Genomic DNA, 121,721 nt, shown 5'->3' on the forward strand with positions numbered 1-121,721 from the left:
TTCATCATTTTACGAGAGAAAAGGGCTCATTCTGTTAACTACACTTTTGTTTTCAGTAATTGCAGTATCAATCACAGCTACCTGAAAACCAGATAAAGGCACAGATGCTTCTAAATTTTCTACAGCCGCCACATTCAAATTCTTGTGCATTGATGGTTACCACATCAGTGCCCCCAAGGAACCTTAACTTTTCTGTGCAAGGTGGAAGGAATTGCACCCAAAGGATGAAGCCATGGCCTTCCCAACAGTAGAGCATAATTGGCCAAAATATCCAAGACAACTATATCTACCCAGCTTTCTATAGTTCCCGTCGAAATCTTTGCCCTGAAAGTTCCTTTAGCATTGCGCATGGTATTGTCATAGGTTTTCACTACCATGTTAGACGGCTCAAGTTCTGACTCCTCAATCTTAAATTTGGATAGCATTTTCAGTGGGCACACGCACAATGCCGACCTGTTGTCCACCATCACATTGCGGGTTTCTCGCCCGTTAACAGCAACCTGGATGTATAGAGGCTTATAGTGGTTCCTTCCTTCCGGAGGAAGATCGGAATCAAAGAAGGTAATCACCAATCTGCGCTGTAACACATTGATCATATCCACGCTTTGGATTCTGGCAGGCACACTAACAAATGTCATAGCCTCTAACAAAGATTCTCTATGCTCCTTTGAGGCTATCAGTAGATCCCACAGTGAGATGTCAGCCCTAGTCTGTAGCTGACTCAATACTGAACTTGCTGTTACGCCGCTTGGTGTTTTGTTTTGACTACTTTCGCCCACTTCAATAGTCTTCTTTTGCACCTTTCCCATTTCATCTTCCTTCTTCTTTTCCTTAGGCTGTTCTTCACCCTTGTCTGTTGCCTTCTTTCCCATTCCATCGATGACAACTCCTTTTCCTTTAGACTGAGCATTGTTGTCTGGGTTATACACACGACCACTTCTGGTTAAGCTCTGGATGCCAACTTCATTTACATCCTCATCACTGCTATAATACCATTGATCCTCCTGGTCAGCCAAACTTTTCTGAATCGCAAGCTGAATATGCTCGTCTTCGCTTTCTGGTACTTCACCCACCTTAACTGTGATGGTTTCTCAATTTCAATCTTCATAGGCCTCTTCCCTTCTTCCTCCTCACTACTGCAATCATCCCAGATGTTCAGCACGGCACATATCCTTTCCTCCCACTCAGCTTCTGCCAATACTAGTTCTTTCGGCAGGCCACTCCCAATTGCATTAACCGATCCACCCGCTTGAGACTTGTGGGGATGGATATACTGGTATTATTAAAATGGATTGTTCTTTGTGCTCGGCTTATTCCTTTCAGAAGGATTGGTAATCTTTCCACTGTCTATCAGATCCTGTATGTCGTGCCTTAACTTGAAACAATCATCAGTAGAATGCCCCTTACATTGGTGATACTCGCAGTCCCGATCCATAAACCTATCCCGAACAGGTTTAGCTGGATTAACAGGCAGTTTGGAAAGTGTGAATACTCAAATTTTGAGGCTCAAAAAGCCAGTTTTCCTGGACTGCGAATAATAAAAATTTGCTACAGTAAATTTGACTTTGCTACAGTGCCTGTTTTCCCGGACTACAAACAGTCCGACCGGACCGAAGGCCATTTTAGAAGTTCACCGAAAGTATGCCAATATGGTACTTAAAACGTCCGGAATGTCGCGAGGATCGCGGAACAGGTCCCGGAATATTTTTCGAAGATCCAAAACTCCTGAAAACTCCTCTGGAGTGAAAGGCCCAAGGGGCCGGGCGAGCACGGCGGCTCCGGCGGCCGGCCTCCGGCGGCCCTTGCCGCCCGCGCGGCGGCAGCAGCCGCCGGCGCCGGCGGCAGCTGCCGCCCTGGACCCATTTTTTGCCTAAATAGGCCACTTACCTCTTCATTTTGGTTACTCCTGTCTGTGTTGACGGACGATCTTTCTCCCTCACGCTTTTGCGATTCTTTTACCGCTTTTTGCATTTTTAATTTTAGTCTTTATTTTTTTTATGTGTTGTGATACTTGGCCACTAAAATTAAACAATTCTAATTAATTAATTAATATTCCCCAAGCAAGGAGCTTAATCCGGAGTTAAGAAGCGGTCGTCGATTAAATCAGGTACTTAAACGAAACTCTGTCTATTTAATGATAGCACTTCATGCATGCTTCTCTTCTACTCCTAATAATTCTATAACTGCATAAATGCATTCATATCGTATTTAGACAAATAAACTGCCTCAATCAAATGATTAAGCTTAAATACCCGGTTAATTAATAATCGTGGTATTAATGCTAAATCCGACAATATTGGCTAAAAAGCCTAGTTAATTAATAACTACGGTTTAATTGCCTTTATTTCGAACAGTCCGGTTTAAGTCCAATTAATCAATAATTGTGGCTAAAAATCCTTAATCAATCACGTTTTGGCAACAAATTGCCTACAATTAAATCAACCACATTTTGGCAACGAATTGCCCACGGTTCAATCAATTATTGGCAAACAAATTGCCTATAAATTAGATTAACCACTGTCTAGCGACAAATCGCTTAAATCAGAATTCTTTGGCAAAATGCCTTAAATAAATCAATTTTGGCTAAAAGCCTTAAAATCAATCAATTGTGGCGACAATCGCCCAATCAACACTTTTGGCAAACGAATTGCCTAAATCAACTCATTTTGGCTAAAAGCCTTAAAATCAATCAATTTTGGCGACAATCGCCCAATCAACAACTTTTGGCAAACGAGAATTGCCTAAATCAACTCGTTTTGGCTAAAAGCCTTCGAGTAAATCAATTTTGGCGACAATCGCCTAAATCACGTCAACTTTTGGCAACAATTACCTAAATCAAACTTTTTTGGCTAAAAGCCTTAAAATCAATCATTTTGGCGACAAATCGCCCGACAAAATCAATTTCGGCAATAATAAGCCCGAACATCAATTTTGGCAATAATAAGCCCAAATATCAACTTTGGCGACAAATCGCCCGACAACCATTTTTGGCACAAATGCCTTAAAACCAACATTTTTGGCGACGAACGCCTAATCGAATCAATCGATCCTTCGGCAAAATGCCTAAATAAACATGCACAAAGCATACACACACTCATGCATTAAGCATACACCTTCTAAGCCCTTCAAAGAAGGCCTATCGAACTACGTTGACTTTGATCTTCCATTCAAACGGAAGTACGTAGGCACGTTCGGGATTTAACCCTGGGCAGCAAGTCGAAATCACTTAAACATTTCATTTGGTCCAATTACATTATTTACCTTGCAAAGCATTCATCCATAGGTTAGTTAATCAGCATGACATAGTCTCGGATCCACCTCGGGTTCGTAGACCATGCTTTAAACATTGGGTTAATTAATCTAGTAATTAGGTTAATTAAAATCGGAGTCATTTAGGGTTTTTCCTAGTTTACCCTAAAATAATTAAACAAGGTGGCGACTCATACATTCACGTGCATTTCTGCCCTTAATCACATGCATTCACATGCCTATGATATTTGGGGTAAGGGGTTCACAGTTTGGCGACTTCACTGGGGAATATTTATGTAATCATTTTGCATGAAGTGGACTACAATTGTTGTGTAAAATTAACCTGCCCTTTTTAGGGTATTGTTTTTTATTTGTTTTGCAAGGTACCCTAATGCGAATCAAGTGTTCTTTCCTTAAGAATACTTGATATGGAAATTGGACTTAATTGTAAAATATGATTAAGACATTAAAACTTTTTGATTTATTTGCACGATTGAGAATCTTTTTCTCCATTGCATAAAAAATGAACTTCAAATGAATTTCTTCTCTCTCTGTTCAAACTTCTGAGTTTGGATAGCAAGTAGCGCTGATCAGCAGGTCTCTTTGATTATGTCGACCGACAGCCAAAGCGTCCTCCCTGTTACCGCAAACCATCCCTAATCCTTTTGGGGGTGGCCCATGAGTATGCGTACCGTTGGACCCACGCGAAACTCTTTGTTTCACATGTGGTTAGGTATATCCTTACTCAAGGTTCAAGGGTCCCTTAATAAGCCAATCCTCTATTTGTGTCATAGCCTATAGAACCTATCCTTTAGGGCTGTATGCACCCAATGATGCTGAATCATTCTATTAAAATGAATTGTGTTGTGATGTTGTGCGCATTCACGCATTCATCCCATACTTCACAAAATAAAAAGGGTATGGAAAATGATAAAAAAGACATTCCATTTCAAACCTGGAAAATCACATTTTGGTCCCTGAGACCTGAAAATCACATTTTTGGTCCCTGAGATCTTACAAATTACGTTTTTGGTCCCTAAGACTTGAAAATTACATTTTAGTCCCTGAGACCCGAAAAAATTACATTTTAGCCCAAAAATTCACATCTTGGCCCTAAGGCCCTAAAATTCCCATTTTGGCCCCTAAGGCCCTAAAATTCACATTTTGGCCCTTAAGGCCCAAAAGTTCACATCTTGGCCCCAAAGGCCCAAAAATGTCCAATTTGGCCTAAGGCCCAGAAAGTTCACATTTTGGCCCCTAAGGCCCAAAAATTCCCAACTTGGCCCCAAAGGCCCAAAATTCACAATTTGGCCACAAAGGCCCAGAAATTCACAATTTGGCCACAAAGGCCCAAAAATTTACAATTTGGCCCCTAAGGCCTAGAAATTCACATTTTGGCCCTAGAGGCCCAGAAATTCGCAATTTAGCCACAGAGGCCCAAAAATTCGCAATTTGGCCCCAAAGGCCCAAAAATACCCAGTTTGGCCCCAGAGGCCTAAAATTTCTCAATTTGGCCACAGAAGCCCAAAAAATTCTCAATTTGGCCCTAAAGGCCCAAAAATTCTCAATTTGGCCCTAAAGGCCCAAAATTCCCAATTTGGCCACAAAGGCTCAAAAATTCCCATTTTGGCCACAAAGGCCCAAAAATTCTCAATTTGGCCCCAAAGGCCCAAAAATTCACAATTTGGCCATAAAGGCCCAAAAATTCACATTTGGCCACAAAGGCCCAAAAATTTCCAATTTGGCCCATAAGGCCCAAAAATTCACAATCTGGCCACAAAGGCCCAAAAATTCACATTTTGGCCCCAAAGGCCCAAAAACTCACATGTTGGCCCCAAAGGCTCAAAAACTCACATGTTGGCCTTAAAGGCCCAAATATGCCCAATTTGGCCCCTAAGGCCCAAAAAAAAAATTCTTTGAGAACCTAGGGCTTTTCGAAAAGTCGAGGTGTCGATCCCTAAACACTCTACCTTACATATCACATCCCATTGGGTCCTATCCTAGGTGTCCTAGCATACCAACATTACCCTACCACACAGGGTCAAACCGGCCCATCTCACAGGGTCAAGTCCAAATACCTTGCCCATACACCACCCTACCTCACACTATCTCACATACCCTATGAAAACACCTTATATAGGATAGTCTAATCGTTTTTTGACTATGTCCTTTCACAGGTACCCACTATTCGAGTGCCCACATTAGTGCCAGTCACACCTACACTACCATCCCCAACATTGCCAGCTACACCAGCTTCACCTACAACTCCAACAACCCCACCTGCATCAATGGCATCAATCTCTGACATCCAAAATCTCATAGAACAACTGGAGGCCAGAATGGAGGCTAGAATGAATAAGGCATTAGCTGCCCAGAGTACTGCACTAATAGCTGAACTAGGTAGTAGTAATGGAAATGGGGCTTCAGTTGGGGGAAATGGACCTGCTACCTCCAATCAAGGACCTGGTGCTGAACCGACAAACCCTACCCTTAACTTGGATGACATGCCCTCCAGAACTGCTTCTGAGCTGGAAGCTCAAAAAATGAGAGAAAAACTTGAACTCCTGGAAAGGTCAATCACTGCCCTTAAGACACACAAAGAAGTGGTGGACATGGACTCCTTGTCCTTGTTCCCCGAAGCAAGACTGCCAACAAAGTTCAAAATGCCCAACATGGATAAGTTTGACGGAACCACTTGTCCCAAAACGCACCTGAAAATGTATGTGGGTGCCCTTAACCCGTTCGGACTGAACAGCGAGCTCCTTGCTCAGTTGTTTCAGCAATCTTTGACTGGTGCTGCATTAAGATGGTTTGTTAGCTTGGATCGTTCCAAAATGAAGAATTGGGAGGACATATGCAATGCTTTCAACACGCAGTACCATTATAATATCGAAGTGGATGTTGCCCGGAGGGAGCTGGAAACCACTAAACAAAAGAACAATGAGCCCTTCCTCGTTCCTTTCGAGGTGGAGAGCCAAAGCTGCTCAAATGATCAACCGACCCTCTGAACAGGAACAAGTTGACATAATAATCAAGAATTTACTGCCTGTCTACCAGTCACAACTTCAAACACAGTACTTGCCTACGTTCCAATCGCTCATTGCGACTGCAACTAAGGTGGAAGACTTAATCCAGTTGGGTCAACTCAAAGAAGACTCATACAAGAAGCAGAATCATGCTGGGTCCAGTGAGACAAATGAAATAGCCAGTATAATCCCCACGAATCCTTTATGTGTTGGGAATTTGGGAAACAATCAGCCAAGGAGGCAATATAGTGATCTTGACATGCCAATCCTTTTAGTGTTCCGAGAAGCAATGAAAGCAAATTTACTGAAGCCCTTAGAAGCAAGGCCATTACCAAACCCCTACCCCGGAATTGCAAAGCCAATGAATACTGTGAGTACCATCAAGGACATGGGCATAAGACCGAATCATGTTGGACTTTGAAAAACCGTCTACAAGACCTGGTTGACAATGGGTCCATCATCCCCAAGAGCAAGCTGAACATCAACCAATCCCTTGCCTAACCATGGGATTAATGAAAAAAAAAAAAATTGCTGAACAAGAATCGTTCGATCCTTTCAAACTTTTCTTAGAAATGAATGAAGTTTGTGTCTGAGAAGGTTGAGATCAAACCTCCAAAAGAACAAAGGAATTGTTCAAGACCAACAACAACCTGTCTGATCGATTTAAGCATCGAGAAGAACAAAGTCACTACAGTCAATTCAATCCTAGTCCATCACAGTCCACCTAGAGTCTATCTTTTAGGGTCTAGTTCTTTTTCTTTTCATTTTCATTTCCATTCAAGTTTTCATCCAATTGAAATTTGTAAATCTAAGTGTCTTTTGTACACAAATTTTGTCTTATCAATAAAAAGGGATCAGTTTACGTTCCAATCATGTTTATACTCTTTCCATATCCTTTCCTGTGAAAGCAAAAAAAATCGAAAAAAAAAATAATAATAAAAAAATTGAAAAAAAAAATGATGACAAAAAAAGATAATAAAAATTGGCAAAGAAAAATGCATTCATCCTTTCATTTGCTTTGCATCAATCAAAGCTGGGGGCATCTTAAGAAGCACCATCAAAGGGGAAGTTTTGAAGGGTAATCATGGAAAGGATCCAGCAAAGGGTACGCAAGACTTCAAACAGTACCGAGGCGAAGCCGATTGAAGGGTTTAGGGCCAGAATGGTTTCTCCGAAAACCCAGGAATGGAAGATGCTCCAACAGAGAGGTGTCTGAATTTTGAGTTTAAACAAGTGTCCTTATAAACAAGGATCATTTCTCAAAACAAGGAAAAGGAAGAGTCTCCTCAAAATTCCTTATGGAGAGGAGAACCATTGAGGAAATAAGTTTCACATTCAGAGGAAGATAAAGTTCAAGAAAAGGGACCAAATTAACCTCAAGAATTCAAACATGGCGAAGCCACAAACTCAAAGCATAAAAGCTTCTTCAACACTCAAGCCACTCAAGTTACCACCCAGTGTGGGTATTCAAAACTCTTTGTGATGAATACAAGTCATATTTCAGTCAACCAGTGGTAAAACCCACTACAACAACGAAGTCAGATTCGCCTAGGGTCATCACTATCATGTGAGCTCGAGTCAATAAGTTGATTCAACATCATCAAAGTCGGGATTGAATCTCATAAAGACATCAAGCCGGGAACGAATCCCGCGAAGAAATCAAGCCAAAAATGAATTCTGCATCAACATCATCAAAGTCGGGAATGAATCTCGTAAAGACATCAAGCCGGGAAGGAATCCCGCAAAGAAATCAAGCCAGAAATGAATTCTGCATCAACATCAAGTCAGGAATGAATCTCGTAAAGACATCAAGCCGGGAAGGAATCCCGTGACGAAAATCAAGCCAGAAATGAATTCTGCATCAACATCAAGTCGGGAATGAATCTCGTAAAGACATCAAGCCGGGAAGGAATCCCGCGACGAAATCAAGCCAGAAATGAATTCTGCATCAACATCAAGTCGGGAATGAATCTCATAAAGACGTCAAGCCGGGAAGGAATCCCGCGACGAATATCAAGCCAGAAATGCATTCTGCATCAACATCAAGTCGGGAATGAATCTCATAAAGACATCAAGCCGGGAAGGAATCCTGCGACGAAATCAAGTTAGAAATGAATTATGCATCAACATCAAGTCGGGAATGAATCTCGTAAGACATCAAATTGGGAAGGAATCCCGCGAAGAAATCAAGTCAGAAATGAATTCTGCATCAACATCAATTCGGGAAGGAATCCCGCAAAGACATCCAGTAGGGAAGGAATCCCGCAAAGACCTCAAGCCGGGAAGAAATCCCGCGAAGAAATCAAGTCAGAAATGAATTCTGCATCGATATCAAGTCGGGAAGGAGTCCCGAGAAATCAAATCGGAAATGAATTCCACAATCAGCATTAAGGCGGAATTGAATTTTGCCCCAACAGCAAGTCAGAAATAAATTTCGCACCAAGACGGAAAGGAATTCCGCACCAAGACGGAAAGGAATTCCGCACTAACATCAAGTTGGAGATGAATTCCGCACCAGCCGAGCACGAAGTTCGTATCCAGAAGGAACTACGAAAGACCTGATTCTCCCCATCCCCCGAAGAGTTCTTAGAGATACGTAGGCAGCCGCAAAGGCACGGTCACAAACATAAGTTTGCATCATAAATAGCATTTTCTCTTTGCCAATATAAAAAAATAAAAAATAAAAAAACAATAAAAATAAAAAAAAGAAGAAAAGAAAAATAAAGCTGGAGTTGAAAATCCGAAAGGACGGCTTCAGGCAAGAATTGAGCCCGCTAGGCTGAAAACCCGATAAGGGCGGTCTAGGCAAAAGTTAGGGCAAAGAGCCTGCTAGAGTCTGAAACCCGAAAGGGCGGCTACTAGGCAAAAGTTTAAAAAAAAAAAGTTCTTCATAAATTCTTTTAAAGGTCTATTTTGTAGGATAAACAACAAAGTAGTCCTTAAAATAAATAAATAAAAAATCCCTTTCAAAGGTCTCCTTGGGAGTATATAAATCATTTTTTTTCAGGAATCACTGATTCCTTCGAGTCAAAATTCACTACAAGAAAAATTTGAGTCTCTAAATTGTCTCCAATGAGTCTCTAAAATCAAGTCCCCATCAATAGTGGTCATTCCGCAACGAGTCCACAAAAATCGAGTCATTCTCAAAAGTTCGTTTGAAAGCATCACTCTTTGAGTCATTCCTCGACAAAAAAAAATGAGAGAGAGGAAAATGTCAATTCAATCCCCGGGGTTTCCAAAAACAAACCCTAAAAATGTCAAACACAATCGTTGAGAGGTAATCCTTTAATACCTCGTCTCCACTCGGACCATCGTTTCTTCGATCCTTTCAGACGAGCGATGTCATCCACATTGTCCGTTTCCTCGAGTCATATAAGTGGCTTTGTTCTCTTTGATTCCTCAATCGATGGATAAGTACAACACCAATGTTTTGAAGTATTCCATGGTCAGCACCATTCTGGGGGGCAAGAAGTGATAAGAACCTTCACCATTCTCCCATCACAGAAGTAATCACGGAATTCTTAGTCTTTCATTAAGAAGAAATTCTATTTCAGCTAATAAGGGCATCAATTCTCTCAAGCAGGGGGCAAAATCCTCCAAGTCGGATTCAGGGGCAAGTGTTTATAAAAAAAAACCATACACAACCCAGGGTGAAACCCAACCATCGTCAATCTATTTTTACACAACCCAGGGTAGAACCCGGTTAATGGTTAACCTTTTTCTACATAAAACTAGGGTGAAACCCTAACCAATAACCAACCTTTTTTCATCCAAAACCAAGCTATTTGATCATTTTGACTTTAGGTGGACCCTTGGCTCTCAAAGAAAAAAACAAAAATAAAACAAAATCTCTTTTCAAGCCCTCATTAAGAGGCAAAACATTTTTTCAAGTCCTCTAAGAGGCAAAACATCTTTTCAAGTCCTCTAAGAGACAAAACATCTTTTCAAGTCCTCTAAGAGGCAAAACATCTTTCCAAGCCCTCATTAAGAGGCAAAACATCTTTCCAAGCCCTCATTAAGAGGTAAAACATCTTTCCAAGCCCTCATCAAGAGGCAAAACATCCTTTTCAAGCCCTCATTAAAAGGCAAAACATCTTTTCAAGCCCTCTAAGAGGTAAAACATCTTTTCAAGCCCTCATTAAGAGGCAAAACATCTTTTCAAGTCCTCTAAGAGGCAAAACATCTTTTCAAGTCCTCAAAGAGGCAAAAACATCTTTAAGCTGCAAACATAAATCCATCCATTTGATCATTTCATTTCAAAAAAAAAAAAAAACCAATGGCGGGGTTTCCTCCTCTGCCCATCCTCAAAATTTGGTCCTTCAGACAGCCATTGGCTCTCATAAATCATTTTTATGATAGCCAGTGGGGGGCAACTGTGAATACTCAAATTTTGAGGCTCAAAAAGCCAGTTTTCCCAGACTGCGAATAATAAAATTTGCTACAGTAAATTTGACTTTGCTACAGTGCCTGTTTTCCCCGGACTACAAACAGTCCGACCGAACCGAAGGCCATTTGGAAGTTCATCGAAGTATGCCAATATGGTACTTAAAACGTCCGGAATGTCGCGAGGATCGCGGAACAGGTTCCGGAATATTTTTCGGAGATTCGAAACTCCTGAAAACTCCTCTGGAGTGAAAGGCCCAAGGGGCCGCCGCCGAGCCGGCGTCTCCAGCCGCCAGACATGGCGGAACCTGCCGCCGGCGCCGGCGGCAGCTGCCGCCCTGGACCCATTTTTGCCTATAAATAGGCCACTACCTCTTTATTTTGGTTACTCCTGTCTGTGTTGACGAATGATCTTTCTCCCTCACGCTTTTGCGATTCTTTTACCGCTTTTTGCATTTTAATTTTAGTCTTTATTTTTTTTTTATGTGTTGTGATACTTGGCCACTAAAATTAAACAAATTCTAATTAATAATTAATATTCCCCAAGCGAGGAGCTTAATCCGGAGTTAAGAAGCGGTCGTCGATTAAATCAGGTACTTAAACGAAACTCTGTTTATTTAATTTTAGCACTTCATGCATGCTTCTCTTCTACTCCTAATAATTCTATAACTGCATAAATGCATTCATATCGTATTTAGACAAATAAACCTGCCTCAATCAAATATGATTAAGCTTAATACCCGGTTAATTAATAATCGTGGTATTAATGCTAAATCCGACAATATTGGCTAAAAAGCCTAGTTAATTAATAACTACGGTTTAATTGCCTTATTTCGAACGGTCCGGCTTAAGTCCAATTAATCAATAATTGTGGCTAAAATCCTTAATCAATCACGTTTTGGCAACAAATTGCCTACAATTAAATCAACCACATTTTGGCAACGAATTGCCCACGGTTCAATCAATTTTTGGCAAACAAATTGCCTATAAATTAGATTAACCACTGTCTAGCGACAAATCGCTTAAATCAGAATTCTTTGGCAAAATGCCTTAAATAAATCACTCATTTTGGCTAAAAGCCTTAAAATCAATCAATTTTGGCGACAATCGCCCAATCAACACTTTTGGCAAACGAATTGCCTAAATCAACTCATTTTGGCTAAAAGCCTTAAAATCAATCAATTTGGCGACAATCGCCCAATCAACACTTTTGGCAAACGAATTGCCTAAATCAACTCGTTTTGGCTAAAAGCCTTCGAGTAAATCAATTTTGGCGACAATCGCCTAAATCACGTCAACTTTTGGCAACAATTACCTAAATCAAACTTTTTTGGCTAAAAGCCTTAAAATCAATCATTTTGGCGACAAATTGCCCGACAAAATCAATTTCGGCAATAATAAGCCTGAACATCAATTTTGGCAATAATAAGCCCAATATCAACTTTGGCGACAAATCGCCCGACAACCATTTTTGGCACAAATGCCTTAAACCAACATTTTTGGCGACGAACGCCTAATCGAATCAATCGATCCTTCGGCAAAATGCCTAAATAAACATGCACAAAGCATACACACACTCATGCATTAAGCATAAACCTTCTAAGCCCTTCAAAGAAGGCCTATCAAACTACGTTGACTTTGATCTTCCATTCAAACGGAAGTACGTAGGCACGTTCGGGATTTAACCCTGGGCAGCAAGTCGAAATCACTTAAACATTTCATTTGGTCTAATTACATTATTTACCTTGCAAAGCATTCATCCATAGGTTAGTTAATCAGCATGACATAGTCTCGGGATCCACCTCGGGTTCGTAGACCATGCTTTAAACATTGGGTTAATTAATCTAGTAATTAGGTTAATTAAAATCGGAGTCACTTAGGGTTTTTCCTAGTTTACCCTAAAATAATTAAACAAGGTGGCGACTCATACATTCACGTGCATTTCTACCCTTAATCACATGCATTCACATGCCTATGATATTTGGGGTAAGGGGTTCACAGAAAGCACTCCGTTCTTAATGCAGGATCTCATGACCATGCTCAAAGGTCTGCCCAAGTCAGTAAACTTCCTTCTTACTCTCTTGTTAACAGCTCCCACCGTGTTACTATTCCCTGACTGGTTCGGGGTACTACTTCCGGCATTTCTATCAGTATAGGAGGACCGGTAGTTATCAAACCCTCGACTCTTCTTCTTCTCATCCTTGTACAACTCTTCGATATTCAACCCAACCCTTTGAACTAGAGTAAAATCAGTGAGAGGTTGGGCTAGCATTCTCTCCTTGAAGAAAGGTAACAGGATTCTACTGAAAATCATGATCAGTTCTTGGTCCTTTGGCCTTGTCTGGACCATGAACAATTTTGTCCTCCACCTCCTATAATAATCCGAGAAACTTTCATCCTTTTCCTACCTTAAGCTCTCTAAGTCACGCAAGCCGAACTCATCACTGTCATCCGTTTTCAAGTGCTTCAGAAAAGCGGTCTGCAGCTTGACCCAATCTCTCTGTGTCACTGTATCCAAGCCATCATACCATCTCATGTAACTCTTGTGTAGTATTTGAGGAAATGCCCGTAAGACATCTTCCTTGTTATATCGGTTCATTTGGGAGACCAAGAGGAATTCAGACAGATGGGATCGCGGGTCATTGTCTCCTTCGAATATGGTATGCTTGAAAGTCTTGAATGAAGTGGAACTTGAAGGATGCAAGACATATTCAGCCACGTGGAAATTAGTAATTGAGTCCTTCTCTTTTGCAGCAGACATTTTCTCCACTTTATCCCCCAACTCTGCAAACTGTTTAGCTAGATCATTCTCAAGTGGGACAGCATTACCAGCAGAGGCCTGATTATCCGAAGTAGGTTCTGGAATTTCCCTTTCCTCAACCGTAGGCTGATTGCTCGAAGCAGGAGGAACCTGGTTTTGTGACCTCTCTTGGGCGAAGGCAGCGGCTATTATCTCAGTAATGGTCCTTATCTGGGCTGGAGAGAACCCGGTCTCATTCACAGTGTTGTCAGCCATTTCTAGCAAACCTGAATCAGCAATTGAATCCGATGAACTTGAACGAATCACAGGAATAACTGGAGTAGGCTCGGGGATTGGGGACACTCTAACCAAACGTTGATCGGGGCGCCGGTGCCAAGCTCTCGAAGCGATTTCCCGAGATGGATCAATTCTGACTGATGGATAGAAATACTTGAGTTAAAGTAGGTCCTGCATTTATGCATGAGAAATAGCAGCACGTAGGATGAGGAATGCAGTTCTAATGTGCTAATGATCGGTATGGAAATAAGATCTCGATTTCAATGACTGGACCCAAAATTCGGTGTGAATAACATGGCAATAACTTATTTTGTATTCAAACATTTCTGGCATTATCTGTCGTCGACCATTCCTTTTGGATTTTATGGTCGACTATTTTCTCTCAAGTCCCTAATTTTTGCCTTGGAATGAAAGAATTTCCAAGCGGAACACTTTTCATTATTTTTTGTATCCTTACTTTTGCCTTGGAACATATGGTCCCAAGCAGGATCTCACTTGGTTTTGTTACAAATTTTGTAATCTCTCACTTACTTTGAGATAGTGCGAGAAATGTGAAAATATAAAGGAATCGCAACCCCCTTAAAACTCCCTTTTCTTTTGGGTATAAATTCACTATAAGTGATTGCATTATATTATTCAAAACGAATTTGAGGTCCAGTCTCAAAATCAAGGTCAAACGTCCATACCGAAAATTAGCTCTTAAATGCATGGCTGAAAAGAAAAATATTACGCGGTGCATGAATGTCACAACATATGTACAGTTTATATCATATAGGGGAACGGGAGTTGGGAAATGCATGCCTTCCAACCTTATTTCTCCCACACACGGATTCCGTTGGTATAAGTTCCGACATCTGTTTCCTAGGATTTGGTCTAATCTCGACAACCAACAGGGGGTTTTGAGATTGACGATATAACTCTCGGAAATGAATGCGGCATAATAACAGCAAACAGAATCAGGCATTCCTTAAGGGAAGTGACTAAGGCTTTTGACTACATGCATGGGCTTTAGTCCATTAGGCTTATAAAGTCTGAGTTCCGCAAACAGGATTCGGGCTTTTTTTATGGGCGTACTCCTTTTGACGCACCTTTAGAGGTACTAGGCTTGTGGTTGGTATTTTTGCTAATTCTCGAATGGATGTGCCTAAAACGCGAGGTTTAGGCTGGATCCACCTTCAAAGTTAACAAAAATACCAAAGGGTAATATGGGTAGAAAGTGATGAGAAAAGAGAAATGCGGTATGAATGCAAGATCCTAAAGAAAGCAATTAAACACATACGGACGATTAAAGAATTTTCCAACGGCTTTCTAATCAATTTTTATTTAGAAAATGTAGGCTTTAGAGTCAATTCCTAATTGCAACCATCTAGTTATTAAAAATAATCGGGGATTAGTGGATGCAGATCCCCAGTGAAGTCGCCAATCTGTTTTCGCACCGCCCCGAGCGACCCGAAAAACACTCTCTATTTTTATTTCGATTTGGAAAAGTGGCCTTTATTCTTAACAAGTGGTGACAAAATCTTTTAGGAATACGATGCCGATAAATCGGTCTTATAAAATACTTTCAGTCGCCATCCATTTTTTCGGCAATGGGACCGTTTCCAATTTTATTTTAAAAAGTGACTTCATTTTAAACCCAATTTTATTCAAGGCCAATTATTTTAAAAGACTGGTCATGAGCACCAAGTGCGATTCTGGATAAGGGAATTGGGTACGTCGGCCCGTTGGAGGTCGACGCCCGGAAATCGGCCTCTTTTAACCTACAATTTCTAATTTATTTTAATTTAGAAAAGCCAATTTATTTATACAAACTCAACCCGAATAAATCGAACCGAGTTTCTATGTGGAAAATTATTTAATCGTCCCAAGTAAATTCATTCATTGCATTCATAATCATTCAAACCACATCAACCATTCAACCCACAGCAGTTAAGTTAAAATAATCAAAAGACCCGCTCTTGCCTTATGGTTAAAGGCGGGCACAAACCGAACCTAAAATACATTCTACCCAATTTAAATCCAAGAAACCCTAAAAACCCAAAAATCATGCATAACAATAAATTAATGTACTTGACTTGATTAAACCACAACCTGCCCACAATTGGTTGTTTCTTGAATTATAAAAAGAATTGAACATTTATTTGATTGCACAAAAGTATTATTTTTTTAAAAAGATAAAAATTATTCTAGAATCCTAGAACAGTCGCGTCACGCAGCTGTTCTATGGAAGAACAGTTGCGTGATGGATCTAATAGTTGCGTCACGTAGCTGTTCATGACTTTGGACAAACCTTCAGATTCACCAGTCATTTATCTCAAATATAAGATTAAACAAGAAAATAAAAGTGAAATAAAATCATGAACACGAACAGTTCCGTCACGCAACTAATCGGGGTAATGTCAATATATTTTGGACATGAACAGTTCCATCACGCAACTTGTAGCTGCGTGACGCAACTGCTCTGGTCCATAACTACCTTTCAAACAACCCTTTTTACGTATTCTTTTTATCAAAACTTGTTTTAATATAACTCAGAAACATCCAATAATGGGCAGGGTACCGTTTAATCAATATCAAGCTACTCAAACATCAACAAAATAAATAATAACGAATTAATGACTAAAAATACCAAGAAAAGTTTAGATAATTACCTAACCCTCAGATTTGAGGATTGTACACAATCTGAACGTCTTAAGAATAAGGTTTCAAAGTCTCCAGAAGTCTTTGTTTGCCAAGTTTTTAACAAACAATCTATTTTTCTTTTCTTTTCTCTCTTTTTCTCTTTTTGTATGATTTTTGTTTTCAATCTAATTAATCTCTAAGGCTGATTTTCTTCAAGATAACTCAAAGGAGTTCTTGCAGAAAATCTCAGCTGCAAGTGCATATTTTTAGCCCTTAAAATTTCTCTCCAAAAATCCTCTTCTCCCAAAATCTGCATGTTTAAGATAAAAACACAGTATTTATATGGGTAGGGCAACAGAAGATAGCTGCGTCACGCAGCTAGCAGTCGCGTAACGGACCCGAAAGCTGCGTGGCGCAGCTCACTTTCTGGACCGTTGCCACGTATCCAAACAGAAAGCAAAACCGTTATTTGTCGGCTTTTAGGGTGACGTCACCTTAGTTGGAGTTGCGTGACGCAACTATTAGTGTCGTCACGCACCTTATAGCTGCGTGACGCAACCCTAGTGCAAATCAGACTTCCTTGAATTGGTTTAAATCGATCCTTGGTTTAAAGACTTCCGGATAACCATGATTCCTTATTCCGCATCCTCGTATCCTCATCGGGTTAGCGGGGGCATAAAGACACGCGTCAACAGATCTTGATAGTGATGATCTAGCACTTGTTGCTAAAAGATTTAAAAAGTTCTATAGAAAGAGTGGAAGGCCACAGAAAAAGTTTAACAAAAAGAACTTTCCACTCAAAAATAGTAACTTACCTAAGAAAGAACCTTCTGAAGTGGTTTGTTATGAATGCAACAAATCTGGACATATCAAGCCTAATTGTCCTAAATTGAAAAAGAAGTTAACAAAAGAGAAGCTGAAGCAGGCTTTCGTAGCCACTTGGAGTGATTCAGATGATTCTAATTCTGGAAGCCACGGTGATCAAGAAGAAATTGCTAATATCTGTCTAATGGCTACTATCGATTCTGACTCCAAAGAAATCAGTACTCTGACTTCAACACAGAAAGCTGAAATTAATGAAACAAATGCATCGGTCCAGAAGCATGAAGAAAGCACTGTATGTATTTCTGAACCTGAATCAGAAAATGATCTTCTAGAAACTTACAATAATCTTTGCAATGAGTTTGAAAAGCTTGTTAGAAAGCATAAAGTTCTAAAGAAAGATTTAAGAAAATTAGAATCTGAAAGTAATCATTTAAAAGATGCTTTTTATCAAGAAGTTACATGCAAAGATCTTATCATAGAAATCAAAGATCTTAAAACTTGTAATAATCGATTTTCTGAAAATCTAACACATCTTGAAGAAAAATGTAAAAATCTGAATTCTGAAAATGAATCTTTGAAAACTGAGTTAGAATTCTAAAATTAATTTCAGAATCGTTTTCTAAAGAGAAGACAAGTTCTAGCTATGATGGCATTTCTAAACTGAGTCGTGTTTCTAATAAGAAAAATGTTGTTTCTAATGTTGTGACTTTAGAATATCAAAGTTTCAACAGAAAGAAAAATCATAGTAAGCTAAATGCACCTGTTACCACTAACCCTACAGGACCCAATATGAGTTGGGTACCTAAATCTACTTGATCTTTTCAGGTGTGCGTAAGGAGTGAGCTGAGAACAGAAATGTGGTACATGGACAGCGCTTGCTCTAGGCATATGACTGGTGATAGAAAGAAGTTCACCAGATTAGAAAAGAAAAAGGGAGGTACAGTAAGCTTTGGAGACAAAGCAAAAGGTAAAATCGTTGGTATTGGTTTGGTAGGTTCTAATCCTTCAATAGAAGATGTATGCTTAGTAGAAGGATTACATTATAACTTGTTAAGTGTTTGTCAGATTTGTGATAAAAATAAAAGAGTGATCTTTGAACCTTCACATTGTGAAGTTCAGAACATGCATGATAATAAAACCTTATTCGTTGGAAAAAGTTTGGAAATATATACATAGTAGATCTCTCTGATATGCATAACTAGGATATATGTTTGGTTTCTGTTGATAATTCTAGTTGGTTATGGCATAGAAGACTTGGACATGCAAGCATGCACTTATTTCTAAACTGTCTAAGAAAGATTTGGTTTGAGGTTTGCCAAAGTTGAAATTTGAAAAAGATCACATTTTTTATGCTTGTCAAATGGGCAAACAAACCAGAACATCTTTTAAATCCAAGGGCATGGTTTCTACTTCTAGACCTTTAGAATTGCTACACCTTGATCTATTTGGTCCAATTACTCCTTCTAGTCTTGGAGGAAAATCTATGCATTTTTTATTATAGATGATTACTCTGGATTCACCTGGACACTCTTCCTTAGAAATAAGGATGAGTCATATGACATGTTTGTTCATCTTTGCAAGAGAATACAAAATGAGAAAGGATACAACATCACGGCAATTAGAAGTGATCATGTAGGAGAATTTGAAAATCAGAAATTCGATGCTTTTTGCAATGATTCAGGAATCTTCCATAACTTCTCAGCACCTAGAACACCTCAACAAAATGGAGTGGTGGAACGTAAGAATAGAACACTTCAAGAAATGGCCAGAACCATGCTAAGTGATTCTAAACTACCAAAGTATTTCTGGGCAGAAGCAGTTAACACTGCCTGTTATATTCTAAACAGGGCTTTGGTAAGATCTAAACTTAAAAAGACTCCATATGAGCTATACAAAAGTAGAAAACCAAATATTGGTTATTTTCACATTTTTGGGTGCAAATGCTTTATTCTAGATAACAAGAAAAATCATCTTGCTAAATTTGATGCCAAATCTTATGAAGGTATTTTTCTGGGATATTCTAGTAATAGTAAAGCATATAGAGTATTTAATAAAAAGACTAGTTGTAGAAGAATCTATTCATGTTGTGTTTGATAAAACTGACTCTACATCTAGAACATTAGAAAGTGATGATGTTGTAGATTCTAATAATGAAAAGTAGAATGAACAATCAGAACAACTAGAACAGCCAGAAAGTGATCAGAACATCAATAATCAGGTTGAACCAGAAGATGAACATGAAGATCAGAATATAGTTGAAAGCCAAATGCCAGAAACAGAAAATGAAGATTCTCAATTACCAAAAGAATGGCGATTTCATAAGTATCATCCTCAAGAAGACATTATGAATAATCCCTCAGAAAGGATGATGACTAGAGCTCAACTTAAAAGATATTTCGGTAATGTTGCTTTTGTTTCTCAATTAGAACCTAAAAATTTAGAAGATGCTCAAAATGATGAAAGTTGGATTCTTGCTATGCAAGAAGAGCTAAATCAATTTGAGATAAACCAAGTTTGGAAACTTGTTTCTAGACCTAAAAACCATTCTGTTATTGGAACAAAATGGGTGCTTAGAAATAAGCTTGATGAACAAGGTAACGTTGTGAGAAATAAAGCAAGATTAGTGGCTCAAGGGTACAACCAAGAGGAAGGCATCGATTTTGATGAAACCTTTGCCCCGATTGCAAGACTTGAGGCCATTAGAATGCTTTGTGCATTTGCATGTTTTAGAAACTTCATGTTATATCAAATGGATGTGAAGAGTGCTTTTCTAAATGGTTTTCTAAATGAAGAAGTGTATATAGAACAACCTCCTGGTTTTGAAATTTTTGATAAACCTAATCATGTTTATAAACTTACTAAAGCTATTTATGGTTTGAAGCAAGCTCCTAGAGCTTGGTATGAAAGATTAAGTAAGTTTCTATTGGAAAATGGTTTTTCAAGAGGAAAGGTTGATGCAACACTATTTATTAAAAATAAAGCACATGACATTCTAGTTGTACAAATTTATGTTGATGACATAATCTTTGGATCTACTAATGATCTTCTTTGTAAGGAATTTTCTAAGATTATGCAGGGTGAGTTTGAAATGAGTATGATGGGAGAATTAAACTTCTTCCTTGGTCTTCAAATCAAACAATGTGAGAATGGAATTTTCATTAATTAAGAAAAATATACTAGAGAATTGTTGAAACGATTCAAAATGGAAAATGCCAAGGTATGTAGTACACCAATGAGTCCATCCTCGAAATTAGAAAAAGATGAAAGAGGTAAGGATGTGGATATTAAATTGTTTAGAAGTATGATTGGTTCTTTACTATATCTAACAGACCAGACATACACTTTAGTGTTTGTCTATGTGCTAGATTTCAATCGTCTCCCAAGGAATCTCATTTAATTGCTGTAAAAAGAATATTAAGATATCTTTGTGGAACTTCTAATCTGGGTCTGTGGTATTCTAAGGGTGATACATTTGATCTTGTTGGGTATAGTGATTCTGATTTTGCAGGAAGCAGAATAGATAGAAAAAGCACGTCTGGGACTTGTCAATTTCTAGGCAACACCCTTGGATCATGGTTTAGCAAGAAACAGACATTTGTTGCTCTTTCTACTGCAGAAGCAGAATATGTTGCTGCTGGAAGTTGTGTTGCACAAGTTCTATGGATCAAACAACAGTTGGCAGATTATGGACTGAAATTAGAAACAGTGCCAATCAAGTGTGACAACATAAGCGCCATCAATTTATCTAAGAATCCAGTTCAGCATTCTAGAACCAAGCATATAGAACTCAGACATCGCTTCATACGTGATCATGTACAAAAAGGTGACATAGTAATTGAGTTCATTCCTACAGAAAAACAATTGGCAGATATCTTTAGTAAACCTTTGAATGAAAATCAATTCTACTCAATTAGAAGAGAGCTTGGTATGTTAGTTCTAAACTCGTAACTTTAGAACTCTGTAAGTATGTTCTAAATTGCTTTCTATATTCGAAAATGAAAAACTTGCTATGTTCTAATTTTTGTTCTGTGTGAAAATCGATTTTTGTCTAAAAAGAAACGCATATTGCCCTGATATGACTTTCTAATGTCACTATCAGAATCTTGCTTTAGACTAAATCCAAAAACAGTTAATTTATTGTGTGTGTTTGTTTTATTATCCTTAGTACTTTGGCGGTTTTATTTTTATTTATTTATTTTATTTCTTTTATTCTATTTGTCGTTTTAAATTCCCTTTAAAAACTGTTCTTTATTTTCTTCCGCCACTTAAGTGTTCTTGTCTTTCTATTAACTGCTTCATATTCTTTCTCTCGCTCTCTTGCTAAATAAAACCCTAAGCTGTTCTGAGTTTCGAAAATCTCAACAATGGCTGAATCAAGTTCCACCTCCTCATCTGATTCCTTAACTGAGCAAGAACTTCAACTCCTAAAAATGCTTTCAAAGAAATATGAGCATAAGGAGTCGAAACAGAAAAAGCCAAAAGAGGAACCAAAGGAAGGAAAAACCGAAACTGCTACTTCAAAGAAACAAGTGGCTAGGGCACGCGACAAAGGTAAATTTGTCCTCTCACCATATCCTCTCATGCATTCGTATGTCATTGATTGGAAATTCTTTGGTAGTAATGAGTTTGATTTCAAGGAACTCTTTGAGTTTCAAGGCTGGATGAGTTTTCTGTCACTAAACAGATTGTGTTATGAAAATTTAGTCAAAGAGTTCTACTGTTCTCTTAAAGTTAGTGGAACAGAGTCGATCTCTATTAAACTTAAGGGTGGACCAAAGCATTGTCTTATGCTGACTTGGGCAAGATTTTTGATGTGCCAAATACTGGTCTAGGGTGATGAAGATTAAGGATATTTCTAGGGTTAGTGAGTATAAAAAGGAAGAATTTGTGAAGAAAATCGTGAAAAGGGGTTCTGCAGACAAACAGGGTACTATAGAATGCTCAAACCTGACAGATAGTATGAAATGGCTGTACAAACTAATTGTACATTACATTTATCCCAAGATTGTCTCACTCACATATGTGAACCAGGTTGAGTTGTGCATAATGTGGCACATAGTTGAGAAGAAACCTCTCAACCTATGTCATATTATCTTTGACAAGATTCAGAACAACCCTAAGAAACTGCCCTACGGAATGATACTTACACTAGTGTTTGAGTTTCTTGATGTTGATTTAAGGGAGAGTGATTAGCTTTAATGTTTCAAAGCTGGACAGTGGGTCATTAAAAATGAAAGATGAAGAAGGAGAAGAAGAGAAGGAGAAAGAAGAGAAGGGAAAAGAAAAGAAAGAGAAAGGAGAAGTTGAAAAAGTAAAGAAAGAAAAAGAAACAGTTGAGAAAGAAAAGGAAAGAAGAGAAGAGAATGAGAAAAAGAAGAAGAGAGAAGACAAAGGAAAAGCAAAAATAGGAGAAACAAAGAAGGAGGAAAAGTTAGAAGAGGAAGCAGAAGAAGAAGAAAAGTTAGAAGAGGAAGAAGGAGAAGAAGAAAAAAAATTAGAAGAAGAAAGGAAGGAGGAGACAGAAAAAGAGAAAGCTAAGAAGAAAGCAGAATTAGAAAAAGAAGAAGAAACAGAAGAGAAAAAGGAGTCTGGAAAAGTTGAAAAAGGAAAGAAAGTAGAAGAAGTCAGTGATGCTGAGACAAAAAAGCTAGAAATAAGTGATGAAGAAAAGTCAACTGAGGTCAAAACAAAGAAAGAATCTGAGATGTTATCAGCTCAAAGGAGTAGGGAAGCTATGCTAGGAAGGATGGAAAGAGAGCTAATAGAAGAGCATAACAAGGAACTCGATGAGGCAATAAAGCATTGCAAGACTGTGATTGAACAGAATCAGTCTCTCATTGAGACCTTGGAAAGGATGAAAGATGTGAATGAAAGGAAATTAGCTACTCTGAAAGTTAAAGGAACACCCTACACTCCTACCTCAGAGAAACCAAAGAGGGTCAAGCACACTGCAGGTAAACACAGGACTCATGGAAGAAAACCTTCATTGCACCCTTCTTCTAAACGGCTAGAAAGTTCTTCTAAAACTGCTCCAGCTCAGAATTTGAGAAGTTCTAAGAGGTTTAGAACTGATCCTAAGCCTCTCTGATTTGTCTTTATGTGTTGTGAACAATATTTTTTCTTTGTAGGTTATACTATTGGAATTCTATTCTAATTTTCTTTTATTATGCTCTGATCTTTTTGTTTTTCTAACCCCTTTGTATGATGACAAAAAGGGGGAGAACGTAGGTATTTTGGTGGTATTTTGAATATTTTGGTACGTACTTGGTGACCAAAGTACTTATATCTTAGTGTTTAGTGTTTTCTAATCTTAGTGTTTATTAATCTTTCTAATCTGTGTTGGTGTTTATTGTTTTCTATATGGTCTATTTTGGAGAGCCATGTATTTTATATAATAAACTGAGTGTTTTAGAACTTAGATTCTTATTCTAACGTTTGTATCTGCTCTATAGGTTGGTTTTAAGATCTTGTGTTCTAATATCAGTTTTTATTCTATTCTTTTGCTCTGACCATATGCTCTGATAAATAGAACTTAGAATATCTTGTCTATCTTTGCTAGTTCTAAAATCAGTTTCTAAAATGTCCACCTAGTTCTAATTTTCACAAATAGTTTTATTGCATCTATTCAAGGGGAGCAAAATACATGTTCTAATTTGCATCATATTTAGATCATTTGGCATGCTTAGAACTTACATGCATAAAATTTAGGGGGAGCACATGTTTTTATGTTTGTTAAATTTATTGGTTTTGTCATCATCAAATGGGGGAGATTGTTGGCTCAAGGGTCAAATTCTAATCTCGGAATTTTGATGATTAAAACAAAACAAATAAATTTAAATTATATTATTTGTGCTAATATTATTTTATGCAGAATTCTTATGAAAAGAAAACGAACAAGGCAAGTCCTACAAAAATCCATAGTGTGTGAAGATATCCGAAGACCCTAGTGGTTAGGTATTTAGGATACATTGTAGGATAGAGAGAAAATTCAACTATAAGCACATAAATTAATTTTTCTCTCATCAAAAATATTTTTCGGAAATTAGATTCTTCAAAAATAAATTCTTTTGTCAAAAATTTGTTTTCGAAAATATTCTTTAAAGAAATCAAAATGATTCAATTACCTAAAATTAAAGAGATTATGTCTCTAACGATTTTGGTAATAAATCATACACTTTCTTTTTCGGAAATTCTCTTCGAAGATCTAAAGAACTTTAATTTATTCTCTTACCTAAAACGAAGAAAGATTATATCTTTTCGTTTTTAGTAAGTAATATCTTTTCGAAAAATACTTTCCAAATAAATTGCTTTCGAAAATCTTTATGTTTAAGGAAAGAAAGATCGTTTTCTATTCTCTTACCAAAATGATAAAATAAACTTTTGGTAACTAAGATTTTCGTATCTTCTAAATAAGGAAAGAAAATATTCTGATTTCAAAATGAAATATCCTCTTTACAAAAGCGAGAGTCACATATCTCTCTATAAAAAGGAGCTTTCACGCTCTGAACTAAATGAAAGAAAGAGTTTTCATTTTAAGAGTATTCATCTATTGATCACATTCTTTATCTCTCAAAACTTACTCTCTACCCCCATTTTTCTTTTCATCTTTACACTTCACGTTTTTATCTTTAAAGAGAAAAGAATTTTATTAACTACTTTTGAAAAACGGTTCTGTGTTCTAAACGATTTTCTAATCTGAAAAACTATTTTTCCTGTGCTTATATTTGCATTTCTTTCTGTCTATTTAGATTCTGTAATCTATAGTAGACAGATTTTTTATTTGATAAACATTTGTGTAATAGCTTAGGTTAGAAGCAATTGTGAAAGAGGTTATCAAGCAACCTTCTCCGTGAGAGAGATTCTAATGTCTTGAATTGAGTTTCTGTACTCTGCCAAAAACAGAAAGGGTTGAGGTTAACTAGAACCTTTGGAAAATCTAGTGGGATAAAGGGTAGATCTAGGTGTTGATCTATTGCCTTGTACTGTTGGTTTGTCTCTTACCCTTGAAAAGAGATAACATAGTTGAGGATCTCAAGATGAGTCTTGGGGAGTGGATGTAGGCGAGTTAGTGCCGAACCACTATAAATCACTGTGTTGATCTTTTAATTTCTTAAGTTTTACTTGATACTGCTTTATTTACACTTCTGTTTATATTTTAGAAATGCTAAAGTTGTTAATGATTCAGATGTTCTAAAAACTGGAATAAGTCTTATCTTCTCTGAATATTAGAATTCTGGAATTCTGATAAGTGAATATAACAAGTTCTAACTGTTCTTCTATTCACAGTATATTTCACTACTTGGGTTCTAATTAATTTTATAAACTTTATGAGGAAGTTCTAATTTCAATAGCTTTCCATCATAAAGCAGTTCTGATACTGAATAAAACATTGTGAAGCAGTTCTAATTTCAATAACTGTCTCTCACACAGTCTTATATGTTTTTCTAAACTTTATGAGGAAGTTCTAAATACAATAGCTTTCCATCATAAAGAAGTTCTAATATTGAATAAGACGTTGTGAAGCAGTTCTAATTAATAGATGCACTTTGCATAGTCTTTCTATCTTTTATGAATAGAACATTGTGAGGTAGTTCTAATCCATAAGTTATTCTCACGAGTTCTTTATTTTTCCGCTGCACTTAGAATTCTATATTTTTGTTTTAAATTCTAAAATATTTTTTTTGAAAACCCAATTCACCCCCCTCTTGGGTTGTGCCATTCATATACGGGATCCACAGGAGGGGTGAGTACTAGACTCAGTGAGTAGGATTAGATAACCCTCTCACCCCACACAATCATACAAATGCTAAAATATTTTCATGTGGTCATTTATTATCACCTTCGTATAATCATATCACGTGGAAATTAGTCAGTGGAGTCACCTAAGCCCGATGAGCCGTCCTCCCACATGGCCCATCCACTCACATGTGCACCAGGGAGCCAATCCCCCATTCTGGCAGACCGGTATTATCCTCACACGACCGGTCCTCTGATTATTATTATTATTATTTCTTTTTTTTTCCACTCTCTCTTTTTTAAAAAAAAAATACCAACAGGAGGCAACCCGGTGGTCTCCATCCAATCTAGATCATCAAGTGCTCACAACAGGAGGCCACCCTGCGGGCTACAATCAAATCTAGATTATCCGGTGCGCAACAACAAGTGGCCATCCTATGGTTAACGATAATGGTAACAGTAGGTGCACACAGGGGCGCCGATCTCCCATTTACCCGGCTAATCATAATCAGGATCCATATAACGGTAACGGTCTCACAAACCCATGGTGACCCACTTCATCCCAATTCCATACAAACAAGGCACAGCAATATCACATCACAAGTAATCAAGCAATATCAACAAATAGTGCATCACAATATGGCAATAATGCATGATAACATTTAGCCGTGAATGCATGAATGCAGGCGGATGATGCGAATTATCTAACACTACTCACAGTTCTTTATTATCCTTTAAAGGATTGTCTTTAATACTGTGTGCTTCCAGCTTTTGTCTTCATATTCTGAAACCTTATAAGCATCTAAAATAATAAGAAAATTCTAAATAAGAATTCTAATTCAAATACTAGTTACTTAACTAACTTGTCAAATATATATATATATATATATATATATATAGTGTTTTCTTATTGATTTATTTATTTCAATTTATAACCTTTAGATAAAATTTCTAGTCATTAACAATAATAATAATAATAATGATGATGATATTATAATATTTTATAATATTTCATAATATCTAAAGTTTTATTCGTCACTACTTGTTAAGAATATTACTAATTTAATTCCGTTCATTTAATTCACACAGTCCATTACACTTAATTGTTATATAACTATTTATTTGTTACTAAAATTCCTAAAATTTATTATTAGCTAGGAATTTATATTTTTTCAATACCAGCCTTATAGGTATGATTAATATTCATGAAATATATTTAACAATATCTAATTTCATTTACTTAAATATGTAATTAAATTCATTAATTAATTAATTCGGGATCTATTCAAAATTTGCGAGTTAAGTTTAGAGTGTACCGATTGAAGATCAGATTTTATTTCCGTGATCAGAGCGAAGAGAAGAGCATTCTGCCTCTTGAAGCCTCGCCAGAGTGTCGTCGGCCGGTCGCCGGACCGCCGCCGTGCGCGGTGGTCAGAAAAGCAACTTTTGCCCAAAAATTCACTACGATTATACCATTCATCTCGAAATTCACCAAGGATTCCATTTCTAGTGTTAATTTAGTGAGATCGGTCCTCTAATTGGCCGGATTGGGCTCCACAGCCACTGCACCTCCTCCTCCGCACACGATAGCTTCTCAAACCTCGATGAAGTCGCAAATTTATGGAAGGAAAATGCTCTAGAGGTGATTAGGAGTTGATTGGCACCCTTCCTGTCACCTGAGATCGACTAAACGGCGAGATTTCACCTGAGATTGGGAGAGCAAGGTGCGGTTTGCAGAAGGAGGTCTGATCTCGCCTCTGGAGGTCCAATCTGCATGAAGGGAGGCTGGAATCATGACCATCGGCGCCGGACGAACCAATTGCCACCCCGTTCTGATCGAGTGGAGGTCGAAAACGAGGAGAGGGAGGAGGAGCGGCGCTACTCTTGCATGCGCGAAGAAGAAGAGAAGGAAAGAAAAAGAAGAGAGGTGGGTCTAGAGGCTTCTAGGCCATTCCGGTTCGATTCGAACCGGTTTGGTCCAACTCAACGATTTAGCTCGATTTTTGTTTGATTATCTGGTTTTTCTCTTGGTTTCACAAAACTTTAAGCCGATTTACAGTTCCTGTTTATCAATAATTAAATATTTACTGAATAACTCCATTTCATTTTTTCTAATTTGATTTATTTAATTGATTTAATCAAATTTAGGATTACTAAGTGGTAAATATAATTTGTATTATTATTTTAAGTGATCCAATATCAATTCTAAGAAGTTTAAATTATTTTCGACTAGAAGTTCCGATAACTTATTTTGGGCTTGAGTCCAACTCGCAATTTAGGCCCAGATTAAAATTATTCGGTACTTAAGCCCATACCGTCACAATTCAGATTTTTGATTTATTAAAAATTCAAAAGTTTTGAAAATAAAAATTCAGGATATTACACCATCAATCACAGTTTCAACATGAGCATCCATAAAATGCTCAGGAAGCATTTAACCGGGCACATTCATCCTTAAGGAGTTGTATTGAGAGATCTTTTGGAGTTTTGAAGCAGAGATAGAAAATCCTTAATAAAATATCACAATTCAGTGTGGAGACAAAAATAAAAATCATAGTAGCAACATTTACACTTCATAACTCTATTCGAATCAACCTACCAAGTGATCCGGTTTTTCAAGTACTTGAGCACTATCCTGATTTTATCTCTTCTAAAAAGCTTTTGGACATGCATGGTACTTCCACAAATAGTAAAAATATTAGAGAAAGATTTATTGAAATGAATAATATTCTTGATCATATTGCATATTCTTTATGGCAGAGTAGAAGATGAAACTAATTTAATTTAGTCTAATAATAACTTCTATTTTTTTTTTTGTCATTGATTCATTGGAAGAATATTGACTTGTGCCACTTTGTGATTTATAACGATACATACAATATAATATATCTTAAAGGAGTGCATTAATTAAATTAATTATTATGTTAAAAAATTATATATTTTATATAAAAATTTAAACAAAATAATTTAATAATGAATTAATAGAGGAATATGTGAGGAAATTATATTATCATTTTAAAAATAGTAGTGATTTCAAATTATATAGTTAAAATATACATTATAGATTAACATTCTTTCGATAGAAAAGTAATAACACATTACATAATTATCTCTTTTTTATTATATTGAGTTCATTTCTATAATCATAACTTAAATTTTAACTCAATATTCAAATGTCTTTTTTTCTTATTTTAAATTAAACAGCTAATCAAACAGTTAATTTTACCGAACACTTTTACTCTAAACAGCTATATGAACAGCTAACAGCTAACAGCTACTAAAACAGCTAATTTTGCAAACAGACCTATAATGTCTAATATTTACTATGTAGTTAGTTTTACCAATCTTTGTTTTAAATAAATAACATGTGTATTGTAATAGTTAGGAAAAATATAATCACGTCCCTAAATTATAGCGAAATTAACACATACGTCCTACTACTTTCAAGAAGTAACTCTGAAGTCTCTAAATTTTACTTCCATTCCATAAATTGATTCCTTTGTCCATTTTTATAGCATTTTGCAGTTAGTCAATTAGAAAAAGAGCAGTCAAATGAAAGATAAATTAATTAAATGACAAGTGTTACCCTTGTCAACGCATAATATAAAAAGTGGCCCTTTTGTGTTCATACACTCTCTAAAATCCAGCAAACCTACTGAAACGATGAGGAAATTTTTTTTTATAAATTTTTCATTTAAAAATTTAATATTAATTCTAACCAATGATATTAGGACATTATTATATTTAAAAATAATTAAATTGAGGCTTTGTAAAATTATTAAATAAAATTTAATAACGAATACTTTTGTTATTGGTAAATCAAACATTAAAAATTAAATTAAACCCATAATCAATTGAAATCACTCAACACAATGGGTTTGGACCGAATCAAATCCGGTTTAAACCAAACTACTCACCGAAAGACCTAAAGAGAAAAAAAATATCCCAATTTCCTCTCCTCTCCCAAACTCTGCCGACAGCCCCTACCCCCTTCCCCTTCCGCGGTTTTCGTTCACTAGAGCTCAAGCTCCACCGACTTGACCACCCGCACCTCACTACCGATCCCTTCGGCCACCACTTTCTATATTTTGATCCGTTGTAGTGTAAATGAGAGAGAAGCAGAGCCTGCATTTCGTTTATGATCGGACAGCTCCACCTCAATTTTACCTCTTGATTTTTTGGCAACGCCTATCCTTAGTCGGCGATTGTCTAGCCTCCTCATTTGCAGCTTATTCGGCACCATTTTCCCTTTTTTCTGAATTGTCATTGCGTCTAGCAAGAGAGAATTTGACCTCGATAGAAGCAACTCGCTCCTCTTTGCTGCTTGGTTTTTTGGCAACAACTGCCACCAATCGGTGAAAATTTCTTTCCTATTGTTAGTGGGGCTATTAGTTTGAACAAGGGTAATGACAAAATGTTGCAAAAATGGACGGGGGAGCAATTTACGGGATGAAAGAATAATTTAGGAACTTTAGAGTTATTTCTTAAAAGTAGCAGAACGTATGTGTTAATTTCGCTATAATTTAAGATATACTAATAATTATATACCTATAATTTTCGTGAAATTATTCTCTTGGTTATAAAATATAATTTTTTAAGATTTTACACGAAAATTAAAAATTAATTAATTTTTTTAAATTATAATAAAATCTTGGATAATTCAATTAATTTATCATTTATTTTAAAATTAATTTTTATATCTAATATAAATAAGAGTTATATTAAAAAATATTATTTATTACTCAATTTTACAACCGTAGAACAAAACAATTTTTCATATTTTTAAAATTTTTTAGAATTATTATTTATTAATTTTAGGTGAATAATACACCTGAACAAGTACAGCGCGCTTGAGATTATTGGGCGGCAGTCAAAATAAAAAAAGAAAAAGCTTCTCTTTTCTTTTTTCTAGTTTCGGCTCTGTTCAGCCACGAAGCAACGGCCCTTACTTTTCACAAAACACAGATAAAAGCAGAAGCAGAAGTAGCAGCTAGAGCAACACAAGCACAAACAAAACTTAAAAGCAAGGAAATAGTTTTCGATTGTTGATTTGTTAATGGAAAAGCAAGAGCACTTCTTCCACTTAAATCAAAGAAAAAGAGATATCATTCTTTTCTTGTTAAAAGAGCAATCACTTTTACCCACTCCACACCCAAAGCATCTCTCACTCTCCTTTCCAAAAGGAAAAATGGCTTCTTCTCTAATTTATTATAATAAAACAATACCCAAACATCGCATTCGAAGCCTTTGGATAATTACCATTACTTCATTTTTCATTAGCAAAGGAAGCAGCTTAACAGTAGTTCTGGCTTGGATATGGCCAGTTCGAGCGGGACGAAGAATAAGGGCCGCCCGCCTCGCTCACTTTCCCGGAGGATGACACGGGCTCAGACTATGATGGTGAATTTGCCTGATGAAGATACTTCTGCCTCGGATAGCGAGCTTGTCCCATCTGCTATATCTGTTATTGCTCCCATTCTCCGTGTCGCCAATGAGGTGGAGAAGGAAAATCCTAGAGTTGCTTATTTCTGTAAGCTTCTTTGCCTTTTTCTTTTCCTCTGTTTCGTCATCAAATTTTTTTATTTAGCAGTAGTTCGGACTTCTAATGTTGTTGAATGTGAATGAATATGGAAAGTTGGAGGTTTTAGATAAGCAAATTATACCTTTCAAATCATTATAGAGTAGAGAAGGGACTACATAATAGGGCATTTGAGATTACTTTTGCTATCCAGTAATTCGGCTATAGCCATGGTAGTGTTACGTATTTGGATGTTTTGAAGGAAAAGGATGCTTATGAGTTGGGCTACTTTCCATAGGAAGGGCAATTATTTGTCTGCTCTTTGTGTTTTAATATGAATTACATATGGCTTTATGGAATTGATGTCAACGTTCAGTTTTTGGTCTTTTTTTATGGGCTTCGGCTAGGAGTGGTTTATTTCAGCAAAGAACTTACCATTTGTTTGTGTTCATGTGGAATATGCTATGAAATGGATGATAAAGAAGAAAAAGTCTTGAAACTTGGATGTTATAATATTCCTGATTTTCCTTTTCTTTTTCCATTCTTTTTAAAATCTTCTTTGTTTTCTTCTTTTCCTCTTTTCACTTGATATCCTGTTGGGCAATTCAGCTTACCTTCATTTGAATTTCATGCAATTAAATTGAGTTGCATTGGCTATCTTTTATTATTGTTGATTGAGCTTTTTGTTCCAGAAAAGACCTTACATGGTGGTTCTAAACGTATCTGGAGTCTATGTTCCATGATTTTTCAGACATTTTTCTTAACGGTGGACAAAGTAATTTGAAAAAAAAAATTTGTAAATATTTTTTCAGTAGTCATCATTTCTTATTGCAGCCAATTTTGATTTCCTCACCATGAATCCTTTGTTGTGGGATAGGGATATTTTAAAGCAAAGACTGACAATGCGTTTGCCATAGAGATATTATTATTGCTGCTTTCCATGATGCACTTGATCGCTGTCCATCTTGATTTCTTTACTGATTTTGTGGAATTACTGATTACTTTTTCATGTCTTATCAAATAGCAAAAAGTTCCTGTCACTTACTCTTTTTCCCTTACATTAATGTGTTGTCTAATTAGGTCGCTTTCATGCTTTTGAGAAGGCTCACAGGATGGATCCATACTCGAGTGGACGTGGTGTTCGCCAGTTCAAGACTTATTTGTTGCATAGGCTTGAGAGGGTAAAACTTATGTGCTATAATCTGGCTCTTTTGTTGGAAATAATACTTCAAAGTCATAGCTTGCACATTGCAATTTAAGGCTTTATTATTTGAAAGGTAGAATAGAGTCGGAAATTGTTCAGACAAGCAGTGTTGATGAAGGGGAATGGTTCAGAATCTCATATAAATGAGAAAGGGACAGGAATGTGAATTGTGGACTGTTCCCAGTTCATATTTGATGCTCAGTTTCAGGCAAACTTAGGGAGGGAAGAACTTCAGACCTGAATCATATGAAAATCTTCTTGCAAACTTGTAGACAAATAATAACATTATAAGCTTCATAGTTAGTATTCTTCGTGCATCAGAATCATTGCTCCACAGATATCATATCTATTTGCGAATTACATCACACATGCTGGACTTCATGAAGTTTTTGGCCTTCAATTTTTCATTATTTTTCAGTGAATATTCACATTGCAGTATCTAGAATAAAGTCCAAATTAAATTTCACAGTTGCGAAGGTGAGAAATGATTTAAATCAGTTTTTCTTTCCTGTAGGAAGAAGTAGAAACAAAACGTCAACTTGCAGGAACTGATCCAAAAGAAATTCAACTGTTTTACCAGAAATTCTATGTGGAAAACATACAAGAAGGCCGATACGACAAAAAACCGTGAGTCTTGATTTCTAATTGGCGTGTTTTCCTTTTTATACACTGATCAAATCTTCAAGTTTTTCTAAGCACATGTGGCATCTTAATCTTTGTTTTTTTTTTTTTTTTTTTTTTTTTTTTTTTTTGCTAACTGTTGTAGGGAAGAGATGGCTAAGATTCTTCAGATTGCAGCAGTATTGTATGATGTGCTGAGAACGGCGGTACCTCCATCAAAAATTGATAATGAGGTTGGAGTTGCTTGCTTTGATATTTGGGAACTAGATCTTAAAGCACCTATTTGCGTGGAATGCAATTAAAAGCGTCTTAAATTGATCTTTCTTACCCAGACACAAAGGTATGCCCGGGATGTTGACAGGCTAAAGGAGCAATATGAACACTACAACATTCTTCCATTATATGCTGCTGGGGCAAAACCTGCAATTATGGAACTTCCTGAGGTTGGGCATGTGCAGTGTATCTTATTTGCTACTTACATTTGTTCTGAAAAAGCCTATAATTGCTCATGTTTATTACTTTTGTTCCTTAAACATGTAGATCAAAGCTGCACTTAGTGCTATACGTAATGTGGATAATCTTCCAATGCCTAAAATTAGCTTGGCACGTGATGCCTCTCATGACTTGCCTAAGGAAAGGGTTAAATCAATCAATGATATCCTTGACTGGCTTTCTTCTGTTTTTGGCTTTCAGGTAATTTTCACATTGAATTCATTTTTTCAGTTCCTTTTCATATTTGCATCTATCATGTCATAGGCTTTGGGTCTTTTGTTGGTGATCCAGCTTTACTCCTAGACTAATTATATAGGCACCCAATAGTTCACCTTTAAGCAGCCAAAGGGAAATGAAGGCTTGAATTTTACTTCATCCTAAGCACAGAAGTTGCTCAGACCATGTGGGTGGCAATGTCACTACATCATAAATATTGTTGTTTCTAGTGTGAAAAGTATGCAGTGTTACTAAAATTCATAATTTAGGGGCATAATAGATCCCTTGCAAAGTCTAGGGTGCCACAAGGTTTTTCGCGAAAGGTACCGGGGTGAATTTATATGGCTGGCCTTTTTTATAAGTAAGGCAAATCTTAACATAGCGATGGGTAGAAATTATCAACAGAAATCAGCATATCTCTCTTGAATGCTCACAGAAATCTAATGTTACCAGGCCACTGCCAGACTAATTGCTTCCAAAGGCATTGACACATTTGAGGTTGTGCATGAATAAAAAAAATCTGTGAACCATAGTCTTCTATAGAGCGACACCATCTTCAATGTTAGTAATATCTTTGTAAATGAAATGATAGAAACAAATTAAGATTGAGGGTTTTCCATCATGGAGGACATTAAGATCAGAGACAACCCTTAAAGAGATTCAGATTTGTGAAAAAAGAACATGTTTCCTGTGATTTTGTGTGTCTTGTCAAATATCTACTGGAGCATATAACCTAGATTTCATTATTACTCTTCAGCATCCACACAAGTTATGTAGACAATCTTTTATCATCTGGCCAACTATATGAATTTGAGGTTTTTTATCTGATTATAAATCTTTCTTGCGTAGATATTATATGAATTACAATGAAATAAATATCATTTTTTCTAACTCCATGATATTGTCTTTCTTGTTTTTTGGGGAACGAAGAGAGGAAATGTTGCTAATCAGAGGGAGCATCTTATATTGCTACTAGCCAATATTGATGCAAGGAAAAGGAGTCATGAAAATTATTCTGTGGTAAATCTTAAATGAAAATTGCTGTTTTCTAGCTCTTCTCAAAGATATTCTACTATTTTCTCTGTAGTCCTTTTCAAAGATGTTATGCTATTTTCTGTGGTAAAATCTTAAATGGAAATTGCTGTTTTCTACCTCGTTTCAAAGAAATTCTAATATTTTCTCTGTAGCCCATGTGGGTATCCTGGTATATTGTTCATTGAAAATTGATTAGGAACTTATTGCAGCTTGATAGTAGTACCATAGAGCAATTGATGGATAACATATTTAAGAATTATCGTTCATGGTGCGATTATTTGCGATGTAAATCAAATCTTAGGTAAGTGATTTGTCAATTTTAGTGTTTCTTGAATTACAATAGGTATGACAACTTATCAGGTGCTTTACTTTTGACTCTGCAGATTTCCTCAAGGTTCTGACAGACAACAATTAGAGCTTATCTACATTGGACTTTATCTTCTCATATGGGGTGAAGCTTCAAATATAAGATTCATGCCAGAATGCATCTGCTATATATTCCATCACGTAAGTTTTTATTTTACTTTCTTTTAATGTTGGGTTTGATTATCTGTGGGCATCTTTCTCTTTGTATTTATTTTTCAAGCTTAATGATTGTGAATTATGGGAGATTCCCACATGATTCAAATATACCAGAAATAGTGAGCTGTGTTTCTTTTGCATGTTATTTGTTTCCATTCATGACCTAATAGCTTTAATTTCATTCGTCGTGCCAATTGTTTCAAGGATTAATAATTAAAAAAGTGCTTAACTGTTTTCCAAATTGCAACTATCACTCGTACTGTAGAAATGATTATTTTTTTGGCTTGTACCTCAGTTTTTAGGGTGGCATCTTTGACAAGTCAAGGCAATCCATTTATTAAATTGAAATATATGCCCATAGAAGGTTGAATCTATGATAGTAGGTAACCAAATATATCGTGTGCATTATTTTATTGTTTTATACGTTGATGTTACTTGTTTGAAATGGATTTAGGTGTGCTATAGGCTAAAATTTTGTTATTTCTTGTGTAGGCACAAAATTGCGAATTTAGAATGATTTTTTCCCTTCTTCCTCTTGTTCCTTTTTCTTTAAATTTTTGCTTTAAATTAATCTGCGCTAAGCAAAATTTGATATTTGTAATGAGCACAACTCTCTTGAATTGAAAAAATGTTTACAAATGTTACTTTTAGCTCGTTGCTATACCATGTACTGTAATGGCCATATTGTTCATTGAATTTTTGATTTTTATTTTTTATTTTTTTTTGAGGTATTAAAGGGTTTTAAATACAAAAAAATCTTGTTTAATTTTTAGATATTTTTAGATAATGATTGAAATTTGTATAATGTAATTTTGCATATTATACAAATTTTTATGTTTTTTTCAAAAATATGGAATTAATGCTTAATCAAAGTTCATATTTTAAATGAAATGCATATATATGCTAATTTATTTTCTAGGATGCATCATTAACTTTTAAATTTAAAAAACTTATCTAAATGATTTTCGTTATTCTATTCTTTAAGTTTGATAACTTATCATCAATTTGACAACAAAATAGCTTGTTTTTTTTTTAATCATCAAATGACTTATAATATGTTTGTACCCTTATTAGAATGGACTGTTTTTTTTTTTTTTTTTAAAATCCATAAACCAGACATTTTAAGTTGAACATTGAAAAGCAAATATGTAGGCTGCATTTGCTTCAAGGTTGGAAGTGTGCTTCCCTGTCTTTCACTTTTCATTATTTTGCTAAATTCTTTCTTAGTCATTCTATGTGAATTCCAGAATTGTTTGACACTTACTTTATAATAAGGATCTTTCCGGCAAAAGGAAGTGTCAATTCTCTCTATAGCACTGTTCCAAGCTTATAATAGAATAAATTTCATAAGTATCCTGTGTGGATCCAATACATTAACCCTTTTTGTTTCACATCGTCAACTATTAATGCTGATTGTTTTCCTTTATTTACAAGATGGCATATGAGGTGTATGGAATATTATGTAGCAATGTGCATCCTGTCAGTGGAGAAACATATGAAACTGCAGCTGTTGATGAAGAAGCCTTTTTGAGAAATGTTATAACTCCAATTTACATGGTTTTGCACAAGGTAAATTTTAAATTCTAGCATCTTCGAATTCAGAAGTTCTTTTTTAATTAGTTAGGGAACAGGTTAGTATTTTTGGCTTCAGTATGGCATATACTTTTGAAGCTTTTAGGGATCTTTCTCTAAGCATTACCTGACTGGAATTCAAGGTGTTTCTTTTTAGGTTGCTTTTATGTTATTATTTGCAGTTGTTTGTGGAATCTTTTATGATGAACCCTTATCCTTGCGGAGTATTGTGCTCCATTCTTTGTGATACAGTTTCTTCTTCATCAAAAACATCTTCAATAAAATCTATTGCTTGTGTAATCTCTTCTATTGTCCTTTGTGGCAACCGAAGAGGGAGCTTGAGTTGGGTTATATGAGGAATTTCAAGAAAACCTTAATATTGCTTGAATAATGGTCAAGGGAAAGAGAGAAAGAGACAATAATTGTAGATGTTTGGCTCCTAACAAGCCTGCATCCTCTCCTTAAGGGCCTCCTTGAATTTCTATCCATCATACTTGATCTTATTCACTGTGAAGATGTGAAGATCAAATCCTTACAAATTACACTTGCCCCAAATTGCTAACTCTAGCAATTTGTTTTACAATATTGCACAAACAACCAAATGCAGTTAATACCTCAGCAAACACTCTCCAATTAACTTATAACTTGAGATACTACACTCAGTTTCAAGCTCACTTGCAATAACAGGGTCAATTAAAGTTGAGAGAGAGAAGTAGCTGAAAACTAGTCGGGGCTTTAAATTAAGTCTCAAAAATTGGTTGCTGTAACCTTCTTTAAGTTTCTTAACTTGGATATTTGTGAGTTCTAACTGAATTAGAGCTGTTGGAATGTATTAAATTTAATTTTTCCCATTCAACCTCCCACAGCTAGTCATCATGGTATTCTGGAAAGATTGATTTGACGTGTTGATTCTCAATTCAATGCGTTGAAACCTAGAATTGACACATTCAATCCTAAGCCCTCATCAGGCTAACTGGTTTTGACATGTTCGTTCTCAAATTTGACACATTGATTCTAACAAGGAAAAATTTTTGGACCAAAAGATCTCCTATGGACTTATAGAAGGAATTTTGTGTGAGAGAAGGGGTTCCTAACATCCAAGGCCAGGACTTATAAAATATTGATTTGATGTGTTGATTCTCAATTAGATGTGTTGAAACCTAGAATTGACATATGGAATTCTAAGCCCCTAAAATAAAGCATCAGAGCTAACTGGTTTTGATGTGTTTATTCTCAAACTTGACATATTGATTCTAACAAGGAAAAACTTTTGGACCTAAAGGTCTCCTGTGGACTTATAGAAGTAATTTTGTGTGTGAGAGGGGTTCATGATTTCCAAGACCAGGTCATTGTGCCACGCAAGGCCTAGAAATCAAGTTTACAATAGAGATAAAGTACAATTGTAATTGAGCATACAATTAAAAATATTTTTTATAGCTCTTGGTGATTTCTTATCCTTGTATCCACTTGCTTTGAAAGAAATAAGGAGCCTGTTGACTTCCCCAGCTCAATTTGTTGGAGGTCTACAATGCTTGCAAATTTACATCTTAAACAAACACTTGATTTTCTATTACTAGCACATCTAATTACTTATTATCATCAAAACAATTTGGTGTGAAACTTTTGGGTTCAACATCTTTATTTTCCATTTTTATTTTGAAAAATGAACTTATTTCATGTGAAACAGGAATCTAAAAGAAACAAAGGAGGCAAGGCAAGTCATTCAAAATGGAGAAATTATGATGACTTGAATGAGTACTTCTGGTGAGAATCTTGAACAGTAAATTCTGTTTGTATTCCATCAGATCAGGCCACTAGCTGAACTTTTTCTATGTGTTTCAGGTCTGATAAATGTTTTAGGCTGGGGTGGCCAATGGACCGTAATGCAGATTTTTTTGTTCATACCGATGACACGCTGCATACAAATGAGGTTTGTGTCTGTCTCTCTTCCTGGGTAAAGTTTTTGCATGTATTCCTGGTAATCTTTGTGAAAGGACGTGGATGATTATGACTCAAAAAATTGGAAATTCTTTTGTCCAACTATTGTTTATCCATGATTTTGTAGTATAATGGTCAAATGATTTTTCAGCTGGTTACTTTTTTTTTGCCTAAAGTATTGTACAGCGATGCTATTATGATTTATAGTTGCTAAAACGTAAATGTTTGATGTTTTATGCTTTTGTAAGTCCTTTCTTTTTCTTTCTTTTTATCTTTTACCTTTGTTATATCTCCTCCAATGTTATTGTTTCCTTCTATCCTTTAATTTTTATCTTGTCAAATAAAATTTAAAAGGTGAATATTTTGCTTAAGTCAAGGGGTTTTTGTTTGGTTTGATTCTTCAAAAGGTATACATTAATCAGTCGTTGTGAAAAAGAAGCTAAACAAGGCTTTGTCTACTAATTGGTGTGTTGTGTATGACAAATATAATTCTCATTTTCTTTTTTCTTATGATTGATTGCTCGAGACTCCAGTAATTTTATAACATTGAGAAGCTGCAGATGGGCATGCTGGCCCAGTCCTGAATTCAGACCAGACCAGACTCTTCTTTGTTTGAGCTGCTCCCATTGTCCATATAGTTAGAGTTCTTAATGTTTTTGCCTTAATGTGATTTTTTACAGAGATCTAACCAAGGGAATAGTGGTAAGAGGAAACCTAAAACAAATTTTGTTGAAGTCCGCACCTTTTGGCACCTGTTCAGAAGTTTTGACCGAATGTGGATATTCTTTATATTGGCTTTCCAGGTAAATTAAATGTTTGTCAGTAATATTCTCAAGGCAAATCAATTGTATCCGACTTTTGTTTCAGGCTATGGTTATCATTGCATGGAATTCGTCTGGGTCAATTACTGATTTTTTAAGTGAGGATGTATTCCGAAGTGTTTTGAGCATTTTTGTCACTTCTGCTTTTCTCAATTTTCTACAAGGTATCTCTGAAATTCTGGTTAAATTCATCTTGGCCTGTTCAGTTATCTGTTATCAGCTTGTTTAGTTTTGAAAATTTAACCAAAATATCAATTCATTTTTTTAAATAGTTTGTCATAATTCTTTAAATTATTTCTCTTAAATGAAACCATTTAGAATTCAGCTGTACGTCCCAAGAATCCGATCCCTCTTATTTTCTTTTTCTTTCATATCTGTTTGTTTGTTTTCTATACACTCAGGAGCTCATGTTTATGGCATTCTTTTGATTAGTATTTAGAAATTACTTTTTTATTTTTCTTTTTTTTTCCCAACTCCAGAATGAATCCAACTTGAAAAATCACCAATCTGTTTTATGGCTTTAAAGAAAATCAAATTAAAAGCCAAGAAATTGAAATAACTGAAATAACTAAACTTTTAATGTTGTTGTTCGATTATATAATTTATATATTATTCAGTGTAATTTGGTTATTCATTTCACTCAATGTCATTATTGTAGCCATACATTATACTCAATTCAGTTTACTGGAACTAACTGAATGCACCCCCCCCTATATCTGGACATCAACTAGATCAATGAGAGCTTTGCAATTATAGTAATTTCTGCTATTTGTATTTTTGTTTTAACTCTAAACAACAGTTTCAAGCATGGTAGCCAGTTATATTTGGTTTTGGTGATTGACCGAGTTGCTTTTGGTGTTTCTACATCTTCTTTGTCATCTGTCTTGCAGCTGCTCTGGATATAGTTCTTAGTCTTAATGCCTGGAGGAGCTTAAAAGCCACACAAATACTGAGATATCTTCTGAAGTTTGCAGTAGCAGCTGCGTGGGCTGTAGTTCTTCCAATTGGTTATTCCAGTTCTGTGCAGAATCCAACTGGCCTTTTGAAATTCTTTAACAATTGGGTTAGGGATTGGCAGAATCAGTCACTTTATAATTATGCAGTTGCAATTTACTTGCTACCCAATTTGTTGGCTGCTCTACTGTTTGTGCTTCCACCTTTACGGAGAAGAATGGAGCGTTCAAATTTTCGGATTATTACATTTATTATGTGGTGGGCTCAGGCAAGCATACTTATGTTGCTACTTCTGATTAGACAAACTATTTTTCTGGTTCAGTTGATAATTTTTAGTTCTGATATTTTCTTCTTAAAAAATTTGACCTGGGTATCTCTTTATGTGCAATTTTCCATGCTGCAGCCAAAACTATATGTGGGAAGAGGCATGCATGAAGATATGTTCTCACTTTTGAAGTAAGATAAATAAGTGCTTTTGTCTGTAATGATGTTTTTAGTTCGGGATTAAGGGCTTTGTTGTTGTTGTTTGTAATTATGTTTCCCTTTTATTTTATTATCGGTTCTTTTTCTTTTTTTTTCCCCTTTTTTTTTTTTTTTTTTTTTTTTTTGGGGGGGGGGGGGGGGGCTGTTTGTGATTTGCAACAAGGAAGTTGCTCAATTTGGTGATAGTTTTGGGATGATTTTATGTTTCTAAATTGGGATGTCTAAAATGCATTGATGCTGCTATACTCAGGTTTTTTACTTCCACTAACTTATTTTCATTTTCCCATGCTAGGTATACATTGTTTTGGATCATGCTGCTAATGACCAAGCTAGCATTTAGCTACTATGTTGAGGTTTTTACTCAAATATCTATCTTATTTTGATATCCCCAAGCATACAGCTCTCATGCTAACCTGGGTTCAAAACTTCAGATGCATTATGTCTGCACGCATTGGTACAACCAAAAACAATTTCTACACTAAACTTCAAACATTTTTGTAGTGCACATTTCTAGGTATTTATAACAAATTCAATTAAGTTTATGCAAGTCAGAAGTTGATAAAGAAGGTATCATTTTATGCCATAGAAATTGAAAATTGGCTTATGGAATAGCTCATTTCTTGATAGGTGCTTTATGCATAAATTTTGAATTATGAATTCATTGTAAAATGGGCAATTGAGGATTAGTTCATGCTTGAAGGAACATGAGAAGGAATAGTATTCAAGCCACTAAGTGATATTACATGTTTCCTAAATATATCCTCTTCTGTCCTCAGAAATAAATACCTTACTATGGGCAATTAGAGGTGTGAGTGTTGAACTTTGCTGACACTGAGCTGATGCAATTTAATCTATCTTCAAGTATTTTAGTAAATTCAAATTGGCCGCTGTCTCAATTAAAATTTGTGTAGTATTTTTTTCAATTTTTTTTGGAAACTGTTAAGAATCTAGGCTCTAGAAGCAATTAGTCAAATTCAACTAACAATTCATTTAATAATTGGGCTTACAATGAGTTAGGCTCACCTTTAACTCAAAATAACCAGTTTTGGTTGGTTCACCTTCCCTATTAGCATTTACTCAATTTATATTTATCTGGGGGATTACCTGCATACTTCTACACTCCCCCCTCAAGTGACAATTAGGTCAATTGACAAGTATACGATGGCCCAACACGGGTCCATCAACTTATGACTCAAATGGGAACTTCCCTCATGCAATACAGATTCGAGTCCCAGTTTCTAATACCGTGTTAAGAATCTAGGCCCAAGGAGCAATTAGTCAAATTCAATTAACAATTCATTTAATAATTGAGTTTATAATGAATTGAGTTTACCTTTGACACAAAATGGCCTAAGCCATTTTGGTTAGTTCAACTTCCTCATTGTAAACGAATGTGTAAAATTATTATTGTATATTTTTCATCAATAGGGTCACATATATATACATATACAGGATACTATAAACCTATTAGGAATCTAACTCCTAACAGAACTCTATTTACAACTAGTCCTTAACACTCCCCCTCAAGTTGGAGCATAGATGTTAATCATGCCCAACTTGTTACAAAGATAGTTAACCCGAGGTCCATTTAGAGCTTTTGTAAAGATATCTCCTAACTGTTCACTTGTTTTAACATGCCCTGTAAAGATAACACCCTGTTGTATCTTTTCACGAATGAAATGACAATCAATCTCGATATGTTTTGTTCGTTCATGGAATACTGGATTTGATGCAATATGAAGAGCAGCTTGATTATCACACCATAACTTTGCAAGCAAGGACGACTTGAAGCCAATTTCCTCTAACAATTGGCGAATCCAAATTGTCTCACAAGTAGATTGTGCCATAGCTCGATATTCTGATTCAGCACTCGATTGTGAGACTACATTTTGTTTCTTGCTCCTCCACGATATCAAGTTTCCACCCACAAAGACACAATATCCTGAAGTTGATCTTCTATCAATCTTCGAACTTGCCCAATCCGCATCCGAAAAACACTTAATGTCCAAATGCCCATGATTACTGTAAAGGAGGCCACGACCTGGATCACCTTTCAAGTTGCACAAAATTTGTCCTAAAGCTTCCTAATGAATAACAGTAGGAGAAGACATAAACTGGCTTAAGACGCTCACAGAGTAAGCAATATCTGGACGTATTACCGTAAGATAATTCAGTTTGCTCACCAATCTTCTATACATCTCAGGATCATCAAATAGCTTACCACCAATTGAAAGTTGCAAATTAGGAGTCATTGGAGTACTGCATGGCTTGGCACCCAACTTTCCAGTTTCCTTTAGTAAGTCAAGGACATACTTCCTTTGAGATAAGAAGATGCCTCTCTTACACCTAGATACTTCTATACCCAAAAAATACTTTAACAATCCTAAGTCTTTTGTCTGGAACTGAGTCTGGAGGAATGACTTGAGTGATGTAATGCCTGCAGAATCACTCCCTGTAATAACAATGTCATCAACATAAACCACAAGTAGAATCAAACCAGTGTTAGTACTTTTGAAAAATACAGAATGATCAGAAGTACTCTTCTGCATGCCAAATTGGTGAACCACATTGCAAAATCTACCAAACCAAGCTCAAGGACTCTGTTTTAGGCCATAAACAGATTTTCGAAGTTTACACATTTTACCCAACTCCCCCTGAGCAACAAAGCCTGGTGGTTGCTCCATGTAAACTTCCTCCTGAAGATCCCCATGAAGAAAGACATTCTTAACATCCAGCTGATGTAAAGGCCAGTCAAAAGTAGCTGTTAAAGAAATAAACAAACGAATAGAAGACAATTTGACCACAGGAGAAAAAGTATCAGAGTAGTCAAGGCCATAAATCTGAGAATAGCCCTTAGCAACTAATCGAGCCTTGAGACGGGCAACAGATCCATCAGGATTCATTTTAACTGTGAAAACCCATTTACAACCAATAGCTTTCTTACCTGCCGGGAGAGGCACAAGATCCCAAGTACCATTAGTATCTAAGGCAGCCATTTCCTCTTTCATTGCTGCACACCAACCAGGATGGGACAAAGCTTGGACAACAGTTTTAGGGATAGAGACAGAGTCTAGGTTACTTATAAAACAACGAGATGAAGGAGAAAGATGATCATAACTAACAAAAGAAGAAATGGGATAGGTACACGTGCGTTTACCTTTTTGCAGAGCAATGGGAAGGTCAAGGTCTGATGGAGCAGTGGATGGCAAAGGCTCAGGTTGAGTGGAGGGAACCGGATCTTCTGTTGAAGCGGTAGATAGGGGAAGTGAGTCAAGAGTTCCTGGTCTCCTGGAATAAACCTGTTCAAAATGAGGGCGGACAGATGCTGGTGCAGGAGGGGGAATAGGAGGAGCAGACTCTGTAGCAGGAGCAGGTGCAAGTCCAGGAATAGGAACAAGAGCAGGAGCAGGAGAGCTAGGAAATTGTTGGATAGCGTAGACTAAAAACTCATCATCCTCCCCCACTTTTATATATAGGAGAAGGAAAAAATGGAGTATTCTCAAAAAATGTGACATCGACAGAAATAAGATAACGGTCAAGATCGGGAGAGAAACAACGATATCCCTTTTGATGCCGAGAATACCCAAGAAAAATACAACGAAGGGATTTTGGATCTAATTTGGAAACCTGTGGACGAACATCACGAACAAAACAAGTACAACCAAAAATACGAGGTTCAATAGGGAATAAAAGTTTAGAAGGGAACAAGACACTATAAGGAATTGCACCATTAAGCACAGAAGAAGGCATGCGATTAATCAAAAAACATGCAGTAGAGACGGCATCCGCCCAAAAATGTTTAGGGACCTTCATTTCAAATAGGAGTGCCCTAGCAACCTCAAGAAGATGTCGATTTTTTCTTTCTGCAACCCCATTTTGAGAAGGAGTATCAACACAAGATGTTTGATGAAGAATACCATTCTGTGACATATAAGATTGGAAGGAACTAGATAGATATTCTTTAGCATTGTCACTTTGCAATGTGCGAACAGAGGTATTAAATTGATTTTTAATCTCAGCGCAAAAGGAACAAAAAATAGAGAATATCTCAGAACGATTTTTCATTAAAAATAACCAAGTAACAAGATAATAATCATCCACAAAAGTTACGAAATATCGAAAGCCTGTTTTAGAAATAACAGGACATGGACCCAAACATCAGAATGAACTAACTCAAAAGGGGATGAAACCCGTTTATTGACTCGAGGAACTAAAGGTAAACGATGATGTTTGGCAAATTGACAAGATTCACATTCTAAAAAATAGAGAATATCTCAGAACGATTTTTCATTAAAAATAACCAACTAACAAGAGAATAATCATCCACAAAAGTTACGAAATATCGAAAGCCTGTTTTAGAAATAACAGGACATGGACCCCAAACATCAGAATGAACTAACTCAAAAGGGGATGAAACCCGTTTATTGACTCGAGGAACTAAAGGTAAACGATGATGTTTGGCAAATTGACAAGATTCACATTCTAAAATTGATAAAGACTGAAACTGCGGACACAACTTCTTTAAAGTAGTCAATGAAGGATGACCCAAACGACAATGAACCTCAAGAGGAGAGAGCACCAACACAAGCCAGAGATGACGAAACTTATTCATCCAGAAGATAAAGGCCACCAGACTCACGTCCTCTACTAATAATCCGCTTTGTCAAAAGATCCTGAAACACACAATAGGTAGGATAAAATTTAACACAACAATTCAATAGACAAGTAATTTTGCTAACAAATAATAGATTGAACGAAAAACGAGGCAAACAAAAAACAGAAGACAACGGAAGAGATGGGATGGGACTGGCGGTGCCAATACACTTGACAGAAGATGTGGACCCATCAGCTAGAGTAACATGACGATTAAATTGTTCAGGTTCTTTAACTAAGGATAAGAGACTAGGGTTACCTGTCATATGATCTGTGCAACCAGAATCAATGACCCACTCTGATGAGGTAGACATAAGACATGTAGTAGGAGTACCTGAATTGGCAGCAGCATCAGCAATTGAGGAATCAGTAGACTTAGAAGAACGGTATCTAGAGAGCTCAGCAAACTCCGCAGCAGAAATTGTTACAGTGTTCTCAGAAGAAGTAATTGCAGAATGTTGAGTGGCCATATTTGCCCTTGGGGGCTTATTTAGCAGTTTCTTACAATACCGTTTAGTGTGACTGGGTTCATGGCAATAATGGCAGATAAGAATGCTTGCCTCCTGATTAATTGGTCCATTACTACGGTTATGTCCTCCTCTTCCTCTGTTTCCTGGCTGTCTAACTATTTGATTACGACTCACAAGGGCACCATTATCATAAGGGGAAGGGGTATGAGAACCTTCAGTACATAGTAATCTAGCAAAAGTCTCCTGAAGAGAGGTAATGTCACTGCCTGAAAGAACCTGTGATTTGGCAGTTTCAAAAGTCAGAGCAAGACCTGCAAGAAAACTCATTACAGCCATTTGTTCTCGCCGAGTCTGTTGAACCTTCATATCAGGGCTGAATGGCAATAAAACATTAAGTTCCCTATAAATCTTCTTAAATTCCATGAAATAAGCTGTGAGAGACTTATCTTGCTGGTCGGCCCGACAAAATCTTTTGCAGACCTCATACATACGGGATAGATTACCTTTTCCCGAGTACAAAAATTCAAGATAATCCATCAGTTCCTTAACAAACTCACAATGATTAATTAAACCAATTGCCTCACTGTCAATCGAATTCCGAAGCTGTAAAAATAATCGAGCATCCTCTCTAAGCCAGATTTGCCTAGCAGCTCCTTCAGGTGGATCATTGGTCAAGTGGTCATCCTTATCCAAACTACGAAAATATATACGAACTGTTTTACTCCACGCTAGAAAATTAGAGCCAGTAAGTTTGTGTTCCGTTATTTTATTCAGTAATGGCACCACATCAGTGATAACAGATTTCGATTCGGAAGTCCCCGGTGGAGTAGTCGTCATGATTTGTGATGAAAAGCTCAAAACAAATGTAGCACAGCAATGGGAAACTACGATTCTTGGTAACTTGATAGCAGAATTGCAAAGAGACAGCAGCACAATATAAATTAAAAAATCAGAATGGACGCTCCCTCACGCGCCGGCGCGTGAAGAAGGACAGAAAATTGGAGTGGCGCGTGAAGCCCACTCGCGCGGATTCCGGTGACCGGATTTGGAGGGAGAGCCGATCGGCGGCCTGTCCTTCTTCCTTGGGTGGTGGTGAGATAGAAAGACCAGCCTATATGGGTGACTTAGACTGGCAGTCACCAAAAATTACACTCTGCCTGTAGTTTCAACGCTAAATAGAGCAGAGAAAGAAAAAAAAATAACGAGCCCAGGGGGCTCTGATACCATGTAAACGAATGTGTAAAATTATTATTATATATTTTTCATCAATAGGGTCACATATATATACATATACAGGATACTATAAACCTATTAGGAATCTAACTCCTAACAGAACTCTATTTACAACTAGTCCTTAACACCCATCATATGCCATTTACTCAATTTATATTTATCCAATGTGGGAGTACCCACATACTTTTACAGAAACTCTTTATTCGCACACTAATTTAACAGGAAACATAATTAAACAAACTAGTAAATTCTGATAGGTTCCTAATAAACAGACAGCTTTAATTCTTTTTAGCCATGCCTTGGATGCGTTAGATTCCTATTTATTTTCATGTAGAATGCTTATTTTCTTGTAGTATTTCTCATATATATGTTATTAACTAGTAATTTACATATTCTGTCATTAGATACTTCCTTTGGTTGGGCCAACGAAGTTGATCATGGATATGCATATTGATAATTATCAATGGCATGAGTTCTTTCCAAATGGTAATATTTCATTTTTGTGACTTTCTTTCCTTTTGTGTCGTGTCTATAACTGCACCAAGCTTATGTTTTGAAACTTCTGTAGTTACGCATAACATCGATGTTGTTATTGCTATATGGGCTCCAATTGTGCTGGTAAGTGTACTGCATGACATTGTGACATTTGAAAATTCTCTGACTTATGCTTTGGTAATGATAGTATCTCTTGTATTAGGTTTATTTTATGGATGGACAAATATGGTACTCCATCTTTTCTACTCTTTTTGGTGGGATTCATGGAGCCTTCAGCCATTTGGGTGAGGTAATTGGCTGTTTTGTTGCTCCTACAATTAAATAGCAAATATAATCTCTTGTATTTATCCTGAGGTTTTATTTATAATATATTGTACAAATATCATTGATCAGGGTTTCAATCGTCCTAATAGCACTAAACTTTTTGCAATGCCCAGATACGAACACTTGGAATGTTACGGTCTAGATTTGAATCTGTGCCTTCAGCTTTCAGTCGCCGTCTTGTCCCATCATCAAATGATGATACTGATAGGAAATACTTGGCGGTAGCAATTCTAACTGATACACCTGTTTGATCTTTGTTTTCTTTAGTTTTATTATATGTTCCAGGTGCAGCTACATTTTATATAGAAAATATATATATATATATATATATATATATATTCAGGAAATTTTTTAGTTTTCTTTGTCTATTTTGTATAGCACTTGATTAGAATATTTTTGTTTTGTTGCCTAAGTAGCATTTCTTGATGGCAGGATGCGTCCATTGAAAGAAAAAATATTGCAAACTTTTCTCTGGTGTGGAATGAGTTCATCAATTCTATGAGAAATGAGGATTTAATCAGCAACCAGTTGAGACCTTTACGCAAAATTTCTTCAATATGTATGATGTATCATACTTTCTGTTCCTAATAGTTTTTGTTCTTACTTTGCAGTGAAAGAGACTTGCTTCTTGTGCCTTATTCTTCAAGTGATGTGTCTGTTGTCCAGTGGCCTCCTTTTTTGCTTGCTAGCAAGGTGAAACTGAAACTGTAACCCATTATTAATGTTAATTTTATTACTCAACACAAATCATTTATAACTTATTTCCTTGTTTGGTTGACATGTTAGATTCCAATAGCATTGGACATGGCAAAAGATTTCAAGGGAAAGGAAGATGCTCACTTATATAAGAAGATGGATGACTATATGCATTCGGCAGTAACTGAGGCCTACGAATCATTGAGAGACATAATATATGGCCTTCTGGAAGATGATGCTGATAGGGAGTAAGGGGCCTTTATCTTATAAGCTTCACACCTATTAAGAGCCTGTGATGCAACCTGGGGATACCTGATTGTCAAAAATTTAAAAAAAAAAAAAAAAATGCTGTCATAATTTTTTTCCCTCCATAGAAGCCTCATAACAGTTCTTTCTGTTTTTGCTTGCTTTCTCTGCTTTTCTTCTTAAATAGGATTGTAAGACAGATTTGTTATGAAGTGGATAGGAGCATACGACAACATAGATTTTTGAATGAATTCCGAATGAGTGGCTTGCCTATGCTCAGTGAAAAGTTAGAGAAGTTTCTAAAAGTTTTGGTAGAATGCTTTCTTTGTGGTTCCTTTTTTCCTTTTCATTTTCTTGTATTCTAATTCAATGAACTTATCATCATGGTCATTATCAGATTTATCACTCATGCTAGTAATATGTTGACAGCCATCTGGTTATGAAGATGTTGATGCGTACAGATCTCAAATAATAAATGTTCTCCAGGATATTATAGAAATTATTACTCAGGATATCATGATTCATGGTCATGAGTAAGTTCTGAAAAATTTCAAATATGCTGTGGATGTGAAAATTGGTTTCAGTATCTTGCTAGAATAACCGTCATAATTATATTGTTTTCTGTGTTTTCTGTTGCGGCAGAATCCTAGGAGCCCATCCTACCACTATAAATGATCATAATAGCAAGAAAGGGCAGAGGTTTGAAAAGATAAATTTTGGCCTTACACAAAACAAATCTTGGAGGGAGAAGGTAGTCTTGATACTCAATTATGGCCGATATCACCTTGTCATTTTGTATGCAAATCCTATGTTAATCACATATACATCTCTACCAAGGTTGTTCGGCTTCATTTGCTTTTGATCACAAAGGAATCTGCTATAAATGTACCTTCAAACTTGGATGCTCGCCGCCGTATCACTTTCTTTGCAAATTCCTTATTTATGAACATGCCAACAGCTCCAAAAGTTCGAGACATGCTCTCCTTTAGGTCAGTGATTACAAAATCATTCTTTTAGGGTGATGACATTATAGATTGTCAAATGGAAATAGATGACACATCGATAACATTGATAGTGGGTTATAGCTGCAATATTTTCAAAAGGGAAAAGATGATATATGAAAATTATGTTCTGGTATGTTTACAATTAGCCATTTGCTTTGTAATATATATATGTTACATAATTGGATTACATGCTTCCATACAGAGATTGTCCATTGGCCAGAAAACAGATGGTTACTTATTTTTCAATTTTTTTTCTGACACTAAAGCATTTTATGATATATGGCTAGTGTTCTGACTCCATATTACAAAGAAGATGTTCTATATTCTGATGATGATCTTCACAAGGAAAATGAGGATGGCATAACAATGTTGTTCTACCTTAAGACAATATATCGTGGTAAGTTGAAGATCCATTGCTGCATCATTGCTCTTTTATTTTTCTCCTAGGTTCAGCTTACTAACGCCCCAACTTCCAGATGAATGGAAAAATTTTGAGGAACGAATGAATGATTATGAACTTAATTACTCTGCGAAAGAAAAAGCAGAGTGTCTTCGTCAGTGGGTATCCTACAGGGGGCAGACTCTTGCTAGAACAGGTTTGAGTAGTTTTTATTTATGCCCTATCTTGACTTGGTTTCATGTTCGTTCTGCATCTCACTTAACTAATATCATCTATCTATTTATTTCCACCAGTGAGGGGAATGATGTACTACAAGAAAGCTCTAGAAGTTCAATGCTCCCTGGAATTCACAGGTGACAATGGTTTGTGATTTTGCACAGATATTTTGATGCAATAATGAATATCAGGGGTTTGACTATGTTACATTCTCTGTATAATAACCTAGATGGTATTTTTGTGGGCAGCAAGCCACACTAAGGAATCAAGTGAAACCTATCAGTTTCATCAGAAGACTTTTCTTGATCATGCACAAGCTCTGGCTGATTTGAAGTTTACTTATGTTGTTTCATGTCAAGTTTATGGGACCCAGAAAAAATCTGCTGATGCTCGAGATCGAAGTTGTTACAGTAATATTCTTAATCTCATGTTAACGTAAGTCAAAATCACTTTTGCATTTCGTTTAAGCAGTTCTTTGCTCAAATCTGAAAGTTTGATGGTATCTTTAATTTTGCAAATTTGCTTTAGGTATCCATCACTACGAGTTGCTTACATAGATGAAAGAGAGGAGACAGTGAATGGAAAATCTGAGAAGGTTCACTACTCTGTTCTCGTCAAAGGATGTGATAAGTTGGATGAGGTATGGAAACTAACTCCTCTTTCATGCGGAATTTGTTTGCTTCACATTTTATCTGTTAAAGTTTAATAGTTTTCGGTGGCAACTTCCAGTTATATGTATCAATTTGATACTATAGTTAAGCATTGTGAATTTAACATTTTTCTTTGAAAAGACACCTGTGGAAAGTGATTAATTGATAGATGCTTGATCACTATCTTTGGTGTGAACAATGCAAAAGAAAAATTAAAAAAAAAAAAAAAAAATTGCTTCTTAAGTGTGAATTTTGTTGAGCAATATGCACAAGTTCATTAGTGCTATGGGTGATTCATTTTTCCTACTTTCTAATTGAAATCTACAATTTATTTGTCTCTGTAAATGAGGAAGCAGAGATACATTAATTGAATCAAGTTTTTTCTTTTCTTCCCTTTTCTCTGTTGGAAAAACAAGAAATAACTTGTGTGGGTTGTAGGTTTCTAAGGCCATGTTCGGCAATATTTGCTGTTGTAATAGCTGTTTTACTAGCTATTGACTATTAGATATTAACTATTTGTAGTCAGCTGTTAATATATTGGTTTAAAGTAGAAGTTGTTTAGTAAAAATAGATGTTCGATTAGCTGTTAAACGTAAAATAAATTTAAAAAAGTCAATTAATTTTGTTAAAATGTTTCATAAAACACTCCCTCGCAATCTCTAAACGCTATTATAAATATTATGTTATCGAATAATATAATTAACAAAGTTAGTGTCTTGATCCTAGCTAAAGTGTTAAATGCTACCTTAAAAGTTGTTGCTAACAGAGCCTAACATCTAATTTTTGGAAACGAAAAGGTTTTGTACCTTAAACATTTTTTTTTTAATATTTTTTTTTTTATATAAAAGGAAGCATAAGCTAATTTTGAAAGGCTGCTCAACCTGGCAGGCAATTGGCACTAACCTTTATTATTCTTATCTGAAAAGAAACTTTATTAAGAAAGGAGGGATATCATATCATGGAGGGTAAGGTATCCTCTTGTGCCATCGAACTCAACAGGAAGCAACAAATTAAAATTAGATTAACAAAGCAGATCTCTACAATTCAAGCTGATAACTATAAATGATGTTCCCTGGAACTACATGCCCAGAAAAGCCAATATATATATTATATCACTCAAGGAGGAAAAAAAGAAAAAGAAATGGAGAGGGCAAGCCTGTTCTCCTGAACTGCATTATGTTCAGTATCAGAAGTTTGAATTCTTATTTGTTTTAAAGATGGTGCAGTGGTGACAAGGTTATATTGGAATACATTTTCCAAGCGTGTCAATCAATATTCCTGCTAACACCTTGATTTATCTTTGATTTTTACTGGATTTTTAATCAGGTTTGTAAATTTTTTTGATTATTTGTAAGGTTAAGCGCAATGATGCTTACCTATCCTTTATTGCTTATTTTGTTGGACGGGTGAATAAATCACTGCTCTAAGGGAGATTTATTCTTTGAAATGTCTGCGTTGTTGTTTATTATTTTATTTTACTCCATTGACTGGGACCATTTTAAGTGGTTTAAAATCTAATTTATAGAAGAGCATCAGCTAATAGATGAGAAGCACTGGCAAATCATTGAGGATGTACGGTAGGACTCCTATATTCTTTCATGATGCATTGTCATTACTGTCATGGAAGGTTGTTTCTTTATGGGATTGTCGGTGTTGTGAAATTCCCATTCAGATTTTTCTTTTTTCAGGTGGTGATTGCATTGACCCAATTTGTTCTTTCTGGATTCTTGATTATATTCTCTTTTATATTGGGAGTGAAGTGATGGAATAACTACAGAAAATTGAGAGAGATGTCAGTGAGTGGTATAGGAGATACATTTAGATACCTAGTGGATTCTGAGAAATGGTTAATCATGCTTTACTTGTTGAAAATTTGTGAAATTATAAATAAATGGTTAAGAGATCTTGAATTGCAACTTGTTTGCATAAGCTCAAATAGATTTTAAAGATATATTCAAGTAGATAGTGTATACATTAAACTTGTAACTCGTATGAATAATCATCTATTTCAGTATATTGAATCAATGACAAGAATATATATACAAGTAATCCCTATACTATTTAGGAAAACAAATCCTAGTCTAATAGAGGAAATCCCTAGGAGCATGGGTATATACATAACTCTATATATACTTCCCTTAACAAAACCCAAACTTTGTTAGATACCTGAATTTGTTACATTGTTATGAGGATCCATAGAGAACTCTATTTGATTGTATTTATGAGCTCTCCAAATTATAGTAATTTCTAGCTGATCTTGAATCCTAATGTACTTTAGGCATAGACTTGGGTTAGCAATCTGCAACAATCCCCTGGCCTCTAAAAATTACCAATGGCTGAATTTTGATAATTTGGCAGTCAGTTGATTGGAATTTTTTTTCTAACTCTAACCCAGATGCATCTCCAAATTTTAGGAAAAAAATTGTGATTTAGTTGACTGTCGATTGCTATCATTTGCAAGTTGCTTTGTATTTCTTGTGTAAATCCGAAAACCTCATCTTATTGTGGAGTATTTACATGGCTAGGAAATTTACCGAATCAAGCTCCCAGGTCCACCAACTGAAATTGGTGAAGGGAAACCTGAAAATCAAAATCATGCCATTATTTTCACTCGTGGAGAAGCCCTTCAGACTATAGACATGAATCAGGTAGCTTCCACTCTTTTTCTTTTTTCCTTTTCTTCTTAAATTGTGTTAGAAAGAAATTCATTGGGCTTGATTTTGTTTGCAGGATAATTACTTTGAAGAAGCTTTTAAAATGAGAAATGTGTTGGAAGAATTTATAAAATCTCGTCGTGGGCCACGAAAACCTACAATTTTAGGTCTAAGGGAGCACATATTTACTGGAAGGTCAGCCTATTTTTGAAATAAAGAAAGTATTTTTTTCACACTTTTGCGCTTTTATGGCTAGTTATCGCTAGATAACGTGATTCAGCACGTAAAATTAAACTTTTTAACACTTTAGTTTGAAGTTATTTGATAACTTCTATCTACATATTATTAAAGTTGTAATTCAGTTAAAGTACTCTAGATCAGTAGGTAAAAGATTTTTTTAACTTAAAATTTTACAAATTGAATCTGCTCAGTATCAGGCTTTTAAACAACTTTGAATGTGCTCAGCATCTTAACTTTCTTCGTGTAAAGCCTCATAAAATTGGTCCTTCGATTGTATGAGTAAAAAAAAATCAGACAAAAAAACTTCCAACCATTCTAAATATACAAATGAAATAAGGCCTCGCAAAATATAAACTATTGCTAATTCAAATAAATTATAATCCCATCTTACTAAGAATAAATAATATAATAAACATCCTTATGAGCATGCTAATCCATTTAAAACAAAATAAACCATAACAAAAACATAGGTCTAAATTCTAAGCATTTGCCTGAGTGAGTGGTTAGTGATTCATTGATAGTTGATATGTCATGACTGTAAGCTGATATCTTGTTGAATATTATTTTTGACATTACTAAATTTGTTATGGTGAATTACTAGAGCTTTTTAGTGTCAAAACAACTACAGTGTGATAGGAAAATGATCCAAATGGAGTTAATTAAATATTAGAAGGTATGCATTTAGCTAATAAAAGTTGATTTTTATGTATTACCAAATAGGTTTACTTAGCTACTGAGGTAGCAAATAGCTATTTCCTGCCCTCCGACAAACAAAACTAACACCCCTACATATTTTTATTTTATTTTGTATAGAACTTTATTTATATTTGCGTTCTGAAAAATCAATTATCAATTATTTAACAAGAATATTTTGAATCTTTCAGGTTTAGAACTCATTATTAATTATAGAATTATTTATTTTTATTTTTATTTTTTTTGGAGAAAAGCCAGATTGAACTTGAAACCAAGTTTTGAGAATTTGATGTATTGATTTAATTAGTACCCAAATAATGCCTGCCCTTTGAAGTTAGCATGCATGCTTATTTCTTTTCTTTTCATTTCACAGTGTTTCATCATTAGCTTGGTTCATGTCCAATCAAGAAACCAGCTTTGTAACTATTGGCCAACGTATTTTGGCTAATCCATTGAGGTAAACTCACTAATGATTGGGATGTACATTTGGATTGATCCTTCCTCTTGTTAGAATTTTTTTTTTTTTTACTGTTTCTTTCCTATTGTTTCTTCTTGATTATAATTTTCAAATATGAGAACATGATTGTGAACTCCTACAAGCAGATGTTTATCACTTTAGGGGAGAAAAATGAAAATAAAAAATTGCTCTTGGGAAATCAAGTCTCATTTTATGCTCTCAACTTTGGATCCAACTATCAAATATATTGTTCTTTTTTTGTTACATTACTGTTAAGGATTAGTTGTAAATAGAACTCTGTTAGGAGTTAGATTCCTAATAGGTTTATAATATCTTGTATGTGTGTATATATATGTGTGTCCCTGTTGATGAAATATAATAAAGAAAATATTTTTCCACAATAAACTCACATGGTATCAGAGCCTTTGGCTCGTTAAACCTTTTTTTTTTTTTCCGTTTGCGTTGAAATTCCAGCGGCTGTTAGTCTCGGTGACAGTTCTAGGGTCACCGTTTTGTCTCACCGCCTACCTCAGAAGGTTCCCCATCTGCCGATCGGTGTTCCGTCCAAATCCGGTCACCGGATTCCCTGCGCGTGGGCCCCACGCGCCGCTTTTGTTTTCTGCTACAGTACCATGCGCCGGCGCGTCTGGCTGTTTCCGGCGATCGGAAATAGTTCTTTGGCTTCGTTTCAACTTCAGCAATCTACTTAGGTGGTTGTTTTTCCAACCCGGCGAAGTTTTGGTAGGGGCGTTCTCAGTTTTTTGTCAATTTGGCGTATCAGGTTACTGTTTGCTTTTGAAAGGCTATTTTTTTTTTGGTATCTCTTTCTGCGTTGCTGGTTGGGTGTTCAGTTTTTATTAATCATTGATCTTGAATCTACAGATTCTAAAACTACTATTACTGAATTGATCCCAGCAATGAATAAAGTCACAGAAAATAAATTAAAAGGACCTAATTATTTAGATTGGAGTAAGACAATTAGAATTTATTTGCGGAGTATTGAAAAAGATGATCATCTAATTGATGATCCACCAACTGGTGACACCAGACAACGTTGGCTCAGGGAAGATGCTAAGTTATTTCTATTGATTTGCAATTCTATTGACAGTGAAGTGGTTGGGTTAATTAATCATTGTGAGTTTGTTAAAGAATTAATGGATATCTTGAATTCTTGTACTCTGGAAAAGGTAATCTGTCTCGTATGTATGAGGTCTGCAAAGGATTTTATCGAGCCGACCAGCAAGATAAGCCCCTTACAGCCTATTTCATGGAATTTAAGAAGATTTATGAGGAACTTAATGTTTTATTGCCTTTTAGTCCCGATGTTAAGGTTCAACAGACCCAGCGAGAACAAATGGCTGTGATGAGTTTTCTTGCAGGTCTTGCTCCAGTTTTTGAAACTGCCAAATCACAGGTTCTTTTAGGCAGTGATGTTACCTCTCTTCAGGAGACTTTTGCTAGATTGCTACGTACTGAGGGCTCTCATACCCCTTCCCCTTCTGATAATAGTGCCCTTGTGAGTCGTAATCTGGTATCTCGGCAGCCAGGAAACAGAGGACGAGGAGGAAATAATCGTAGTAATGGACCAATTACTCGAGAGGCAAGTATTCTTATCTGCCATTATTGCCATGAACCTGGTCACACTAAACGGTATTGCAAGAAACTGATCAATAAGCCACCAAGGGTAAATATGGCCACTCAAGATTCTGCAGTTCCTTCTTCTGATAACACTGTAACAATTTCTGCTACGGAGTATGCTGAGCTCTCTAGATACCGTTCTTCTAAGATTGTTGATTCCTCGATTGCTGCTGCTGCCAATTCAGGTACTCCTTCATGTCTTATGTCTACCTCATCAGAGTGGGTCATTGATTCTGGTTGCACAGATCACATGACAGGTAACCCTAGTCTCTTATCCTCATTAAAAGAACCTAAACAATTTAATCGTCATGTTACTCTAGCTGATGGGTCCACATCTTCTGTCACGTGTATTGGCACTGCCAATCCCATTCCATCTCTTCCATTGTCTTCTGTTTTTTGCTTGCCTCGTTTTTCGTTTAATCTACTGTTGGTTAGCAAAATTACTCGTATACTAAATTGTTGTGTTAAATTTTATCCTACATATTGTGTGTTTCAGGATCTTTTGACGAAGCGGATTATTGGTAGAGGACGTGAGTCTGGTGGCCTTTATCTTCTGGATGAACAAGTTTCGTTATCTCTGGCTTGTGCTGGTGGTCTATCTCCTCTTGAGGTTCATTGCCGTTTGGGTCATCCTTCATTGTCTACTTTAAAGAAGTTGTGTCCGCAGTTCCAGTCTTTGTCAATTTTAGAATGTGAATCTTGTCAATTTGCCAAACATCATCGTTTACCTTTAGTTCCTAGAGTAAATCAACGGGTTTCATCCCCTTTTGAGTTAGTTCATTCTGATGTTTGGGGTCCATGTCCTGTTATTTCTAAAACTGGCTTTCGTTATTTTGTGACTTTTGTGGATGATTATTCTTGTGTTACTTGGTTATTTTTAATGAAAACTCATTCCGAGATATTCTCTATTTTTTGTTCCTTTTGTGCTGAAATTAAAACTCAATTTAATACTTTTGTTCGCATATTGCACAGTGATAATGCTAAAGAATATCTATCTAGTTCTTTCCGATCTTATATGTCACAGAATGGTATTCTGCATCAAACATCTTGGTTGATACTCCTTCTCAAAATGGGGTTGCAGAACGAAAAAATCGACATCTTCTTGAGGTTGCTAGGGCACTTCTATTCCAAATAAAGGTCCCTAAACATTTTTGGGCTGATGCCGTCTCTACTGCATGTTTTTTGATTAATTGCATGCCTTCTTCTGTTCTTAATGGTGAAATTCCTTATAATGTCTTGTTTCTTTCGAAGCTTCTGTTTCCCATTGAACCTCGTATTTTTGGTTGTACTTGTGATGTTCGTCCACAGGTTTCCAAATTAGATCCAAAGTCCCTTCGCTATGTTTTCCTTGGGTATTCTCGGCGTCAAAAAGGTTATCGTTGTTTCTCTCCTGATCTTGATCATTATATTATTTCTGTAGATGTCACATTTTTTGAGAATACTCCATTTTTTCCTTCTTCTTTAGATAAGAGTGAGGGGGAGGATGATGAGTTTTTAGTTTATGCTATCCAGCAATTTCATAACTCTCTTGCTCCTATTCTTGAACCTGTACCAGCTCCTGCACCAGCATCTGCTCGCCCTCGTTTTGAACATGTTTATTCCAGGAGACCAGGAACTCTTGACTCACTTCCTCCACCTGTCGCTTCAACAGAAGATCCAGTTCACTCCACTCAACCTGAGCCTGTGCCATCCACTCCCCAGTCAGACCTTGACCTTCCCATTGCTCTTCGAAAAGGTAAACGCAAGTGTACCTATCCTATTTCCTCTTTTGTCAGTTATGATCATCTTTCTTCTTCATCTCGTTGTTTTGTAAGTAACCTAGACTCTGTCTCTATACCTAAAACTGTTGTCCAAGCTTTGTCCCATCCTGGTTGGTGTGCAGCAATGAAAGAGGAGATGGCTGCCTTAGATACTAATGGTACTTGAGATCTTGTGATTCTCCCGGCAAGTAAGAAAGCTATTGGTTGTAAGTGGGTTTTCTCCGTTAAAGTGAATCCTGATGGGTTTGTTGCTCGTCTCAAGGCTCGATTAGTTGCAAAGGGCTATTCTCAGATTTATGGCCTTGATTATTCTGATACTTTTTCTCCCGTCGCCAAATTGTCTTCTGTTCGTTTGTTTATTTCTTTAGCAGCTACTTTTGACTGGCCTTTACATCAACTGGACGTTAAGAATGCCTTTCTTCATGGGGAGCTTCAGGAGGAAGTTTACATGGAGCAACCACCAGGCTTTGTTGCTCAGGGGGAGTCGGGTAAAGTGTGTAAACTTCGAAAATCTCTTTATGGCCTAAAACAGAGTCCTCGAGCTTGGTTTGGTAGATTTTGCAATGCGGTACATCAATTTGGCATGCAGAAGAGTACTTCTGATCATTCTGTATTTTTCAAAAGTACTAAGACTGGTTTGATTCTACTTGTGGTTTATGTTGATGATATTGTTATTACAGGGAGTGATTCAGCCGGCATCACATCACTCAAGTCATTTCTCCAAACTCAATTCCAGACAAAAGACTTAGGATTGTTAAAGTATTTTTTGGATATTGAAGTGTCTAGGTGTAAGAGAGGCATCTTTTTATCTCAAAGGAAGTATGTCCTTGATTTACTAAAGGAAACTTGAAAGTTGGGTGCTAAGCCTTGCAATGCTCCAATGACTCCTAATTTGCAACTTTCAATTGATGGTGAGCTATTTGATGATCCTGAGATGTATAGAAGGTTAGTGGGCAAATTGAATTATCTTACAGTAACAAGTCCAGATATTGCTTACTCTGTGAGTGTCTTAAGCCAGTTTATGTATTCTCCTACTGTTATCCATTGGGAAGCTTTAGGACAGATTTTGTGCTACTTGAAAGGTAATCCAGGTCGTGGCCTGCTTTACAGTAATCATGGGCATTTGGACATTGAGTGTTTTTCAGATGCGGATTGGGCAGGTTCGAAGGTTGATAGAAGATCAACTTCAGGATATTGTGTCTTTGTAGGTGGAAACTTGATATCGTGGAGGAGCAAGAAACAAAATGTAGTCTCACGATCGAGTGCTGAATCAGAATATCGAGCTATGGCACATTCTGCTTGTAAATTAATTTGGATTCGTCAGTTGTTAGAGGAAATTGGCTTCGAGTCATCCTTGCCTGCAAAGTTATGGTGTGACAATCAAGCTGCTCTTCATATTGCATCAAATCCAGTATTCCATGAACGAACAAAACATATCGAGATTGATTGTCATTTCATTCGTGAAAAGATACCAGAGGGTGTTATCTCTGCAGCGCATGTTAAAACAAGTGAACAGTTAGGAGATATCTTTACCAAAGCTCCAAATGGACCTCGGGTGGACTATCTTTGTAACAAGTTGGGCATGATTAATATCTATGCTCCAACTTGAGGGGGAGTGTTAAGGATTAGTTGTAAATAGAACTCTATTAGGAGTTAGATTCCTAATAGGTTTATAATATCTTGTATGTGTGTATATATATGTGTGTCCCTGTTGATGAAATATAATAAAGAAAATATTTTTCCACAATAAACTCACAATTACAATTATATTATTGTGACCTCAGGGCATGGATCTTAAATTATTTATCTTATTATTTAAAAAACTAATTAATGTTTCATATAATTTTACAGGGTGAGGTTCCATTATGGTCATCCTGATATATTTGATAGGATATTCCACATAACAAGGGGTGGCATAAGCAAAGCTTCAAAAATAATAAATTTGAGTGAGGATATATTTTCAGGTAAGTTTCAGTTCATCTAATAGTTACGGACTAATAGTTATAATGTGAAGGTTAATCATGTCAATCTCTTCAGGGTACAATTCAACATTACGAGGGGGATACATAACACATCATGAATATATCCAAGTAGGCAAAGGGCATGATGTGGGAATGAATCAAATATCATCTTTTGAAGCAAAGGTTGCAAATGGAAATGGGGAACAGACACTTAGTCGTGATGTTTATCGACTTGGACGCCGATTTGATTTCTATCGAATGCTATCATTCTATTTTACAACAGTTGGTTTCTACTTTAGTAGCATGGTATGTTGGACGATCCCTAATAGTCTTTTGTGAAATTAATCTCTTAAACTTCTCTTATAGCTAGTTTTTCTTTTAGCTTCAAGTTAGAAATTTTGGTCAGTGGGGTCACAAATATTTATCATATTATTAGTAAAATATTTAATGGTATTAAAATAATTAAATGTTATTTATTATAATATCTCAAGCTGGCATAAGACAATATGTATAGAAAAGACACAAAGGGGATTCTAGTTAATAGATAGTTGTAATATTGTTCTATAATTTTTTATGACACAATTTTACACTTTGAAATTGTTGCTTTAATTTTTTAGTATCAATGTTATATGCATCATTTTCAAAATAAGTAATTAAATAATCATTTAACAATTAATTTTTTATTCAATTCTTAGTTGATTTCTAATGGAAAATTTTAGAAATTAGTGAAAATACCACCTAAAATATACACAAAATCGATTTTTAGTGGAAACAAAACCTAAAAGTCACTTGACATTATAAATTTTTTAAGATAAAAAATCAAAATCAATTAAAGTTTAAGAACACTTAACAATTTCAGTGTGTTTGCCACCTAAAATAATTAGGGGTTTTTGTCTGTTCCATTTGTCTCAGTCCATGATTGCCTGTGAAATCTTCAATTTTATGGAAGATGTGAGCACCTTTTGATAAGTTGTAAAAGAGAGTATATAATTGATGGGTGGTAGAATTTTGTGTTGACGGAATTCAGATGCTAGTTGTTGCATCTTTATTACTTTGACTCATTAGTTGTCAAAAAACTTATCATTCATTAAACAGTGAGCTTCCATACTAACTAGGCTTCCTAATCCTCGCCAAAGTTCTCATCTCTTTTTTACTATACTCCTGACCTTGGTCTCTTTACCTTCCAAAGAGCCGTGTAAAATCAACAAATGACTAGATTGTCCCATTAAATCTTTAGTAAATTGGCTGTGGCGAAATTAAATGGGATAAGCTTTTTCATTGGTAAAAGCATTTCTTTTCAGTACTGGCAATCTCCTCAAAACAATGACTTAACTTTTGATGCTTTAATTGAATCGTTGTCATCTCAGGTAACTGTGCTTACTGTGTACGTATTCTTATATGGTCGTCTATACATGGTAATGAGTGGACTAGAAATGGAGATTCTTACTAACCCAAGCATACACCAAAGCAAGGCCCTTGAAGAAGCCTTATGTACTCAGTCTGTTTTTCAATTAGGCTTGTTGTTAATGCTGCCCATGGTCATGGAAATTGGCTTGGAGAAAGGGTTTCGCACTGCTCTGGGTGATTTTGTCATTATGCAGCTTCAGTTGGCCTCCGTATTCTTCACGTTCCAGCTTGGAACTAAGGCTCATTATTATGGGAGAACAATTTTGCATGGTGGTTCTAAATATCGAGCTACTGGTCGTGGCTTTGTTGTTTTCCATATGAAGTTTGCTGAGAACTACAGGACTTACTCGCGAAGTCACTTTGTAAAGGGATTAGAGCTGATTATACTATTGGTGTTGTATGAAGTCTTTGGGGAATCATATCGCACTTCAAATCTTTATTGGTTCATCACATTCTCCATGTGGTTTCTGGTTGGATCCTGGTTGTTTGCTCCTTTTGTGTTTAACCCATCTGGTTTTGACTGGCAAAAGGCAGTGGATGATTGGACAGATTGGAAGAGATGGATGGGAAATCGTGGTGGTATTGGTATCCCTCCTGATAAAAGTTGGGAATCCTGGTGGGATGGAGAGCAAGAACATCTCAAATATACAAATATAAGGGGGTGGCTGCTAGAGATAATCCTTGCATTTCGCTTTTTCATCTATCAATATGGCATTGTTTATCACCTTGATATAGCCCACCATAACAGAAGTGTTCTGGTACAATTTAATATTTGTAATCCTATTTACTATTGATTCTCTGATATTTGCAACCATGTTAGAGGCTTTGTTACTAACTTTTTTTTTTAATTATTGTAGGTTTATGGACTTTCCTGGGTAGTTACGATAACTGCTCTTTTGGTCTTAAAGGTATGTCCATGGAACTAAGCTATAGAAGTAATTTTCAACTAATAGGCATCTATGAGATTACTTTATTGCAAATTCAGCAGAAATGAGAATTTCCTCATCTTACAATTAAACTTAGAACATTGTGTTTCCTCTTTTAAACTTTTCCTTCATTTCTTTTTGTTTCCATTTCCACTTTCGTGGGATACATACTCGCTCTGTTTAATTGCTGCAATCAGATGGTATCAATGGGTAGGCGAAGGTTTGGTATCGATTTGCAGCTTATGTTCAGGATTCTCAAGGTGCTTCTTTTCCTTGGCTTCATGTCTGTCATGACAGTCTTGTTTGTAGTATTTGGACTCACAATAACAGATCTGTTTGCTGCAATCCTTGCCTTCATGCCCACTGGGTGGGCCCTTCTTCTGGTGAGTTGCTTATTTTATGAAATTGCAGTATACTGTGGGGTTCTGCTACACCTATATGCTATTGAATCCTTAATATTAACCCTTAATGTGATTTTTAGCTGCAAAGATGAACACGATCAATGATTAAATGGATTTTTTTTTTTTTTTTTTTTTTTTCTTGTGTTTGAAAGATCGGGCAAGCATGCAGGCCGTTGTTCAAGAGGATCGCATTCTGGGATTCAATAAAGGAGCTAGCAAGAGCTTACGAGTACATAATGGGGTTATTAATATTCATGCCAACAGCCATTTTGTCATGGTTTCCTTTTGTATCAGACTTCCAAACTCGTCTGCTCTTCAATCAAGCTTTTAGCAGAGGCCTTCAGATTTCAATGATTCTTGCCGGAAAGAAAGATGGAGCTGATGCTGGAAAAAAGGATTAAGACATAAACTAATTCGTACTTGTAACTGTAAGATAGTGACTGCCTTCATTATATTTATTTATTTCATTTTCTTAATATTTAATTATATATATTTTTTGTTAGATTAACATTTTTATTATTCTTTTTAATTTCACATCTAAACCATGATTCTTATTACAAATAACCACCTTTACCAATTCAAATTCAATCACGAAGAAATTCTTATTAGTTGTGGATAATTTTTGTCAGTAACTATTTCTATATAACTTTAGCCTTGTTCAGCAACTTTTAGCGTAGATTTTAGTGTTTTGAACAAGTTAACATACTATTGTTATTAGTTAGTGTTTGGTAAGGAAAGCTACTATGTTAACACTTGGTGTTTCACAATAATTAGTAGATAATTTTTTGACACTTTTATCCATTAGTTACAAATTAATAAGTCATACTTGTAATATAAAACCATTCTCCTTACTTTTTTTGTTATTTTAAATTTGGTGGCTAATCAAATAACTAGTTTATTGAACACTTTCATCTTAAATCCTTATATAAACACTTACTAGCTAACAAAGATTAAAACAAAACCTTTAATACAACACAGATTCTACTAAAACAAGGCTTTTATTTCAACAGATTCAAAAAATTTTTTATGGATAGAGAGACACAAGGCTTTTACTATAATATGGATTCAAAAAATTTTGTATAGATAAAGAAACTATCTTTTTGTGACATTTGGCATTTTAACTTGCTATAGCAGGTAAATATGACTAGTTATTTACGTATTTTTTTTTGTTCTTTGCAAATTTCTTTTTTTCTTGTTTCAGGAGAAAAAATGTTTTTTAAAAATTACTATCCAGAAAAAAAGACATATAATTGTTTTAATTATATATTTTTTCAATTCCATTTGGATAAATATTTTTGTTAAATTGTTAGAAATATTTTTTATAATTATTTTAAAAATATTTTAATAATTTTAATCACATTCTCATACAAAGTATTTAACCACATCCGGTGATTCTTAAATATATATTATAATATTATAAATCAAGTAAAGGAGAATTTAGAAAAAAAAAAAAATGTGTAAGTAAAATGTTAAATTTATTAAAGTGATACAATTACTTTTACAAAAGGTAATAGCTAATAATGAAGTATTAATATAACTATTTGAAATAACAAAAATTAACCGTTAATAATAATATATTTGTTAAGAGAATAAACAAGAATGTTTAAGATATACATTTATAAAATTTATATAGCATAATATATGTGATTTGAATTTTTTCTATACAAATCAAAGTAGGCTTTCAAAAAAGTAAAGTCGATGAAAATGATTTTGGTTTAAATAATTAAATATTTAATAGTAATTAAACAATCATTTTTATTTAAAACTAAAAAGGAATTTAATACCTATACAATAAGTAATTGATTTTTCTTTCATTCTAGCATTCAATGGCTAAGTTTCAAAGAATAAAATCTAATGGTCATGCTGCACTGTAGTTTGTTCCTCGAAACAATTAATCTATATTATATATAAAAGTGGAATAAGTTGGAAAATAATGAGATTTTCGATATTGTCCTTGTGAAATTTAAAATATCCTAAAATAATTTTAGTTTTAACCAATTAAAAAATTTTAATATAAAAATATATATAATATTTCAATAATTTAATTGGATGTTTTTTTTTTACTTTTTTTAATAGATAAATAAATATAGATAAGTAAGCATTTCAAAATTTAAAAATTTTACTATTATTATCTTATTGTGTCTAATTATATTTTATTTCATTATATTATTATGTAAATTATTAATAATAATTTAATAATTTTTAATAACTCATTATTATTATAATTTATAATCTAGCTTCAATATTATTATTTTAAATAATATATGTAAATTGGTAGTTGAAAATTTTTATTTTTTTGAATTTATTTTAAATAAATATATCTAGATGAGTCAGATTTGATTTAAAAAGGCTATGGTTAAATTTCTTTCATTACAAATTACACTCTAATTTGGTTAGCCAAAAAATAAGATAAAAAATTGTTATTTTTAAACATCTCGAATTTAATTAGTTATATTGATATCTTATATAATTCAATCCTATTTCTATTATTAAAGAATATTATTTTATTAATGATTTTTTAAATTGCTTTCATGATTTTGATTGGCTAAAAAAATAAAAGAAATTATAATTATTATAAATATTTAATTTGATTTATTAGATGGCTTTTTTATTTTATTGTAAACGTATATTTATTTACCACAAGAGATTACAATGAAAGTTATTACCAAAATATGTAAAATAATTATAAAATGTATAATAGAAGCTATATGATGATTTTTATAAATCAATTTGGTTTTTCTTTAACAAAGAAAATGAAAGCAATTAACGTATAATAAAAATCGTATGAATCAGTACCTTGACATAGAACAAAAAAAAAAAAAAATACTAAATATATAAAATGTAATATAATTTAACCACTCAATTTAAAAAATGATTTATACTTTAATATTATATAAATAAAAAATGAACGAGTATAAAGAATGAATATATAACAACTATAGTCATCATGCAACATACGTTATAAAGAAGGCTAGTAACTATTAAAACAGCCTACAGTTAGTATTGCTGAATAGGCTATTTATGTTGTTATGTCTTGTATCTTCCCACAAATTGTAATGTTGTCGTGGTAGTAGCTTCTCCAGCATTCACCGCATAGGGAGAGGGCAAGTAGATGCAAGAATTTCCAATTGATTAAAGAAAGAAGCCATCATTTCTTTTCCATTTTTTTCTCATTTGATTTGTTTATTTATTTTGGCAATCTTCAGTTTAGATTGATTTCAGCGTGTCATGTCATTTCGAGCCATCTCAACAATTTTTGCCCAAGTCAGTGTAGGGGTGTGAATATGATGTTTTGCAGCACTGCTATTATGAAGACCCCATGTATATAATTCTGGATCTAGACACGCAAGTGTCTTATGTTATTATGTTTAAGCTTACAAGCTTCTATAATTGTGTTAAAGCTTTTGAGCCGTTATATAAATATAATGTTAGCACCCGTTCTCAACAGAGACCATATGTTTAGAGAAGGTACACTCATGGGCTGAAGAAAAAGATGCAAGTTGATGAAGTCCAAATGCTGAGTTCATGCATATATTAAGTTGATCAAGTCCATGTGCTGAGTTGGTGCCGATATTACTATTCAAGATTTAGTGGAGTTTTGGATTTAGTTATAATTCAGGTATCTTTATGCCTTTGAAATAAAAATTGTTGTTATTTTAGTTTTTCAGGAGGTAGTTGTTATTATGTCAGTTGTATTTAAACTCAAGTCATTGAATAAAATGAATAGTAAATTTTATTCCAATTTTGAGTACTTAAACTCAAGAGATCGTAGATCCTCTCTATGTCTGTAAACATAGGCAGAACCCCTCTTCCTCCACTCCTTCTAAACCTAATCCTTTATTTCAAGGACCCTTAATCAGATCCCAAGTAAGGGCTTGGAACATTGTGTTATCAGAGCAAGCTGTTATGGGTAAATATTTTCCTCAACAACTTGACAAAATTATGAAATTGCTCCTCGATGAACAGGCTATCAATAAGGTACGACAAGAAGGGTTAAACCTGAAGTTGGAAGCTCTTATCCAAGATGTTGAGAGCATCAAACAATGTAAAATAACTGAAGGAAGTAGTGCAGATAGCTGTATGTTAAAGGCCAAAAGAACAACCACTTCTACTGGTCTTCAACTTAGCATTTTTTTTTTCGAAATCATCATTTCAGACTTAGAATCTTTTCATTTGGTCTTGATTGACAATTCGATTGAGAGGTTCTCCTTCCATAGTGACCAATTCAGCGGCGCCTTTTGCTAATAGTTTGTGAACTCTGAACGGTCCATGCCAGTTGGGTTTAAATTTCCCACCAGGATGATTCTGGGCTTCGTGATCCAATAATCTAATCAAAACCAGATCTCCGTTCCTTACCGCCCTTGGATGTACTCGTTTATTGTAGAAACGAGCAATTCTTCTTTTTCTCATTTGATCCTGGAACCGAGCATTCAGTCTTTTCCCGTCTAAGAGCGCCAAATCTTCATATCTCTTCTTGACCCATTCCTCTTCGGTCAGACCAGCTTCTACCAAAACCCTGAGAGACTTCTTTTCGAGCTCTATCGGTAACACTGCCTCCATTCCGTATACAAGTTCGAAAGGAGAAGCTCCGTTTACTGATTTGAATGTGGTGCGATGCCCCCAGAGTGCGAAAGGAAGTTTCTCAGCCCAGCTTCTGTACCTTTCACACATTTTCGACAGGATTCTTTTAATCTCCTTATTCGCAGCTTCTACCGTGCCATTAACCTGAGGGCGATAAGGAGAAGAATGGTGATGCTCAACCTTATATCTATAAAGCAATTGGCCAACATCTGCTTGGAAATGAGAACCATTATCCGTAACTACGTGATGGGGAACACCATAGCAACAGAAAATGTTCTGTTCGATGAATCTAGCTACATGTTTGGCAGTTAAGGTTTTGTAAGATTGAGCCTCAATCCATCTAGAGAAGTAGTCAATTGCAACCAATATATACTGATGGCCATTTGACGCTGCAGGTGAGATTTTACCGATGACGTCTATACCCCTTGCGGAGAAAGGCCAGGAAGGAGTTGTCGGATGAAGTTCAACAGCAGGTAAGTGGCTTTTATTGTCATGATATTGGCAAGCTTTGCAATGACGCACATACTGAACATAGTCGCCTTCCATCTGTATCCAGAAATAACCCTGCCTCATGATTTTTCTTGCTAGGCTCATGCCACTTAGATGAGTACCACAAACTCCTGCATGCACCTTCCTCATTATGTCTTCTCCCTCTTTCTTACTCACACATCTCAGCAACATCCTATCCCAAGCTCTTCTGTAGAGTTCACCATCGGCTAGAACATAATTCAGAGCCATTTTTCTGAGAACTGCACGGTCTTCTTTCGTAGCATCATCAGAAAAAGTACGGTCTTTCATGTACCTAAGGATATCCGTGAACCATGGTTCTTCCTCCGACTCTATCTGGTTCACAAAATGTTCTTTATAGCACGGGATATTGGCTGTGGTAATGATAAATGGCTTCTTCGGAACTTTACTCAAATCTTGCCAAGCCGATGCTAAATTTGCCAAGGCGTCTGGAATTTTGTTTTAGGTTCTTCCTATGTGAGTGAAAGTGATATTGTCAAATAGTGCTCCCTTTTTCAACAAGTACTCAACATAGGGCTTCAGTCTTTCTTCCTCTACCTTCCATCTCTCGTTAGCATGTTCAATAACCAATAACGAATCTCCTATTACTTCGACCTCCTTAGCACTGGATGTAAGGAGAGCTTCCATCCCCATGATGCATGCTTCATATTCCGCCATGTTTTTAGTGACCGGGAACAACAGCCTCTTGCACATTGTGGTAACCTCGCCATTAGGTGCTTCAATTACGATACCAGCTCCGGCTCCATTTCTGTTGGCTGATCCATCAAAATGCAATCTCCAAGCTCCTGTTTCGATACATAGTAGGTACTCATCCGGAAACTCCAATTCCCAAGGTTCATCACTTGCAATTGGATTTTTTGCCAGGAATTCTGCTACAGCCCGACCTTTGACCGTTTTCTTCGTTAGAAATTCTGCATCCACGCTAGACATCTGAATTAACCACTTAGACAACCGTCCCTCTAGAGTAGGCATTTTCTGCAAATACTTCAGAGGATCAATTTTGGAGACAAAAGTGATCTTGAAGGAATCAAAGTAAGGCCGTAACTTCTTTATCGACCATACTACTGCCATGCATGTTTTCTCCACCAAGTTGTACTTCTCCTCTGTAGGCAGTAGTTTCTTGCTAATGTAATAAATGGCCTTTTCTACTCCAGCCGCGTCCGGCTGTACCAACATTGCTCCAACTCCTACATCTTCTATAGATAGATACAAGATTAGAGGTTCTCCTGATCTTGGTGAACTGAGCACCAGTGGATTCATCAAGTATTTCTTTATGTGGTCAAAGGCCTTCTGGCAGTCCTCGTTCCACTTGACTGGTTGATGCTTTTTCAGTAGCTTGAAAATCGGGGCACAGGTGATGGATAACCTCGAAATAAACCTACTGATATACTGGATCTTACCTAGGAAGCTTCTCACCTGACGTTCTGTTCTTGGCGGTTCCATGTCCTGAATGGCTTTTATTTTGTCGAGGTCAACCTCAATCCTGTTAGGTCCTACAACGAAACCTAACAACTTCCCCTTCGTTACTCCGAATACGCACTTCTTGGGATTGAGCCTCAAGTTGTACTGCTTGACCCGTGCGAAGAACCTTTCCAACATATCCGCGTGTTCTTCCTATGTTTTTGTCATGATCACCATGTCGTCCACATATACTTCTAACCCTTTATGGATCATATCATGAAACAATGTGGTAGCCATCCTCTAGTATGTTGCCCCGGCGTTCTTCAATCCAAATGGCATTACCCTATAGCAAAATGTCCCAAAATCTGTGGTGAAGGCCGTCTTGTGCTTGTCCACTAGAGCCATCAATATTTGGTTGTATCCGAAGAATCCGTCCATGATAGAATAACATCCCATTCCGGCAACGCTATCGATCAAAACATCTATGTGCGGAAGTGGAAAGTCATCTTTAGGTGAGGCTTTATTCAAGTCCCTGTAATCAACACAGACCCTTATCCTCCCATCCTTCTTCAATACCGGGACTATATTCGCCAACCATTCTGGATAATGAACTACTTCTAAGAATCCTGCATCCAGCTGCTTCTGGACTTCAGCTTTGATCTTGTCTTGCCATTCTGGTCTGACCCTTCTCCTTTTCTGCTTTACTGGCTTAACACTCGGATCTGTAGGAATGAAGTGCTTTGCTATTGATCTGTCGATCCCTGGCATGTCCGCGTAACTCCAGGCAAATACCTCTGAATTTCTTTTGATGCATTCTTGAAGATCCTGTCTTAGCTCAGGTTTAAAGTCTGATCCGATTTCGATTATTTTAGGATCTTCAGTGGTGCTTAAATTAAATGCAAAATGATGCAATGCATTTATGTCAAATATGCGTGTGGTGTAATCAATGCCATGAACATGACAATCAGGAAAACAAGAAAACAAGTAGTCAAAGTTCACTTCCATTGATTGAAATAAAAGAGGAAAACCATCCATAGTGTTCTCAAAACAAGGATCAGAAAAACAAAATACAGGATTAACTGCTTGTTCAATACATTCATTACAAGTGTCTTTTGTTGCCTGAATCACTTCATCGGCATCTGCACCTTATTCTTCTTCCCCCGGGGTAGCTTCTATCTTCTCTTCTGCTGGCTTCGATGCTTTCCTCTCCGCCTCTTCGACGTCTTCGGCAGCTAGAACCGACTGGAGGATGCGCGCCTTGGCCTTTTGCTCTTGCATCAGCTTGGAAGTTTCATCCCCAATCCCCAGAAAGTCTTCAAACTTGGATATCTTCTTCAACCACTCAGATTCAGTGCTCGCTTCTGTCATACATACCATGAATTCAGTCCCATCTACAAGCTGTTCCAAGGAAGGTTCGGGCGACTTGACCAGCTTCTCCTCATAATCGGTCATGAATATCTCCAAGCCGGGATAGGTCTTCCCCCTACTCTGAAATTCCCCTTCGGCTTGTGGAACAAAGAAGATCTGATTCACATTTGACGCTCTGATTGGAGACCGAACCTTATATTTTTCTTTCTTTCTATTTTCAGAGTAGCCCAATCCGCGCTTGTCTTGTTGCCCCAATGCCGATAAGAGAGGCTCAAACCTTCCTTGTAGCTCCCGGCCTAAACCCTTGCTGTACTGCCAATTCATCTTCTTCATCATCTTCCTTGAGAAAGGACTCATTCTATTCACTGCACTTTTACTCTTGGTCGTGGATGCATCAATTACTGCCACCTGAAAACCCGATAACGGTACCGCCGGCTCTAAGCCTTCCACTGTTGCTACACTCAAATCCTTTTGTGCGTTGACTGTCACCACATCTGTACCCCATGGAATTTTCACTTTTCTGTGCAAAGTGGACGGAACTGCACCTAAAGGGTGGAGCCAAGGTCTTCCTAACAAAAGAGCATAGTTGGCTAAGATGTCAAGCACAACCACATCTACCCATCTTTCCACGGCTCCTGAGGATATCTTTGCTTTAAAAGTCCCTTTTGCATTCCGCATAGTGTTATCATAAGCCTTGACCACCATGTTTGATGGCTCAAGCTCTGATTCTTCAATTTTAAACTTAGACAGCATCTTCAGCGGACATACACACAGTGCTGATCCATTATCCACCATCACATTCCGGGTATCTCATCCATTGACGGTGATCTGAATGTACAACGGCTTACAGTGGTTTCTTCCTTCTGGTGGAAGGTCTGAGTTAAAGAAAGTGACTTCGCCTATTCTTCGCTGTAGCACATTGATCATATCAACACTTTGAATTCGAGCTGGCACTCTGACAAAAGTCATGGCTTCAAGTAAAGCTTCTCTATGCTCCTTAGATGCGATCAGCAAATCCCATATCAAAATATCAGCTCTTGTTCTTTGCAACTGACTCAGCACTGAGCTGGCGGTCACCCCACTAGGCGCCTTACTCTGACTGCTTTCTCCAACCTCAACAGCCTTCTTCTGTCCTTTCACTACCTCTTCCTCTTTCTTCTTTTCTTTCGGCTCCTCTCCGCCTTTCTCTGTCATTCTCTTCTTTGTTCCATCAACAGCAACCTCTTTCCCCTTAGCCTGCATACTGCTCTCGGGATTATATACTCGCCCACTCCGGGTCAAGCTCTGAACACCTACCTCATTCACTTCCTCTTCACTGCTGTAGTACCACTGTTCTTCTTGATCAGCTAAGCTCTCTTGAATGGCAAGCTGTAGTTGCTCGTCCTCATCTTCCGACACATCACCTACCTTCACCGTGATGCTTTTCTCAATTTCTATCTTTACGGGCACCTTCTCTTCCTCATCGCTACTACAGTCATCCCATATGTTCAACATGGCACACATTCTCTCTTCCCATTCTGCTTCGGCCAATACCACCTCTTCTGGCAATCCACTCCCGATAGCGTTGACTGATCCACCTGACTGAGTCTTACGGGATGGATAATTATACTGATATTGGGGAAGCGGGTTGTTCTTGGTACTTGGCTTGCTCTTGTCTGAAGGCTTCGTAATCTTCCCACTGTCAATCAAAACTTGAATATCGTGCCTCAATTTGAAACATTCATCAGTTGAATGCCCTTTGCACTGATGATAATCACAATTTCTGTCCATGTACCTCCCTCGCACGGGTCTAGCCGGGTCGACTGGCAGCTTTGACAACACTCCATTCTTCATGCATGACCTTAGCACTGTGCTCAAGGGTCTGCCTAAATCTGTGAACTCTCTTCTGGTTCTCTCATTAACTGCCCCCAATATGGCATTACTGTTCCCTGACTGATTCTGATTACTACCTCCGGCACCTCTCTCACCATAAGAAGTCCGGTAGTTGCCAAATCCTCTATTCTTCTTCTTTTCTTCCTTGTATAACTCTTCAATGTTCAAACCAGCACTTTGAACCAAGGCAAAATCAGTGAGAGGCTGAGTTAACATCCTTTCTTTAAAGAAGGGCAATAGGCTCCAACTGAAGATTTTGATCAACTCTTTGTCTTTTGGCCTCGTCTGAACTCTATACAACTTAGTTCTCCATCTCCTATAGTAGTCGAAAAAACTCTCGTCCTTCCCCTGTCTTAAGCTTTCCAAGTCGCGTAAGCCGAACTCGTCACTCTCGTCGGTCTTGAAGTGCTTAAGGAAAGCGGTCTGCAGCTTGATCCAATTCTTCTAAACCTCCTCATCTAGACCATCATACCACCTCCGATAGTCTTTATGCAGTGTTTGCGAGAATGCTCGCAAAACATCTTCCTCGTTGTATCGGTTCATCTGAGAGACTCGGAGAAATTCGGACAGGTGAGAACGAGGATCATTATCTCCTTCAAATATGGTATGTTTGAAAGTCTTGAATGAGGCAGAACTACTCGGGTGCAAAGCATACTCGGTTATGTGAAAGTTGGTGACCGGGTCTTTTTCTTTTACTGCAGCCATTTTGTCAAATCTTTCCTTCAGCTCGGTAAGTTGCTTGAGCATATCATTCTCGACAGGGGTAGCATTTCCCATGGAAGTCTGATTATCCGACACAGGATCTGGAGTTTGCCTCTCTTTTACCATAGGTTGGCTGCTAGAAGGGGGAGTAGTTTGATTTTGGGCCCTATCTTGGGCAAGAGCAGCGGCCACAATTTGGGCAATGGTCCTTATCTGAGCTTGTGAAAATCCGGGCTCTTCTCCTATATCATCAGCCATTTCTACTGAATCTGAGTTGGGCTCTGAATCTGATGAACTTGAATAGTTTACTGAACTGACCGGGATGAACTCGGGGATTGGGGATGTTCTGAGTAGACGCTGACCAGGATGTCGGTGCCAAACTCTTGAAGCGGTTTCCCGGGAAGGATCAATTCTGACAAAAAATTTCTGAGTTAAAGAGGGTCCTACATGTATGCATGCGAAAATGAAAGCACATAGGATGAGAAATGCATTTCTAATGTGCTAAAGCCAGCATGGAAATAAGATCTCGATTTCAACGACTGGACCAAAAATTCGGTGTGAATAATATGACAATAACTTATTTTGTATTTAAACATTTCGGGCATTATCTGTCGTCGACCGTTCCTTTTGGATTTACGATCGACTATTTTCCCTCAAATCCCTAACTTTTGCCTCGGAATGAAAGAATTTCCGAGCGGGATTTTATTATTTTGTTATTGCGTATTTTTTTTGCATCCTTACTTTTTGCCTTGGAACATATGGCCCCAAGCAGGATTTTCATTTTATTCTGTCACAAATTTTCTAATCTCTCACTTACTTTCAGATAATGCGAGAAATGTAAAAATACAAAGGAATCGCAACCCCCTTATACCTCCCTTTGCTTTCGGATATCGATTCACAATAAGTGATTGCATAGTATTATTCGAAACGAATTTGAAATCCAGTCTCAAAATCAAGGTCAAACGCCCATGCCGAACATTAGCTCTTATTAATGCATGGCTGAAAAGAAAAACGTTACATGGTGCATGAATGTCACAACATATGTACAGTTTATATCAAATAGGGGAACGGGAGTTGGGAAATGCATGCCTTCCAACCTTATTTCTCCCACACACGGATTCTATTAGTATAAAATTCCGACATCTGTTTCCTAGGAATTGGTCTAATCTCGACAACCAACAGGGGGTTTTGAGATTGACGATATTAACTCTCGGAAATGAATGCGGTATAACAACAGCAAACAGAATCGGGTGCACCTTAGAGGAAGTAACTAAGGCTTTTAACTATATGCATTGGCTTTGGTCTTATTGGGCTTAACAAAGTCTGGGTTCCGCAAACAGGATTCGGGCTTTGTTGGGCCTACTCCTTTTGACGCACCTTTGAGGTATTAGGCTTGCGGTTGGTAGTAATGTTAATTCTCGGATGGATGCACCTAAATCGCATGGTCTAGGCTAGATCCACCGTCAAACTTAACACCAGTACCGAGGGGTAGTATGGGTAGAATGAGGTGAGAAGAGAGAAATGCGAATGAATGCAAAAATCCTATGAAAGGAAAAAAAGAAAGCAATTAAACACATACGGACGATTAATAATTTTCCATCGGCTTTTTCTAACCAATTTTATTTTAGAAAAGTAGGCTTTTTAGAGTCAATTCCTAATTGCAACCACTACATTGTTTATTAAAAACAACCGGGGATTAGTGGGTGCAAAATCCCCAGTGAAGTCCCCAAACTGTTTTTCCCCGAAAACGCGAAATTTGGTATCTTTGGTGTTATTGTTTTTGAAAAAGAGGTGATAAAACCTTTTTGCATACGCGATGCCGATAAATCGGTCTTATAAATCATTTTAGTCGCCACCCATTATTTCGGCAATGGGACCGTTTCCAATTTTTATTTTAAAAAGTGACTCCTTTTAACCAATTTTATTTAAGGCCGAATTATTTAAAAAGAAAACTGGTCAGGCGTACCAAGTACGATTCTAGGTAAGGGAATTAGGTACGTCGGCCCATTGGAAGCCGACGCCCGGAAAACCGGCCTCTTTTAACCTACGATTTCTAAGAAAAGTCGATTATTTAAACCCAACCCGAACGAATCGAACCGAGTTCCTATGTAGAAAATTATTTACTCGTCCCAAATAAGTTCATCCATTGCATCCATTCATAAATTAAGCATCACATCCGTCATTCATCCACCATACATATCAAATAAAATTAAAAGACCCGCTCTTGCCTTATGGTTAAAGGCGGGCCACAAACCGAGTTTAATAATAACACCAATAATTAACAATAAGAAATAAATCCTAAAAAAGAGGAAAGTCTCATAATCACCAATAATTAATTGATTTGGTTTGATTAAGACTCAATTTGCCTATTATTGATCATTTTCTGGATTGAGATTAAAATCTACTTAATGAAATAAGATTAAAACAAAATAACAAAAGTAAACTGAAACTGGGAGACAGTTGCGTCACGCAGCTGTTCTATGGAAGAACAGTCGCGTGGCGCAGCTCTTGTCTTTTATTCTGGAACTTGTAACAGTTGCGTCAAGCAGCTGTTCTATGAGGAACAGTCGCGTGACAGAACTCTATCATTCGTACTGGAACTTAGAACAATTGCGTCATGCGGGTGTTCTATGAAGAACAATCGCGTGACGGAGCTCTTACCTGCGGGACGGAACTGTTTGTGACTTATTCCAAATCCTTAGGTTTATTGATTATTTATTCAAGACATAATGTTAAATACACATATGAGAACGAAAACACATACTGAGTATACAAACAGCTGCGTCACGCAGGTGGTCCAGTCCGAATCAAGGGCTTTTGGACATGAACAGCCGCGTCACGCAGCTACTACCTGCGTGATGCGACTGCTCTGGTCCGCAACTACCTTTCAAACTACTCTTTTTTACGTTTCTTTTTTGTCCAAAGTGATTAGAATAAACCCAGAAAGGTTCAACAATAGGCAAACTTATGTTTTATCAATGGCAAATCAATTAAACAATATGAAAATGAGATTTTTAAGAGATAAAATGCTAGAAACGAAAAAGAAAAGTTAGAATCGTTACCTAGCCCTCAGATTTGAGGATTGCATACACTGAGATTGATTTAGAGACGTTGTTTCACGATTCCAGAAGTGTGGTTGTCGAACTTTCCACAAAAGCAAGTGTTTTCTCTCTTTTTCTCTTTTTCTTTTCTTATATTTTTATATTTCTTGATTTCAAAACTAAATGGTTAATGGTTTGATCTTCCTCAAGTTTACTCACTTGAGTTCTTGGGGAAGAAACCTAGCCGTTTTAATCGAAAACTTAATTTTTAGCTTTAGGATTTTTAGAGAAAAAATGAGATAAAAATGCAAAAAGTCCCGTTTTTGCTGTAAAATGTTGTATTTATATGGCTAGGGCAACAGAGCAGTCGCGTCACCCAGGTAGAAGCTGCGTGACGCGACTTACTTTTCGTACAGTTGCCGCGTATCCATACAAACAGTGCAGGCCGTTGCACGGGCGCGCGCCAGAGGTGTCAGTCCTGTTAGAGCTGCGTGACGCAGCTAAGAGTGCTGTCACGCAGGTATTAGCTCATGATGCAGCCCTAACATGGGTCAGGCACCTTTGGGCGGTTTGGTTCAATTTGTGGTTCAAACACTTCTGGTTTATCGTGATACCTTATCCCTTGTCCTCATATCATCATCGGGTCAGGTGGAGGCATAAAATTACGCGTCAACAGAGTCTTTGTCACGTAATTCCATCATTCCCAAATTCACTAAATTGGACTTTCAAAAGTTCAATGCCCACAAAGATCCTATCGGATGGATAAATTGCTGTGAGCATTTTTTCCACCATCAACAAACCATGGAAGAAGAAAAAGTCCGATTGGCCTCCTTTCACTTGGAAGGGGTGGCTCAACTTCGGTTCATTCATTTACTCAATGATTATCCAGATCATTCATGGGAAGAATTTAAGAATCAATGCCACTTACGTTTTGGACCTCCGATTAGATCCAACAAGCTGGGGGAATTGGCCATGTTGAAACAAATAGGTTTTGATGGCAGATTATTAAACTCAATTCAAGAACCTTGTTGGCAGAGCAGGCATTTTGACACAAATGAGAAAGGTCTAGCTCTATATCATCGGATTGCAAGAAGACATCGTTATAGAGGTGGAACTTCATTATCCTTTAGATTTGGCCACTGCTATGAGCATGTCTCGATTATATGAACGAAAGCGGGCAGCATGAAACTTTAAGGTGCTTTTGAAAATTGATGAACGAGCTCAGCATCAATATTAAGCTCAAATCCTACACGGACGGTGAAACGTTTAACTCAGGTTGAGATGGAGGAACGACGACAAAAGGGGCTTTGTTTCAAATTGTGATGAACAATTTATCTAGGGCCATCAATGTAAAAGGCTATTTTAGCTTGATTAGTGGAAGAGGATGATGATATGGATCTTAGCGATGATTTCCCGTAAGAATTAACACCAGAAATTTCATTCAATGCTATCACAGGAATTCGTGCACCGCAATCTATAAAGTTGGAAGTCAATTGGAATGTTAAGAAGATATTGATTTTGATTGATTCAAGATGCACCCATAGCTTTATTGACTCTCGATTGGTTGCACAACTTAAAGATAAAATAGATCAGAAAAGGCTAGATTGCGGGTGATGGTGGCTAATGGAGAAATAATAACTAGTCCAGGTACCTGTCAAAATATTTCTCTCAATCTGGGCCTCTATTCCTTCTCTATTGATCTATTAATTTTACCATTAAGTGGATTTGACGTGGTTCTAGGAGTGAATTGGCTCAAAACATTAGGGCCCAGTTTGTGGGATTTTTCTCACATGAGAATGATATTTTTTTAAGAAAGGGCAGGAGGTACAATAGCAGGGAATTCAGCCTCCTTCTCCAATAATAATATTACATGCCGTCCAACCTATACTAGACTTGAATGTTCAATTACAGAAGTTACTAGCTGAATACTCATCTCTTTTTGATGAACCAACAATGCTTCCCCCCGAGTCGGAATTATGACCATCAAATCATATTGGAGGTAAATACAAAACTAGTAATGGTACACCCATATCAGTATCATTATATACATCAAGGAAATTGAGAAGCAATGTTCAGCGTGATACATCAAGGAATTATTCGCCCACTTAGATCACCATTCTCTTCATCGGTAATCTTGGTTCTTACGGCGGATGGGTCTTAGCAGCTTTGTGTTGATTATCGAGAATTAAACTCCAAGACAATCAAAGATAAATTCTCCATTCCTATGATTGATGAATTGCTAGAAGAATTAGGAGCAAAATTCTTTACAAAACTTGATTTACGATATGGGTATTTTCAAGTTCAAATGTTCTTTTTAGACATCGAAAAGACAACTTTCTGCATACACCACATCCATTTTGAATTTTTGGTGATGTCATTTGGCCTTGCCAATGCTCCTTCAACATTTCAAGCTCTTATGAACGAGGTATTTGTGCCATATTTGAGGAAATTTATTGTAGTATTTTTATATGATACTCTGATTTTTAGCAGAATTAGGACAAAACACCTGCAACATCTAAGGATAGTGTTTCAGCTTCTAGCTCAACATCAATTATTTCTTAAAAAATCCAAGTGCTTTTTTGCTCAAACCCAAATAGTATATTTGAGACATGTCATCTCAGTAGAGGGTGTACAAGCAGATCGCACAAAAACCTCAACAATGCTAGATTGGCCACAACCTTCCACAATTAGAGGCCTCCGTGAGTTTCTAGGTCTCAAAGGATATTACGGTACACTTGTTCCACAATATGGCATAACAGTCGCCAATCTGTTTTTGTCCAGCCCCCAAGCGATCCGAAAATGTCCCTTTTTTTTATTGATGAAAAATGATCTTATTATGAAAAGTGGTGACAAAACATTTTTTGGATGCGATGCCAATAAATCAGTCTTATAAAACATTTTTGAGTCGCCACCCATTATTTCGGCAATGGGACCGTTTCCAATTTTATTTTATAAAAAGTGACTCCATTTTAAACCCAATTTTATTTAAGGCCAAATTATTTAAAAAGACTGGTCAGGCGCACCAATGCGATTCTGGGTAAGGGAATTGGGTACGTCGGCCCGTTGGAAGCCTATGCCCGGAAAAACCGGCCTCTTTTAACCTACAATTTCTAATTTATTTTAGTTAGAAAAGCCAAATTATTTATTTACTTAAACCCAACCGAAATGAATCGGACCAGGTTCCTATATGGAAAATTATTTAATCGTCCCAATCAAATCTAATTATTGCATTCATTCAAACCAAAGCAATTAAACCAAATAAATAAAAGACCCGCTCTTGCCTTATGGTTCAAGGCGGGCAACAAACCGAATCCAAAATATATAAATCGAATAAATAAAAGACCCGCTCTTGCCTTAGGGTTCAAGGCGGGTAACAAACCGAACCTAAAATACATTCTACCCGATTCAAAATTAAACCCAAAAACAAAAAACCCAAAATCATGCATAATTATTATCTAGCACCTAAATCACATTTTATTTTTTTTATTTAATTTAATTTCATTTTGCATTCAACCAAAAATTGTAAAATTCACACAAATAAATATACAAGATTACATTTTAGTATTCTAAACTTAATTAAATTGCAATCTGTTCATAATTAGACATTTTCAGATTTATTGGAAAAATTAAATTATATTCTGTGCAAAATTTATTATTTAAAAAATTGTTTCTGGGAATCGAAGAACAATTGCGTCACGGATCTTATACCTGCGTGACGAATCTACTGGAATATGAAAAATATTACTGGAAGCTTAGAACAATTGCGTCATGCAACTAACAGTTGCGTGACGGAACTGTTCCTATGAACAGCTGCGTGACGCAACTATTAGATCCGTGGCGGATCTGGCAATTGCGTGACGCATCTACTCTGGCCCAAGCTTATTTTCAAATGGTTTATTTAGATCATTTTTTTTATCTAAATATGATTTAAAAACTCGTAAAATGGCCAAATATGAACAGAATACAATTTAATGAAGCTTAAATTACTAAAACCACAAAAATAAGTAAAAAAAAATATGAAGAATGGTAAAGAAGTTACCTAATCCTTAGATTCAGGATTGTAAATGGATTGAATGTCTTAACAAGTGATAGTTAAGATCTCCCGGAAGCTTTGTTTCTAAGGATTCAAATTCTCTTTCTTTTGTCTTTTGATTTTTTCTCTCTTTTTATGATTTAATTCACCTAAAATTGATATCTAATGGCAATTTTCCTTCACACGTACTCAAAAGAGCTTCTGGAGGAAAATGTGGCAGCGCAATATGTTTTTAGGGTTTTCCAAAAATCGTCCTCCAAAAGTTAGAAAAGGATCTATTTATAGAAGTAGGTCACAAAGCATAGCTGCTTCACGCAGCCGTTAGCTACGTGACGGAACTAGTCAAACGCGTGACGCAGCTCACTCGTTGTACCACAACTACGTGTCGTTTAGCATAAAAACGGCATGTCGTCATTCTTGACAATGACATGCAAATCTGAGTTTCAGTAGAGCTGCGTGACGCAACTATAGTGCCGTCACGCACCTTCATAGCTGCGTGACGCAGCTCTGACCCAGTTAGACACTTAAAATCAATTTAATTTAAATCCTTGGATTAAAGACTTCTAGATAACATTAACCCATTCATTTTGCATCCTTGTTTCCTCATCGGATCAGGTGGGGGCTTAAAGACACGCGTCAATAGTTTGCCCCCCCACTTTATCATTAATCGTGTAAACAGTTAATGTTAAAGTGGCCCACTGATGCGCCTTTAATCTAGTAATCATCTTCACAGCTCGGTCTAATTGGCTTTGAAGACACCTCCAAAGCTCGATCTGATTGGCTCGAAGGATTTCGGGTTGACTTTGATCATTTGGTCACGTCCAAAGCTCAGTCTGATCGGCTTTGTTGGCTCCAGTCGGATCTGTGATTATCTTCAAAGCTCGGTCTGATTGGCTTTGAAGACACCTCTGAAGCTCGGTCTGATTGGCCCGAAGGATTTTGGATGTGTCCAATGCTCAGTTTAATGGGCTTTGTTGTTCACCTCCTCGGCTCAGTTTAATCGGCTTTAGAGGGTTTGATGGTGTCCAAAGCTCAGTGTAATCGGCTTTATGGTTCACCTCCTCAGCTCAGTTTAATCGGCTTTAGAGGGTTTGATGGAGTCCAAAGCTCAGAGTAGTTGGCTTTGTGGTTCACCTCCTCAGCTCAGTTCAATTGGCTTTAGAGGGTTTGATGGAGTCCAAAGCTCAGTGGAATCGGCTTTGTGGTTCACCTCCTCAGCTCAGTTTAATCGGCTTTAGAGGGTTTGATGGTGGGATCGAACGGCTTCGAGAAACCATCACCGGTTGACCTGAAAATATTTTCAAGAGAAAAGAGCAATTTCTGTGTACAAACAGATCTCGCCTTTGTTAAATGTTGGAGCATCACATGCCTCCATGCATTAATAATCATAAACTTTGAAATTTGAAATTTTGCATCAGGGAAAAAGATTTTATTTTTGCCCCCTAGTCTGGAATTCCGTCCCGAGACCAAAAATATTATCTTTTAAGCAAACCTTGAAAATTTTATTATTATTTTTTTTAATTGCAAGTTTTTTTTTTTTTGAAATTTTAGCAAAAATTTTGTTAAATTTTCCTAGTCCTAAATTTTCAGGTATACCCTTCCTGATGCGGTGTTTGAAAGAAAACTTACCTGAGGGTATTCTGGTAAATTTGGTGGTTTTGCCCCCTGTGTGGCGAGTAGATGGAATTATTGAAGTATACGAGCCGCACACCGACTCCAAATTGATTTTTTGATCTTTTTTAGAGACTTTGCTTTATTCCTGCATAAAGAAAACAAAACCACAAAAACAAAAAGGAGGCATCCCACTCACTTGCGAGAGTGGTACACCTTTTTAATGCGGGCATAAATTTCCATCTACTTTATTCCAAAATGGACAAAAGACAGGAAAATGAATGCTAAGCAAAACCATAGAAACAAAAGGGATTTACATTTTTGAAAAAGATGTGGTGACCATTTTATCACCTGCAACATTCAGAAAGAGATAAAATATGCAACTCCCTCATGTATGCATGAATCTATTTAAACGCTAAGGATTTTATTCATGGTTTTTCCTTATCGATCCTTCCAAGGAAACCACCGAAAAAATAGCATTTGAACTCCTGGTCGCCGTCTAAAAGAGTCCAACACTCAGGTAGGGCCAACAGCCTAACATCTTCAAAACAATTGAGCAAATGCTGACCAAATAAGCAGAGAGGAAGGTCTTGTAATCAACAATCATACCCTAGAAACAAAAGGGAAGAAAAATCTGAAAATCAAGCTCTTTATTGATCTTACTTCTTTCAACATCATACAGAAGTAAAGAGAAACTACTTTAATACAATAGTCGTTCATTCTAACTACTCATTCGCCTATTCTCCTTCTAATCAGGTTGATGGCATTGAGCAACCAGTCGCAAGTATGTCACAAATGCGTAGCATAGATTTCTCGTTTAAACTAAGCACCATGCGTTAATCTCATTTTTTTTTTATAAACTCTAACTTTTGCCTAGGCTGCCCTTTACGGGTTTTCAACCTAACGAGCTCATTTCTTACCTAGGTCGCCCTTTCGGGTTTTCAACCTAGCCCCTTTTTTCTTAATTTTTTTTCTTTTTTTCTTTTTTTTTAACAATCGAAATCATCATCTCAGACATAGAATCTTTTCATCTGGTCTTGGTTAACGATCCGATTAAAAGGCTTCGCTTCCGTAGTGACCAACTCAACAGCACCTTTGGCCAACAGTTTCTGAATTCTGAACGGTCCATGCCAATTGGGTCTGAATTTCCTTCCAGGATGACACCTGTTTGGCAGTCAATGAACAAAACAGACTTTTTGAAAAACTCATTTTCGGCTTTTTTTTATTATTATTATTTTTGTCCATAATGGAATAACATCCCATTCTTGCAGCACTATCGATCAGAACATCTATATGTGGAAGAGGGAAGTCGTCTTTGTGCGAAACTTGGTTTAAATCTCTGTAGTCGACACAGACTCTTAGTCTCCTATCCTTCTTAAGCACAGGGACTATGTTTGCTAACCGTTCAGGGTAATGCATTGCCTCCAAGAAACCTGCATCTAGCTGCTTCTGAATCTCAGCCTTCATCTTGTCTTGCCACTCTGGTCTGACCCGTCTACTTTATTGGCTTGATATTCGGATCGATGGGGATGAAATGCTCTGCAATTGTCTTGTTGATCCCCGGCATATTAGCATAACTCCAGGCAAAGATTTCTGAATTCTTCTTGAGACATTCTTGGAGATCCTTTCTGAGCTCAAGCTTAAAGTCTGATCCAATTTCGATTATTTTGGGATCTTCGGCGATGCTTAGGTTAAATGCGAAATGATGCAATGCATTTATGTCAAATATGCATGGGGTATAATCAATGCCATGAACATAACAATCAGGAAAACACGAAAACAAGTAATCAAAATTCACTTCCATTGATTGAAATAGTAAAAGGAATCCATCCAAATCATTCTCAAAACAACATTCAGAAAAACAAAAAACAGGATTAAGAGCTTGTTCTATACGTTCATCACAGCTATCTTTTAATGGTTTCTAGGCGTCGGCTTACTACGCTCAGAAGGCTTGGTGATCTTCCCACTATCTATCAAATCTTGTATAGCATACCTAAGCTAGAAGCAATTATCAGTAGAATGACCTTTGCATTGATGATACTCATAATCTTGATCAACAAATCTACCCCGAATAGGTTTAGACGGATTAATTGGTAGCTTTGACAACACACCATTCTTGATGTAGGATCTCATAACTGTGCTTAAAGGTCTACCCAAATCAGTGAATTCCCTTCTCACTTTCTCGTTAACAGATCCAACTGTATTGCTACTCCCCAACTGGTTTGTAGCAGCATTACCAGCATTTCTATTCTGATCACCATAGGAAGATAGGTAATTACCAAACCCCCGGCTTTTCTTTTTCTCCTCGTTGTACAGCTCTTCAATATTTAATCCAGCCCTTTGCACTAGAGAAAAGTCAGTGAGAGGTTGAGCCAACATCCTCTCCTTAAAGTAAGGCAATAAGTTTCGACTAAAAATCCTGATCAACTCTTGATCCTTTGGCCTCGTCTGGACCATAAACAACTTTGTTCTCCATCTTTTGCAATAATTGGAGAAGCTTTCATCCTTTCCTTGCTTTAGGCTCTCCAAATCACGAAGACCAAACTCATCACTGTCATCTGTTTTAAAGTGCTTGAGAAAAGCAGTCTGAAGCTTGACCCAATCTCTCTGTGTCTCCACATCCAAACCGTCATACCATCTCCTATAGCTTTTGTGCAATGTCTGAGGGAATGCCAGTAACACATCCTCTTCATCATACCGGTTCATCTGGGCAACACGAATGAACTCGGACAAATGAGACCTTGGGTCGTTATCCCCTTCGAATAAGGTATGCTTAAAGGTCTTGGAAGAAGTAGAACCTGTGGGCTTCAAGGCATATTCAGTCACGTGAAAATTGGTGACTGGATCCTTTTCTTTCGAAACATACATGATTTTAAGCGATTTGTCGCTAAAATGGTTGATTTTAAGCCTTTGGCCGAAAATTGGTTCATTTTAAGGCATTTTGCCAAAAATGTCGATTTTACCCGATTTATTGCAAAAATGGTTGATTTTACGGTTTTAAGCCGAAAATGCTTGATTTTAAGGCATTTTGCCAAAAGATTGATTTTAAGCGATTTGTCGCTAAAATGGTTGATTTTAAGCCTTTGGCCGAAAATTGGTTCATTTTAAGGCATTTTGCCAAAAATGTCGATTTTACGCGATTTATCGCTAAAATGGTTGATTTTACGGTTTTAAGCCGAAAATGCTTGATTTTAAGGCATTTTGCCAAAAGATTGATTTTAAGCGATTTGTCGCTAAAATTGTTGATTTTAAGCCTTTGGCCGAAAATTGGTTCATTTTAAGGCATTTTGCCAAAAATGTCGATTTTACGCGATTTGTCGCTAAAATGGTTGATTTTACGGTTTTAAGCCGAAATTGTTCGATTTTAAGGCGTTTCGCCAAAATGGTTCGGTTTTACGACTTTTAGCCATAAAAGGTTTGATTTTAAGGCGTTTTGCCAAAATGTTGATTTAGGCTTTTAGTCACAATTATTGATTAATTAGACTTAAGCCGGATTTGTTCGAAATAAGGCAGTTGAACCGTAGTTATTAATTAACTAAGCTCTTTCAGCCAATATTGTCGGATTTAAGCTTTAATGCCACGGTTATTAATTAACCGGACGTTTAAGCTTAATCATATTTATTTAAGACAGTTTATTTGTCTAAATGATGATGTGAATGAATTTATGCAATTATAGAATTATTAAGAGTAGAAAAGAAGTATGCATGAAGTGCTAAAATTAAATAGGCAGAGTTTCGTTTACGTACCTGATTTAATCATCGACCACTTCTTAACTCCAGGTTAAGCTCCTCGTTTAGGTATATTAATTAATTTTTAATTTTATTTAATTTTAGTGGTCAAATATAACAATAAAAATGCAATAAAAATTAAATTAAAATGCAAAAAGCGGTAAAGAAGGACGCAAAGAGCGTGAGAGAGAGAAGGTTTCGTCTATCAAAACAGACAAGGCGCACCAGAAATAGGCTGAAAATGGTCTATTTATAGGCCATTTTCGGGTCCCGGGCGGCAGGCCCCGCCCACGCTGGGCAGGGGGTGCCGCCTGGGAGCGCGGCAGCTGCCGCCCAGTCAGTGGGGCGGCAGGCCCCGCCTGGTCTGGGCGGCAGGTGTCGCCCAAGCTGGGCGGCAGGTGCCGCCCAGGGGCGTGGGGGGGACAGGCCCCGCCTGCGCGGGGCGACAGGCCCTGCGGGCGATGGGCGGCACGCCTCGCCCGCGCGTGGCGACAGGCCCCGCGCGCTGGGCGGCTGTCCTCGCCCGCGCGCACGACGAGGCCCGCCCCGCGCCGTGGCGACGGCCCGCCCGCGCGCGCTGGCGTTAGGCCCGCCCCGCTAGTGCGACATCCCCGCCCGCGCGCGCTAGCGCGGCATGCCCCGCCCGCACCCCCACCATGGCGATAGGCCCCGCGCGCACTGGGCGGCGGCCTCGCCCGCTCAGGGGCGGCAGCCCTCGCCCGCGCGGGGCGGCAAGGCCTTGCCCAGGAAGTGGGGCGGCAGGTGCCGCCCAGGCTGGGCGGCTGCTGCCGGTGTGGACACCGTGCCTCGCTCCGGGGGCCTTTTTGGGAGTTCCGGACCTCCGAAAAATATTCTGGGACCTATTCCGCGATCCTCGCGATATTCCGGACGTTTTAAGTACCATATTGACATATTTTCGGTGAACTTCCGAAATAGCCTCCGGTCCGGCCGGACTGTTTGCAGTCCGGGAAAACAGGCTTTCTGAGCCTCAAAATTTGGGTATTCACAACAACCACCAAGGCTAGGAAAGCCTTTGCTATTGTATCTATCAGTGACAGAAGAAGCGATGGGTGCAATGCTAGCTCAACAAGCAGAAGATACAAGGATAGAAAATGCCGTGTATTACCTCAGCAAAAGGATGCTAGAGTATGAGCTAAAATACAATAAGATAGAGAAGTTGTGCCTGGCCCTAGTCTGGGCCTGTACAAAGCTGCAGCACTACCTCTCGTCTTACACCACATATGTTATTTCTGAATCGAACCCCTTGAAATTCCTTATGAAGAGGCCGATTCTTGACTGTAAGATGGCTAAGTGGGTGTCAGTGCTCGCAGCCTATGATTTAAAATTTATACAACGGAAGGCAGTGAAAGACAGAGCCTTGGCTGATCAATTAGCAGAATTACCGGTCGAAGACCAAATGCCAGAGGTAGAATTTCCTGATGAAGACTTGTTGAGCTTAGAAAGTGAAGTCTGGGAAATGTACTTCGATGGAGCTTCAAACTACCATGGAAATGGGGTTGGAGTCGTATTCAAAACTCCTTGTGGAGAATACATCCCAATCACAGTCAAACTAGATTTCGACTACACCAACAATGAAGCCGAGTATGAAGCTTGCATAAAAGGGTTAGAAGCAGCCCTGGAAAAGGAAATAAAAGTCCTCAAGGTTTTCGGAGATTCCAATCTGATAGTCCCTCAAGCTCTAAGGAAATGGAAAATTAAGGAAGAGCATTTGGTTCCTTACCTACAACACTTGGACGAATTGGCTCAGCAATTTGAGGATTTATCCTTCCATTACTTACCGCGAGCCAAAAATCAGTTTGCTGATGCTCTGGCTACCTTAGCCTCCATGGTTAATGTAGGGGGAGACCAAGTCATTTGACCTCTGACAGTGCGGCTATAGAAATAGCCAGCACATGTCATGAATTTGGTAGATGACAAGCCCTGGTATTGGGATATACGGAATTATCTTCAAAATGAAGTCTATCCGGAGGGATCCACCAAGACTGATCAACGGACATTGAGACAGTTAGCATCTAGATATTTTCTTACTGGGGGACTTCTGTATAAGAGAAGTTGGAATGGCCTGCACCTAAGGTGCGTTGATGAGGGGGAAGCTCAAACCATCATGGATTCCTTACATAATGGGGAGTCTGGTCCGCACATGCACAGGATAGCCTTGGCTCGAAAAATCATGAACCTAGGTTATTACTGGTCAACCATGAATGCAGATTGCGTGAGGCACGCGCAGAAGTGCCACGAATGTCAAATTTTCGCTAAGCTGCACAGACAGCCTCCGGTCAATTTGAATCCTATTGCTTCACCATGGCCCTTCGTGACCTAGGGCATAGATGTGATCGGAAAAATCCACCCAAAGGCTTCCAATGGCCATCAATTCATCCTGGTTGCTGTGGATTATTTCACTAAGTGGATTGAGGCAGCCTCATATTCGGTCTTGAATGCCAAGAAGGCAGCACAGTTCATTCGTACTAACATCCTTTGTCGGTACGGAACGCCATTCGAGATCATAACTGATAACGGGTCCCATTTTCAAAGTGAATTTTCTGACCTACTGAAGCAAAAGAAAATCCAGCATCATAAGTCCTCACCCTACCGTCCATAAACAAATGGAGCTGTAGAGGCTGCGAATAAGGCTATAAAAGTCATTTTGCAGAAGACAGTTAGAAAGCACAAGGCTTGGCATGAACAGTTACCAAATGCCTTATGGGGATACAGGACTTCAATCAGAACGCCTACTGGGGCAACCCCGTATTCCTTAGTATATGGTATGGAAGTAGTGTTGCCTATCGAGCTGGAGGTTCAGTCAGCAAGAATCATCTGAGAAAGCCAGATCAGCGAAGCAGATTGGGCTGAGAATTATCATTTGCAACTCTTGGGAATGGATGAGAAGCGATTGCGAGCAATCCACCAAACTCAAGTTTACTAGAGAAGGATGGCACGACATTTTAATAAGAAGGTCAAAGACCGAAAACTAGAAGAAGGTTGTTTGGTTTTGAAAGAGATTAGACAACCAGTCACAGACCCACGTGGGAAGTTCCGTCCTCATTGGGCTGGACCCTATGTGTTGAAGAAAATACTGTCCGGCGGGACCGTCATTTTGACTGATTTAGATGGTTTGGAATTCACGAATCCCTGTAATTTAGATCAGTTGAAAAGATATTTTGTATGATTAGCATTGCATAATGTAAAAGAGCTACATTGGACCTGATTCTCCTTGGAAAAAAGAAATTATATATCGGAGATATGTAGGCAGCCCTCATTGGGCGCGGTCTAAACATTAATAAAAAAATCATTTCATAATTCATTTCTTCTTTGCCAAAAAAAAAGAGAGGAAAGAAAAAAAAAAGTGGAAAAAAAAAAACCCGCTAAGTCGAAAACCCGAAAGGGCGGCTTAGGCAAAAATGGGTAGCTTGCTAAGTTGAAAACCCGAAAGGTAGCTTAGGCAAAAATTAGAGCTTGAAATAAATAAAGTTGGAAAATGCTTGGAAAGCTAAGAGATATTCTCAATTTAAGCTAAAAAGTCAAATCTCATTGTAATAGCAGCCCAAAGTCAGGCAGAAAGCTATAAATCCAAACAAAATAAACAAATGATGAAATCTAAGTCCAAGTCCAAAGCAAAGAAAAAACATACATCCAAAGTCCAAGTTCCAAATAAAAAAAAAAACAAAAGCCTATAGAAGTCTAGGTATCCCGTCACCTCCGTGGGGCAACGTCTTTCGAGTCATCCCTAGCTGTCAAGCTCTGTCCAACCTCTCCTGTCCGAGGAGCCAACACAATCTCCTCACCGGTCCCAACCTCATCATCAGCGTCAGTCTGAACCCAACCTTCGAGTGCACTCAGCAGTGCGGTCCTCCTTGGTCTCTCAATCGGCCAGACAGTGGCAATGAACCAGGCTCGATACTCAGGAGAAGTCTGAACACTGATAGGATTAGGTAAAGGCCTAACCATATGATGATCTCTAACCCAAGCCCTAAGGACGGCTCGGGTAACACCCGGGGTAATGGCTGAATCAGCTGAAATGTCATCCATAATCGGAATAGTCTGATCTATCCCCATCTGCCTCAAAACGCGCGAAGCGCAGTACCAAGTACAGTGTGTAAGGCCTAGAAGGTAAACCCGAGTATGGCGGAAGCTAACCTGGATAAAGCGGGTGATGTCATACCAGGCAATGAACCACAGTACCTCATTGGGACCCAACTCAATCAACCATGAAGTCCATGCATCAGTAGACGGATGGGTGATCAGGATCCTCCGCATACGATACTGAGTGGGATTGTAGGGCAAGAAAGTAGGGGCAGCAACCACTTGGAGGTGATCCTTCAACCAAACCTGAGTAATGGATCCTTTCTATTACGAAGGAATGAACTAAAAGAAGAAAAGAATAAGGAAAAGGAAAGGGGAAATAGCTGGAGAATAATGGGAGAGACTATCCAGTCATCGAACCCTAAAGCAGCCCTGTCAAGGCTCCTAATTGTCTCGGCCAGCATAATGCCGCCAATGCAGCCCATATCCTCCATTTGCCGAACCATGGGGCAAAGGCGCAAATCCCCAAAGCCTGGGTCCTGGTTAAACAAGAAGCCAGCCAATAAACAAAAAACCAAGGCCCGCATTCTCAGCCTCATCCGGTCGGGGTCGTCTGAGCGAGCCTCTGAAAATTCATCAATCAGGGGTGACAACGTTTTTCGCAAGTGTACGAAATCGCAACAAGTAGTATAGAGTAAGAAAGTATCGTATCCACAGGGATTGTTTATCAATTACCAAAATTATGTTAACCTATTATTATTTAGACGATGATAAAAGGAGTTCGCTGTAAAGTAAATAAAATTCAAAGTAAAAGAGATCAAACACAAAATTTAGGTGAAAAGAAATCAGGGGATTAAGCTACTAGGGAATTCGATTTCATTTAATTCTATCCAGCTTGTTCTATTAGTTCATTAATCAAGTTTAATTGTTCAAGTAGGAGAAAACAACCCTAAGGTTACTAACAAGCTCTCCCGATTTATTGTTAGCTATTCTAATCCCATTTAATCACCTATATTAATAGTGAAATTAAACATGAATCAGATCATTAGGTTTTATGGTTGTTTTATGAATTCACAACTTAATACTTTATTAACTTATGAAAGCCCCCCTTGAGTCAAACCATATAGTTTCCACATCAAGTTATTATTCTCAAGTAAATTATTACCTTATTCATATCAATAACCCTTCTCCTGAATGATGTTATTGAAATAATTCAATCCAGGGGAATTTTTCTGCCTGGAAGCCTTAAGCACAATAATAAGTTATAACAAGAACAAAGAAAAATAAATCTAATATTATAAGCTGGAATCGAATTAAATTACATCAAATCCCTAGTATAAAAGTTTAGCTAGACATAGTAATTAAATTAAACTCAATCACACTTGAATCATTCATCATATTTAAAGACAATAATAAAGAAAGAAACAAGATGAAAAGTTTAGAATAAAAACTGTATCACAACTATGTTGATGGCTTCCTTGAATCTTAGCACAATTATTTGAAGCTTGAAATCTTTGAGAAGAGAGAACTATGTAAAGAAGTGTACAAAGAAAAACGATCCCTATGCTATGAATAGTTCTTCTCTTTATATAGAGCTCCTGAAGGCAAGTTTGACTCCTTTTAGGAAATAGAATCCTTATTTAGTGCAAAATCTTTTATAGGAGATCATGACTGTTTAGGTTCTTGATTTCTTCTTGATTAGGACTCCTTTTTCCCTAAGAATAGGTCCAGGTCTTGTTTAGTGTGTTTAGGAAACTCCCTGAAGTCGGCCCATGTGAGAAAGAGCTTGATTTGCGTATTAAATTCACGCTGGTTCCGCCTGGGCAGCACGGGCGTGCTTCATGGCACGGGCTGGGCGTGCTGTAGTCTGGAGGTCTGGCTAGTGAAGCACGGGGCGTGCTTGGTAGCACAGGCTAGTGAAGTCCTGAGGCACGGGCGTGCTACAGAGCACAGGCAGGGCGTGCTTCTTTCTGCCTCTCAAAGGTGCTTTCTCGCGCCCGCGTATATGAATGTCGCGCTCGCGACTTCAGCTCGCGCCCGCGTATACGAATGTCGCGCTCGCGAATTTTCTTTGCAAATCTTCTGACTCTCTTTTCTAATTGTCGCGCTCGCGCTTGTGAATGTCGTGCTCGCGACTTTGGGCGTGCCACTTAGCACGGCTAGGGCGTGCTAGAAGTCAAGTGCCTTGTGATATAAAGCTCTTTTCTGCGCCAAATTCCTGTAATTTTCTCTTAGATCAAGCGGATTAAAAGTCAAGGAAGCTTTTGAACACAATTATACTAAAAGTGATTTAAAAATCGAATTAAAGCAATAAAAACTTACTAAAATTCTAATAAAAACTATATTAAACACTATAAAATTTATACTTATCAAAATTCCCCAAACTTAAACCATTGCTTGTCCTCAAGCAACAAAACTAAAAGAAAAATAATTTGACGACACTTAGTTTAACATGGTTGGAGATGATTTTAATAATCTTTCAAGATATCATGATTAGTAAACAAGTGAATAAACTCAATCGTTCTCCATGCTAATCATACTTAAGCTTGATTTTTATTTTTGAATAAAACACATTCATTGAGTAAAATACAAGTTTAAAGAGATTGTCAACACTAATATTTATTCAATTTATGATAAATAGGACATGAATTATCTAAGGAATCTTCAACCTTTAAAAAATAAGACAATTGATAGTGCAACAGTGGCATTCCCATATGCAAAATTAGTTATTCTTTCTCCACGATTTAAATGCATACGATTAAAAGATCAAAAGGTCTTTATTTTGGGTTGTAATGGGGCTTTCTTGGTTCAAATTTTTGCTTAATCAAAAGAAAGGATAAAAGGGTAGTCAAAGAGTACAAAAGACTGTATAATTTTCAAGATTCTATTTTAATCACACTTTTACTAGTTCTAGGGAGTGTCTGTTTTGAAGCTTTCTTACTAGCTAGAGGCATCTTGTGCAAGGTCTTTTCTTAATATTTTGGTACTTTTCTTCCTTGCTTTTCCATTCTTCTTTCATTCTTTTGATTGCTTTTTACGTGCCCCTTTCTTGATTCTTTCTTCTTTTCTTTATTTGCTAGTATTGATTGGTGAATTCTCCCTCTTTGTTGCTATATTCTAATTAAAAATCGAATCTTTTAATCATACAATCCTTTGTACTTAGGGTAGGAGATTTGAATTTGGCTTTAATGGCTAGGTTTATTGATGGTGAAGAAGAAAATTGTACGGTTTAAGGCTTCAAAGTGGGTTTCAATGGTCATATATTTTTATTTAGGTGGTCTAGGCTATATAAGGGTCAACAAAAATTGCCTGAATCATCTCTTTCAAGATGTAAACATTTAAATTTCTCGCCTCAAAGGAAGTTCTAATTTTTGTTCTAGGAATGCCAAGGTTTAAAATACTTTAGAGTAAAACACACCTTTATATCATAACTTTCATAAAAACCAGTGTTTTAAAAGTCTAGAAACAAATAGTTTAGATCAATGAACATGATTGAGTCAAAAATTCAAATTCAAAACTTAAATATGCTAGAATTTAGAATCGACTATATTTAACACTCATTACTAGACATGAGAACTTTCAAGCTTACTTGTAATCATTCCAAAAATGTTAAACAAAAATAAAAAATTTTTGCCAAATTTTTTCCAAAATTCCCTTCCCCCAATTCAATCAATCACATTGTCCCCAATGTGCATAAATTCCCCAAACTTATTGCATTACTAGAAGGAAAGCAGTAAGAGAGAAGAAGAAATCTTACCAACATTGTATTGAACAATACAATAGAACGGGTGTGGGAAGAGTCTTAGCTAAAAGAGCAACTAAACATTAAGAACAAAACAAACTACTAAAAAGTTATAAAAATTCAAATAACAAATAAACTAAAGTGAAAGCAACCAAGACAATGTATTAGAACAAATAAACAAAAATAAAACAAAGAAAAGTGAGAAATCCGTCAATTCTCTGGTGGTGGAGGTGGCTGCAGAAGCTGGAGGATGGTCTGGAGTTGGCCTTGCATGGTGTCCATCCGAGAGTCAAGACTGCCGTTCATAATTTCGATGGACTGGAAATGGTCTGCGATCATCGTTTCCATACATTTAAGGTGCGTGTCAAAGAGGTCCATCCGAGACATCATTCTTGCAAGGACTTCATCGTTCGACATGTTGGCTGTGCCTTGGAACGATGGACCGACACCGGAAGTACCTGCACCAAAAGAAGAAGGAAAAGGAGGAGGATTATCCTCTTCCATGTTAGCTCCACCGGCTGCCTCTGCTCCTGCATCATCAGGATTAGCCTCTGGGGCGCCTACTACTTGATATGTATCCCCGACTTTTTCAATCAGTTTCATATGTATCATAACATCTAGGTCCAGTCTAGTACTACGCCCTCCTCCTATACTATCATAAATTGGCCTAGCCGGGTTCCAAACCTGTAAGTATCTAGCAATCCGAGTTACAAAACATCCCACCATTATGGCCCCCTTGTCGGCTCCAGCTACCTTTCCAAATTTTTGGCAGAGCCAATAACCAACATTCAATAAAACCCCATTCTCAATAGCCCACAGAAAATATAATTCGTTCAAACTTAGCACCCCATCGCTTTCACTCCTTCCAAAAATGGAATTAGATAAGAATTTGTGAATGTAGCGCAAGGAAGGTTTTTTTAATTTGGATGCTTTAGAATATCTAGGATTGTAATTCACTTCACCTGTCAAATTTTGCCAAGTATTACGCGCACTAAAATCACTAGATATTTGTATCTGGCTATTGTCTGTAGGAAACCCAAAAATGTGGCTAATTTCATTCACAGTTAGTTCAAAGTCTTGACTAAGAAGCCTAAAGTTAACCCTGCTTGGTGGTGAATTAGGCAATAATGGAATAAAAGCGCGATAGGAACTCAGAAATTCTAGAGTTAGAGGGGCATAGACTAAGTCCTTCATATCAATAAATTCCCCCCATCCTATTCTCTTAAGAGGGTCTAACACAATATCCCTAAGACCCACTTGCGCTAAGGCAGCCTCATCAATAAATCTATTCGGTAGAATAGGCCGAAGAGATAATTTTGTGTACCTTTCTTGTTGATCGGATGAGGCGAACTCGAATGGAAATGCAGGAGGTGAAGGAGGTTGAGGAGCCGTGGAAGATCGCGTAGTTGCGCGGTTTCGAGCAGCAATGGAGGATGCGGGTCTGCTACGTTTGTATCTAGGAGGCATTGTTGGAGTTGATTATGTGAAAATTTTGGGTGGAAAGTGTTTGATTTGAGAGAAAAGGGAGAAGAAAAGGGAAAGTTTGGGAGAAAAGAGGTGACGGCCAGGGCGTGCGGGGTGGAAAAGTGAGAGTTTGAAAGCGTACTCTTTAAAGAGGGGCGCCAATTAATAAGTTGGTCTGATCGTGGCACGGCCGTGCTGATGAGCACGGCCTGGGCGTGCTCTCCTCTGACCTGCAAAACAACAAAAGTGGCGTACCTGGCACGGGCGTGCTACATAGCACGGCTTGGGCGTGCTCTTCTCTGCCTCTCGAGTTCTTTTCGCGCTCGCGCATGTGAAAGTCGCGCTCGCGTATTTTGCTGGCAAACGTTCTGCCTCTCAAAAGTGCTTTCTCGCGCCCGCGCATATGAATATCGCGCTCGCGTCTTCTCGCGTCTTCTGGTCCAATGGCTTCTGACACTCCGATCTGCTTGTCGTGCCCGCGTATATGAATGTCGCGCTCGCGACTTCAGCTCGCGCCCGCGTAGATGGAAGGTGCGCTCGCGAGTTTTTCTTGCAACTCTTCTGACTTTCTTTTCTAATTGTCGCGCTCGCGCTTGTGAATGTTGCGCTCGCGACTTGGGCGTTTTCCAGTAACACGGGCGTGCCACTTAGCACGTCTAGGGCGTGCTCTCCTCTGACCTTCAAGTGTGTTAATCTCTTTTCTATGGCACGGGCGTGCTGATGGGCACGCCTAGGGCGTGCTCGGTTCTGGATTTCCACTTTTTCCTACAAAAACTCTTAACTAAACAAAAGAACGCTTATGGAGAAAATTTGGGATTTTGACAAATAAAATAGGGAATAAAAATAAATAAATGGACGAAAATTTAATAAAAATAGATGGGTTGTCTCCCATGAGCACTTTTGTTTAACGTCGTTAAGTTCGACGCACTTATCTGAATTTAGGCTAAGCAAGACAAATTGTAGTCTTGATGGGTTCAAAGGTTTCATTATAATAGCTTCTTAAACGTTGAGCATTTACCTTGAAACTTCGATTCGACTTACCATCCACTATTTCAATCGCGCCATGAGGAAAAATTTCCTTGATTGTGAATGGTCCAGACCATCTAGGGCGTGCTAGAAGTCAAGTGCCTTGTGATATAAAGCTCTTTTCTACGCCAAATTCCTGTAATTTTCTCTTAAATCAAGCGGATTAAAAGTCAAGGAAGCTTTTGAACACAATTATACTAAAAGTGATTTAAAAATCGAATTAAAGCAATAAAAACTTACTAAAATTCTAATAAAAACTATATTAAAAACACTATAAAATTTATACTTATCAAGGGGCAGCAGAATTTCTTTCTGGTCATCAATACTCATAGCCCTAGCCTGTGGTCGACTGAATTGAAAAAGGTTTTCAAACGACCTAACATACCCAATTTTTACCTCATGCTTGACTAAAGGGGCATTGGGGTCGCACCCTATAATAGCACAAAACTCCTCAAAAAGAGGGCACATCTCCTCCATCATGGCCCCAAACCGGAAAACGTGGGCCTCCGAGTCCCAAAGTCTAATACAGGCCCGTAAAAAATCCCAATCAATTACTACACCCCTAAGAGTAATGACAGGAGAAAGACCGTACCTCCCCAAATTGATCTTTTCAACTTTGGAGAGACTCCTAGTCCAGCTGTGCATGCTATGTTTGTAGAAGGGATTCATGTTTTTTTTATTTTATTTTATTTATTTTGTTTATTTATTTAAAAGAAAAAAAGGAAGAAAAAGAGAGAAGAGAGAAGAAACTGACCGGGAACTACTGTTTGGCTCGATTTTCGAAAAAAAAGAGTGAATGAAAAAAAAAGGCCAAAAAACAGTTTTTATAGAGGAAAAACGCGCCCGGAGGCGGCTGCGGCCGCCGGACTCGGCGGCAACAGCCGCCGATGAAAGTGGCCACCGCAAAAAAAAAAAAAAATTTTAATCTTTTCCAGTGCCATAAAAAAAAAAGAGTTTTTTATTTCCAGTACTAAAAAAAAATGTATATTTTTCCATGAAATGGGCTGAAAGGAAATCCCATTTTCTTTCAAATTTGATAATCATGCATACATATGAAATTTTCAGTACTAACCAAGTGCAGGTACAAGCAAAGTTCAGTACAGAAATGAAAATAAGAAAGCAGGAAAATCCGGCAACTATCAACGGCGGAGCCTCCTCGTCCTCTGATCATCAAAAGCTAACTGAGTCCAGGCCGCAGTTAGTTCTTGCTGCATCCCGGGAACCAGCTCCATCATCTGATTTACCAACCCGACAGGAACCTGGAAATCATACAAAGGAAAATACAAGTCAATACCAAATCTCTTATGAATCTTTTTTGTGAGAGATTTTCAGTCTTTACCTCAGTAATGTCCTCGGAAGGATGAGCCGGGCGATCCACACTCTCCAGGAAGACCTCTCGAAAAACTGGAGGGCTGTTGGGAATATAGTAGGGAATGCTGTATGGAAGGCATAAATTGGCCAGGTCTGGATGAAGCGTCCCGGTAGCCTCTGAAATAGCCCGGGGAGCCCTGGAAGGACCAGCTAAGCGGCTAGGCCCGGCCCGGGACGGACCCTCAACCGGAGTAGAAGAAGTGGGATCAGTCATAGGCCTCCTCCTTGGAGTCCTAGTCGAGGGCTCGAAGCCCAAGAAGAATGGGTGCCAACCGGCTGGGAAGGAGCCGGTCCCTGAAAATCATCTAACCGAGATCCAATAGGCTGCATCAAAGAGATCCTGCAGAACTCATCATAATCTCCTCCCATGATGAACTCCACATGTGGAATACCCTCAGTATGAGCAGCAGTGAGTGTCATCTGCTTACCCGCTCGCATATCCTCGGGAGGGGAATAAGGGACAAAGCGGCAGCCTCTTATCTGAATATCCACTCTCTCGCCCAAATAATATCGCCGCAGGACGGGGTGCGACAGGACCACCCTCTGCCAAGACAAGGCATCTGACCGCTGGAAATCGGGATCAGCCTGAATCCAGCTCTGTAGACGGGCAGTCAACGGCCCTATTTCGACCTATAAAAGATGCAAATATGTTAGTAAATCCTTTTTATTTAACATATCCAAGAATCACTAAGCACATACCTGCTCCAGAGTGCAAGTATTAAAAAAGGCTCTCAGCTCCTTTAGCGATTTCTTGCACCGAACAGTATGAAGGTTTGTTCGGTACCATCTCCAAGCCATAGGCACCAGCCCTAATCCGAGATCGATATGAAGTAGCTCTGGGCGAGTGTAAGGAAAGTACTCAAATGCCCAAATCTGCGAAACAGAAGAAGAATCAGTGAAAAAAAAAAATCAAGACAAACAGAAAAACACGGAAAGGAAGAATGTTCTTTACATTACCTCCCAGAAGTAGTAGGCCCCGCTGAGTTTGCAGTGGCCTCGACTCAGATCACACATGTCGTCGTACATGCGGCTCAGAATAGCACCTGTCCAGTCATACTCCTCCAAATGGGCCAGATTTTCCAAACTCCTCAAGATAGACAGATTAATGGACCAGAAGGTCGAAGCAAACAGCAGCAACAAAGTGAATCTGGCCACCTGAGTAGCCGTCAGCTCTCCCCGCTTGTATCTAGCATAGATGCCAGGGGCCTGGAGGGATAACCAGCGTCTGGAAACGCTCAAAGCAGGAGTAATGGAGCCTGGCTCGACAACCCGAGGCAGGTCTATCCCGATCAGCTCCACTATCCGGTCGGAGGAGAGCTCTGTCCTCCAGTCATCATATAGCTCGATCGACCGAATGCTGAAAGGGATCCTAGAGATCACAGAAAAGTCCGCAGGGGTCATTATCAACTCGCCCCGAGAAAAGTGAAAAGTATTGGTGGTGTCCCACCATCTCTCGGCCAAAGCACCTAGTCACTCCTTGTGGCTGCTCCGACCCATGTCAAGATGCCTCAGGTAGCCCAGATAAGACGGACCGATAATCGCTCCAACTGGGTTATGGTGATCGAGTATCTCGATCGGAATTTCAGCCACAGAACTCTCACCCACATCCAATTTAATACGGGAGTCCTAAAAGGTAAAGCAATCTAAGAGTTATTCCTCGGTTCCTTACTAAGGATAATATCTTAGTTCTACCCTAGCATGCATACTAATAAAACAGTAAGCACAGAAAAAATTCACATTTTGGCCACAGAGGCCCAAAAATTCACATCTTGGCCACAGAGGCCCAAAAATTCACAATTTGGCCTAAGGCCCAAAAATTCACAATTTGGCCTAAGGCCCAAAAAATTTCACAAATTGGCCTAAGGCCCAAAAATTCCACAATTTGGCCTAAGGCCCAAAAGATAAATAAACATATAAAAAAGGTGAAAGGGAGCTTACCCGAGCATAGATGCCGGTCACGGAGGCGTGAGTGCCAGCGTCCGCGTAACATCGGCATCCTCGAGGGAAACCCCCAGAGATGCCAGAAAATCCTCGTCGCTACTATGGCTCGGAGAAGTCATGGAGAAAGGTGAGAGGATTTGAGAGAAATCTTTGAGTTTGAAAGTTAAGAATGAATGAAAAGTGAGAATTTCAAGCTATTTATAAGCAAATAGCCAAAAGGCGGGTCTTCTGGACGCGTCCGATTTTCGCCTTCAAAATTTGTGTTTCAGACAACCACCGACTCCCATAAATCCTTTTTATGGTTGCCGGTGGGGGGCAACTGTGAATACCTAAATTTTGAGGCTCAAAGAGCCAGTTTTCCCAGACTACAAAGAGTCCGGCCAGGCCGGAGGCCATACGGAAAGTTCACCGGAAGTATACCAATATGGTACTTGAAACGTCCGAAAAATTACGAGGATCACGGAACTGGTCCCGGAATATTTTTTGGAGGTCTGGAACTCCCGGATAAACCTCCGAAACGAAAAAATCAGCAAAACCGTCGACCTCAGTGGCTCGGGCCGCCAGACACGGCGGCTTTGCCCGCTGGCCCCGGAGGCCCATGCCGCTGGACCCGGCGGCCTAGGCCGCCCAACAGTCCATTTTTTGCCTATAAATATAGCCCCGGTGTGACCTTTCAACTCACTCAGTCTGTGTTGACGGACGCTCCTTCTCCCCTACGCTCCTTGCGATTCTTTACTGCTTTTCTGCATTTTAGTTTAGCTTTATTGCTTTCTTGCTTTGTTAAGTGGTCACTAAATTTAAATTAATTAATATTCCCTTAACGAGGAGCTTAACCTGGAGTTAAGAAGTGGCCGTCGATTAAATCAGGTACATGAACTAAACTCTTCCTATTTAATTTTAGCACTTCATGCATGCTTCTCTTCTACTCCTAATAATTCTACAACTGCATAAATGCATTCACATCATCAATTTGGCAAATAAATTGCCTCAATTAATTAAGCTCAGGCTAACATGCCCGGTTAATCAATAATCCTGGTATTAAAGCCTAAAATCCGACAATATTAGCCAAAAAAGCCTAGTTAATCAATAACTACGGTTTAATTGCCTTTATTTCGAACAAAGCCGGCTTAAGTCCAATTAATCAATAATTGTGGCTAATAGCCTTCATTAAACACGTTTTTTTTTCTTGGCAATAAATTGCCTACTTTGCAAATCGATTAATCACTTTTGGCAAACAGATTGCCTACAAGTAGATTAATCCTTTTTAGCGACAAATCGCTTAAAATCAAAATTTTAGCTAAAAGCCTTCAAATAATTACTTTTGGCAAATAAATTGCCTCAAATCAATCAATTTTTGGCGATAATAAGCCCAAACATCAATTTTTGGCAATAAAAAAGCCTTAAAATCAAGCATTTTCGGCGACAAACGCCCAATCAATCAATTTTTCGGCAACTAATTGCCTAAATCATTCTTTTTGGCTAAAAGCCTTAAATCAACATTTTTGGCAACAAATGCCTAAAACAATCAATTTTCAGGCAAAATGCCTAAACAAAATGCACGAAGCATACACACACTCATGCATAAAGCATACCCATTCAAAGCCCTTTTAAAAGGCCTATCGAACTACGTTGACTTTGATCTTCCATTCAAACGGAAGTACGTAGGCACGTTTGGGATTTAACCCCGAGCGGCAAGTCGAAATCACATAAACATTTTATTTGGTCCAATTATTTCATTTTACCCTGCAAAGCATTCATCCATAGGTTAGTTCATCAGCATCACATAGTCTCGGGATCCAACTCGGGTTCGTAGACCATGCCTTAAACATTGGGTTAATTAATCTAGTAATTAGGTTAATTAAAATTGGAGTCACTTAGGGTTTTTTCCTAGTTTACCCGAAAATAATTAAACAAGGTGGCGACTCATACATTCACGTGCATTTTTGCCCTTAGTCACATGCATCCATATGCTATGATATTTGGGGTAGGGGTTAACAATTAGTGCCTACTAGGTGGATGAATTGCGCCATGGTGGTTATTGGCGGCTTCTTTGGTATTGTGAACCCTCCCCGAAGGCAAAATTATGCTAGAATGAGGTATGCTCACATGTGTGTTTTATGAAGTCGCCACCTAGTTTATTTTTATAAGGGAAAACTAAGAAAGAATCCTAAATGACTCCAATTTTAATTAACCTAAGTCTAGATTAATTACCCCAAAGTTTAAGGCACAATCTACGAACCCGAGGTGGATCCTGAGACTATGTCATGCTGATTAACAAACCTAAGTATAAATGCTTTGCAAGGTAAATTGATGCAATTGGACCAGTAAAGTGTTTTGGTGATTTCGACTTGCCGCTCGGGGTTAAATCCCGAACGTGCCTACGTACTCTCATTTGAATGAGAGATCAATGCCGACGTAGTTCGATAAAGCCTATTCAAAGGCATTTTGAAGGGGTATGCTTCATGCATGAGTGTGTGCATGCTTCGTGCATTTTTTTTATGCATTTTTGCCAAAGATTGATTGATTTTTTATTTTAGGCATTTGTTGCCAAAAGGTGTTTGATTGGGCAATTTATTACCAAAAATTGATGTTTGGGCTATTTATCGCCAAAATGGTTGATTAAGGTATTTGTGCCAAAAGTGGATATTTGATTAGGCAATTTGTTGCCAAAGATTGGTTAGGCGATTTGTCGCCAGAGTGATTGATTAAGGGCATTTGTGCCAAAGGGGTTTTATTGGTCGATTTGTCGCCAAAATGATTAAGGCATTCATGCTAAAAGATGATATGTAATTTAGGCAATTTATTGCCAAGGAAAAGGTGATATTTGGGTGATTTGTCGCCAAAAAGTGGTTATTTGAATTATAGGCAATTTGTTGCCAAAAGCGATTGATTAAACCGTAGGCAATTTGTTGCCAAAACGTGATTAATTAAACTGTAGGCAATTTGTTGCCAAAAACGTGATTGATTAAGGCTTTTAGCCACAATTATTGATTAATTGGACTTTTAGCCGAACTGTTCGAAATAAAGGCAATTACACCATAGTTATTAATTAACTAGGCACTTTAGCCAATATGTTCGGAGTTAAACATCAATACCACGATTATTGATTAACCGGGCATTTTAGCCTAAACTTATTTACTTAAGGCAATTTGCTGCCAAAATGACAATGGTGTGAATGCAATTATTTAATTATTTAATTAGAATTTTAGAGTAGGAGACAATAAGCACAAAATGCTGAAATTAAATGGGCAGAGTTTCGTTATTACCTGAGTTAATCGGTGGCCGCTTCTTAGCTTCAGTTTGAAAATTCCAGATTAACCTCCTTCTTTGGGGAATATTAATTAAAATTAATTCAATTAGGTGACCAAATATCACAACAGTAGAGTAATAAAAGCCTAAACTAAATGCAGAAAAGCAGTAGAAGAACCGCAAGGAGTGTAGGAGAGAAGAGAGCATCCGTCAGCATAGACCGAGTCCCTAAAACTGTCGATTCGGGGCTGTATTTATAGGGAAAAACCAGGCTGGACGGCGGCTGCTGTCGCCGTGGACGGCGGCTGCTGTCACCCTATCTTGTCCACTCGCTAGTTTTTTTCGTTCCAAAGGCTTTTTCGGGAGTTCCTTACCTCCAAAAAAATATTCCGGGACCAGTCCTGCGATCCCCGTAATTTTTCGGACGTTTCAAGTACCATATTGGCATACTTTTAGTGAACTTTCTGAATGGCCTCCGGTCCGGCCGGACTGTTTGCAGTCTGGGAAAACAGGCTTTTTGAGCCTAAAATTCACAGTTGCCCCCCACCGGCAACCATAAAAATGATTTATGGGAGTCGGTGGTTGTCTGAAAAATAAATTTTGAAGGCGAAAATCGGACGCGTCCAGAAGACCCGCCTTTTGGCTATTTTCCTTATAAATAGCTGAAGTTTCACTTTTACATTCATTTTTAACTTTCAAACTCAAAGATTTCTCTTAAATCCTCTCAACTTCCTCATCATTTTCTTCAATGGCTTCTTCGGGTCACAGCAGTGACGAGGATTTTCTTGAGTCTTTGGTGTAACATCCCTTCCCGGTCCACCCGTTAACCCGAATGAACCAAGCCGAGACGCTACAATCTGGTTGAACTTATATCCTGTCATGCTAATATCATCCTGTATGCTAAATATGAATATAAAACACTCCCAATTAAACTTCAAACTTTCAATATCTCCAACTAATCATCATAACACAACAACACTTTATATATATAGTCATAACTGTATAAATCCTCAATAGCATTGAAAATCCAGCAATTAACTGCATTCATGATCTATATCAAGTCTTCATGACCTAATCATACCAACTATAGTAAAATATTTCAATCATTTCCTCCAAATACTTACACCACAATAATTACATGCTTCAATTATATTTCCAATCACATAAGCTCTAACAAATATAATAATTATACATGCCATAAATCTTAATACATGCCATAATTCTTAATATTACAACTCTCAATCTACTATGACCAAGTTAGTCACTTCTGCTTTGAACGTACTCCTCAAGTCTTCAAGTACCAACCACGATCTTCAACCTACGCGTGATAAAAATCGACGCGCTGAGTATAAAACTCAGTGGTGCTCATAATTCACATACTAAACAAAGTGCGATGGCAACTAACTTAAAATACAAATTTCATAAAGCATTGATACTCATAGAATCAGTAAATTTCAACATAAATGTCTCTTTATAGCAACGAATAAACTTCTAATTCATAAACATCAATAATTTAGTTCTAATTATCTCATAACTCCTTTACATGAACCTTAAATCACACCTTATGATACTATCATGATCTTACCTGCTGTTCATTGTGTTGTATGAATGAAATCAATAAACATGTAAGATTACATAACAGTATATGTTCATTGTCTTGCTTGCTATTCATTATGCTGTATGACTTATGCACTTTTAGTCACATCATATAAGTTATGATTAATAACATCTCATGACTGTATGGCTCCTTAAGAATTAAATAAATAAACTTGTAAGCATATATAACATGATACTTTCATAATCTTACCTGATGTTCTTTATGCTGTATGAACTCTGCAACTTTGATTAAACTCAGTGAATATCACAATGAATGAAGAAACATATAAGCACATACATATGTAGAAATAAACATTTACTCACATATGGAATGTAAGCACACATATCATGATACTTTCATTTTCCCTTAATGATCTTTCTTGCTGTTTAGTATACTGTATGATTATGCAATTTGTAGTCGATATAACTGTATAGCTCCATAAGGTTATAGTGAAACCGAAGTGATAATAAAAAACTGTATGAAACTGGATGAAACTGTATGCTTGGCTGCTATGGCCTGTATAATCATATCCACTCAACGGCCTGTAGCCGGAGTACCAAACTGTATGGGGCGCAGATCTGCTATTCTATGTCGCGACATAGCCTTATCTACATGGTTTCTACCTAACCTCAATGGAGCATATTAATGGAATGACAATAGATAAAACAAAAGCAAAGTAACTGTGTCATAATTTGCATGCTTGTGTCATGTTATTTTCACACCATTTGCATGCTTGCATTTTGTGTTTATACATGTGTTCATGTTGTCTTTTTGTTTTAAAATGGTTGAAGACATACAAGTTGAGAAAGGAATACAATTGCATAGAATTCATAACTTCATACACCATTTCACATCATTTCACAATTGCATAGAATACAATTACAAGTTGTGTTTACCTCATTTCACATCATTTGCATGCTTGCATGTTGTTTTGATACATGATTTAATGTTGTATTTTTGTTGTAAAATGATTGGAGGCATACAAAGTGAGCAAAGGAATCCAATTGCATAGAAAAAGAAGTCCAAAAGTGTATGAAAACACAAGTCGCGAGCGCGCCTTGCAAGGTCGCGAGCGCGTAAAGCACCAAATGAGAGACAGTGAGTTATCGGGCACAAGTCGCGAGCGCGCACTTAAAAGTCGTGAGCGCGTAGAGTGCAAAATGAGAGACAGTGAGTTCCCAGGCCAAATTCGCAAGCGCGCGATGAAGGTCGCGAGTGCTTACAGGCCAAGGGCCAAGTCGCGAGCGCGCACTTGAAAGTCGCGAGCGCGAGAAGTGCCAAATGAGAGGCAGAGAGTTTCAGGTGAAAGTCGAGAGCGCGCAAATGAAAGTCGCGAGCGCGTACAGTGCAAAATGAGAGTCAGTGAGTTTCAGGCACAAGTCGCGAGCTCTTCATGCAATTCGCGCGCGCGCGCGTCGCGTTTTCCAGCCTGCACTATCTGTACTCTTTTGATCATGTCTCTCAATATACAACTCCAATTTGAATGATTCAAAAACCCATGTAAAGCTAACACATAGAGGAACAAATAACTCTTCTATGACACTTCCTAATGCCATCATTAAATGGGGTCAAAATCAAGATGAAGTTACTGGTAAAATTTCCAGTACCAGTAACTCCCCTGTTTCAGCATAAACTCACTATTTACTTCATTTATTCAATACCTCCCCTATTTTCTCACCATTACCAGTCCTCCCACTCAACATGAAGCAATATTGTCTCATTAGCAACACACCACACCATTTCTCATGCAAAGAAAATGGTAAATGAAAAGAGATATCACACCTTCACTTAACAAGCTTGGAATCTTCTTCTTAGCTTCCTTTTTCTTCTACCTTTGAGCTCACCTCTCCTATACATGAGAATTCTTATGAATCATCTAAAAATATCACCAAATGATTCAAGTATGAAATTCAAGAAGGTTTACTTACTTGGATAGAATAGTAGTTGAATTAATGTTTGAATCCCATTAACATCTTCACTACCATTAAAAGTGATGGAGAAAGGAAAGTGGAAGAGGAAAGTAGAGGAAGAAGATGAAGAAATGAAAATGAAATGGAACTCACGGGTAGTCTCTAGAATATCATGGATTTTTATGTGAAAATTACCAAATGGTACCTCAAGTGTCAAAATGGTACAACTTCCTACCTCAACTTTATATTTTAGTGCAAGCAAGTCCTAATCCTTATACTTTGATCTTTTTGTTTCCTTCAAGTAAGTCCACTTCTTCTCCTTATTTCATTCTAGCCCACTCTAGGCTCTAATGGCTCGAACCGGGTTTTGGATCAGCCCGACTCGACTCTAAGCAACGACTCGATTCAATAGAAAAATGGGACGTTACATTTGGGAATTTCCCTAAACACCGATCTTACAGCAGACGCAGACACCCACGCTTCCGTGACTGGTATCTATGCCCAGGTAAGTTTACTTTTCTCTTTTATAACCACAACATGCACAATTGGACTAAGAGTCTCTCCAAGGTAGAAAAGATCAATTTGGGGAGGTACGGTCTATCTCCTATTGCTACCTTTAGGGGAGTAGTTATAGACTAGGATTTTTTTACAGGCTTGCATCAGATTTTGGGACCCGGAGGCCCACGTTTTTCGATTCGGTGCCATGATGGAGGAAATGTGTCCTCTCTTTGAGGAATTCTGCATGATTATAGGGTGCGATCCCAATGCCCCTTTGGTTAGACATGAGGTCAAAATTGGGTATATGCGGTCGTTTGAAAGTCTATTCCAGTTCAACCGGCCACAGGCTAGAGCCATGGTTGTGGATGACCAGAAGGCAATTCTGCTACTACTGATTGATGAATTTTCAGAGACTCAACCAGATGACTCAAACCGGATGAGGCTGAGGATGCGGGCTTTTGTTTTCTACTTATTGGCGGGTTTCTTGTTTAATAAGGACCCAGGCTTTGGAGATTTACGATTCTGTCTGATGATTCGATAGATGGAGGATATGGGCTGCATCGGCGGTATCGTGCTAGTCGAGACTATCCGAAGTCTTGACAGAGCCGCCTTGGGTTTTGACAATTAGACTGTCTCTCTGATCATTCTCCAGGTATTTTCCTTTCTCCTTTTCCTTATTGTCTCTTCTTTCTTTTGGTTCATTCCTTCGTAATAGAAAGGATCTATACTCAGGTTTGGTTAAAGGACCACCTCCAAGTGGTTGTTGCTCCTACTTTCTTTCCTTATAACCCCTCTCAGTATCGTATGTGGAGGATCCTGATCATTCATATGTCTACTGATGCATGGACCTCATGGCTGATTGAGTTGGGTCCAAATGAGGTATTGTGGTACATTTCCTGGTATGACATCACCCGCTTTATCCAGGTTAGCTTCCGCCATACCCGAGTTTACCTACTAGGCCTTACACATTGCATGTGGTACTGCGCTTCGCGCATTTTAAGGCGGGATAGACCAAACTGTTTCGATTGTGGATGGCACTTCTGCTGATTCAGTTATTACTCCGGGTGTTACCCGAGCCATCTTTAAGGTCTGGGTTAGAGATCATCACATGGTTAGGCCCCTACCTAATCCTGCCGGTGTTCATACTTCTCCAGAGTACCGAACCTGGTTTATTGCTGCTGTTTGGCCGATTGAGAGGCCAAGGAGGAACGCACTGCTGAGTGCACTTGAGGGTTGGGCTCAGGTTGGCACCGATGATGCGGACGGGACTGATGAGGAGATTGTGATGGCTCCTCGGACAGGCGAGGTTGGAGAGGGTTTAGCACCTAAAGACATTATTGAGGATGTTGCCCCACGTAGGTGACGGGACGCTTAGATTTTTTGGACTCTAGACTTTATCTGGAATTTTGACTTTGGATTTTTTTTTCTTTGGATGTATGTTTTTTTTGGACTTAGACTTTTATTTTGTTTTTTTTTTTTTGTTTTTTGAACTTTATGGACTCTTTTGCTTGACTTTATTACTTTGAAATGGAATGACATTACGGTTTTGACTTTTGGGCTTTCCAAGCATTTCCCAATTTATTTACTCAAGCTCTAACTTTTGCCTAAGTCGCCCTTTCGGGTTTTCAGCTTAGCAAGCTACCCAGTTTTGCCTAAGCCGCCCTTTCGAGTTTTCAGCTTAGCGGGCCCCGACTTTTGCCTAAGCCGCCCTTTTCGGGTTTTCAACTTAGCAGGTTCTTCTTCCATTAATGTTTAGACCACGCCCAAAGAGGGTTGCCTACATATCTCCGATACATAATTTCTATTTTCCGAGGAGAATCAGGTCTAATGTAGCTCTTTTTTACATCATGCAATGATTATAATTACACATAATATCTTTTTAACTGATCTAAATTACATGGATTCGTGAACTCCAAACCATCTAAATCAGTCAAAATGATGGCTCCGCCGGACAGTATTCTCTTTAGAATGTAGGGCCCAGCCTAATGAGGGCGAAACTTCCCACGTGGGTCTATGACTGGTTGTCTAATTTCCTTCAAGACCAAACAACCCTCTTCCAATTTTCAATCTTTGACCTTCTTATTAAAATGCCTAGCCATTCTTCTCTGGTAAACCTGAGTTCGGTGGATCGCTTGTAATCTTTTCTCATCAATACCCAGGAGTTGGAGGTGGTAATTTTGGACCCAATCTGCTTCGTTGATTTGGCTTTCCCGGATGACTCTTGCCGATCGAACTTCTAGTTCAACAGGCAGCACTGCCTCCATACCATATACCAAGGAATACGGAGTTGCTCCGGTGGGCGTTCTGATTGAAGTCCTATATCCCCATAGGGCATTCGGTAACTGTTCATGCCAAGGTTTGTGCTTTTGAACTATCTTCTGCAAAATGACTTTTATAGCCTTATTTGCAGCCTCTACAGCCCCATTTATTTATGGACGATAGGTTGAGGACTTATGATGTTGGATTCTCTTTTCTTTCAACAAATCAAAAAAATTCACTCTGAAAGTGGGACCCATTATCAGTGATGATCTCAAATGGCGTTCCGTATCGCCAAAGGATGTTAGTACGAACAAACTGTGCCGCCTTCTTGGCATTCAAAACCGAATAAGAGGCGGCCTCGATCCACTTAGTGAAATAATCTACAGCAACCAGGATGAATTGATTACCATTGGAAGCCTTTGGGTGGATCTTTCCGATCATCTCTATGCCCCAAGTTGCGAAGGGCCAAGGTGAAGCAATGGGATTCAAATTGACCGGAGGCTGTTTTTGCAGCTTAGCAAAAATTTGACACTCATGGCACTTCTGTGCGTGCCTCACACAATCTGCATTCATAGTTGACCAGTAATAACCCAGGTTCATAATTTTTCAAGCCAAAGCCATCCCGTGCATATGTGGACCGGGCTCCCCGTTGTGTAAGGAATCCATAATGGTTTGAGCTTCCCCTTCATCTACGCATCTTAGATGTAAACCGTTCCAACTTCTTTTATATAGAACTCCCCCAGTAAGGAAATATCCGGATGCTAACTGTCTCAATGTCCGTTGATCATTCTTCGAGGATCCATCCGGGTAAGCCTCGTTTCGAAGATAATTCTGTACGTCCTAAAACCAGGGCTTGTCATCGACCAAATTCATGATGTGGGCTGGCTGTTTCTGCAGCCGAACTGTCAAAGGTCGAATGATTTGATTCCCCTCTACATTGATCATGGAAGCTAAAGTAGCAAGGGCATCAGCAAACTGGTTCTTGGCTCGGGGCAAGTAATGGAAAGACAGATCCTCGAATTGTTGAGCCAATCCGTCCAAGCGTTGTAGGTAAGGAACCAAATGCTCTTCCTTAATTTTCCACTTCGTTAGAGCTTGAAAGACTATTAAATTGGAATCCCCGAAAACCCTAAGGACTTTTATCTCTTTTTCCAAGGCCGCTTCTAACCCCTTAATGCAAGCTTCATACTCGGCTTCATTGTTGGTGCAGTCGAAATCTAACTTGACTGCGATTGGGACGTATTCTCCACAAGGAGTTTTGAACACGACTCCAATTCCATTTCCGTGATAATTCGAAGCTCCATCAAAATACATCTCCCAAACGTTATTTTCCACGTTCAGGAGATCTTCATCGGGAAACTCCACTTCTTTCATTTCGTCTTCCACGGGCAGTTCCGCTAATTGGTCAGCCAAGGCTCCTCCTTTTACTGCCTTCCGTTGTACAAATTTCAAGTCATAGGCTGCGAGCACTGACACCCACTTAGCCATCTTACTGTCAAGAACCGGCGTCTCCATAAGGAATTTCAAGGGGTTCGATTCAGAGATAACATATGTGGTATAGGATGAAAGGTAGTGCTGCAGCTTTGTACAAGCCCAAACTAGAGCCAGACATAACTTCTCTATCTTATTATACTTCAGCTCATAGTCTAGCATCCTTTTGCTAAGGTAGTACACGACATTTTCTACCCTGATGTCTTCTGCTTGTTGAGCTAGCATTGCACCCATCGCTTCTTTTGTCACTGATAGGTACAATAGCAAAGGTTTTCTTAGCCTTGGTGGTTGCAAGACTGGCAGAGATAGTAAATACTATTTGACCTGATCAAAGGCTTTCTGACAATCTTCATTCCATTTGACGGATACCCCTTTCCTGAGTAATTTGAAGATCGGACCACAAGTATCGACCAATTGATTAATGAACCGGCTGATGTACTGTAGCCTTCCCAGGAAACCTCAAACTTCCTTTTCCGTCTTCGGTGCTGGCATTTCCAAAATGGCTTTGGCTTTTGAAGGGTCAATCTCTATGGCTTTCCGGTTGACCATATGCCCCAGAAATACTCCAGATGTAGCTCCAAACAGACATTTTGCTGGGTTGAGCTTTAAATTGTACTTTCGAAGCCTAAGGAAGAACTTCTCAAGTGCTGTGGTATGTTCTTCAGCTGTTTTCGATTTAACAACCATGTCGTCCACATACATCTCAACTTCTTTATGAATCATGTCGTGGAAGATAGTTGTTGCCATTCTTTGATAAGTTGCCCCGGCATTTTTGAGCCCAAAAGGCATGACCCTATAGCAGTAGGTTCCCCACTCTGTGATGAATGCCGTCTTCTCTTTGTTTGGCAAATTTATCATTATTTGATTGTACCCGACAGCGAGATCAGTTAAGGAGACCATCTCGTGTCCAGCCATTTGGTCAACCAACAAGTCAATATGAGGCAAAGGAAAATCGTCCTTCAGACATGCTTTATTCAGATCCCGGTAGTCGACACACATTCGCACCTTTCCATCCTTCTTAGGAACCGGCACTATGTTTGCTAACCATGTTGGGTAGGCAATGGGCTCTATGAACTTGTTTTCCAATTGCTTAGCTACTTCCTCCTTGATTTTCAAGGACCATTCTGTTTTCAGCCTCCTTAGATTCTGTTTTACCGGCTTAGCCTCGGGGTACACTGGAATCTTGTATACTGCTATTGCTGGGTCAATTCCTGTGATGTCACTAGCCTTCCACATGAAGCAATCGATAAACTTCTTCAAGCATTCAATGATTTGTTCCTTGTTCACACAGTCAGATGCAATGTATGTATGTTCATTTTCTTCTTTGCCAATGATTATTTTCTCTTTTTCATTTTTTATTTCATATATTTCTTTTTCATTATTTTTCCTAGGATATGCTTGGAAAGATTGACACGCAGGGTAACCAATGATCTGTAAGCTTTTATTGATAAGGACGGAATCGTCCTCAAAAATTACATCAAATTTAAAATCCGGATTTTCCAAATCCGATACAGAAGACTCAGAACTGGACTCTGACTCGATTTCAGACTCAAGGTCAGACTCAGACTCAATACAGGACTTGGCATCAGGTCCAGACTCTAGGTTTGGCTCGGGAAGGGTTTTGTCAGCAGCGCGCTCCTCCTCGGTATACCAGTTGGTGAGAGGCCCTTTATTCGGCTTGATCAAGCTTAACAAGTCTTGGTTCCCATCATTACTAGTAATAACTGCAACCTCGTCAAAGAGACTGGGCTGCATGAGATCTTCTATCTCCAGCTCAGTTATTGCCTCTGGCTTGTTGTCCTAGGCATCAGCAAATATTTCCAGCCCGGGCAGCATTTTCTTAGCTGTCGGGAATTAGAACGGTTTCTGGAAGCCACAATAAGGAATTGTTTCTCCCGGTTTGCAGAAATGACCATTCAAAGTCAAAAGGTAAGGCCACATCTGTATACTCTTCTTCTTCTTCTCCTGGTCCTTCCAGCAAGGTCTTCATCAGTGGGCTCATAACCTAGCCCAAAGGTCCCTTTGTTCACCGGACACTCCCAAGCTTGCAGTGTGGGGTATGTCTTTCCGGACCTTGCCATAACCATTCCCGGCAGGTAGGACATTTTCAGCATTAAAGGAACCATGCAGTTTACTTGCATCGTCCCGAAATCAAAGAGAATTCGAGAGTTTGCAGTTATTGTTGGTAGACAAGCAGCAGATTTTTGATGATTATGTCTACCTATTCTTGTTCTGAAGGCCGATTGATCATTTGGGCGGCCTGGGCCCTCCACCTCGTAAGGAACGAGGAAAAGGGTTCATTGCTCTTTTGTTTGGTGGTTTCCAGTTCTCTCCGAGTAACATCCACCTCTATATTATAGTGGTACTGCGTGTTAAACGCATTGCAAATGTCTTCCCAGGTCTTCATTTTAGTCCGATCCAGGCTGACAAACCATCTCAAAGCAGCACCAATCAGAGATTATTGAAACAACTGAGCAAGGAGCTCGCTGTTCAAGCCAAACGGGTTGAGGGCACCCACATACATTTTCAGGTGCATTTTGGGACAAGTGGTTCCATCAAACTTGTCCATGTTAGGCATCTTGAACTTTGTCGGCAATCTTGCTTCAGGGAACAAGGACAAGGAGTCCATGTCCACCACTTCCTTATGTGTTTTAAGGGCAGTGATTGACCTTTCCAAGAGTTCCAGTTTTTTTTTTTCATTTTCTGAGCTTCCAGCTCAGCAGCAGTTCTGGAGGGCATGTCATCCAGGTTAAGGGCAGGGTTTGAGGACATCGGTGCAGCAGCAGGTCCCTGATTGGAGGTAGCAGGATCACTTCCCACAGCGAAAGCCCCATTTCCATTACCACTACCTAGTTCAGCTATTAGGGTAGTTCTCTGGGCAGCTAATGCCTCATTCATTCTAGCCTCCATTCTGGCTTCCAGTTGTTCCATGAGATTTTGGATGTCAGCAAGTGATGCCATTGGTGCAGTTGAAGTTGGTGAAGCTGGTGAGGTTGGTGATGGCACTGTAGGTGTGACTGGAACTTGGATAGGCACTCGAACAGTGGGTACCTGCTAGGATAAGGGTAGCTGGATTAGGGTACAGTGGGTAGTATTGTGTATCAGGGTAGCTAAATGTGAGGTAGATCGACTCCCTTTTCCAATTATGCATGACTAAAAAGAATATTTTGTGTTCTTTTAAATGTTTTTAATGTTTACGAGATGATATGTCATGAATGCTCACAATATCACGTCATAATTCATTTTAATGATATGATTCACATCATTGGGTGCATACAGCCCTAAAGGATAGGCTCTATAGGCTATGACACAAATAGAAAATTGGCTTATTAAGGGACCCTTGAACCTTGAGTAAGGATATACCTAACCACATGTGAAACAAAGAGTTTCGCGTGGGTCCAACAGTACGCACACTCATGGGCCACCCCCAAAAGGATTAGGGATGGTTTACGGTAACAGGGAGGACGCTTTGGCTGTCCGTTGACATAATCAAGGAGACCTGCCGATCAGCGCTACTCGCTATCCAGACTCAGAAGTTTGAACAGAAGAGAAGAAATTCATTTGAAATTCATTTTTTATGCAATGGAGAAAAAGATTCTCAATCGTGCAAATAAATCAACAAATTTAAATGTTTTAATTAAATTTTACAATTAAGTCCAAATTTCCTTATCCAGTATAAAGAAAGAACACTTGATTCGTGTTACGGTACCCTACAAAACAAAGCACAACAAAAATAATACCCTGAAGAAGGGCAGGTTAGTTGATGCAGCAATTGTAGTCCACTTTATGCAAAATGATTACATATCTCCCCAACAGAGTCGCCAAATTGTGAACCCTCCCCGAAGGCAAAATTATTCTAGAATGAGGTATGCTCACATGTGTGTTTTATGAAGTCGCCACCTAGTTTATTTTTATAAGGGAAAACTAAGAAAGAACCCTAAATGACTCCAACTTTAATTAACCTAAGTCTAGATTAATTACCCCAAAGTTTAAGGCACAATCTACGAACCCGAGGTGGATCCCGAGACTATGTCATGCTGATTAACTAACCTAAGTGTAAATGCTTTGCAAGGTAAATTGATGCAATTGGACCAGTAAAGTGTTTTGGTGATTTCGACTTGCCGCTCGGGGTTAAATCCCGAACGTGCCTACGTACTCTCGTTTGAATGAGAGATCAAAGCCGACGTAGTTCGATAAAGCCTATTCAAAGGCATTTTGAAGGGGTATGCTTCATGCATGAGTGTGTGCATGCTTCGTGCATTTTTTTTTTTAGGCATTTTTGCCAAAGATTGATTGATTTTTTGTTTTAGGCATTTGTTGCCAAAAGGTGTTTGATTGGGCTATTTATCGCCAAAATGGTTGATTAAGGTATTTGTGTCAAAAGTTGATATTTGATTAGGCAATTTGTTGCCAAAGATTGGTTAGGCGATTTGTCGCCAGAGTGATTGATTAAGGGCATTTGTGCCAAAGGCGTTTTGTTGGGCGATTTGTCGCCAAAATGATTAAGGCATTCGTGCCAAAAGATGATATGTAATTTAGGCAATTTATTGCCAAGGAAAAAGTGATATTTGGGCGATTTGTCGCCAAAAAGTGGTTATTTGAATTATAGGCAATTTGTTGCCAAAAGCGATTGATTAAACCGTAGGCAATTTGTTGCCAAAACATGATTGATTAAACTATAGGCAATTTGTTGCCAAAAACGTGATTGATTAAGGCTTTTAGCCACAATTATTGATTAATTGGACTTTTAGCCGAACTGTTCGAAATAAAGGCAATTACACCGCAGTTATTAATTAACTAGGCACTTTAGCCAATATGTTCGGAGTTAAGCATTAATACCACAATTATTGATTAACCGGGCATTTTAGCCTAAACTTATTTACTTAAGGCAATTTGCTGCCAAAATGACGATGGTGTGAATGCAGTTATTTAATTATTTAATTAGAATTTTAGAGTAGGAGAGAATATGCACAAAATGCTGAAATTAAATGGGCAGAGTTTCGTTATTACCTGAGTTAATCGGCGGCCGCTTCTTAGCTTCAGTTTGAAAATTCCAGATTAAGCTCCTCCTTTGGGGAATATTAATTAAAATGAATTCAATTAAGTGACTAAATATCACAACAGCAGAGTAATAAAAGCTTAAACTAAATGCAGAAAAGCAGTAGAAGAACCGCAAGGAGCGTAGGAGAGAAGAGAGCGTCTGTCAGCACAGATCGAGTCCCTAAAACTGTCGATTCGGGGCTATATTTATAGGGAAAAACCAGGCTGGAGGGCGGCTGCTGCCACCGTGGACGGCGGCTGTTTCAGACCTCCAAAAAATATTCCGGGACCAGTTTCGCGATCCTCGCGACGTCCCGGACGTTTTAAGTACCATATTGGCATACTTCCGGTAAATTTCCAAAATGGCCTCCTGTCCGGCCTGACTATTTGCAGTCCGGGAAAATAAGCGTTTTGAGCCTCAAAATTTGAGTATTCACAGTTGCCCCCCACTGGCTATCATAAAAATGATTTATGAGAGCCAGTGGCTGCCTGAAGGAGCTAATTTTGAGGATGGGCAGAGAAGGAAACCTTGTCGTTGGTTTTTTTTCTTTGAAATGAAATGATCAAATGCATGGATTTATGTTTGCAACTTAAAGATGTTTTTGCCTCTTAATGAGGGCTTGAAAAGAGATTTTGCCTCTTAATGAGGGCTTGACAAGAGATTTTGCCTCTTAATGAGGACCTGAAAAGGGATTTTGCCTCTTAATGAGGGCTTGAAAAGAGATTTTGCCTCTTAGAGGATTTGAAAAGATGTTTTGCCTCTTAGAGGATTTGAAAAGATGTTTTGCCTCTTAATGAGGGCTTGAAAAGATGTTTTGCCTCTTAATGAGGGCTTGAAAAGAGATTTGTTTTATTTTTGATTTTTTTTTCTTTGGGAACCAAGGGTCCACCTAAAGTCGAAATGATCAAATGGCTTGGTTTTGGATGAAAAAAAGGTTGGCTATTGGTTAGGGTTTAACCCTAGGTTTTATGTAAAAAAAGGTTAACCATTAACCGGGTTCTACCCTAGGTTTGTGTAAAAGAGATTGACGATGGTTGGGTTTTACCCTGGGTTGTGTATGTTTTTTTTTTTATAACACTTGCCCCTGAATCCGACTTGGAGGATTTCGCCCCCTGCTTGAGAGAATTGATGCCCTTATTAGCTGAAATAGAATTTCTTCTTAATGAAAGACTAAAAATTCCGTGATTACTTCTGTGATGGGAGAATGGTGAAGGTTCTTATCACTTTTTGCCCCCAGAATGGTGCTGACCATGGAATACTTCAAAACATTGGTGTTGAACTTGTCCAATCGATTGAGGAATCAAAGAGAACAAGGCCACTTATATGACTCGAGGAAACGGACAATGTGGATGACATCGTTCGTCTGAAAGGATCGAAGAAACGATGGTTCGAGTGGAGACGAGGTATTAAAGAATTACCTCTCAACAATTATGTTTGACATTTTTAGGGTTGTTTTGAAAACCCCGGGGATTGAATTGACATTTTCCTCTCTCTCTTTTTTTTCGAGGAATGACTCAAAGAGTGACGCTTTCAAAACGAGCTTTTGAGAATGACTCGATTTTTGTGACTCGTTGTGGAATGACCACTAGTGATGGAGACTTGATTTTAGAGACTCATTGGAGACTCGATTTAGAGACTTAAAGTTTTCTTGTAGTGAATTTTGACTTGAAGGAACTCAGTGATTCCTGGAAAAAATGATTTATATACTCCCAAGGAGACCTTTGAAAGGGATTTTTTTTTTATTTTAAGGACATACTTTGCTGTTTATCCTACGAAAAATGGACTCTCTAAAAGAATTCATGAAAGCACTTTTTTTTTTTTTTTTAACTTTTGCCTAGCAGCTGCCCTTTCGGGTTTTCGACTCTAGCAGGCTCTTTGCCCTAACTTTTGGCTAGATCGCCCTTTCAGATTTTCAGCCTAGCGGGCTCAATTCTTGCCTGAAGTAGTCCTTTCGGGTTTTCAACTCTAGCTTTTATTTTTCTTTTCTTGTCTTTTTTTTTATTTTTTATTTTTTTATATTGGCAAAGAGAAAATGCTATTTATGATGCAAACTTATGTTTGTGACCGCGCCTTTGCGACTGCCTACGTATCTCCAAGAACTCTTCAGGGGATGGGGAGAATCAGGTCTTTCGTAGTTCCTTTCGGGATGCGAACTTCGTGCTCGGCTGGTGCGGACTTCTTCTCCGACTTGATGTTAGCGCGGAATTCCTTTCCGTCTTGGTGCAAAATTTATTTCCGACTTGCTGTTGGGGCAAAATTCAATTTCGCCTTAATGCTGATTGTGGAATTCATTTCCGATTTGATTTCTTCGGGATTCCTTCCCGACTTGATATTAATACAGAATTCATTTCTGACTTGATTTCTTCGCGGGATTTCTTCCCGGCTTGATGTCTTTGCCGGATTCCTTCCCGATTGGATGTCCTTGCGGGATTCCTTCCCGACTTGATGTTGATGTAGAATTCATTGCTGCCTTGATTTCTTCACAGGATTTCTTCCTGGCTTGCTGTCTTTACGGGATTCATTCCCGACTGGATGTCTTTGCGGGATTCCTTCCCGACTTGATGTCTTTGCGGGATTCCTTCCCTACTTGATGTTGATGCAGAATTCATTTCTGACTTGATTTCTTCACGGGATTCCTTCCCGGCTTGATGTCTTTGCGGGATTCCTTCCCGACTTGATGTCTTTACGAGATTCATTCCCGACTTTGATGATGTTGAATCAACTTATTGACTCAAGCTCGTATGATAGTGATGACCGTAGGCGAATCTGACTTTGTTCTTGTAGTGGTTTTACCACTGGTTGACTGAAATATGACTTATATTCATCACAAAGAGTTTTGAATACCCACATTGTGGTGGTAACTTGAGTGGCTTGAGTGTTGAAGAATCTTTTATGCTTTGAGTTTGTGGCTTCACCATGTTTGAATTCTTAAGGTTAATTTGATCCCTTTTCTTGAACTTTATCTTCCTCTGAATTTGAAACTTATTTCCTCAATGGTTCTCCTCTCCATAAGGAATTTTGAGGAGACTCTTCCTTTTCCTTATCTTGAGAAATGATCCTTGTTTATAAGGACACTTGTACTTGTGCCATGCTTGGCGCTTGATTTTCAAGGTGTTTGTTGTCATCCAATTTGTGGAAATGACTGCTTCTTTTAACTTGCTTTTTTTTTAAAAAAAATATGAGCAGCCGCTTGATCTTTGTCCTTATGGCTGAAATGATTTGTCATCTACCCTTGATGGGCTTGAACTTAATGGAGAGCTTGCAGGTGACCCGTTTTTGACAACTTGATTTCCTGTAGCTTTGTCCTTGATTTCTTTCTTTTGTGCAGAAGTTCCTTTTGACCCATTTTTTTCTTTTGCTTGTTTGCTTCCTTTTGACCAGGGGTTCCTTTTGTCCTGTTTTTCCTTTTGCTTGCTTAGAAGCGGCCTCTCCATAAAGAATTTCGAGGCAACTTGATTCTGAGATGACTTGAGTAGTGTATGGATAGCATTGCGACTTCGTGCAGACCCAACCCAATTCCAAACATAACTTCTTTATTCTGTTGCTTTTAAGCTCAAAATTCAGGCACCTCTCTGTCGGAGCATCTCCCATTCCTGGGTTTTCGGAGAAACCATTTTGGCCCTAACCCCTTCAATCGGCTTTGCCTCGGTACTGTTTGAAGTCTTGCGTACCCTTTGCTGGATCCTTTCCATGATTACCCTTCAAAACTTCCCCTTTGATGGTGCTTCTTAGGATGCCCCCAGCTTTGATTGATGCAGAGCAAATGAATGCATTTTTCTTTGCCAATTTTTATTACCTCTTTTTTATCATCATTTTTTTTATTATTATTTTTTTTCGATTTTTTTTTTGTGCTTTCACAGGAAAGGATAGGGAAAGAGTATAAACATGATTGGAACGTAAACTGATCACTTTTTATTGATAAGAAAAAATTTGTGTACAAAAGACACTTGGATTTACAAATGAAAACTTGAATGGAAATGAAAATGAAAAGAAAAAAAACTAGACCCTAAAAGATAGACTCTAAGTGGACTGTGATGGACTAGGATTGGATTGACTGTAGTGACTTTGTTCTCCTCGATGCTTAAACTGATCAGACAAGTTGTTGTTGGTCTTGAACAATTCCTTTGTTCTTTTGGAGGTTTGATCTCAACCTTCTCAGACACAAACTTCATTCATTCCTAAGAAAAGTTCGAAAGGATCGAACGATTCTTGTTCAGTAATTTTTTTTGAATTAATCCCATGGTTAGGCAAGGGATTGGTTGATGTTCAGCTTGCTCTTGGGGATGATAGACCCATTTTCAACCAGGTCTTGTAGACGGTTTTTCAAAGTCCAGCATGATTCTGCTTCTTGTATGAGTCTTCTTTGAGTTGACCCAACTGGATGAAGTCTTCCACCCTAGTTGCAGTCGCAATGAGCGATTGGAACGTAGGCAAGTACTGTGTTTGAAGTTGTGATTGGTAGACAGGCAGTAAATTCTTGATTATTATGTCAACTTGTTCCTGTTCAGAGGGTCGATTGATCATTTGAGCAGCTTTGGCTCTCCACCTCGAAAGGAACGAGGAGAACGGCTCATTGTTCTTTTGTTTAGTGGTTTCCAGCTCCCTCCGGGTAACATCCACTTCGATATTATAATGGTACTGCGTGTTGAAAGCATTGCATATGTCCTCCCAATTCTTCATTTTAGAACGATCCAAGCTCACACACCATCTTAATGCAGCACCAGTCAAAGATTGCTCAAACAACTGAGCAAGGAGCTTGCTGTTCAGGCCAAACGGGTTGAGGGCACCCACATACATTTTTAGGTGCGTTTTGGGACAAGTGGTTCCGTCAAACTTGTCCATGTTAGGCATCTTGAATTTTGTAGGTAATCTTGCTTCAGGGAACAAGGACAAGGAGTCCATGTCCACCACTTCCTTGTGTGTCCTGAGGGCAGTAATAGACCTTTCCAACAATTCCAGCTTCTCTCTCATTTTCTAAGCTTCCAGCTCAGAAGCAGTTCCAAAGGGCATGTCATCCAGGGCAGGGTTTGAGGACGTCGGTGCAGCACCGGGTCCCTGATTGGAGGTAGCAGGTCCGCTTCCCCCGGCTGAAGCTCCATTTCCATTACCACCACCTAGTTCAGCTATTAGGGCAGTCCTTTGGGCGGCCAATGCCTCATTCATTCTATCCTCCATTCTGGCCCCAGTTGTTTGTGAATACCCAAATTTTGAGGCTCAGAAAGCCTGTTTTCCCGGACTGCAAACAGTCCGGCCGGACCGGAGGCTATTTCGGAAGTTCACCGAAAATATGTCAATATGGTACTTAAAACGTCCGGAATATCGCGAGGATCGCGGAACAGGTCCCGGAATATTTTTCGGAGGTCCGGAACTCCCAAAAAGGCCCTCGGAGCGAGGCACGGTGTCCACACCGGCCATGGCGGCGCCTGCCGCCGGCCGTCGGTCACGGCG

The 121,721-nt window shown here is 38.1% G+C and overlaps 4 protein-coding genes across 7 annotated transcripts; 3 read left to right on the plus strand and 1 right to left on the minus strand.

Moving 5' to 3' along the window:
• Positions 1-30,797: 30,797 nt before the first annotated feature.
• LOC119369102 (callose synthase 7) lies at positions 30,798-64,280 on the plus strand. 3 transcript variants are annotated; one of them, XM_089720648.1, is made up of 42 exons: positions 30,798-31,408; positions 32,477-32,577; positions 33,115-33,227; positions 33,367-33,454; positions 33,554-33,664; positions 33,762-33,914; positions 34,860-34,949; positions 35,174-35,265; positions 35,348-35,471; positions 36,921-37,055; positions 38,746-38,822; positions 38,901-38,988; positions 39,677-39,799; positions 39,864-39,981; positions 40,708-41,039; positions 41,175-41,227; positions 41,547-41,607; positions 48,015-48,096; positions 48,179-48,228; positions 48,308-48,394; positions 48,543-48,650; positions 48,862-48,956; positions 49,041-49,122; positions 49,216-49,373; positions 49,559-49,682; positions 49,801-49,904; positions 50,014-50,122; positions 50,209-50,360; positions 50,663-50,772; positions 50,852-50,971; positions 51,069-51,137; positions 51,240-51,426; positions 51,520-51,631; positions 54,167-54,289; positions 54,372-54,490; positions 55,602-55,685; positions 60,935-61,047; positions 61,121-61,350; positions 62,412-63,209; positions 63,309-63,359; positions 63,575-63,760; positions 63,931-64,280. In XM_089720648.1, exons 1-42 carry the CDS (start codon positions 31,195-31,197, stop codon positions 64,177-64,179), a joined length of 5,775 nt encoding a protein of 1,924 aa, XP_089576774.1. In that variant the 5' UTR covers positions 30,798-31,194; the 3' UTR covers positions 64,180-64,280. The 3 variants fall into 3 exon arrangements, with proteins under 3 accessions (XP_089576774.1, XP_089576775.1, XP_089576776.1); XM_089720649.1 differs by having other exon boundaries at positions 30,799-31,408; positions 51,069-51,128; XM_089720650.1 differs by lacking the exons at positions 30,798-31,408; positions 32,477-32,577; positions 33,115-33,227; ... (2 more) ...; positions 33,762-33,914; positions 35,174-35,265 and having other exon boundaries at positions 34,881-34,949.
• LOC149496914 (uncharacterized) lies at positions 45,859-47,214 on the minus strand. The gene is made up of 2 exons (XM_089720380.1): positions 45,994-47,214; positions 45,859-45,927 (listed from the first exon to the last, which is right to left on the minus strand). The coding sequence occupies exons 1-2, from the start codon at positions 47,212-47,214 to the stop codon at positions 45,859-45,861; spliced, it is 1,290 nt and encodes a 429-aa protein (XP_089576506.1).
• On the plus strand, positions 55,695-58,231 carry LOC149496915 (uncharacterized). 2 transcript variants are annotated; one of them, XM_089720651.1, is made up of 2 exons: positions 55,695-57,580; positions 57,820-58,231. In XM_089720651.1, the coding sequence occupies exons 1-2, from the start codon at positions 56,887-56,889 to the stop codon at positions 57,846-57,848; spliced, it is 723 nt and encodes a 240-aa protein (XP_089576777.1). In that variant the 5' UTR covers positions 55,695-56,886; the 3' UTR covers positions 57,849-58,231. The 2 variants fall into 2 exon arrangements, with proteins under 2 accessions (XP_089576777.1, XP_089576778.1); XM_089720652.1 differs by having other exon boundaries at positions 55,695-57,508.
• Positions 58,375-59,342, plus strand: LOC149496916 (uncharacterized). The gene is made up of 3 exons (XM_089720653.1): positions 58,375-58,695; positions 58,879-59,058; positions 59,206-59,342. The coding sequence occupies exons 1-3, from the start codon at positions 58,518-58,520 to the stop codon at positions 59,247-59,249; spliced, it is 402 nt and encodes a 133-aa protein (XP_089576779.1). The 5' UTR covers positions 58,375-58,517; the 3' UTR covers positions 59,250-59,342.
• Positions 64,281-121,721: the final 57,441 nt, after the last annotated feature.

The sequence above is a fragment of the Jatropha curcas genome, chromosome 4 (genome assembly GCF_041381405.1).
Source record: "Jatropha curcas cultivar XTBG-Jc1 chromosome 4, XTBG_Jcur_1.0, whole genome shotgun sequence".
In the NCBI taxonomy this organism is placed as follows: Eukaryota; Viridiplantae; Streptophyta; class Magnoliopsida; order Malpighiales; family Euphorbiaceae; genus Jatropha; species Jatropha curcas.

Coding starts and splice junctions, on each gene's coding strand:
- LOC119369102 (XM_089720648.1), top strand. CDS start 31,195: ATGGCCAGTTCGAGCGGGACGAAGAATAAGGGCCGCCCGCCTCGCTCA. Junction 49,905..50,013: donor ATCATGATTCATGGTCATGA/GTAAGTTCTGAA, acceptor CTGTTGCGGCAG/AATCCTAGGAGCCCATCCTA. Junction 51,427..51,519: donor ATTCTTAATCTCATGTTAAC/GTAAGTCAAAAT, acceptor AATTTGCTTTAG/GTATCCATCACTACGAGTTG.
- LOC149496914 (XM_089720380.1), bottom strand. CDS start 47,214: ATGACGACTACTCCACCGGGGACTTCCGAATCGAAATCTGTTATCACT. Junction 45,928..45,993: donor TTTCGTTCAATCTATTATTT/GTTAGCAAAATT, acceptor TGTGTGTTTCAG/GATCTTTTGACAAAGCGGAT.
- LOC149496915 (XM_089720651.1), top strand. CDS start 56,887: ATGTATGAGGTCTGCAAAGGATTTTATCGAGCCGACCAGCAAGATAAG. Junction 57,581..57,819: donor TTGCACAGATCACATGACAG/GTAACCCTAGTC, acceptor TGTGTGTTTCAG/GATCTTTTGACGAAGCGGAT.
- LOC149496916 (XM_089720653.1), top strand. CDS start 58,518: ATGCCTTCTTCTGTTCTTAATGGTGAAATTCCTTATAATGTCTTGTTT. Junction 58,696..58,878: donor GTATTCTCGGCGTCAAAAAG/GTTATCGTTGTT, acceptor AACCTGTACCAG/CTCCTGCACCAGCATCTGCT. Junction 59,059..59,205: donor TCCCATTGCTCTTCGAAAAG/GTAAACGCAAGT, acceptor GTTGGTGTGCAG/CAATGAAAGAGGAGATGGCT.